The sequence below is a fragment of the Phyllopteryx taeniolatus genome, chromosome 9, assembly GCF_024500385.1.
Source record: "Phyllopteryx taeniolatus isolate TA_2022b chromosome 9, UOR_Ptae_1.2, whole genome shotgun sequence".
NCBI classification, from domain to species: domain Eukaryota; kingdom Metazoa; phylum Chordata; class Actinopteri; order Syngnathiformes; family Syngnathidae; genus Phyllopteryx; species Phyllopteryx taeniolatus.
This window is the reverse complement of record NC_084510.1, coordinates 11,696,727-11,840,005: the sequence shown is the minus strand read 5'-3', so window position 1 is coordinate 11,840,005 and position 143,279 is coordinate 11,696,727. Positions and strand designations below refer to the sequence as shown.

The 143,279-nt window shown below is 40.3% G+C and overlaps 10 protein-coding genes across 37 annotated transcripts in view; 2 read left to right on the top strand and 8 right to left on the bottom strand.

The window, feature by feature from the left end:
- rhobtb3 (Rho related BTB domain containing 3) overlaps positions 1–3,000 on the top strand; it is a 31,614-nt gene extending 28,614 nt beyond the window's left edge. The window contains exon 13 of the mRNA XM_061783777.1: positions 574–3,000. Coding sequence (XP_061639761.1) covers positions 574–692 — 119 coding nt within the window. The 3' untranslated portion in view covers positions 693–3,000. The remainder of the gene's footprint in view (positions 1–573) is intronic.
- On the bottom strand, positions 403–6,168 carry glrx (glutaredoxin (thioltransferase)). Its single transcript, XM_061783778.1, has 3 exons — positions 5,876–6,168; positions 4,509–4,640; positions 403–698 (listed from the first exon to the last, which is right to left on the bottom strand). The coding sequence occupies exons 1-2, from the start codon at positions 6,080–6,082 to the stop codon at positions 4,527–4,529; spliced, it is 321 nt and encodes a 106-aa protein (XP_061639762.1). The 5' UTR covers positions 6,083–6,168; the 3' UTR covers positions 403–698; positions 4,509–4,526.
- A 1,634-nt stretch (positions 6,169–7,802) lies between these two features.
- On the bottom strand, positions 7,803–26,258 carry ell2 (elongation factor for RNA polymerase II 2). Of its 2 annotated transcripts, none has more exons than XM_061783773.1 (12): positions 25,984–26,258; positions 23,474–23,521; positions 21,267–21,418; positions 21,032–21,195; positions 18,074–18,333; positions 17,770–17,894; positions 15,088–15,157; positions 14,310–14,994; positions 12,692–12,767; positions 12,199–12,370; positions 12,045–12,089; positions 7,803–10,009 (listed from the first exon to the last, which is right to left on the bottom strand). In XM_061783773.1, exons 1-12 carry the CDS (start codon positions 26,155–26,157, stop codon positions 9,896–9,898), a joined length of 2,085 nt encoding a protein of 694 aa, XP_061639757.1. In that variant the 5' UTR covers positions 26,158–26,258; the 3' UTR covers positions 7,803–9,895. The 2 variants fall into 2 exon arrangements, with proteins under 2 accessions (XP_061639757.1, XP_061639758.1); XM_061783774.1 differs by having other exon boundaries at positions 21,267–21,391; positions 25,984–26,255.
- Positions 26,259–31,768: 5,510 nt separating this feature from the next.
- LOC133484093 (globoside alpha-1,3-N-acetylgalactosaminyltransferase 1-like) lies at positions 31,769–35,876 on the bottom strand. The gene is made up of 3 exons (XM_061786194.1): positions 35,556–35,876; positions 34,907–34,969; positions 31,769–32,875 (listed from the first exon to the last, which is right to left on the bottom strand). Exons 1-3 carry the CDS (start codon positions 35,587–35,589, stop codon positions 31,917–31,919), a joined length of 1,056 nt encoding a protein of 351 aa, XP_061642178.1. The 5' UTR covers positions 35,590–35,876; the 3' UTR covers positions 31,769–31,916.
- A 3,260-nt stretch (positions 35,877–39,136) lies between these two features.
- pcsk1 (proprotein convertase subtilisin/kexin type 1) lies at positions 39,137–53,392 on the bottom strand. Its single transcript, XM_061786097.1, has 14 exons — positions 53,023–53,392; positions 51,832–51,936; positions 51,616–51,738; positions 49,272–49,418; positions 48,886–48,962; positions 48,019–48,107; positions 47,398–47,570; positions 46,889–47,101; positions 45,803–45,903; positions 45,478–45,711; positions 42,736–42,893; positions 42,125–42,258; positions 41,760–41,921; positions 39,137–40,864 (listed from the first exon to the last, which is right to left on the bottom strand). Exons 1-14 carry the CDS (start codon positions 53,212–53,214, stop codon positions 40,463–40,465), a joined length of 2,310 nt encoding a protein of 769 aa, XP_061642081.1. The 5' UTR covers positions 53,215–53,392; the 3' UTR covers positions 39,137–40,462.
- A 6,886-nt stretch (positions 53,393–60,278) lies between these two features.
- Positions 60,279–100,711, top strand: cast (calpastatin). Of its 21 annotated transcripts, none has more exons than XM_061786040.1 (33): positions 60,279–60,433; positions 79,964–80,032; positions 81,029–81,154; positions 81,709–81,828; positions 82,844–82,891; positions 82,972–83,073; positions 83,160–83,240; positions 84,004–84,042; positions 84,920–85,006; positions 86,266–86,328; positions 86,407–86,526; positions 87,123–87,233; positions 88,044–88,145; positions 88,248–88,364; positions 88,757–88,831; positions 88,919–88,984; positions 89,207–89,311; positions 89,394–89,510; positions 90,240–90,314; positions 90,797–90,892; positions 90,978–91,031; positions 91,157–91,261; positions 91,420–91,536; positions 91,752–91,865; positions 93,617–93,724; positions 93,823–93,930; positions 94,796–94,888; positions 96,667–96,711; positions 96,810–96,902; positions 98,076–98,162; positions 98,393–98,416; positions 98,650–98,763; positions 99,507–100,711. In XM_061786040.1, exons 1-32 carry the CDS (start codon positions 60,377–60,379, stop codon positions 98,746–98,748), a joined length of 2,823 nt encoding a protein of 940 aa, XP_061642024.1. In that variant the 5' UTR covers positions 60,279–60,376; the 3' UTR covers positions 98,749–98,763; positions 99,507–100,711. The 21 variants fall into 21 exon arrangements, with proteins under 21 accessions (XP_061642024.1, XP_061642032.1, XP_061642037.1 ...); XM_061786042.1 differs by lacking the exon at positions 60,279–60,433 and adding an exon at positions 60,885–61,117; XM_061786039.1 differs by lacking the exon at positions 60,279–60,433 and adding an exon at positions 66,681–66,840.
- On the bottom strand, positions 100,271–127,543 carry LOC133484017 (zinc finger matrin-type protein 1-like). 3 transcript variants are annotated; one of them, XM_061786063.1, is made up of 12 exons: positions 127,212–127,524; positions 122,582–122,688; positions 122,417–122,500; positions 122,016–122,151; positions 121,622–121,879; positions 121,351–121,441; positions 120,270–120,421; positions 102,376–102,699; positions 102,184–102,282; positions 101,987–102,085; positions 101,810–101,891; positions 100,271–101,366 (listed from the first exon to the last, which is right to left on the bottom strand). In XM_061786063.1, exons 1-12 carry the CDS (start codon positions 127,348–127,350, stop codon positions 101,312–101,314), a joined length of 1,626 nt encoding a protein of 541 aa, XP_061642047.1. In that variant the 5' UTR covers positions 127,351–127,524; the 3' UTR covers positions 100,271–101,311. The 3 variants fall into 3 exon arrangements, with proteins under 3 accessions (XP_061642047.1, XP_061642048.1, XP_061642046.1); XM_061786064.1 differs by having other exon boundaries at positions 101,810–101,849; positions 127,212–127,514; XM_061786062.1 differs by lacking the exons at positions 100,271–101,366; positions 101,810–101,891; positions 101,987–102,085; positions 102,184–102,282; positions 102,376–102,699 and having other exon boundaries at positions 119,478–120,421; positions 127,212–127,543.
- Positions 111,684–114,024, bottom strand: cd8b (cd8 beta). Its single transcript, XM_061786066.1, has 5 exons — positions 113,886–114,024; positions 112,528–112,878; positions 112,119–112,205; positions 111,832–111,921; positions 111,684–111,721 (listed from the first exon to the last, which is right to left on the bottom strand). Exons 1-5 carry the CDS (start codon positions 113,953–113,955, stop codon positions 111,684–111,686), a joined length of 636 nt encoding a protein of 211 aa, XP_061642050.1. The 5' UTR covers positions 113,956–114,024.
- A 5,978-nt stretch (positions 127,544–133,521) lies between the features above and the next one.
- Positions 133,522–134,128, bottom strand: gnrh2 (gonadotropin-releasing hormone 2). Its single transcript, XM_061784852.1, has 3 exons — positions 133,988–134,128; positions 133,798–133,881; positions 133,522–133,662 (listed from the first exon to the last, which is right to left on the bottom strand). Exons 1-3 carry the CDS (start codon positions 134,120–134,122, stop codon positions 133,624–133,626), a joined length of 258 nt encoding a protein of 85 aa, XP_061640836.1. The 5' UTR covers positions 134,123–134,128; the 3' UTR covers positions 133,522–133,623.
- An 8,118-nt stretch (positions 134,129–142,246) lies between these two features.
- ptpra (protein tyrosine phosphatase receptor type A) overlaps positions 142,247–143,279 on the bottom strand; it is a 57,084-nt gene continuing 56,051 nt past the window's right edge. For all 5 annotated transcript variants that reach the window (XM_061786475.1, XM_061786478.1, XM_061786477.1 and 2 more), the window contains one exon: positions 142,247–143,279. This exon is cut by the window's right edge and continues 2,511 nt beyond it. The gene's annotated coding sequence lies outside the window, so the exon portion shown is untranslated.

The window sequence follows — 143,279 nt, the reverse complement described above, 5'->3', positions numbered from 1 at the left end:
CACTTAGAAATGTATTTTTTATTTTTTTTTCCTCATTAACGTCTCGACTGTATGATTAACTTATCGTATTGGGGAAAAAAGTGATTTTCTTAAAAAAAATAAAATTAAAAAAAAACTTTTCCGAAAGTTTTAAACAGTAGTGTACATACATTACTATATCTGTATATCTACATATACGTACATGAGTGCTTTTCTTACAAAAATACGGACAGTACATATGTATTGTAACATTTTAAGTACATTAATAACATTAAAGTAAAAGTTCAAAAATAAATATATTAACAGTATTAATAAATGACATAAAAATTCATTTGTACTAATAAAAGCCTCCTCTTTAATATAGACACATTACCTTTAAAAACATACAACTCTGCAGTTGAGTAACTGAAAGGAAAACTGCACTGTGGTCCCAGCGTTATATTTTATTATCATTCCTTATACACACAAGGCTTATTTTTAGTTGGACGGGCACAAGAGAAAGTCAAAGGTCAAGAGAGAGACTAAAGAAGTTGTGATACAGCAACATGGATGTGAGATTGTATATAGTCGTGTATGTGTGTGTGTGTGTTCCAGAAGAGGAGCGTGAGCAGGTGGAGAGGCTGCGCTGGCCGTCCAGAGGTTATCTGCAGGAGCTCAGCGAGTACCAGCAGCGACGACGCAAACTACGCAAATCTCGCTGCGTGGTCATGTGACGTCACCTGGATGCAGAGAAAGACCAATCAACACGAAGAAAGAAAACGAACACATTCGAGTCACTTTACCAGAAGGAAGGAATCAGGAAGCAGTGACATTAACTGGTAGGGTTACAGAGGTTTGGGAAATTTCCATGGGAAATGAAGATGGGGAATTTTGGAAATATTGCATACTGGAAACATTCCATGGGAAATGAATGACGAAATAATGAATTACTGAGAATTGACTTGAAATGGAGGTAATTTCATGGAAAGGGAACATTTTCTTTTGTCAGAAGCAGACATCCGTGCAACATGGATTGCTCTCCTTGCCCACATGTGAAAGCATTAGACTACCCCAATCAAATTTTGGCTTGTGACACGAAGCCAGAAATAAATAATTAAAAATAAATAAAAAAACACGATGAAAAAAAAAACATTAATTGGGGGACTTGAAATGCAAGGTACCACTGTACAGTGGATCCCCGTATACTCACAGTTCACCACCTGCAAATTCACAGAGTCGTGGATTTTTTTTACCCCATTTTTTTTTCTCTTTTTGGGGGTGGGGAGAAGCAACACTGAAAACGCTTATTGGCAGTATATCCCTGCTAATTCAAAAATTTTGGGGCTTAAATAAAATAAATTAATAGAATTTTTCAATGCAACTATAATGGCCGTCAATTATTCACGGATTTTCACTATTTGCGCTTGGGCCCGGTCCGTATCGCCCACGAATAGCGGGATCCCCACTGTACTCACATCGAATCTGGTTGTTTTACGTGACTCCACATCTTTTGCATAAAGACTATTCCATTCAGGGCGATACAAACAGTTCCTTAAACACCAGTACGAATATAAAACAAATGCACTGTGGAAGATTCTTTTTCAGGTCGGTGGATACCTTGTTGTGACTCTAAAAAAAAACAGTGACATTAAATGGCTCCATGTTGTGGACAACCAACCATCCAAATGCTGGACATTCCATCAGGATCATGCGCTTGCCCTTTCAAACAGTTGCGGGTAATGACTTGACTGGACGCTGAACAAGCAGGAGGAAGCTTGTGGTTTCTTTTTCTACTTGACACCTCCCGTGTCAGGATGTGTAGCTCCCAAGTAGTGGACACAATTAAAACATTTGCATATCATGCCTCTATCGGAGATAGCGCATCAACCTGTCAAGTGGCTCCATTTGAATTTCATTCAGCAGAGCTGTGGCCAACAGTAACAACATGGAAAAATTGTGGAAGGCGAGGTGGTAAAGCTGCCAGTCAGACAGCCGTCACTCTCATAACCTAACAGCAGGCACAACCAATTTTATTCCATATTGTGATAATTTATTGTGCTCATATTCATTGGATTATTTCCGATCTAAACTAGGGTCAGATTGGATTATTACATGACATTGCATTCATTCAGTTTGTAGTTTGTGTCAGTTGTGGACATTTCAAATTGGCTGAGAATGAAACAATCAATGTATTAAACACGGACGGCACGGTGGTCGACTGGTTAGCACATCTGCCTCACAGTTCTGACGACCCGGGTTGAAATGGAGTTTGCATGTTCTCCCCGTACCTGCGTGGGTTTTCTCCGGGGACTCCAGTTTCCTTCCACATCCCAAAAACATGCACGGTAGATTTATTGATGACTAAATTACCTGTAGGTATAAATGGTTGTTTGTCTATGTGTGCCCTGCGATTGGCTGGTGGCCAGTTCAGAGTGTACCCCACCACTCACCCAGAGTCAGCTGGGATAGGCTCCAGCACGCCCGCGACCCTCGTGGTATGGAAAATGGATGGCTAGATGGATGTACTAAACACTTGAGTGCTGCATACACCAAATTCAAGACAGTAATAGGCAATAACTTTTGTCACACTTGCATAATCAGGAATATTAAAATTTAGGGGAAGTGTCCACATTCATTCATCCATCCATCCATCCATCCATTTTCTTAGCCGCTTCTCCTCACAAGGGTCGCGGGAGTGCTGGAGCCTATCCCAGCCATCTTCGGGCAGGAGACGGGGTACACCCTGAACTGGTTGCCAGCCAATCGCAGGGCACATATAAACAAACAACCATTCGCAATCACATTCACACCTACGGGCAATTTAGAGTCTCCAATTCATGCATGTTTTTGGGATGTGGGAGGAAACCGGAGTGCCCGGAGAAAACCCACGCAGGCACGGGGAGAGCATGCAAACTCCACACAGGCGGGGCCGGGGATTGAACCCCGGTCCTCAGAACTGTGAGGCAGACGCTCTAACCAGTCATTCACTGTGCCACCCACATTCATTCATATGTTGATATATTAAAAACCACAATGCCTCTGTTTCTAGTTTCTATTTTGAGTGGGTTTCATTTTAAATTATGATGAATTGGTGCTGTAATTAGTTTTATAACACACATATATATAGTTTTTATAGTCCAACAGTAATTATTTTGTTTTATTCATTTAACTACTGTGTCACTGATGATTTTCATAAAAGCTTTAATTAACATTGTTGATGAAACATAAATGTTTGCTGTGCATTTAAAGAGCCATGTTGGTGAAAACAGACAACTACTGCAAGCCTTGTAAACATTGTTGCAAACGTTATGCTACTTGTCCGCAAAGGTTGAATAGAGGCAACTGGAAGGAAGAATGTAAAATCTCTTTTCTGATTATATTAGCTACAGGACAGCATGGTGACTTAGTGGTTAGCACACCTGCATCACAGTTCTGAGGTTGGGGTTCAACCCAGTCAAAGGTGATGGGTTTGAATCTCAGCTCAGAAAGCCCCGTTTTCCCCGTGCTTGCGTGGGTTTTCTCAAGGTACTCCGGTTTCCGCCCACATTCCAAAAACATACAAGTTACCTGAAGACACTAAATTGTCAACAGGTGTGAACGTGAGTGTGACTGGTTGTCTATATGTGCCCTGTGATTGGCTGGAGACCAGTCCAAGGGGGGGACCTCGCCTCTTACGCAGGGTCAGCTGGGAAAGGCTCCAGCTCACCCGCAAGCCTTAAGAAGCAAAGCACTATAGAAAATGGATGGGACAAATTGCATCACATTCATTGAAAATCATGTCAACACGTTTACTCATCTTTTAAAAGAGGACCTCTTTGGTGATAGACTTCCGACTCTTGACATAGAGTACAACTTTTTGGCCAATGTGTTAGCACCTTTAACCCAGGTGAAAACACATGACTAAATCAACACTTAATTGATCAGTTGTATCTCCAGGAAGAAGAAATATCAACGCCAATTAAGTTTGTTGGGGCAACAACAGCTCAACACTGGACTGTGACACAAACTGCATTTTAATACTGAATCCAGAGAGTGGAGCCTTTGGCCCTGGGGAGTCATCAAATCACACTGTATAAAACAGTTACGATGCAATGTACTTGATCACCACGGAAAACTACACATCACAACAATAGATATACAGTATAGTAAACTAAATATCATTTATTACACATAATTTTTGACCCAGCTCCCGTGTTGGCTCTTCGACTGTGTACCTCATTTAGTGGCTAGTGAATGGTCATGCTTGACCACTGGCTGCAGTCTTTGCCGTGTGGTCAAGAGAAAAACGACAGAAGTTGCCATTTGTTTTCAGCGTGTCTCTTGTCATGCATATTTGACAAAGCAACATCTCCCCGGATACCATGTGACTACACCAACAACAAAAAGCTGATTCACATCAAGCACGTACTGTACATTTGACTGATTCTTTCAATATGTATGTGAATGATAATCTGTAAAGACAGAACAGAACAGAGGCTGTGTAATGCGGGCATCAATGCATGTCGAGTATCTTTCACTGGCTCATAAATCCTATTCATCTTTTTGTCTACCTGATAGTTTAGCATGGGTCACTGGAGAGCCCCAATGGACTGCAGCATTCCCTCCAGTTTGCCACTTTTATGCAGCGCGGCCACGTCACTGCCACCGCCGACACACTCCTCCCCAATGAACACCCGTGGGACCTAAATTCCAATGAACAGCACAAATGAGACAGTATGTAAACTTAAAAAAAAAATAATAATCACCTGCAGTCGACTTTTCTAAGCTATTAAGAATGAAAGGCTATCATATTGGCCGATAAACCACAGTGGCCAAATAAGCATTGGGTAAAACATAAACCAATGCGGGGGATGAAGTACCTTCCTGTTGAATCTCATACTAACATTGCTTTCTTTATTGTGCTTTCCTTTATTTCACAATCTGTGATGTCCATGTACTAGTATGCTTTTTGTCCTCACTCATAGGACAAAGTCGGCATACTAGTAGGACAACTACATGTTACTAATCAGGCATAACTGTGCACTATTTGGCATCTACATGCTACTAGTACTACTAGTGAAGCCCTAGATGTTAACTAGTAAAACTAGTCACTAGCAGTACCAGTAGCACTCAGTTGTCAACCGTTTTGCCTAGTAACGTAGATGCCCCACTATCCCGAAGTTGTCTACTCGTGAGGAAAAAGTGCATAGTCACTAGTGGACATTGAGATTAAAGTGGATATGAAGGATTTCGAATAAATGCTAATGGTTTCCCATGGGCATTGAGACAGCCAGTGGAAGTGCTTTATCGCTTCACTGACAAACTTTTGAAACGGCCATTGAGACTGGAAAGTGGAAACATTTTTCATGTTGCTTTACCAGAATAAAATAAACAAAGCCAAAGTGAGCTAGTAAACCACCCGTGGATAAGGACTAAAGGGCGTGTTGTGACCTTTGCATAGACGTCACTGCTCAAGACACCCATATGCAAATATGATTTCTGGTCAATAACCACAATACCAATTTGAATCGCCCTTAAAACATTACAAGTTTTCGCAGCGTTTTACGACAGTAAAGAACAAATACGACGTTACGTTTACGGCATGTATTATACATCATCTTAACGTTGTAATTTGGTATTGCTAAATGCTATAAGCCAGAGACTACAAAAAAATGCATAACCACAAAAACAGACTAGAGCGCACATTCGGAGGTGAGCGGGGCAACAGTGACTCGTGTTGTACTGCAGTAAGTTGCCCTTTTACTGTTTGGTAACTCACATATCGATTGTTGCCTTTCTAGCCACTTGAAAATGCTGGCTGACGTCGTGCGTGCGAGCGCAATAGCTTATGTTAATAATATGTGGACGTAACACTTCCTAGAACTTTGTCATCGTGTTGTTTGTGGCACCCACTGAGCAAGTATGAGGTCGTACTCACGGTGCGGGCGCCGGTGAGCTCCATGAAGTAGTCCTGCATGCTGCCCATGTCTGGCCGAGCGCTGATGTCGACACACTCCAGATGGCCCGGCTTGAACTTGTACGTAGACAACACGTCCTTGGCCGTGACACAGTACGAGCATGTGGGCTTAATGAACAAGACCACTTTGTCTCCTTTGATTTTAGCCTGGACGAATTGCTGCGCCATCTTGCGTTTAAGGGGGAAGAAGACAAATGGGTGAGAGGGAGGGAGAGGCGGAGCGACTGTGGCTCGGCGTCTTCTGGTTCCGTTGGCTCAGCCACTGCGTTGCCTCCGTGACACAACATTGTCATCCAAAAATGGGTGGAAGTGCTGCGGGATACTGTTTCCACGTCAGAACGTATATTAAGGGGGGCAACAACAGTGCTGGTGCTAGCTTGAATGGCGCTCCCCAGTGGCTGCACCATTGAGGAAAAATCCATAACATTGTGGCCATCGTGTTATTTTCCGATGTTTAAGTGAACACGCGTAGAGATGTCCACATACATTTTGGCGACGATTGACTGCAGTTTTTAGAAATTAAGCTATTAAATTCAGCTTTTGTTTTGTTTCGTTAATGTTATGCGTTTTATACCGTGCCCTCCCTATCTTGCTCACCATCTTCAATGGTAATGGTAGTGTGGGCTGGCACAACCACAGTCGTCACCCTTTTGGCCGTAAATTTCAAAAAACAAGGTGAAAATTTCCCTCTCAGGATTCTAAATGATCTATAAGTACAGGTCCAAGAATGCTAGTTTGACATTTAGCTTTGGTGCGAGCCAAAATTTGAAAGAAAAGTGAGCTGCCAATAAGCCACCACGCGAGTCTGATGCTGATGAACTTTAGCTGTTTATTGAACAGCACAGAGTCCGACACACAAATACAAAATGAATACACATGCAAGGAGCATGCCAACCAAACTGACTCGACGCTAGCTGACGTTACTCACTAGGCTGTGCCATTTAAACACAAATATACTGTGCGTTTGTGAAAGAGACTTTCAGCTTATGATTAAAACCAGTTTGTTTCTTTCCATTCTCTTTTATTATATTTATATTTTAAAGGACAGCGCTTAATTAAAAACATAAAACATGGTGGTGTGTTTTGGGGGGCTGGAACAGATTGACATTTCAATTAATTTCAATGGGGAAAACTGATTTGCCATTCGAGTAAATTGAGTTCTAAACTTGGTCATGGAAAAAAATATATTAGTAAGGTCGGGGTACCATGGTATAGTACTTCCTTGATACCAATTACTACATTCCTATTAGCCAGGGCTTTGGGACCATCTTGTGGCATATTTGGACATTGCAAAAATAGCAGAAAAACATGCAAATAGGTGAGTACAGTGACTATATGAAGATGGGTCCGCAGGAAAAAAAACAAGGGAATTTCTAATACAGGAATATAGAGGTGACGCAAGAGTTTGTCCGATCACATTTACAGTGGCTATTTGGAAAACACTTCGAATAAATGTAAAATAATCAAATGAGAAATACCAAGTACAGTAGTAACTGCGTGTGCTTCTTTGTCCCGTGTGGTGACATGATACGCCACTGTGCAAAGTACTTCATACTGTGCTGTTTCTAACGTCAAAATGTATGACGGATGTGCCAAGAACCACCTGCAGTCTGTAAGGGGCTTAGCATATTTCTGACAATGCTGGAGCATCATTATCACATTGCTTTTCTGTCCTTGATCAACACTAGAGGAAGCAGACAAATAAGTCTTTTTTTTTTTTATAAACAGGAATTACAATTGTCAGTGTTGAGCGCTTTTAATGAGAATGGTGACCAATATTTGATTATATATAACACAATAATAAAGACACTAAGCAGTTTATTCACAATCTCCCAAAACTGATCCATGTTCAATTTCAAATAGTACATGATGAAAGACATAATTCCTGTTGGTAAAACAAAGTGGATTTTATTGAAACAGCTTGCACATTTTTATTTGGCCATTATCAGATTTTGCTCCAAATCCACTTCATTTTTTTTCTCAATCCATGGCTGGATATTGCCAGGGCATTTGCTTATCTTCTGTTAATACATTTAAGAGGTCATGAGAACATTTCAAGCGGAGTTTTTTTTATTTTTTTTGTGAAAATGAATGACAGCATATCTCTTTGGTTGCTGGGGTGACATAACTGTACAATATGTACAGAATGTAAAAGCCCTTGCCTTATGCATAGTTTCACGTGGCTAATGAGGACCAAATAGAATGAATACGCCAAGTCTGCTTTGACAACTCCAACATAAAAGTGGTGACTTTGTTTCCTAAACAAGGAAATCGTGAATTGTGACTGTTTATTGAGCTCAATCACAGCTGGTGGTAGTTCTAAAAGCGAGATTTGAGTTCCCCTTTCCGTTATCTGTGGCCAGGAGCGCCATGAGGTGGAGGAAATTGATGACGATTTTAAGGGCCCATGCCTAGAGAATGGTACTTTCAATTTGCACGGCGGCAGCATTGACACCGTGCAGCACAAAGGGAATTTTTTTTCCTCCTGGGGGCCAGTGGCAAAATAACCTCCCCAGCCATCCAATTCCCAATCATAAATGCTACTCCATGTAAATGTACCAGAGAAGTATTTAATTATTAAGATTATAACACAGGTTTTGTAAACAATGTTTCCCTTGTTAACAAAGACTCAAAAATATATATATTTTTATATTGAATACCACTTTTAAGCATCAATGCATTGCAGAACTCAAAATGATCAAATACATTTGATCTGATAAGACATTTGTCCTCTGGTGAATGACCTTGGTGAAGAACATCAACAACACAGCAGAAGAAGCAAGTCAGAACTGACAAACATCTCATTTGTTACTCCAACCAGGTTGATCCTGAGTGCTCTGGCTGGTCAAACACAATAGCAGCTTTTTCTTTCCTTCTTATTTTCAGTTTGTTTCTTTTTTTTCCTCCACATTTCCCCCCTTAATCTTGCACAATCATACAATCATTCAAACACCCCCCCCCCACATACAATTTGTAACACAGGCGTCACATTGCCGTTTTCTGCTTACACACACACACACACACACGCACGCACGCACGCACGCACGCACGCACACAGCCTTTTCCTAGGCAGTTGTAGTTCCTTTGTATAGACTATCCACCAAAAGGGTGAACCTACACCAAAATCGAGTTGAAACACCTTAAGGCACCCATAATGCACCTTTGACATCAACACTCTTGGTGCAGGGGGAACACTGCTCCCGAGGAGGTCTCTACATTTAATTCCCTCAACACCCCACATGGCCATTAGAACAGTTTACAATCCATAGACACATCGGCTCACTAATTTCCCCATTGCACACCCTTGCTGTTGGTTCTCGTGCTCGGCCCTGTGTCATGTGGCCTCCACCAGCATGAGAGGACAGCAATGATGCAGGAGACATTTTTGCCAAAAAAAGATATCTGGATCTTATGTGCAAAATGGTTTGACAATGTCAAAACCGATAAGGCCAATAATTGTTTTTTGCGTTGGTTAGCAAAAGTTAAATCAACAGCGGACTCTTTGCACTACAAGTCCCAAAATAAATAGATCTTATTTTTCTTAAATACAAGTTAATAGTTTCTCTTATGCTCAAAAATACTTTTAATTCCTGCAAGATAAAGTCTTTCAAACGCTAAGAAGAGATGAAAAGTTCACCAAAACCGATTTGCTCTTTGTATAGCCCCCACTTATGGAAACATCCACAATGCCTCAGAGAAAGAAAAGGAGAAAAAAATGGGGGTGGTGGAGCCATAAGTGATAGGGTAAAGTAAGTCAATATGGGATTCAGAACATTTCAGGCCAATTGCAGCCTGTGGAATCAAAGCTTGGAAAAAGAAGGAATGAAAGAAGAAAAGTGGGATAAGGGCAAATAAGGAAAGGGGGAATAGGCAGCAACTGTGGGGGTGTTAATAAAGGAGAGTCAGTTGGACCTCCCCCCCCCCCCCACCCCCACTCTTGGTTGGACAATACTGATCAGTGACGTGGCGAGAGGACTCTCATCACCAGGTTTGGGCTCGCCGTCGGTCAAAATCTGCTATCAGCCGCTTGATGTGTGCCAGCTTGTTGTGCAGATACTCACAGCGCTGTTTGTTACTGTGGTAGTTGGGGCTATGCTGGAATCACAACAGGCACATAATGTTAGACCATAACTAGTGCAGGGATAAACAAGGAAAACTGTGACAAAATATTATATTTCCTCATATAGTGGCGGATATTCCACCACAGAGAGGACCGGGGCCACTATTAAGGTTAAGCAGTTAGGAGAAAGCCTTTTTTCATAAACATTTTTATTGGTTAAGGCAGCGTGGAGAGAAAGAAGAAAAAGACAAAACAAAAAACAAAAACAAAAAACAAAAAAAACAAAAACAAACAAAAAAAAAAGCTCTCCAAGGACCAGGATAATGACCACCCTCTAAAATACCTAGTCTCATCTTAAATTTTCTCCAAAATGGACAGGGCGCCCTATAATGTGGCGCGCCTTATGTGTGCACCAAGTTAGAACATCTGTAAATGTTGTGTGACTTTGATGAGCGCTCCGCTTGACTGACTGGGAGCATTTCATGCCGACACGCTGCTTATATAGAGGAAAGGCGGACGTTAAAGGGGGAAGGGTGCGCGTGAAAGAGGACGCTAAAGGCACGCCCGCAGTAGGTATATAGCGCCGGTATGTGCATTGTGCAAAACAACATCGGTTTGGCTAAGGACCCAAGAAAAGGGCACCTACAAAGAGACATGCTTACAAAGCACAGTTTAAACTGCAAGCTATCAGTTACGCGGAGGAACATGGGAATCGAGCAGCCGCGAGAGAATTTGAGATCAACGAATGCATGGTTCGCAAGTGGAGGAAGCAGGAAAACGAGCTTCGCCAAGTCAAGAAGACGAAGCTGAGTTTTTGAGGAAACAAGGTCAGGTGGCCCGAGTTGGAAGACCAACTCGAGCAATGGATTAATGAGCAAAGAACAGCCGGGAGAAGCGTCTCAAGTCACCATTTGACTGAGTGCAAGTAAGGAAGCTTGCCATCATTCCGGGAGGCTTGACTAAGGAACTCCAACCGCTGGACATCCGTGTAAACAGGGCGTTCAAAGCAAAGTTGCGAGCTGTGTTGAAGCGATGGATGATAGATGGCGAACACAGTTTTACTAAGACTTGGAGGCAGCACCGAGTGAGTTATGCCACAATTTGTGAATGGATTGTGGATGCTTGGGCTAACGTGTCTGCTTGCATTGTTGTTCGAGCTTTCGTAAAAGCCGGCATCAATTGTGAGGAGCCGCACGGCAACGAGACTAACTCCGACAATGACGAGAGGGAACCTGGCATGTTTGATGGAGAACTTGCCCAGCTGTTCATTTCGGATACAGAAGATGAGGAATTTGATGGATTTGTGGATGAGGATTGATAAAAAAAAATAACGAGAGTACATTGTTAAATGCGTCAATAAAGTACAACCGAACTCAGTTTTGCTCCCGCTTCTTTTTTAAAAACATTGTTTTAGCGTGCATGCATGCTAATGTATGTTTTAAGCTAGCGTATGCTTTATCATGCCTGCGCCCAATAATACGGCAGGTGCGCCTTATGTATGTGTTAAATATAGAAACAGACCCCGTAACTGAGACTGCGCCTTTTAATATGGTGCGCCCTATGGTCGTGAAAATACGGTAAGTTAAAGGGTACTTGTGTCACATGCTCAATGTACATTATAGTCAAAGTTCTCAGAATTTGACAACCAAATTTATGCTTCTCAGCAGCAAAAGACACCATCCCCCCATAATGCAGGATCATCCTTAATACTGCACAGCCAGTGCGTTTCCAAAATTGAATTAGCAGCCTGTAAGATGCCATGCATTTCTAATATAGCTGAGAGATGTTATGTGCTCTGGCGGGTGCTGCCGTTTGGCAAGCAAGAGTTAGCAACAAACTCTTTAGCATCAATGTGTGAGCAATATGAAAGGAGCCAAGTGATTACTGATTGTATTTGTTGTAGTCCAGATAAATTGTGTTTTTTTTTCCTGAGCAGAAAAAGAGAGGAGTCTATTGAGGGTGAGGTGCTTATTTGTTTTCAGTGGAAAACACTATTGAAAGAAAGGAAGTTCATGAGGGAGGAAATACAGTACATAAGATTCAGAGAGATGTTACAATGTGGCTGCTTACTTGTTTCATCTTTTTGTACTCTTTCAAGACTTCTTCTTGGACCTTCTACAAAATAAAATAAAAGCACCCATGAGCACTCGTGAGCCAACGAGCCAACTGTATGCTTCTGCTTATATCAACCAGTAGGATTTTACAACAAGAAAAAAAAGATGACCTGATACTCTTTGGTGCCTGGTGCCAGCTTCCGGCACTGCGAATCCAGCTGTGTGAAGCGGCGTGTTATGTTCTCCACGCGGGCGTGCAGCAGACGGTACTCATCGTACTCAGCGTTGAAGTCGTTCTTGTAGCGCTGCCTCTGGTCTGTGGACACCAGTGCCGTGTACTTCCTAAAAACCCCAAAAGGATGGGCAGGTGTCATAGTTTCTGTGTTTAACTCGGTGAAGGGAGGGATTAGAATTACTTGTGAGGATTATTTTAAATGTAAAGTGATGTGGAATTAAATGTGACATGGCATTTCTCCAGTTTGTAAATATTAGAGACAGATTGGTGCAGACTGAGCCCAGACACCTTTTGTTAGTGGTTCCCTGATGGTGAAAGAAGAAATGGAACTTCCCACTCCATCTTTGCACTTTGTCATAACTTGTTTAGTATTTAAAACATAATGCTGCTTTCATTTGAATGGACCATTTTCTGTCAGGGCAACTTACGTTTCATAGTCAGGCGCCTCAATTGTGGATGTGAATACAGTGGATTGGCCCGGATTCTTCTCTTTTTCTGAGTAGTCTGAGAGGAAAGCACACACTGTTAATGTCTTGAACATGTACTACTTTATATCCGACTTGTTCGATTGGCCCGGATTCTTCTCTTTTTTTCTGAGTAGCCTGAGAGCAAAGCACACACGTGTTAATGAACATGTATTACTTTATACCTCATTTGTTGGTATGGAAGTCTTTTTCAAACACATACCTTCCTTTGGTTGTCACCATAAATGTGGGTAATTATCATACTTTACTAAATGATCACACTGCCTAATTAAATACTATTTAAAACAGAAAAAAGAAAAAAAAGACTAAAGCAACTGGAGCTTTTGTGTGCTTACCAAGTATGTATTTTTAAAGTCTGTACAATTAAACAATTAGACTTGGGAGTTGGCTAACCATTTGAATGCCTTTACTTTCCAAACCCTAATACTACTGATCTTCTTATCCACACTGGCACTGTCACACCCACATCTATAGCTCAGTTATACCTGGGTTGACCTCAAGCTGTTCTCGTTTACGAAGATCTCAGTGTTTATCTTTAATTAAATTCACTTGAGAGGTTTCGACTGTGGAGGATATGAGAATAACTATTTTATTGTGTGGATCCCATTTATATGAAGCAGAGTTGTTAATGACAAAATATTTGGGACACTTGAATATGTACCGGTACGTCTGGGTATCATCCCAATTTAACTGTCCAGTTAAAAAAACTTTATCATCCATCCAATTCCTGTTCCACTTATCCTCATTAGGTTCACGAGTGTACTGGAGCCTATCCCAGCAGACTTGGGGCATATATAGACACAAACCCTTCCCACTCATATTCACACCAATGAGCAGTTTAGTCTTCAATGATCCTAACATGCATATTTTTGGAATGTGGGAGGACACTGGAGTGCCCAGAAAAAACCCACACAAGCACGGGGAAAACATGCAAACTCCACACAAGGGAGGCCGGAGCCCAAAAACGAATCCACGACCTCTGAACTGTGAGCTAGCTGTGCTAACCAGTTGACCACCGTGCCACCCAGTTGTGTCATACTATAATCAAATGCATGTTAAGAGTCATTTGGCAAATGTTTGCGATGTAAACACTGAAATTGCAAAAATTGGTTGAGGGACGATCGATTATGCAGTACTTTGGGTTGGAATGACAACAATTTTAAAACACTGAAATACAGTATAGTTCCATCTAAAATCAGATTTTGACCCGGAATTTCTGGATCTACATAATTTAGCTTTTTTGTTATTGTACTGGCAGAGACCTGGTGTTTAGAGACCTTCATAAAAAGTTGGCATTAGATACTGGCACAAAGGTAGTGTCATTATTCTGTTATCATACGTATCCTCTGAGACAACATTGATCCACAAGTCTGAATTTTGAACTAAAGTTTCAATTTAAGCATTACATGATGCAATTTTCTAAAAGAGGTTCGAATAAATGTGCGACAGTGGAAAATGCACAGGAAAAGCAGGGAATAGATGAACATCCAAGGTATAAAATTCAATTAAATATGCAATGGACAGACATCAGACTTACGGAACGTAATCATCAGAAACGCACCTCGATATGTGGGTTGATTCTTGTCGGTAACTTCTCTTTTTTCATCCTCAACATTCTGCCTCTTTTTAGATTTCCGATTCTCCTTAGCCTGCTCGACTACACTTGGAGATCTGTTGCTGCCCCTTTCTGTCCGTTTCCCTTTGTCTCGCAGGTGATCCTTATCTTTGTGCTTTTTGGACTTCTTCTTGAACTTCCTGTTGTCACCAGTGGACAAGGGAGAGCTGCTGATCACAGTGGAGGTAACAGTGACTGAGGTACAGGGTGGAGGGCTCGGTGAGGCAACTGGTGTGGCCACCGGGATTGGGGGCTGATTATGCTGCTGCAAGGCTCTATCAGATGACAAGGAACTTGGTGAAGGGTCCCTGCAGGAGGAACTCTGGTCCACGGGCAGGTCCTGGGTGCCGCAGCCCTCGGGCGTGCTGGGGGAATTCGAGCTGGAGGCTGGGCTAGGCTGCTGGTGAGAGGGTGCTGGAGGGTGAGAGGGAATTGGGAGATGGCTGGGAGGACCCAAGATGACATTGGAGGGCAGAGAAGAGCATTTAGCGCTGGGGCTTCCGTCAGCCTCACGGCGGTCTGAGGATGATGATGATGATAAAGATGTGGCTGGCCCACGATTGCTGAGGTGAGAGATGCGGGCTTTCTTTGGCGCCAAAGGATCTATAAAGTCAAAATCTGGCTGGCGCTTCTGTAAAGGGGAAACAATATTTTAGAAGGTAGGAAGTGTGTGTGTGCACATGTGCGCGCTTGAGAGAGGACTGTTTTTGTATGCAAAAGGTACCCGAGGGGATGAAGGTAAACTGTCTTTGGGAGAGCTGTTTGAGAGCGCCTCAGTAGGAAGACCTAGTTTGCTGTTGAAGAAGGACAATGTGAACATGTGAATTTAGAAAAGAGCACACAAAAAAACCCACCTTGCAACAAGAAAAAAATATTACAGAAACTAATTGCTGTCAGTAGTTTAATATTACAGAAGCGTGCAATGTCCTTAAAATAAAATCTGTTCCCAGCCCCCCAACAAAAATACCATATTAAATTTTTATTTATTTGTTTCCCCTTGGCTTATAGAAACAGCAAATGACAATGACATTATTCAAAACATGTTGTCTCCCGCTTTCTGGGGGACAAAAAAATGTATCCGCAAAGCACTGAATCTGCAACAGGTGAACCGCGATATAGCGAGGGAACACTTCATATGACCTGACAGTGGAATAATAAAAGGATCTTTGTTTTCAAAATAATAATTAAAATAATGTGAGAAGCATAAGATTGGGCCAGAGATGGATGATTTTACAAAGCCTCCACGAGGAAGAATAACCAATCAAATAATGTAGAGACAGACGGCGTGGATGAGCTGTTTTCATTTGCCATACACACACCGCAGCCTCGTGGGCACTGCCAGCAGCCATACAGACTTGTTTCCTTGGCTGAATTATTTACCTCCGGTTAGCAACAAAAGTTAAAAGGAATTGTAAAGCTCTCGAGACAAAACTAGGCTTAACATATGCAACGGTGGTGTCCTACGAGTCCAGCCACCACTGGGTTTCGAACACGCAGAGCCACCGTCCTGACGGGGTGAGAGTTAATGCACTAAAAGGAAGGCTGAAAGAACGAGCTGCCAGTGGCCTGTCTTTGACACACCGGTAAGTGAGAAGCGTACTCGTCCAACACTTTATAGCGTGCTTCAGTTACATGTCAGTGAGGGACGTGGCTTTGGTCTTGAGACTTGAGGGGGAAAGGGGGAGTGAAGTGAGGCTACATTTAATTCCCGCTACCAGTTTGAAAACTGCAAACTATCCCTTCAACATTATACAGTGAGTCATCAAACTGTTTGGCTCGGTTGGTCCATACTTCTGTTGTCGAAAGTTTAACATTACACCCCCTCCAGTTCTCTCACAAACTTCACTCAAAGCTGTACAGGTGTGGTTAGGCGACCATGGCAAAAAATTTGGAGCTTGTAAATATACATCAGGGTCACAAGTGTCAAACGTTGATAAATCCATGCTTTTACAAAGCATATACGGTATGGGCACTGTCTTGTGAATGTTCACTCCATGATTGCCTTCCACTGGGCTCCTTTCTTGTCACACATGGAAAAAGATTTCATGTTGTTCATGTGTTTGCGGGAATTAAAGTCATTACTCCCTTTTTTGAAAACTAGTCACGACCCTTAACAGGACAAGCCGGAAGGAAAAGAAGGCGAGTCGTAAGAAAAGCCAGAAAAGTCACTAACCTCAGCAATAAACCTGAATTATTGGTAATCAACATTAACTCTCAGGGCAATGGGGCCATTTTATCCCTGGCTTCTGAATGACAGTTATTGCATAAAAAGCATAGATCCTTTCAAACTGGCAGATTAGATTTGATGTTAATAACTTTACTCTGGTTTGAAAACGCAGGTATTATATGCTATATAGGTGAAATTTATTTTTCATATTAGTCTTACCAATATTGGCGGGGAAAACAAATCCTAGATGTATTGCAATGTGAACAAAATACATCATGCCATACTCGTGATGTGGGAACCAGCATGCATTTCTCTTTTGCCCTTTCTGTATTTGCATCAAATAAACTAGTGTTAAACTATGCTTAATGGACTACAGAAGTATACTGAGTCATTTCTGTAAAGTCTCTCTCTATTTAAATGCACTGTAGTATTGAGCAGGTAAGAGTCCAGCCAGACGAAGTTAAAATCATTTATTTTCATGCCCACTTATACTGTAGTCATTAGCACATTCCTAACACTATTCATTTGTTTTTAATCAATCTGTTTTGTACAAGTGTAATATACATTAGTATTTCTATGAGTGCATTAGTTTAAACAACATGTTGCTGTGTGCACCTTAAGTTCGTCCCTTCAATGTAGCCGTAGCTCTCCACCGCTCCCCCTATCCTCAAGTATAATCTGTTGCGTTCGTCCGTTGCATTCTGAAGCGCTATACTATATACATTAAATGCAGGCAAGAAATTGCTTCCTGTGTCCTCAGTGATCATAAAGGAAGATAAGTATAACACTCCGGGCTGCTCCATGTGTTGTATAATTTACTGTAAAATTGTCACTAATCTTATTAGCACGTCTAGTTTATCATTGTATGCTAGCACTTTGGTAGCAGACAGTCATTCAATTATTTGTTTTACAGTAAATTACAGCTGGGAGTGACAAATAATTAACGTTTTAGCTTCTTATTCAGAGAATGTTTTGCTATCTGTCAAACTCTTCACAGTGCGATTGTGATTAGTGTAATGATGCGCGCAGTGCATGTTGATTAGCAGAGCTATTTTGCCTCTTACATCGCAGGACCTTGCGATGTGACTAGTGCGCCTGCGAACATCTCGAGGACCATGCTCAAACAATACAGTGCAGCCCTATTCCTTATACAGTAGTTAGTCCACTTTACAACCAGAGTTTAAACCGGTCCTTGTCCTCAAAGTGTAGATTCTTAAGTATAAATGTCCAAGAAATTACCGAGCAATGATACGCTCCACCTGGATCTTCTCATCTTCAGAGTAGCCAGGCCAGTCTTTCTGGACATCACGGTAAACAAAATCCTTTAGTGAATATGTATTGTCTTTGGGGTTAAGGTTTGCCACCTGTTTTGAAAAGACAGAGATAGTTTCAAGTTCAGCTATGACTGCATGAAAACTGTGCAAAGTGTTAAGAAACTGCTCATATCCTGTGGTGGACACACATCTGTGCATGCAAATAGGGTTCAGCAATGAACTGAGAAAAAAGCCAAAGAGATGTTCAAAACCCATGACACTTATTACACCTGTTGCAGAGTGGTCCCCAAGGAGTTCCGGTCCTTATGGTTGATTCCATCCCGCTGCAAACGGGCAAGTACTTCCAGCTTCTTGTAGGGCCTTAGGGCCAACAGATGAACGGCACGGTCCCGAAATGGCCGCTGGGATACAGGGTTGTTGGAAAGGCACTTGCGGATAGTATTGGCTGGGTTGATGGGTGTTGATCGCTTGCGCTCTGGGACAACCTCAGGTGTTGACAGTGCTGGTTTACGGACATGTACTTGCTTTCCTAGAGACGGAGGGAATTTAATGTTAACCACATAGCAAGCTGCTCTACATGCTATGACGTTGGCTTTGTATGGTTATGGATGATCTTGCTCAGTTATTAACTTGTCTCCTTCACTGTAGCTATGAAAGTATAGAGTCAAAATCCACAATTTACTTACTGAAATCAAGCCTAAGACTTGGAATTAAGTATGGATGAAAGCATCTTCTGTCAGCAGTTTGCCTTTTTATGCAAAGGTCCAAATCAGTCACCAATTCAGAAATTAAACTCCATAATAAATTGCAGTGACTTGGTTTAGAAAAGTAAAAAAAAAGTAATAGAAACACAGCAGCACACATTATTCAGCCTGTGGCTCAAACAGACATTTGAGCAATTACTTCCTGCTAGCTATAAACCCCGCAATGCTTTGCATTTGAACTTATGGTAGCCAGAATAACAACAAATACATAACATTTGGGAATGTAAATAAACAAAACTGAACTGTTCTGTAAATTGTGGCATCCATAAAACATAAATTTTTTGGGTTGTAGTAATAGCTTGCTGACTAACTGCATGCTGTAGTGATAGAAATGTGCCTTGTAATAAAAAAACTATGTAACTCACAATTGCGCAGGAAAACCACTGATCCGAGAAGCCACTCAAGTAGTTATATAGTGGGGCAGGGCCAACCCATACCAGAAAGCTCAAGTGCGTTACTGGGCTTCGTATAACGTATTTAGAAACAAACCTCTCAAGTCCCTTTACAGGGTCTTTAAGGCTCCACTTGCAATTTTTAATTAGATGCTCATAAGAAGCTCAAAAGCAGCTTCTAACAAGCATTTCAGCTACCCGTTTTGTCAGCGTTTCCTCTAATTTCCCAGGTTCTATATAGCCTAATTAGTGCAAATCTATCCAGAGAGCCCCAACAAAAAAAGCCTGTGTTTTCAAGCTTTTTTATTTGATGCCTGCAGCACGTTCCCAAACAGCTGGGACAGGGGCAACAATATAGTGGGAAAGTTGGGGAATGCTAAAAAAAAAACACCTGTTTGGAAAATTAAGTTGTGTTAGTGCCCATGGGTAACTTGCACATCTGTGAAGGCACCGTTAATGCTGAAAAGGTACATATAGGTTTTGGAAGAACATATGCTGCCATCCAAGGAACGGCTTTTTCAGGGACATCCCTGCTGATGCAGCAAAACAATGCCTAGCTACATTCTGCATGCGTTAGAACAGCATGGCTTTGTAGTAAAAGAGTGAGAGTACAAGTCCAGGCCTGTCTCCCATTGAAAATTTGCAGCAGATTACGAAGACCCCTGACGGTTGAGCAAGTGACGCTGTACATCAAGCAATAGGAAATAATTCCACCTACAAAGCTTCAACAATTAGTGTCCTCAATTCCCAGACTCTTATTGAGTGTTGTTAAAAGGAAAGGTGATGTAAAACAGCGGTAAACATGCCCCTCTCCCAGCTTTTTTGGAATGTGTTGCAGGCATCAAATTGAAAATGTGTTGATATTTGCAAAAAGAAAAAGCAATCAATTTGAAAATGAAATATCTTGTACTTTGCAGTGTATTCAACTGAATATAGGTTGAAAAGGATTTGCAAATCATTGTTTTGTAAATCAAAAATATTTACACTTTTCACAACATCCCAGCTTCATTGGAATTGGAATTTGTAGCTTAGAAGTGAAAAATGAGTTTCATCCTTACTGTATTTATGTATGCATGGACATCTGTGTGATGTAGGCCTGTTCTAAAAGTCATTTGACTCAACCCGCAAAAGAACACTGAGGACAAATCCTGTACACCATCTAAAAAATATTTTCATGTTTTAGTTTTCTATTGCACAATTCTTGTTGTGCATGCAAACTTCACATGCATTTGTTATAGTCAAATGACAAACTCACTCCTGGTGTTTCGGTCCTTGTTATTAGTCATATTATTATCCACCATAGCAATATATAACATAACACACACACACACACACACACACACACACACACAGTCACAGAAATATACCACCCTACACATTAGGGGTGCAAAATATTTTGCTTGAGCGCTGCGATGTACGTGTGCGCAATAGTCACATCGGAGGATCTGCTGCGTTGTTGCTGTACTGTAATTTACAGTGAATCAACTGTTATACTAAAAGTGACCAACAGAGGGACCTGCTGGGACATGCTCAAGAGATTAAAAGATTGTACACCTGCTGCATTTCCTATTTCGCTCTTCAGAATGAAACGAGGCAGGCACACGCAGCTGTGTGAGTGCTTGAGATGCGTTCAGGTGTAAATGGGAATGAATGTGTTCTCCTGCAATACAGTTCTTAATTGTAAAAATTGATTACTAGGAAAATTATTTTTATCAGAATGCTTTACTTAAAACACTGTACGATCACACTGTGATAAAATGGAATTGATTTAGTTTTGCAATACAAGAATAGATAAAATATTTGTTAATATAGCCAGAGTTGCAAGGAATGCAAAGTTATCAATGTCATTTCACCATCCTTCCTGTCATACTCTCCCTTTGGCCCTCATCAGTCCGACTGTTAATCTGGAAAAGACTGAGATGATAGAATGGCTTAGTCAGTAGCCATAAGGGCTTTGTATAGAATCAGGCGGGTCATATTTAACCTATTCAGTCCCCAAAAAGGGGCAGTTTTAAACAGAGTGGAGAGTAGATAATTCTCTGTAGTCATTCTGACGTCTGAAGGGCCTTACCCCTGTACTGGCCCCCCGGTTTGATGACTTTGGTTCCACGTTCACGTGTATCCTCCACAGCCTGTGTCATCCGTTCCCGGGTCACCTGGTAGGAGTCATTCGTAGCGCATATTGTGACCTTGTCCTGTACTGTCGCTAACAATGCCAGGTGAGAGGCCCCTGAGCTGGAGACAATGAGGCATGCAAGGTAAAGGTGAACGAGCCACTGGCAAAGAAGAGTCGATTCAGCCATTACCTCGAAACATACTGATGGATGCAATCAAAGCTTCCCTGAGGGTTGTCTTTGCCAACATTAGACAGGTAGAAATCAAAATTGTGGGAGGCATCAGAAGAAGAATCTGTCCTGGGTATTTTAATGCGCTGAAAGAATCCACACACGGAACAAAACTACAATTTATTTCAGAAAGTCCAACATGATTCAGAGTGCCTATGAATATTCTCATTCATACAGGTCATTTTATTCTCTGGGCATTGAATTGATTGCAACTGGACTGCCCAGCTGCGATTGATTCAGTGCCCTGAGAATGATCCAGAGTGGTAAGGAGGATTGCAATTTATTTTTAATAAGACTCGTCGTAAAAATAGGCAATTTGGTATGTTTACTCGGCCTGAGGAAGGTTATTGAATGGCTGCTTCTGTCGCCCTTCTTTTTTATTCCACCTGGTCAAGAATTTAAGGATGCGCTGACTCTTGGCCACTTGTCCTGCATCATGCTGAAGCATGGTTACCCCAGCCTGTACTCACACAGAGTTGCACTCATCCATGCCAAAGCACATTTACGTCAGTCATGATTCATCACTTTGTGATACACCATAGCATTACTGCAATTTTTGCTGTAGGTGGTTATTAATAACTGGGCGGTGGATTGACGATAAAACATCGCCGTTGCGCACCTGTGCGTAGATAAAGTGTTAAGTTCACCCAGTTCCAATAGTGCAGGAGCCAGGGAAGTTTCCCATGCTTGATCATTATATCAAGAGCTCACAATAAAAATGGGAAGAGCCCATCCAGGATCATGAAAGGATATAATGCACACTTTTTCAATTCCTGTTACCTCTCAACATTGTATTGTTTAAATTGGGAATGGCGAATTTCATGGATAATTATATTTTTAATGTTAAAAAAAAATCAGCCAAAAGTGTATAATTCGGGGAAAAAAGTATTCATTTGCTTGTGGGGACTCAGGCCAATTGTTGCTTTCTCAAACAAAAATGTGACTGTTTTGGTATAAAAAAAAATAATCTTCTCACTTCTCACATTGTCACAGTATATTTGGTGCAGATGATCCATATCAACATCTGAAAACTGTTAGGTGGGTGGTTCAGTGATATCAATATCTTAGGTGGATATTTTATTTTTTGGAGCAAATCATTTTCTATGAAAGTTTAAAAGACTTGTGTCTGCAACATCGCATGTGCATAGAGGACAGTGCCTCTGGATTGGCAGACCGGGGTGGTGGTTCCCCTTTTTAAGAAGAGGGTCCGTCGGAAGGTTAAATCTCATATTCAGGAGGAGGATTGTGGTTTTCATCCTGGCCATGGCACAGTGGACCAGCTCTACACCCTCATCAGGGTCCTCAAGGGTGAATGGGAGTTTGTCCAACCAGTCTACATGTGCTTTGTGGACTTTGAGAAGGCATTTGACCGTGTCCCTAGGGGGAGTCCTGTGGGGGGGGCTTCGAGAGTATGGGGTACCGGACCCCCTGATATGGGTTGTTTTGTCAGCGTGCGACCCTGTACGACCGCATAGCCGGCAGTAAGTCAGAGTCGTTTCCAGTGACGATCGGACTCCGCCAAGACTGCCCTGTCACCGATTCTGTTGTTCATAACTTTTATGGACATAATTTCTAGGTGGGTGGTTCAGTTCTCTGAGTCGAACTGTTGCTCCTCTGCATTGAGAGGAGCCAGATGAGGTGGCTCGGGCATCTGATTAGGATGCCTACTGGACACCTCCCTGTTGAGGTGTTGTACGAACGTCTCACTGGGAGGAGGCCCAGGGGACGACGCAGGGCACACTAGAGAGACTAACGCATAGGGATCGCCCCAGAAGAGCTGGATGAAGTGGCTGGCAAGAGGGAAGTCTGGGTTTCCCTGCTTAAGCTGCTGCCCCGGTGACCCAACTCCAGATAACCAGCAGAGAATGAAAGAATGAATGAATGAATGATGAAATTAAGAGAATATTGAAGATCTGAAGTAATTTTTATCAAATTTTTAAGGTATCTGTCCCACACAGTCTCTTAAGATAACATATTCTATGAATAGGCCATAAATAAGTACAAACATCTTCAGTTACTGACTACTAAAATAACACAGATTAGAGCTAAAACAGAAGAAGTAGCTGCTTAACTTGACTAAGAAAGAGAATAAATTAAGAAGTGCTGTTACTCGTTTTACAAAGTATTTCAAAATAAACAATTTACTCTAAATGCCAATATATTCTTACCCCTTGGAGTCCTTTGAATTGTATTGTTGGCTGCAAAGAGGATACATTCTGCAAAATTAAGAAAAAAAGCCATTTAATACAGTGCAACATCACACAAATGTAAAATATAGTTGGCAGAGCCTTTCGAGGTTATTGTCACAAACTTAAATTTAGGAAAACCTGCAATAAATTTGATTGACACGAAGGAATGAAAACATCTTGACGCAGCAGCAGAGCCTTAGGGGCCTGTCGCACCAAGAAGACCATCCAGACTGGCCAAACAACAATGAAACTTATTACTGTATATTCTGCATTTTAGAAAATAAGCCACAATATAAGACATTATGCTACTTTGCTACTGATTGATACACAGTGTCAAAGCAAGGAGCTGTACTTATTTGATAGCGGCTATTTCTGAAAAGCTTTATGTAGGTTTTCATGTGTAATTGGACTGGCGTCGACTACCACAAATATGCAGAGGCTTCACTGCTGCATTACACAGGAGGTTAGGACAAAGACACATTGGACTCCCAGCTCCCTCACAGCTGGAGAAAAGACTTCTAAAACGGTTACGTTAGCCAATTTCAGTGGAATCTGCATTTTATTATAAAACATAGATTGGGATAAGCAAAAGATAAAAGAATACTTTAAATGGGACAGAATGATCTCTGTCATGGTTGTTAAACTTCTACTCCCCAAACCACTGACTGACTCTCTTCCTCTCGCCCTTCCCCACCATTAAACAGACCAACCAGTTCTGATCACATTTCAGATCACCACAGAAAGGCAAAGATAGCCAGCCTCCGTAGCAGGATGACTAGTTCAGCTACAACGCACATTGCCCAGAGGGCAAGAAACAAAAAGCTGGCAGGTTTGGCTGCTCAGTCAGCAAGCGATGGCAACCCGCTCCAACACAGTATGCAAAGCAACATCACAACATCCATTTAGGTTGAAAAGAATTCATTCAACTTAGCAATAACCTTGTTTGCCATTTTGTCACATCTAAATGCATGTTGAATTGTTTCATCTATGAAGTTTGACAATGGGGGTAAAATCCAGCTTGTTTTATGTGTGTCATTCATTAGTGCCATTAGACCTCTGAACACTCCACTCACCTTGGGCCCATCGGCCGTGAGGGGCCCGAGGCTGTGTCAGTGTTGTGTAACAATTGTTGTTGCCAAATGCGAGGTCAGGTAGACTTCAGGCATCTACAACTCAGATTCTCCAGCTTAGCTCACCTGTCGTACCTTGGTGAGGTAACACCATGCATGCGTCGTTCAAGATTAGTAAGTTAAATATATCTAAAGTTATGCAGCCTCCTAATAGCACACCAAGTTTTACCAAATAGCACACCGATTTACACAATTAACAGATTCTTACTTCTGCCAAGATCCAGGGTGATACCGAGTATACAAGCTAAACATTCATTCATTCATCTTCTGTACTGCTTATCCCCACTAGGGTCGCAGGCGTGCTGGACCCAATCCCATTTGAATCTGGGCGACACACCACACACAGGTGAGGCCAGATTTGAACCTGGCTCCTCAGAACTGGGAGACAGACATGCTAACCAGTCATCCACTGTGCCGCCCACAAGCTAAACACTGTTAAAATGTTAAGTAGAAAATGTATATTGTGAACTAAATGACTAAATGTTCAATAAGACAGGTGGAGAGATACGGGTAACATACAAATATCAGCCTTCTCTTTGCCTGACATGCAAAGGAATTTCAATGACTCAGCAAACACAGCAAAATGAAAAAAAAATCCAAGTAAACACCAGCAGCACTTGCTCATACATGTTCATAATCTTGCCTAAAAAGTGGTAGCATGTCAGATTTTACTATTTGAAAAATATGCTGGGTACGTTGGCAATGGGATGCCTGGCTTTCCAGTTTATTATGCAAAGTTGCTTTTTAAAAATTAAACCTAACTTAGTTTTTGGCTAAACCTTTGGCTCATATGACAAACTGGCTTGACACGCTCATAGTTGAAAGAGGAGTAATTTACATTTTAGCTTACTTTATCAGCATATTTGAACTGCACAAATAACCTCCGTACACGAATAAGTAAAATAAATTAACACGGGTAGTCTTTTTTTCAAGCTTCGCCCTCGTCTTCATGACATTCTAACTTTACTACGTTAATAAAGGCACATTAGTTTGTCTAGGAAAAGGGTAAGTTGAGGAAAATGGACCACACAGCAGCACTAAAGCTTCTCACTAACAGACTGCTAACGAAAGTTTTTTTTTTTTTTTTTTTTTTTTTTTTTTGGAGTGTCATCGTTTACAACAGATATTCTTGGTTAAACAACGCTTGTCAGTTCTTAAAACTCATTCGCCACAAACGTAGAAAGCCCGATTCATCGTTCCCTGTTAATTAATTTAACGACACTCGACTAAAACGGTGGAAATTCGAGCGCTTATGTTCGCTGCCAGCAAGTGAGCTAACGTAAGCTTTAGCAGTGCGTGGCAGTTGGGCTTCAGTCATTTCAGTGCCATTTTCAGTCGAAGCGAATACATTTCACTCACCGTGCAATTTTGGTAACTGTCAATCGCCCTCAGTGCTGTCTCGGTCAATTTGACGTGCAGAACGGTGACTCTGTCTGCGCTGTGTTGGCCACAATTTAATCCGTACCTCCCATCCTCGGAGAGCGCCGCCATGTTTACCAGCCCTCCACCATCGTCCCTCTGAGGCACGAGCATTTAGCAGCACCGGCTCCCCTCTCAGCCCTTAGCGGCCCGGGGAGGGACTACAATTGCTCCTCACAGGCCTGACTCCTCGATTGGTTAGTTCTTCACTCTTCCAGCCACAGCAGCGCTTGTGCTTTTCCTCATTCTGCACTGTATTATTAACGTGAGCACTAGCTGAACAATACAATGCCTCACTCACGGTGGTAGGTCACCTGTCTTTGGAAGCTATTTCAAATAGATTTAAATCTAAAAGAAGTAATTCCATATCCAGTACCGGTGTAAACATTCATTCCCAAATATACATACATCTTGGTAAAGCTGGCTCTGCCGGCAGTGTTTTGCTGACATGGCAGAACTGATCATAGCCTATTGGGGCTGCTTTAGGGTAGCCTCTGCACTCAATAGGCCAGACTCTGCTGTTCGTGTAGCAGTCTTTGTAAAAAATAAAATAAAATCAACATCAATTATTTAAATACCGCACTTGTGTGAAATGCACCATATTGGATTTTGTTGTCACTATAAAACAAGTCAAGCATTAGTGCATTTGATGTGATATTTTTACATCCACTACGCTTCACAGATGATGCGATATGATGATGTGCTTTCCATTAGTGACATGTCATAATATGAGGTATGCACAATGGGCACCAGACCGCTCCCAGGCAAGTGAGTTGCACCTTCACTATCTGCTAGTAGCAGCCCCCCAATGCAAGAGATTAGGGCAGCATGTTTTGGTGTGTCATAGCTTCAGGCTGGGTGTGTAAAGACCTCTGAGAATCCAACAGATTAACATGGATTTTCACCCCACCCAAGCCATAATAAGTAACACACACGCAAACACACACACACACACACACTATTATTGCCATCACTCAATGGATTTGACTTACATGGACTCATACCTGCTATAACCCAATCACACTCCCTGTGAAATTTGAAGATTTCTGGACTTGCACACTGTTCTCAAAGCCAGTGTTGCAATGTTAACAGGTTTATATGAGCAATATGTGTGTCACAAACATTTCAATGTGTTGAATGTGGAGTCTGATTGTATAGCAAAACCTTAAAAAGAAGAACACACAAGTTAATGAAATCAATCCAAACACTGACTGATGTGCACAAATCTCATATAACTTTATCCACTTCAGCAAATCCTTCATCAAGCACCTACTAAACTGACACGAAGGCCTCAGTTGGTTGGCAGCATATAGCTCCCGTATTGTGCATGCTCTCTATTTGAATACGTGCTAATTTGAAATACTGCGTGTTTAATTCTAGGGGTCTTCTGGTTTGTTTCACAGGTTGCCTGCTGTGCGAACAATTAAATAGGTCTCATTGATTTTAAAGTCAACCAGTTCAGGGTGTACCCCGCCTACTGCCCGATGACAGCTGGGATAGGCTCCAGCACGCCCGCGACCCTAGTGAGGAGAAGCGGCTCAGAAAATGGATGGATGGATGGATGGATGATTTTAAAGTGTTTGTATTTACAGAAGCTCTAAGGTGTCATCTGATAGAAGCTTAACAGGACAGCAGAAGTTAAAATGACACTCTTTGTTAAAGGTTAAGCATTAAGCACAGAAAGGCTATAATTAGACTGTTATGTTGAGTCATTAGCAAAGAGTGAGTCCCTTGTTTTCAAATGTAGCTAAAGTATTTGTTCAAAAGCTATGTATATCAGGGTTTTATTATTCATAATGCAAAGTTACCCTTGCTTAGTACAACCAGATTTTTCTGTGTTGCTATTCAAAAAGAACTAAGAAGCCCTTTTTCCAACACTTGCTCCTTCTTTTGAAATATGCATCAGTGCAAGTCCTTAGCTTTCTTGTAAAACGAGTATTTGTATTTGTAGGAATCGGATGTAAAAACCTCTCTAATGAACACTGGTGGTTGCTTTAGGTAAACAGTAATCTTTTGTCATGCTTACTAAGTGAAGGAAAGAAAATACATATTCACTAAATATAAATGCTTGACTAGTTTTTACATTACATTACACAATAATCAGATATTGCATAATTTCTCCTTAACTGAATTTTTTTTTAAGCTAAACTTATATACTTATCACCAACAACATTAGGTCCACCTGCACAATCTGTTGAAAATCCAATACAAGTGGTGTATCAATTTTCAGTTGCAGTTCTACAGCAATGTGCAAACACATTGTTTATTTTAATTTCCCCTGTCGAAAAGATTCTCTTTTTTTTTAATCTATTGCGTTTGTTAGGTTATATGTCATATTAATGGTAGAATAATATTTTTTTTATATCACAAAAAGATGGGTGTCTGGGGGTGTATAGACTTCATATCCACTGTGGCTCTATATTTGGGCAAACATTTGTTATGTATGTAGAAATATACATATAGCTATTGCAATATTTTCTTTAAATGATCCATCTTTCCTAATATAACACTGAACTCATCTATACTTTCTTTTGCAATATTCCATATCCATTAATCCATCCATCCTTTCATCTATCAGTTTTCTACCTCATGTCCTGCTCAACGTTCTGGGGGAGCTGGAGCCTATCTACTCATAGATAACCCACACAAGCACAGAGAGAACATGCAAACTCCACACAGAAAGGTCTTAGACGAGGTTTGAACACAGAACCTCAGAACTGTGAGGCAGATGTGTTAACCACATGTACAACTATTTTTATTTTCTATTTAGTTTGCTCCATTTACTTCAGTGAACCTCAAGTAAAAATGCAGTTCCACTTAATACTACCTGTTTTATTATGTGTGCCTTTCTGATTTTGTCTCTAATAAATTAAGTGTATTTATTTGGAATCATGTGTCAGATAGCCACGCTCTTTGCAACATGTCATAAGCTACTGCCAATGGGTTCTTTGAGCACAAGAAAACCACACGACATGGATTAAATCAATAATTCTTTAAACTGCTTTGCATTATGCCATGAAAGGGTGTAGTCAGTATGGATCAGGTAGTCTGAAAGACATAAAACACCCAGTGTGTGACAAATGGGAATCAGGTTCTTAAAGTGATCTGAAGTTCACCTCCAACTTCACTCCACGTGGCAATCTGGCCCTGAGGACACATTCTCTTGGCAGTGAGAAGGAGCCATCTGCTGTGTTTAAACCCTCCCATTATGACTGTAACACACATGGAAACAAATGCAGATTGGAGGGATATGTGTGTGAGAGAAAGAAGAAAATGTATTTCTCGGTATCAATAGCCATTTACAGTGGGAACGGAAAGTATTCAGACCCCCTTAAAATTGTCACTGTTTGTTATATTGCAGCAATTTGCTAAAATCATTTAAATTCATTTTTTTCCTCATTAATGTACACATAACACCACATATTGACAAAAAAAAAACGGAATTGTTGAAATCTTTGCAGATTTATTAAAAAAGAAAAACTGAAATATTACACAGCCGTGAGTATTCAGACCCTTTGCTGTGACACCCATATATTTAAGTCGTGTGCTGTCCATTTCTTCTGATCATCCTTGAGATGGTTCTCCACCTTCATTGGAGTCCAGCTGTGTCTGACTATACTGATTGGACTTGATTAGGAAAGCCACACACCATCTATAGAAGACCTTACAGCTCACATTGCATGTCAGAGCAAATGAAAATCATGAGGTCAAAGGAACTGCCTGAAGAGCTCAGAGACAGAATTGTGGCAAGGCACAGATCTGGCCAAGGTTACAAAAACATTTCTGCTGCACTTAAGGTTCCTAAGAGCACAGTGGACTCCATAATCCTTAAATGGAAGACGTTTGGGATGACCAGAACCCTGCCGTCCGGCCAAACTGAGGAATCGGGGGAGAAGAGCCTTGGTGAGCGAGGTAAAGAAGAACCTAAACATCACTGTGGCTATGCTCCAGAGATGCAGTCGGGAGATGGGAAAAAGTTCTAGAAAGTCAACCATCACTGCAGCCTTCCACCAGTCGTGGCTTTATGGCAGAGTGGCCCGACGGAAGCCTCTCCTCGGTGCAAGACACATGAAAGCCCACATGGAGTTTGCTAAAAAACACCTGAAGGACTCCAAGATGGTGAGAAATAAGATTCTGTGGTCTGATGAGACCAAGATAGAACCTTTTGGGCTTAATTTTAAGCGGCATGTATGGAGAAAACAAGGCACAGCTCATCACCTGTTCAATACAGTCCCAACAGTGAAGCATGGTGGTGGTGGCATCATGCTGTGGGGGTGTTTCTCAGCTGCAGGGTCAGGACGACTGGTTGCAATCGAAGGAAAGATGAATGCGGCAAAGTACAGGGATATCCTGGATGCAAACCTTCTCCAGATGGCTCAGGACCTCAGACTGGGCCGAAGGTTCACCTTCCAACAAGACAATGACCCTCAGCACACAGCTAAAATAACGAAGGAGTGGCTTCAACTCAGTGACTGTTCTTGAATGGCCCAGCTAGAGCCCTGACTTGAACACAATTGAGCATCTCTGGAGAGACCTGAAAATGGCTGTCCACCAACATTCGCCATCTAACCTGACAGAACTGGGGAGGATGTGCAAGGCGGAATGGCAGAAGATCCCCAAATCCAGGTGTGAAAAACTTGTTGCATCATTCCCCAAAACACTCATGGCTGCATTAGCTCAAAAGGGTGCGTCTACTAAATACTGAGCAAAGGGTCTGACTACTTATGGCTGTGTAATATTTCAGTTTTTGTTTTTTAATAAATTGCAAAAATTTCAATAATTCCTTTTTTGTCCCTGTGAATATGGGGTGCTGTGTGTACATTAATGGGGAAAAAAGTGAACTTAAATGATTTTAGCAAACGGCTGCAACATAACAAAGAGCGAAAAATTTAAGGGGCTCTGAATACTTTCCTTACCCAGTGTACCTTTTTCTTCATTTTTAACAAGGGGAAAACGTTGAAAAATTCCTCACCAGTAACAGCATCATAGCAATTATTTTTTGCTGCAGTCAAAACAGCAGCTGATAAACACATGTAGCCTGGAGGATCAGCATCGCAGTGTATCTGTTCCCGCCTCTGCCTCCCACTTTGTGTTTAAAGACCTTGAAACAGCACTGCTTTCAGTTAATGATTGTCCATTGAGGGGAAAAGTGTGCACTGACACTGTTGACTCTTATCGCTGTTGACCACAAAGCCACTAGAAGAGTATCTGCAAGGCTGACATTAATAGAGAGAGCAATTCTTTTTTAAAGGGACATTTCTCTTTTTTCCCCTCTTTGGTTTGGTGAACATAAGACACAAGTGAGACTCTGTCCATACAAATGCGTTTCTAATTGAAAATCAGTTGTGTGTTTCATTTGTTGACTTACAACTCACAAGAATGGGTTCAATAAAGACAATGTAAATATGTGATTTCCTTATTTTGTAATGTTATTGTCTATGGTGCATTCCTTAAAATTGGGAAGTCAGACTTCCAAATAGGGAAAGTTGGAGTTCCTCCAGCAAAGTTTACTAAACTGATGAATACTGACCTTACCGATATGTCTGATGTCACACAGCAATAATAGATCCCACTGAGCAAACATACAGTACTATATATACATATACACTATGTATCTGTTTTTATTGGTTATACTAGAAATTGCAATATAACACATATTAAATGTTGTTATAAAAATATTAGGTTTGCTCTCAGGGCTGCCTTTACAAACAAAACAAACACTTACTTATCCTTATTGTCAGCCATGTTTAGTTTATGTTTGAGAGGAGAGCTTTAAGTTTGGATCTCATAAGCTCCAAGTTAGACCTACTACAGTATTTTCAAGCAGCTGTCAAAAGAGAATACAGAACTAAAACAAATGAGAACACATCAACTCAACATCGGTGCTTCTCTCTCTTCTCAGCATCGAATGCCTCACATTGCCTTCCTAAAGAGACCAGCCTCTTCTCAGGCACGTCTACAGCCAGGCCCGAATCCCACCAATTGTACTCTGGTGAAAGCACGCAGGTTGGCCGGTGAGTGATCAAGTATCGATTCAGGTAGCTTTCTTCACGGCCGCTGGCCATTATGCCATTTCCCTGGTCCTTCAATATGAGCAAAGAACAACCCAGAGCCATTCTGTACATATCGTGAACCAGCCCACCATAGAGCTCAGAGGTGTAGTAGTAGTCACCTTCATCCTTCTTCACGTAAGCTGATGAGTTTTCATCATTTTCATAAGGAAGCGCCTTCCGTGGTTTGCCATAGAGTTCAGGGTGCAAGGTAGCAACCAGTTCACCAAGTATTTCTTCTTCCACAGGTGCCACAAACTCCTGGTCAATGTCAGCACAGAAAATGTACTCGACCTCCCTGCCAATTTGGTTCTTGAGGGTGTCAGCCAAAAGGGGCATACGACGATAGACCAACTTGTCCCAGCCTGGGAACTCCGCAACGGGAAGCACCTTCAGCTGCCGTCCAGGTGCCAACTTGATGGGAGGATCCAATGTGCGAGGATTATCAATGAGAATGTAGTAAGTGACCAACTGATTGGGTAGGAAGTAGATTTCTGCTGAGGAGATGAAACGTCTCACATGTTGGGCATATGTTCCCACCACTAGGGCTAGCAGGCCTATCCGGATTTCTTGCTGTGCAAATTCAGTCCTTCGCCTGACTGAGTTGTGGTTGTCACCCCAAACTAAAGGGGCACCCCAAGGAGTCTGCGCAGGGGTTTGTGGAGCTGCTGCCTTGCTCTTCTCCATATCGGTCCTTTGTCTTGCCATGGCCAGTTCCATGGAGTGAAAGTAAGGATGAGGGGACCTCACATTTCCACCAGGCTTGCGCCCCTGGAGGAAGTCTGAAAAAATAAAACGTCTTTTACAACTCACATAAATGTGAAAACCGGGAAGAAAGCTTCTGAGTCAATACATACTTGACATTTTAAAGGGAAATCATAGAAATACTACGAAATCATTGCACCTTTCTGCTTAAAGGGGAACTAAACCCAAGAGGTCAAAACTTTCTGTTATATTTTATATGTGCATATCATCTTTGTCAGCTGGTGTTTACGTAAATCTACGAAGTAGTTATTCTAAAAATATATGTAAATATATAAATATATATTTTCTCGCTTTTTTCGGGCTGCCATTTTAGGTCTTTTCAACCCTGCGAGAGTGCAAATTTGGGAGAATGTGACATAAGAGCCCATTCCTCCCTGCTTTTTTTTTTTTACTAAGAAACCATACAGTTTGTAAATTTTCAGCATTAATGAGCCAAATATTTGATTTCATTCGATCTACAAACGATGATCATAAACGTCACCATCTAGATGTACTTAAAGAGCTGTGAGCCTATCTGGATTTTCTCTTTGTGAATCTCTTTCACATGAAGAGGTTGATGTACAATGCTTTTACTCTTCGCTACACTTCCTCTGGCTACTGCATGTTTTCCATCTTATCCATGGTGTACACGGAATCGAGTTATTAAATCCATTGCTCTGAACAATCACTCGGCCGATGCAATTCATTAGCCCGCTATATTAGCAAGCAAAGCTCAACTGCAGCTGCGACGCCACTTCCGGTCTGCAGCTGATGATGATTTCGCCCAACGTGAGCCCGCCCTTATGTTCCGTTTAATTCTTATCCCACGAACACAATATTAATCAGAGTAGCCTTCTGTGTTTTGACTGGTCCTGGCACATACAATGTATTCTTGCTTAAAATTTTGGGGGTTTAGTTGCTCTTTAAGTCACTAAAAACCAGTATACATTTTATAATTTTCTTACATTACAGTTATTACAAATAGTAACATAGTACAGTGGAACCTCCAAAGTCAAATCTGTTTAGTGGTTGACTACAAAGTTGTTACACAAGACATCAATGCACGATGATGGTATGAACTCCTTTTTTTTTTTTTTACAGTGCTTTTTTTGGATATATTTTTTCTTACTTTAGAAGTACAACTCTATTATGATTAATTCTGGGACCGGCTGGAAGAAATCACAGGGTTCTCTTGTCATATTTGATTGTTTTTATTAACCTATAAGGGCTGTAACTCAATTTTTTATTTATCGTCATTATTTGTCATCCGAATAGCTTACCTTCTCAAATGATACTTTTATGGTAAATGTGAACCTTAAAAACTATTGACCACTGACCATTTAGCTCATCTGTAGAGTCTTGGGTTTTGAAACCAGAGCTTAAGTCTCGCTACGGACAAAAAAACAAAACAAAACAAAACAAAAAAAACCCTGGCAACTAGATGATTGAGAAATGCTCGTCTCTTTTGTGACAACTGTTGAGATGCCCTTGAGCAAGACAATGACCCTGCCCAACCCCCCCTTCTCCAAAAATCATCGCTCAAGAGATGTAACGCTGTTTGCGTGGCCCTTCCTACTGACATTTCTCCTTGCATCCCTGCATGTGTGTGATTGATCTCTTTGTGGTGTGCAACACAAAATATATAGCAAAGTAAGTTGCATTTCCATCCATTTGCTATACCACTTGCCCTTGTTAGAGTCCCAGCTGTGCTGGAGTTTATCCCAGCTGACTTTGGTACACCCTGGATAGTTTACCAGGCAGTCGGAGGGCACATGTTGACCAACCATTCACACATTCACACCTATGTACAATGTAGAGTATTCAATGAACCTATCATGCATATTTCTGGAACGTGGTAGGATGCTGGAGTACACAGTGAAACCACCCAAGCTTGGAGAGAACTTGCAAACTCCATACAGGAAGGTCTGAACTTCTGAACTGCAGATGTGATAAAGAGTGCTTGCCCAAGTCCAATTCCCCCCTCGGGGGATTACAATGGGAATGAATTAGTGCATTTAGTAATCTGATACCATACAGCATTTGTAGCGCAAACTCCCCTGCACACTTACATATGATAAGGGACAGTAGAACACAGTACAGGAGCAGCTGCATCCTGGACACTCTGATGGCTCCTGTTTTGGAGGATAAACACACAAAACAATGTGCACATTTTATTCAAGAGGCGCCTGCAGATGGAAAACAAAGTGCAATGAAAGCAAGCATAGTTGCTGGGTTGTTCACTCTGGTCTTCAGTGGAATGAAAAGAATGCGCTGCTCAAGATATGCCTCCCCATGGTAATGCGGCACGCTGCATCAAAGGATGTAACCATCGTCACAGCACATGCTCTGTTTCATGCAGTCCACATATCATTGTACTCAATTTGGCAAACGACTACGGTATGCACGTTTGTCTAATGACGTATGAAATCATCACACAAATTGCCGCGCTGCTTCATCTAAATTCGTAATTCATTAAGTGAAGTCAAAGTGATTTCGTTGTTGAAGAGTGCCTGAGAACCAAACGAAGCGCAGTTAAGTGATTGCAGACGTGTCTCTGAGCAGTCAAATGATTTCATGCGCAAACGGTCTTGAACTCATCAAACATGGAAAACATCCCATTCGATTTCTGTTCGTGCTGGTTCGCATTTGGACGCGTGCAGGACAGGCAAGCGTGAGAGACGCAGAGGAGGTGGCGATGATGGCTCAGGTTGAACTGACCTGTGGGTGTCTTGCAGAATGGGAACAGCGCCATGCTGTGATCCGCTGGTGGCGAAACACACAAACTCTTTGTCAAAATCTCTCTCTCTTCCTATTCCCTCCGAGTTTCTTCGAGGCTCTAGAAAACGTGCAGCTTTCTGCTTATTTTCCTTAACTCTTACCCACTCTCCTCTCGTTCCCCTCCCCCATTCCTTCCAAACTCGCAGTTTCCAATTATGTGGCGAAACCAAAGAAACCAGATGTATGTGGAATCTGCAAGGGAAATAATACAAGTAACCAGAGTCATCTGAGGGAAAACGCGTTTGAAAGTTGAATGTCCAGAGAATGCGGGCAAAATGCACGCTAACTAAATGGCCACTATATGGTAGGAGACATCAGAAGCTTTGCTGTGGTCCTGGATGGTGAGACGGAAACACTTCAGCATGATTTAAATCTTCAAGTATATATATATATTTTTTGTAGTAATTCTGTAATTTGGCCAGTGACTAATACTAAAGATAGCAGCAGCAGTTCAAGCAAAAGATCTCTGTGGCTGCGGCTGAATCGGGTTTGTCGAAAGGGAGAAAGAAGAAAAAATGTACTGTAATTTGAGCAGCACGGTGACTTGTGGTTTACACCTCTGCCTCACAGTTGCAGTTGGGAATTGATAAGAATTTACCGATTCCCGATTCCATGATCAGTACTGCTAGTCGATTCTCATTGGGCGAGGCAATGAAACAATATCAATGATATTTGAGATCATTGATGTCATTGTCATTTCATTATATGAGGTGATAATTCAAAATATGTTTCTGCAAAGCAGGATAGGAGTAATTTTATATCCTGATAACAATATGTATACCAATATCGTATTTTTTCCCCACAAATAATTTTTAAAAGGTGGCAATTTTCTCTGGTCTTATCTCCAAGAGATAGCTAAAAATAGAAAACAAAAGGGGAACTAAACCCAAGAGGTCAAAACTTTCTCAAAATATCTTTTACTGGTAGTACAACCAGTTTTCAAGGAATGTACACTGTTGTTGTGTTCACTGTAAGCTAGTGTAATGTGTACCTAGTTGGTTACATCCAAATGAGTATTTGTGTGTAATTTAGTCGTGTTGCTGCCATTATATTAACCATCATTCATTTTTCATACAGCGCGAGCCGTCATCCGTGACACATGCACAATGCACAGACTCCATTTAATGAACTAATTTCACAAGTGACCAATGTAGAAGTATCAGTCACCTCTTTAATACATCATCCCATGCATGAGTAATGGGTATGTTGATGTTACAGCGATAATGCCTGGAGAGTGAGGATTCTCAAAGCAGCTGCTGGGGTAAAAGCACAGGGGTCAGATATTGTGTCCGAAGGATGAGGTGGGTGGATCATTACCTTCAGAACATGCTTACAGACCTGGAGCGAGAGAATGATGTGGGTGAGTGTGACATACTGGTGAGACAACCAGAACCAACTTCAGTGTTCAACTGCTGGGAACCAAGCCGGAAGGAGCGGATGAGCAGAGGTCATCTGAACAGCAAGAGCCAGCTCAGACCACGGAACAAGTAGAGTGCTGTACAAAGTGGACGAGAGGTGCACTAGCACCACCCTTACGTGTCAATTGGTTGTTGTGTTGCACTGCTTCGTATGGAGAGATGTTTTAATAATACTGTATTCTATATTCCCTATGATCATTTTAGCATCACAAGAACCCCCTGTTACTACCCATAAACATAACCAGGGGTGCAACTAAGAATTTTGGTCTGGTTCTTAAAGAAAATGCTCATTTCTTTTCCCCGACACACTGACCTCATTGGAGGAAATTAAAGTAGGTATGTGTCGTAAGTCAATTGATTTGCATAAGACCAGCATTGTCAGAATTATCTTTTAAAGACGATTCCAATGATGTAAGCATCATTTTCCTGTGATAAATATTAGGAAAGTTATTAATCTTTAAAAAATGATTAAAATGCACCAATTTCTGACCAACTGCTTAATATTAAGTCAATAGGAGTCAAGATTTTAGGTGTGAACTTTTTGTTAAATTCGAGTTAATTTTACAACTGTCTTAATCTTTATCCTCCTGTGTTTTCAGACGGTTGATATCATTGCAAAGTTTGCCAAACACAGAAACTGCCAACATATAATAATGATGTAACATCACAAGCGACCCGGCCAGGAGCGATTATTACAGGGGGTGAGAGGAATAGCTTACTCGCCTTTGATGTTTTTGATAGTCTTTTGCAAACTGTAAATTTCAGGAAATGTCAGAGATTTGTATGTCAATTTTACAATCATGGATAAACTACAATATGTGCTCTACTACATCAGTATTGGTGTGTAGTGGTAAGGAAAATAACGCGAACACAGTGAAACACAGAACACAGTGGTTCGATAGCTATTCAGGTTGCGCAATCAAGCGTGTAGCTTGTTGAGTGTCCACTGCCGACAGCAAGCCAACGGCGGATACACACTTAAAGACTTAAGGCCTTTTCACAATGCACTTAGCAGGGCACCTGCGCAGTCGACGAACCCATTCACTGTGTATGCGCTGTGACGGTGCGACGGCGTTCCTCATTTTAGGCACTTGCTGGCGTGGCTCCACGCCTCGAGTAGAAAAAGTTCTACGCAACTAGAAACTATATATATATATATATATATATATATATATATATATATATATAGCTTTCTGGTCAGACCAGGGCAAGCAACTTGAAAGAACCCTCACAAGGACAGAGAAAACATCCACACACACAAAAAAAAAACAAAGCTTCCTGCTATTTCACTTCCTTGATGTTTATCATCGAATCTGTCACAAATCCACATACTCAAGACGTCGCTTTGCATTTTATTTGATGCTAAATCACTTTTTTTTTTGTACATCCACTACCAAAATTGCAACATAATATTGGTTTGTGCAAACAATTCTGAACGGAAGCATCAGCCACAAACAAACATAAAAAGATCAAAATTTAGGCTACGCTACAGATAATTTACAATGCAGCATTTTCCCCAAACATCATTCTTGTCTTTTCACCTGGTTGGCAGAGAAGCGGGGCTGGCAGTTCCACTGGAGTGTAGGGACCCTGCATAAAAGCTCACTCAGGACAAACAAACTTGTAAAAGCTGCTTTAAAATTGGTCAGTATGTGGCGATGACTATGCTGTCCTATAATAATACAATATGAATGCATTGTAGACAAATGTGCTTGCAGGTTGTCATGCAGTCTTTATCGCACAGATGAAATCTCCATCTTGATAGATCCAGTAATACCAGAGTAGTGCTTTCACTTAATTAACAATGCAACACTTCAAAGAACTGCTTATATTTGATAAATTACAGATGTAGAACAAACAACTTATTTTTTTCCCTGCTGAAATACACAGAAGCTTGACAACCATTTGGCAGTGTTCCTATTCTTATTCACATTGATGTTGCAGTAATCAAGTGAAACGATAAACTGTTTAAGGGTTTGATATATTATTTCCATAAAATATGAGGATCCTTAGAAAAATATTTCATTTAATGCAGTATTGTACTTATACACAATAAAAAAATGCTAAAGAAGATTAAGTTGTTTTTGTATTTTTCCCACAAAGTAAATTTTTCCTATCATGCAGGGAGAAGGGAAGGTGGTGGTGGGGGGGAGGTGCGGGGGGCGCTTGTTTCAATGGTGTTACGATCCTTCACATAGTTCAGTATGTATGTGTAGCATACCTAAAGTTAGAGAGAGGTTTGTAGAAACCCTGAGAAACACTGGTACCAAAGTTTAAAACTTCACTGAGCTGGGCAGGATATATTTTAAATAAGCTGAATTTGTTTAATGCTCACTATTTTTTAAAAATGTAGCTGCCCCCTGGAGTGAATATTTGATTGTGAAATGCACAATAGGCACAGTACTGTGCGAAAGTCTTGTGCCACCATTAAGTCTGTTGTTGTTGTCTTTCTGTATCTATTAGTTAGCAAGGTTTATTAACAGACAGACTGGTTACATTCTGATTTTGGGGGTTGGGCGGGGGGTAGACAGTTCCATTGATGCCCAAATAAATTCCTGTGTCCTTTAATTAAGATCATCACCAAAATTAAACAAGTTTGAATGGCCCATTTGCAACCTTACTTGTAAGTTCTGTGGAAATTGTTTTCTGTTTTTTGGATAATCTAATTAGCAGCTGTCCTCATGTTTCTCATTTTACTATTTTAAAATGAGTGGCGTGAAAAAGGTCATTAAAACAAAAAGCTAGTGGCGGCCGATGACTTTTTTAATGACTTTTTCTATAATGTTATACATAATATATAATATATATAATTAAAAATGGAAAAAATGAATTTAAATTAGAAAATATATATTGCAATCAGTTTGACATTCTTGAGTAGACAGTAGAGTTGAGAAACTAAAATTACTGCCGAGATTTTATAAGTGAGCGATCTCCTGTAATTTGTAGAAGGGATGTTGTTCGATGATGAATGAACCAAATGGATCAATGAATAAAATACTTAACGAATTCATTAAATGAAAGTAAGATTAGATATGCAGCATTTGGGGGACAACACAGAACCAAATAAAACACCTGTGAGATCTCTTTCTTGTATTCACAATTTTCTTCTCCTTTTAACTTTTGCCCTTTTCCTCTTCTCCCCAACCAACACACAAGCAAATGTTGTAGACTGAAAAAAGTCCTTTGAATATACTTAAGTTGAGCATGTACATTGGTTGCCTACTATTAACATATTAAAATGTGTTCAACTAACTTATTATTCTATTCTTTTTACGGCGAATATAGGAAAATGATGTCAGTTTACCTCATTGTAATCATGTGCAACCGATGTACATGGCCAAATTAGGTACTTTTTTCCAGTGTATTCTCTCTCTCTCTTTCTCTCTCTCTTTCTTTCTCTCTCTCTCTCTCTCTCTCTATCTCTCTCTCTCATTTCTGGTCATTATCGATGAGCTGAAAAAGGGCCTGCAGAAGGCGATCATCTCTGTGCCTGTATGGCTTGGTGCTGTAGAAGCCATCGCTATAGTCACTGTAGACACTGTGCCCAGGGCCACCGTACTTGTTGATCATGTCCAGAGCTTGGTACAGCTTCTGTGGGGGGGTTTTTGTTGCCAGGAAGGAGGACATTCTTGCAGGCTGCTGCCTCCCCCAGGCTGATTGGGGCCGCTGGACGCTGGGGCTTTGCCTGTTAAAGGCTGTCTGCAGGAGACGCAGCAAAGCCTGTGTGGGGGAGTAGTGGGGGTTGGCTGGCTTTTGGGGTTTCTTTTCAATATCAGAAGGAACTAAGGCTTGTGTTTTAGTCTTCAGAGGTGGATGGGCCTCAGTGGGCTCCTGCATCATTAAACAGATTGAAAAGATGGAATGATATGTCAATTATACCCACACAGAACTAAATAGCACAATTCCGATTACACTCCGATTAACCCCCCGACCCCAAAAACAAACCTTCAATTCCGTTTTAACTTTAGCAATCTCTTTAGTGCATTTTTGTTTGCTTTCTAATGATTCTGCTCTATTAATGTAACATTTTAATTACCATCTTGAGGTTATGGATACAGCATTGGATTATGAAATTTTATTTTAAGATGGAAAAGAGATCTTAGAGATGTCTCTTATCCTAAAAACTTGATTTAAACAGCAAAAAACATTATTTGTGAGAAGAGCACTGTTGGCAGTAGAATAGGTGATGTACTTTTGTAATCAATTGTTTTTTTTGTCAATTAATTTGTTAATGAGGATTTCAAAAGCCTTTAAATTGTTCGTTACATTTTTTTCAAAGAAATTTCCGCAAAGATGACAAATTTAACAAATGCTGAAATGACTCTAATACGATACGTTTTAAATGTGTGTTGACACTTTGCAACTTGTTCTCACAAGAATGCATTAGGGAGTTGTAGAAAAAGTGCACCACAATATTATGCTTGTAATTTGTCAAGCAATAACGCCATGTTTAAGGTGAGTCAAAGTGTCCCAACACACTCCACCAACAGCACAATGCTGCATTTAAAACATATTTGAAATAATTTTCATTCATTCATCGAATACAGTTATGTAGGAAGATTTTTCCAACAACCCCAAGATATGTTTTTTCTATGTTTTGTCTAGATCTAATTACGGTGTGCCAATTGGACAAAATCCTACTTTGTTTCTTCTTATGAAAACCAACTGCACTACAATCACATCAAGCATCAACTGGTTGGCCAGACTTAAATGTGCTTGTGCTTACCTCCATCATGTCATCCATATGTTCCACACCACGGCGGTCATTCTGCACAGCATTGTAGGGAATGTACACTCGAGGCTTCTTCATGTGCTCCGGCTTCTCAGATGTTCCGTGGAGAATCAACTTCCAGTTCAAGATCCGACCCTCGTTCTCCATACGGCCCGACTGTCACAACAAAATAGGATTACGCTCAGGAAAATGGATCATAATTTTCAAAAGGGACACATTTTCTGTAACAGCTGGTTTGAGTTTTATAATAGTAATAGTTCCACTATTTTGTGCTGAACAAGTTTCTTTTTAGAGACAGACAGCGGTCAAGCAGTAAATGTCATCAGAGATGTTTTGTCATGACCTATTAGAATACTCACAGTGTCAGTGATCTTAAGGGTCCAAGTACCAGAAGGGTCTTCACCCCATGTATGGACTGACATGAAATCCCAGTTTCTAAAACCATTGGAGGACGTGTCACGCTCACGCTCAGCGAGCAGCACAGTGCTGGTGTCTGCGGGGAATTTATTTTTGGTTAGAACATGGTCCTTTTACTCACATGCATTTCAGTGTGTGTGTGTTGTTATAACAAAATATAGTCTATATTATTTTATTATATTATCCCATAGTTCCTGTGTGATTTTATAACTTCACTTAGTTCTGTGACTTTTTCTAACGTACCTAGTAGCTTAATCGTTTTTTCCCTTCTTTCATCCTGTCTCAGTGGCTCTACCAGCCTCGCTTTTCTCTGAAGGACAAGATAACTGTGAATAGGCCTTTCTTTCTTTTTAAACTGTGCATTGCTCTGTGTTCATCAGAGGCGCGAAGTAACTGCAAGTTCCTCTCTGACTATCTCTCTCTTTGCAAATATTTCATTAAAATGACAATGGACAAGATTGTTTCCTGATTTCATTCCAAAACAGTGTGTGTGCGCGTGCGTGTGCGTCTGTGCATGCGCGCGTCTGTTTGTCTGTCTATGCACGTGTCTCACCAGCTGGCGAGGTAAGTGTGATATGCAGATCGCCTCTTCTGGTGTATTCAATGCTGGCCTCCACCTGCACATGTTCCAGTGAGCCAATGGAATTCTCCTGCCCTGCGCAGGCTTTAGTTGGAATCTCTATGGTGGTCTCCCCTGCTGCTTTCAAATCCCTGTGGGAGGCATTAAAATAGCAGGGAACATTAGATGCAAACAACACTCCATGACGCAGAACTCTGTCTTATCTGGTAGGTAGTTTCTTGATGTGCTCTAATTTTGTAGCACAGTCTTTAAACGACAACAGTAGACAACGATAACAAAATAGTTACTGCACACACCTATTGATGTGGTGTATATTGTTAATATAGCCAGCAACTCCATACTAAAGCCATCTGAACAATGCTGGAGGAAAAAAAAAAGGATAGGGCAACACAAAATGCATGAACATATCTTGTCTGCTGGTTGTGTTTTTGTTTTTAAGTGATATATATTTTTAAAAAACTACTGTCCTTTTTTCGAATTTGCTTTTTCTTCCAGTTTGTCTGACAAATGCAATGTTGCACATACAATATAGATTATTCAGTATTTACTGAAAAATGTCTGCTGTATGAAAATGGGAGCAATCTATTAGATGCAGAAGGAGCTCAAAGAAAATTGCTCAGATTCTTTTTCTTGGTCACGTAACATTTAGATGTTTGATGGCAGAGTTTATAAAGTTCAATTATACCATGTAAGATAAAGTTTGAATGACAAACTAAAGGCAGGATGAAGATTACGTATACAAATAAAATTTGCAGTAACATTTCTGTTCTTGGCGGCACGGTGACCGACTGGTTAGCACATCTGCCTCACAGTTCTAAGGACCGGGGTTCAAATCCCGGCCCCGCCTGTGTGGAGTTTGCATGTTCTCCCCGTGCCTGGGTGGGTTTTCTCCAGGTGGTCCGGTTTTCTCCCAAATCCCCAAAACATGCATGGTAGGTTGATTGAAGAATCTAAATTGATCGCAGGTGTGAATGTGAGTGCGAATGGTTGTTTGTTTCTATGTGCCCTGCGATTGGCTGGTGACCAGTTCAGGGTGTACCCCGCCTCTCGCCCGGAGTTAGCTGGGATAGACTCCAGCACGCCCGCGACCTTAGTGAGGGTAAGCGGTACAGAAAATGGAAGGATGGATGGATTTCTGCTCTTCTATTACATATAAAATACATATCAGAAAGAAAACCCCCAAATGCAGAGTTACCTTAATGCATTTGAATAAATAGGAAACAGGAATGAAAGGATTTCTGTGTTCAAGATGGTGTAAAGCAGTTTTCAGCAGTAGGGGGATGTAGACCACTAACCAATGACAGAAACGCAAACCCAAATCCTCAGGACTAAAGATGTAGCAAGGTAATGGGGCAACTGGTGGTTGGTGCTATTGAGTCCCATATTCCAAGACAAATTGGGCAAAATGGATAATGCAAAGTGATGTTAGATGTGGTCGCTCAAAGCTGCTGTTTGTTGATGGAATGATGTAAAAGTTGTTTCCAGGACAAAGGTCAAGACAGCAGGCTGCTTGAGTTCAGTCTCTAATCCCAATATAATCCCAAAAAGAATATTTCATTAAAAAGGAAGGATAATAATAATTAAAAAAGGAAGGATAATAATAATAATAAAAACAAGGCAAAAGGCTTCCTCTGTTGTGCTTTGCTTGGCAGCTTTGCATTTACTGGCAAATAATCAAATCATGTTTGGCAATTAGCAATGCGACCTAGATTTCAAATGATCCCCAGATGTCATGGAATAAAAGAAAAAAAAAAAGCTTTCCAATTTATGTTCATGGCACCAACAATGCTCTCTGGATTAAGTCTCATTGTTACTGTCCACTCACTAAATTCAGTAAGCAACAGATGCGTCTTTAAAACACAGATGGTTTAAGATATCTTTGTTCACTCCAAAACTGTTTTGTTCTTGTTCTCTTTCTTTGTATGAGACACTTTAAAAGCCAGCTGAGTTTAGATGCGCCATCATCTATCACTTACCCACGCTAACATGGTAGTAAAGTCATAATTACAGTAAATATTTGGATGGAAAATACTTCAAGGCCATGAATATAAAACAATTAAATGGAAAGAAAAACAGTCAGTACGGCAGTAACTGAGGCTGCTGTGTGTATTTTTACGCTCGTGCATAAACTAGTTCATTGCACCCCCTTTGTAACCTCAAAGCGCAATATATATTTGTGCCAGCTGAGTTTGAATTTTTGACCATGAATTTTTTGATGGTTAAAAGAGTCTATGATGGTAAAATAATAAATAAATCAGTGTTACAAATGAGAAATTTGTTGTTGAAAATTGTTGGAAATTCAAATTCAAACTCGAATGGCACAAATATATTTCTGTAGTACTGGTCCAGATCGGTGGAACGGTGAACGACTGGTTAGCACATCTGCCTCACAGTTCTGAGGACCGGGGTTCAAATCCCGGCCCCGCCTGTGTGGAGTTTGCATGTTCTCCCCGTGCCTGCGTGGGTTTTCTCCTCCCACATCCCAAAAACATGCATTAATTGAAAACTCTAAATTTCCCGTAGGTTTGAATGTGAGAATGCTTGTTTGTTTCTATGTGCCCTGCGATTGGCTGGCGACCAGTTCAGGGTCTATCCCGGCTTTCGCCCGATGATAACTGGGATAGGCTCCAGCACGCCTGCGACCATAGTGAGGATAAGCGGAACGGAAGATGAATGAATGAATTAATGAATGAATAGTCCAGATCGTTGGGTTACCTGGGCTGGAAAGAGTCATCCCTCACGATGCATTGCTTTTTGTCTGGCACATGCTTCCATGTTGCAGGGTCAGCGAGGTCAACCAGGGCTTTGGCATTGAGAAGACCAAAACCGAAGCGGCTGTTGACCATCAGTCCCGCTCCATTCCTTTTCCAGCCAGGATTATTCGCCAAGGGATCGAACTCAGACGTCCAGACCACAATGTGCTGCAGGTCTCTCCAGGTGAGATCTGGACTGGGTAGGAGATGTGGATAAGGAGGCAGATCAGTGAGTACCTATTAAAATCTATATCAGCTCTCCATCTTTTAATAGCACGCTTGCATACTTTTGCTCCAGTGCTAGGGCAAATATTCCAGCAGCTAGCGGGGCGGAGGCTGACGTTCCGGTGTGAGTCTGAGTGCACTCATTGTGTAGATCAGCGCTGGTCTGAAGGAAAGTAGACAAACAAAGAGGAACAAAAAATATTTTTAGGTACCCCTCATAATGGTAGATGAAATGATAATGTCAAGGCAAAGAGAAGCAAGTATACCACATGGAAAAAAAGTATTGGGACACCAACAGGAAGTACAGTTAAAGGTCTCTCCTTTGCAGCTATAACAGCTTCCACTTTCTACAAAGATACACCGGATCCTAAACTGGTTACCAGTCAATCGCAGGGCACACACCGACAAACAGCCATTCACATTTACCTTTACATCTATGAGCAATTTAGAGTCTTCAGTTAACCGCTTTTGGAATGTGGGAGGAAAACTGAGTATCCAGAGAAAAAAAAACATGCAAGCATGCGGTCTCAGCAGAGGACCGAGATTCAAAACCAGAACGTCTTGACTGTGACAAAACGGTAACCCAGGGGTCACCAACATGTCACCTGCGGGCACCAGGTAGCCCCCAAGGACCACATGAGTAGCCTGTTTTAAAAATAGCTCACCAATGACGGTGACAATGATGATTTCCTTGGACTGTTGTAAAATGTATCATTTGAAAATATAAACACATTTACAGAAATTAATTAAACAAACAAAAAATATTAATAATCAATTAAATGTGTTTCATATTGATATTTATCTATTTCCCACCTTATTAAATCATTGTTGATCTTTATTGTGAGAAATTAGTGATCAGTGTCTTCCCATTGATGAATATCAATAATTACGGATAATAAGATATAACTAAATGTAATTTGAGAAAAATGTATTGTTACAGAAATCTGTATCAAACTTGTAGGCCCATCGCATCAATCGGTACCCATGAAACATCACTACTCAATTGGGTTGCCAACTTTTTTTATTTATCCATTACAGGAATAAAACTGAGTATGATTTATTTTTTTTCTCTCTAATGTAGTATTTGAGAGTTTTCTTGGAGTTTGAGCTGAATAAAGGTTTGGCCGGTGTACTGTATAACTACTCACAATCCTTTGGTCAGTGTAGTCTCCACTGCTGTACGCTGTAGCCAGAGTGGAAGAGCACTTCTCAGCGTACCATGGAGACAAGCCCTGCTGGGAGGCGCTGCTGATTGAGATAGTGTAGATGCTGTCTGTGTAGCCATCACAGTCACAGTTATCCCCCTGGCGGCAACCGTTACCTGATGCCCAAACAAAGATTGAGCCCTTGCCACCTCGGCCCTGAAGAAAGGCATGATAGAGAGCGGTGAAGCAAGAAATGAGACATTTGTTTTGGTGTCAACTATTGATTTATTTCTAATGCGGGAAACACATTTAATTTGAGGCATATCATAGTTTTACTAGTGGCATCGTTTAGTGTGTGAGAATTTGACATGCTTTGAAGCGAGGCAGACAAGCATGTTGTCATTATCGATTGTGTTCTGTTTGATTCCCACCAGGGGCGGACAACAGACCCCTTAGGAACCTCAGTATGAGATCTTGCCAGCTCAGTAAAAGCCGCCTAATGTATAATTTACCTTCTGGATGCCGTACTCGAAGGCTTTCTGAGCCAGACGACCTGGACCTTCGACAGTTTTGCCATCATCATTGGGTCCCCAGCTAGCACTGTAGATGTCCACATGCTCTGGATTGAAGCCAATAGAGCTGGCCTCAATGGCATCCGTCACAATCCCATCCAGCATACGAATGCCTGAGCAGAATGAGCCAAGAATATAAAACTAATGAAAAGTAAGATGCTTATTCTCAGACAGTCCCCATTCTAGGATATGTTAGCCAGCCACCATGTCCATTCAGGTGTTGTAGCAAGTACTGGATACATACAATTGCTGTGGTGAATCGGATCTGTGTAATTTACAAGAGTGACATTATGCAACCGAGTGGCACAAAATGTGGTCTAAAACAGGAAACGTGCCTTCCCTTCTGATTCTCATTACAATACGAAGCAGTGGAGATAGAAATGTGACCAAAATTTGGTGGGTGGTTATGCAACAACAAACCTTTTTTTGTATGCAAGACCCCAAAAGCCCCTAATTTACTGTAAGATCATTTCTCGTATTGATTTCGTTCACCGTTATTCAAATGACTCAAGCAGCATATGATTTTGCATGTACATGTTAAGGAAAATGCAAGTCTCTTACCTCCAACTTTGGAATTGAAGGCCACCCCAACACCACATTTATTGTTGTCTGCTTGCATGGCGATCTCACCAGCACACCTGGTCCCATGCCTGTATGACAATATTCTCATTAGGTGGTGCAAGCAAAGTTATATCATCTTTTGTAAAAGGGTGTACTGTATTTCATAGCCAAATGGGATGTGTTATAAAAATAAAACAGCACTGAACATAAAATCACAACAATTGGATTATATGGACATCTTAATCTAAATATCCAGTACAAGAGCAGTTTCAAAGCTTTTTCCTTTTGTTGAATACTGTCAGACAGTCAATAATTTAACAATACTGTACATACAAAATGTATTATTGTAGTTGTATTGTAGTTTGCAATAATGTTTATAATATTTGCCCCTCTAATGGATCACATTAGATTATACCTAAGGAAGGAGTCATTGTTTTAGAGAAAACCTTCTAAACTTCTTTTCTACCCATATACAGCACAAATGAAAAAGGAAGACATGTTCTATTGCGCGTCCAACTTTTGCAAAATATGAAAATATACTTTGTGGACAAAATGCATTCTTTTGGGGAAAAAAAGGATTCACTGAGATGTGTGTATAATCAAATCAAGTTCAATAAATTGTTGCAGGGAAATTGAATTAGAAACGTTAGGTTCTCCAATAACATAGCATGCCACCATTTAACTGATATCCATGCAGCCCCCTGTCAGAATCTTACAATCATTAACATATCAATGTTGTGAGCATGTGGTATTGCGCTTGCGTGAGTCTGTAAGAACATAGCATTCTAAAATTCCCATGCAAAAAAATAGTGGCAGACTGATGGCAAGTGAAGCGTTCTGTTGAGTATATCAGCATTGCCAACATACTTGTTTTCATTGGTGGCGTCATATCTGGGGAACGGGTCAGGGTCGTTGTCATTGAAGTCGTAACTGGCTGCTGCATCCTTTAAAAAAGAAAAAAAAAGTCAGATGATGAGCGGGCGTTGCTAAAGAAAAACTGGGATGATGACAGATTGCCACATGCAAGAAGTACTGTAAGAAGAAGTAACGCTAGATGAAATCATTTGACGTTTCTCCCCAAACAGCACAAAAGCCCGAAGTATATTTACTAGGCCACCATTAGAACAGATAAAGTCAATTAGAGCTAAAGCAAGGCAGAAGATGTCTTTGCCTTGCAAGGTGTCACCACCAGCGTTGCTGTGGAAACAGCAGACTGAGACGAAGGGGCAATCTCCATGGAAACAGTATCTTACGTAGTTGGAGTAGATGTCTGTGTGGTTCCACTCCAGCCCGTCATCCAGAACAGTGATGACCACTCCTTTGCCCGTGATCCCCTTCTGCCACACTGGGATGACGTGCAGGTCCAGTTTTGGCAGGGAAGACGACGTGCGTGTGTCTTGCTGCATGTAAGACAACAAAAAAGTCAATGATTGTTTATCCAGACTACAATGTGCATTTAAATAGGCTCTTTAAATGTTATCATGTGTTGTAAAAGGTTAGGCGATTAAAGCTTTTCAGCTTCATCCAGTGACATTTACGGGATTACAAAACTGTATTGTTGGATTTTTTTAAATTATTTTTTTGTCATAGCTGAAGTCCACTCCTGGAGCCACTTGAGGCTTTTGTGTTGTCCAGTGCCTGATTATTTTCACACTCAAGTGCAAGTCAAACCAGTGTATTGCAGCCTTATATCTTCTCATTTGCCTTATGTTTGTTCCCCCTAGATTATTTAGAAATTTTCTCCTTTAACTTTGCTATAAAATAATTGAGAGATGACATGGACCAATAGCAAACTGCACCTGATACAAATATTTGCTTTTTTTTTGTTGAAACTCCAAATTCCTTGTTGATGAGGCCACAACCGAGATAGTCTGAGAGTCGAACACGTATACAATTAATGGCACAATGCAAAAACACACACCTGAGATTGACAGATGCGAGCATCTCTACACAGATTTGCATGAAACGAATGACTTAGTTACCAAGCCAAAGAAAAACTGCAACATTTGTTGCACGGTTGACACAGATTGAGACTTGCATAGCCAAGGGTATACACACACACACACACACACACACACACACACACTCAGCCATGCAGGCAGGCAATGACTCACACCCTGATTAAATTTTCAGGCAAGCCATAAAGGCATCCGCTCAACTCTCCCCTCTGCTGCGTTGCTCATTCAACTCCGTCACACACGTAGCTCCGCCCCCTCTCTAACGTAAGCAAACATCACATCTGATCTGCCAGCGTCACCATCGTCTGACCTTTCCCTCCTTCATTGGCTCTCTTCACTTAGTCACCACTTCCCTTCACTCACAAAAGCACACATTGCAAATTGTGTTTTTCGTGTGTGCCATATTGTAAGTACTTTTGCATTACTTTTATTTTCATGAATGACTCACAGTGCATTAAGTGATGGGCCAATACATTAAGTGGCATTTTCCTTGTTGGAAAAAACAACACAATTTTTGAATGTTGTTTTCTCATTCTCCACAAATGTGTGACTTATTTTTTGGTCACTGCAGGTATGGAGAAGTGGTAGTTAAGTAGACTCTCTTCCCATCTTTCAGAAAGGCACCGTGAAGCAATACACATTTAGAGTCAATGTTCCCCAGCTAATGAGCTCAGTGGGTTTGTTGCACAGGATGTGATCCATTTAACAGCCAGTCAGTCCGATCTGATACGCTGTTTATGTGCTGAGCTTGGATTAACATACTGTAAGTAAAGGCCTCATTCTGTGCAACACCGCCCAAAGGGGTCAATCCACGGTCTGGATGTAGTGAACAGGTTAGTAATATAACCTAGAAAGACGTACATGGATGCGCCCAAACTTGGCCTCAATGGGCCCAAAATCCCATTCAGGGTGAATTGGGACTTAATGCATTGTGCTCTACTCTGTTCCATCCAGTTGGATTATAGTCTCTCCACCCACTCTCATCCCCACTCAGACAGCATAACCAATTAAGCAAATGGCTCTTTTGGACAAAATGCTTGTTTTATTATCTTGCATGTTTTGTTTTGTTGTTGTCATTTTTAGTCTCCGGTGTGAATGTAGTAGGCTATATAGGAACAGAGCAGGGCGCATGTGTTGAGCTGCCCATGCAGCCTGTGGCTTCAGAACCCTCTATAGGGAAATCAGAGAAGCCGCACGCAAACAGAAGGCCAACCAAACAATACGTACAGTAAGTGATGTGACTTGACATCAAGACAGATCCCAGGCGTGTAAGCAGCAACGCATTCAAACACAGCAATCATGCATAGACAAATGAACATTTAAACCCCAAATTCTCTATGTTTCGCACATTGCAGTGTTTCCCAACCTTTATTGAGACAAGGCCCGTATTTAAGAAAAATCTCACACCACCAAACGAAAATGTCACAAAATAATCATGATGTCATCTCAATTCACTCACAAATTTTACCCACTGTCAAATCTGGGTGTGTTCTACCCGTCACTGTACTGTATGCCACGACTCGCTAGCATAGAGATACATTATTGATGATCTAATGACACACTAATGTGCTGCGGTACAGTGGTTGGGAGTCACTGCTCTGTCGAGAGTTCACGTTTTCCAGCTTTATCGCAGACTCACCAGGTACCACTGCTGGTTCCACATGGGATCATCAAACAGCTTGTCCGCTGGGCAGTTCCTGCACTGCCCGAGGGATGCCCGCTTGCTGCGCTGTTTCTCATACTGCTGCTCTGCCCACACCACCTGCAGAGACAGATGAGGTTACTCTGTGTTCAAGCTGGGAAGGAATAAACACGCAAAGACGAGTTTAGCTGAACATTAAAAGATGCCACTCACCCGATCATCCTCCGACAGCTGCCTGGTGACGAGCGTGGCACTTCTCTTCATTCTGCGGGGTTGTTTGCGATGTCTGAACAAGAAATGGTCCTTCAGGGCCCCAATCTGGAGAGAACATATAAGGCTGAATCGTGAAAATGTACATGACACTAAACATTATGCTTAGTGAGCGCTCATCAGCACAGTGTTAAGATTTTAATTCTACCTAGACAGAAAATATGATGGCAATACTTGTGTGATATGATATGATCCAATACAAAACCAAGCTAATAAGGCTCTATTGAAGAGATTAATTTTAGAACTGCACTGCTCCTGAGAAGTGTTTCTATTATGGTTACCATTATTGAAACCGTTCAGCTTTTCACCAATACACACTCTAACCACCATAATAAACATATTGTTAATGTTGAATATCCGACAGTCCCAATTAAAGCCGGCCATATTTATCTTTGTATGGAACAAACAACTCTCATACTAGATATCATTTGATTGTGCAAAGTGTATCTTATGTTGTGGGTGATGAGTGTATGCTGATGTCTAATTTCCTTCTCAGATATAACCCTGCAGTGAGGATATCAATAAGCCATATTCATCTTTGATCTCACATTTTGGATTGGATTTTATTTGATTGTTTATGTGTGCCTGACGATGTGGCCGGTTGATATAATCTTACAAATTGTGCTGTAAATAAAAATATTGTACAAAGTGTATAAATCATTACAAACCATGCATATGGTACAAGATAAGTAAAACAGAATACAGAAGTTCCATGTTATATGATTGGTCTGATGAAAAGCATTGTATACGTCATACACCCACTAACCACTCATCATTTACAGCCAGTTGTAATGTGTTTGCATAAGCGAAGAAATTCTGGAGAACGAGGAAAGCAACCTCCATTTATGAGGAGAGTGCAAACTGTGAGTCATGCATTGAATAAATCCACCTTTAATTTAGCAGCTGGGCTGAATGCTGTAATGTGCTGTTGGGCTACCATTTTCTACTCTAAGGGTCTAATCAGAGTAAGCAGAATAATTAATAATGCTCTCCTTTTACAACATATTTGAGAGACTGAACCCTAATTAACGCCTCGAGTTTCCGTGAGGGTCATTCTTCCATCATCCAAATAATGAATAATAATCAAAATTTGTGTTCTGCTTTGACGAAGTCCTTGATATGACTGGTGCGTACCTGTCGGACCAGTTGGTAGTCCAACTCCCGGGCGATCTCCGCCGCGGCATCCACTCCACCCGGGATCTCGACGGCCCACTCGTTTAAATATTGCCTGTCCACGTAAGGCGAGCCCTGCACGGAGCGTGGAAGCACGGAAGAGAGGACGGCGAGAAAGCAATACATCACCGTGGGACGACATCTTAATTCCATTTCAGAGGAAATTCAACCAGATAGGAAAAAAATAAATAAACAAATCACACTGCGTGTGAAACTAAACTACTAAATGTATTCGGGTTAGTGGTGATCTACAATTGTTATTTCCTCTGGTGCAGATGGATGGAGGAAAACGCGTTTTTGCTCCGTCAAGGAAACACTTGGTGATGGTTGTGTGTGCGTGCATGTGCGCGTGTGCGGTCACGACGAGGGGCGGGTGTTCATACGTCAAATTACAGTTGCTATGACGTCAATTCGGCATCTACCTTCCGTAAAATATTAAAGTGTCCCTTGAGGAAGAAAGTGGAAGAAAGTGGATTGGGGGGGGGGCAGGGGTGTATATGAGCCTAAAAATATCCCAGAGAGAGGAGCCGCAAAGAAAGAAGGAATGTAATAAAAGATCAAATCTTCATGATTTTGATAAGTCCTAATAAAATATGTTTTATTCCAATCGTGCGCAAGATGTACATGATGCGAATCTTTCAAATATATTTTATTTCAGTTGAAAGTTGCACGTTGTGTTCATTGTATTTTCAGAAGAAGAATTGGGGATCAGCACCAAGGACAGTTCCGCTTTCTCAACAACCTCACTGAGGCATGTTGGAAAATCAAACGGGACAGAGGAAGAAAAGTGCAAGTACAGTATAGCATATACCATTGTATGGACATTACATTATAGATAATATTCGATGTCCTCCTTGAGCTTGGGAAAGAGGAAAAATGTCACACGGCATCAGGTCGGGTGAGTGGGGAGGTTGCTCCAGCACGTCCATGTTCTTTTCAGCTAGGAAGTGTTGGATGCTCAGGGCATTGTGGGTAGGCGTCTTGTCATGGTGGAGCAGTCACAAGTTGTCGTCTCCTTGCACACTGAACAAATCAAAATGTCGTAGGATCACTTTGTAGACATACTTGTTGATCGTCTGGCACTGTCGTCATGCAGTGGAGTGGACGGTATAATTTCAGAGTCGGAAACTATTCGTCAAAAAAAATGTTTTATTTACACCTGATTGGATGCTTGGGTCCACCGCCGGTCCCATAAAACCAGGATTAAACATTTTGGCCATAATTCCAAACGGTATGTTCAGCGCAAAAACGACACTGCAGCTCATCACCAAAAGAACTGAATATGGTGGTGGCAGCATTATGCTTTAGGACATTTTCTTCAGCTGGAACTGGGGCCTTAGATAAAGTGGATGGAATTATGAAGAGTTCAAAATACCAGTCTTAGCACAAAACCTTCAGGCTTTTGCTTGAACGCAAAATAAATGACCAGAAAAGCCTACAAGAAAATCTGAAATTTAAACTAAAATTTAAACAGAAGCATTAACATGAGTTTTAATGTGATTCATTTTGAACACAGTCAAATCCGAATTTAAAAGGTGTGCACACTTGTGTAAACACATTATTTCAATTATTTTTACTTCTCCCATCGAAAATATATAGTCTATTGAGTTGAACAGGTTAAAAGTCAACATGTTCGAAAAGATTTGGAAAATTATTTATCTTGATCACATATTTTTCCCACAAAAAACTGGCAGGTGGCACGGTGGCCGACTGGTTAGAGCGTCTGCCTCACAGTTCTGAGGACCTGGGTTCAATCCCCGGCCCCGCCTGTGTGGAGTTTGCACGTTCTCCCGGTGCCTGCGTGGGTTTTCTCCGGGCACTCCGGTTTCCTCCCACATCCCAAAAACATGCATGGTAGGTTAATTGACAACTCTAAATTGACCGTAGTGTGTGAATGTGAGTGCGAATGGTTGTTTGTTTCTATGTGCCCTGCGATTGGCTGGCAACCAGTTCAGGGTGTACCCCGTCTCCTGCCCGATGATAGCTGGGATAGGCTCCAGCACTCCCGTGGCCCGAGTGAGGAGAAGCGGCTCAGAAAATGGACGGATGGATGGATGAAAAAGGGGTGTGTAGACTTTTCATTGATCGATGTTGTGGTCGTGTCATTGGACTTGTGGCCGCATGGCACTCTGCTGACGAGAGGGGCGGAGTTGTCAACTGATCACCAACTGGTGTGATGTTGGCTCCGATGTTGGGGGAAGATGGGGGTCCGACCTGACTGGCCCAAACGTATTTTGAGGGTCTGTTGGGAATGTCTGACAGAATCCCTTGTCAGAAGAAGTTTAAATTTCTCACCTCCGGCAGAACTTCCCCCACATCCCGGGGGAGGTGGAGACATCGAGTCCGAGTGGACCATAGTTCCGCGCCTCCATTGCTCAGGCGGCCAACCGGAATTGTGGCTGTAAGGTGGTCGGTGCCTTTCGTGGCGGCAACCCCCAAACCCGTTGGTGGACAACAGCGGTAAGGGATGCCGTCAAGCTGAAGAAGGAGTCCTAGCGGGCCTTTTTGACCTGTGGGACTCCTGAGGCAGCTGATGGGTACCGGCTGACCAAGCGGAATGCAGCTTTGGTGGTCGCTGAATCAAAAATTCAGCCATGGGAGGAATTCGGTGAGGCCATGGAGAAAGACTTCCGGAAGCCTTCGAGGAAATTTGGGGAAGCAGTGCACCATCAACGCTGTGTATAGCGGTGGTGCGGCGCTGCTGACCTCGACTCGAGACGTTGTGAATTGTGAGGAGAATACTCCTCAAGACCTCCTCAATTCCACTAACACGCCTTTCCTTGAGGAAGCAGAGTCTGGGATCTCTGAGGCGGGCTCTCCTCAGGCTCTCCTATGGCTGGATGGATGGAGAGATGGTGATGATGATGATGATGTATTATTATTACTATTAGATAAGAGAAAAGGAATGCTGATTACAATTTGTCTTGTATCTTTGGGCAGATGAAACTGAGGTCAACTTGTATCAGACTGACGGGAAGAGAAAAGTAAGAAATGGAACAGTATGGCATGGACATGTAGGACTGGGAAAGGAACAGGCTCATTGGATTATTATTTTTTTAATTGCAGATACAATGTGGTGATGTATGAAGCTAAAATAATAAAAACTTATCATGGTCCAAATAGTTACTCTATTTAACCAATGTGTATTGTGGAACAAATACTTTGTATGTAATACATAATACAGGGTGTAATTTTATGCTTTACATGACAATTTGTTGTTTTTGAGGTGGAAGAGGAAGTGAGCTCTAATAATAATGAGGATGCTGAGCTGTAGCTGTTGTGGGTGAAGATGATCACGCAGTGGAAGGTGCACGATGAAGGAGGCAGTCCATATCAGACAAGATGAGCGCAAACAAACATGGCTGACAAGCACACTGTTACACAAAAAGGACTCTTGTTCTAATTGACCTGTACAAAACAAGACAAAGGCGGAAGATGTGGTTCCAACAGAGGGAGCTTCTCAATCACTGTGAATTGGACGTGTGAACACTCATACTGACTGATTAGCTTTGGTCATCTGGTCGTGAGCAAACAGCTTGGCTCCCGGTCAGCAGTGTAATCCACCTTTACCTAGCAACAACTGTTTGCTTTGAGAGGAGGCAGTACACGCACACGCATACACACACACACACACACACACACACACAGTCAAGAAGCCACAGAAAACAACAAGATGGGCACTGGCATTTGCAGCAGTATGTGGTCTCCTCACTGAGCTGTCTCCCTCATCGATTGTGGCCTCTTCTTTCTATCTGATAAGTGTCCGTGCGTGTGTGTGCATTTGCGCGCACACGTTCATGCGGCTTCCCCCGACCACTCACAGAACAAAAAGATCAGAGGTCACAGGAGTGACTGCATTTAGTCCACTCATTATTTTTCCAGCTCTGAGACAGAGTGCAAGGCGCACTTACAGCTCGCAGATGACGCACAAGAACCTGCAAGGACTCAGGAGGAGTCGAATCTGTGAACTGCAATGCACCCAAAATAAATGAAATGCGGTGAATATGAGGGAAGACTTAACGCATACTTCCTGCACCTTGCACGGGTTTATTATGTTCCTTTTAGGCTAATAAAATAAAAGGTTTTTGGGGCTTTTTTTTTTTTGTAGGCATGTCTTCCTCACAGTTTGTTTGGGTTGTGGCCTTCCTGTGTGGAGTCTTCATGTTCCCGCCACAAATTTCTGTGCAATGCTGGGAGATAACACATGAACGCTGACATTGAGATTGGTTGTTGGGCTTCCTGTGTGAAATTTGCATGATGTGCCCGTGCTTGTTTATACTTCATTGCTGCAAAGGGGAATTTGCCTTGCAGGCAAGATAAAAGGACACCAAGACAGTTTAGCTCTCACAAGCCAATGGAGGGTTCTCCAAACTTAGGATCCGGGGCACATTTGCAGCCCAGCATGTATTTTTAGCGGGCCACAGCATAGACTAAAATAACTATATGACACGGGCCGTGTCGTTTGCCTGCATCGTGCTGCAATACTTATTTTCCACACTGGGTGGCAAGGCAGGAGAAAAGAAGAAGAGTTGGTGCTCATCTCTCACTTCCTTGTTTTCAACAAATCACACGTCATTTGGTAAGATGTGGCGCCAAGGTCAGTTTAGTGCAGAATGCTCCTGTTTTGGTTGTAAATGCGGAGACGTGATTGTGCTGCTGCTCAAGGCAGGGGGTGAATCTATTCTAGTGCGATACAGCGCCACCCCAAAATCCTGAAAAATCTTTGACTTTTTGCAGTATTATTTAGCTGTTTTTATTTTCAAATATACACTATATGCAAAAGTCAATCCATTACAGTTTTGGATAGCTATACCTATATTCATGAATTGTTTTGGTGTGTTAAATAAATCAAAGATGTCGAAGTGGCCGTTACCTCCTTCAAATTTTCTGTATGCAGTCCTTGGAAGCAAAAGTTTGGATACCCCTTGTTGATGCGTCGATTGTAGTTTTCGGTGGAATTTTGCAATTTTATTGCTCTGCGGACAAACGAGTCTCTGGTCCTATTTGTCCAATATGAGGGGACTTTAAGTCTCTGGCTTGAGGGAAAGACCTCCCAACAATGGTGAACAGGATGTTTTTTCCTGTCCCGTAAGGCTTTCGCTTTCCTGAGCACCGGCTATTCAATAGTCATTGGAAGAGTATGTGGGCCACTGATAAGATAACCATCCTTTCCATCTTCTGGGGAAGTAGAAGTTGCTGTTCCTTCCTGCAGACAGTCTCAGAGCTTGCCTCCAGTTACAACATGCTGTCAACAATTGTTTTCCCAAACAGGATATTGATCAGCGAATTGGATGTGGTTTCCTTTGATATATGGTAAGTCGGTGGGGGTGAGGAAGTTGGATTCTTCCTGAAATCCATGACCATGTCTATTGCTTGTGAGGTATTTAGTAAAAGGGAAGAATCGTCACACCGTTTAACAAAATCATCCCCAACTGCGCTGAAATGCTGAGATCCGTTTTTGTTGAGTAGACTGACAATCACTGTGTCATCTGCAAATGTTATAATGTGCCTGTTCTTGTACTGCACATGCTTCTACAGTCATCTGTATAAAGAATGTACAGCAAGGAGGAGAAGACACAGCCCTGAGGGAGACCAGTGGAGGAGACGCAGTGATTAGACAAACGTACCATGGGTTTCCTGTACTCCAGTTTCCTCCCGTGTTCTGAAAAGATGCATCTTAAGTTAACTGAAAACTTAAAATTGTCCAAAGGTGTGTTTGTCTATGCGTGCCTTGTGATTGGCTGGTGACCAGTCCAGGGTGTCTTGGCTAAGTCAGCTGAGTTGGGCTCCAGCTCACCAGCAACCCTAATGATTACTAGCACCATAGAAAGTAAATAAAGGGAAAGTATTTTAGTAATTACCAATACTGAAAATTTAGGGCAGCTGATATTAGGTGCTGGTTGAATACATTTGTTAAGCACTATGAATATGCCGTGGAGGGGAAAAGGAGCAAAGTTTCAACAGTGATATAAATGTGAGCCAGAGTACAACTCACATAAGTATGTTTTTTATGTTTTATTTTGACTACATACTAACAACAAGATGATGAAGAAGACGATGACGATGATGACGACGACGGTGAGTAATGCAATAATAACAATGATAGTAATAATTAAAAAGGCAAAAACAACCATATAAAAAAACAAAAACAAAACATCCTAAACTAAAATCAATCACATTTGTAGATCTTTAGAACAAAAGGAGAAGGTCTTCATTGCTCCCTTTACATCAGAAGACTTAGAAAAGATTTGGAAAGACTATCATCTCACATCTGCTCACATCTAAAGACGAGTTGTAGAGATTTTAGTCTCAGACTGAGATTGAAGCCCAGCCCCTTTGTTTGCAAAATTTCCTCTTTCCGGTTTTGTTAGCGCTCATCTATTGGTTGTTGGTTGTGTCACGTCATCGCAAAGACTGATAATAATCAAATCTAATACCAAACACGTAAAGTCAATCACCTATTTCGAGTTAAACTGTGTTTTTTTTTTACCCCACTAGAGGGCTGCATTGAATATATTTGTACTGCACAGTCACCAGTGGACGAATTATTAGGATTGCCACGTAGTTTCTAGGCAGGACACGCCCTACTGCAACATGATTGGGTCCTGATACAACAGCCAATCATAGTGCAGCGCTCGTGTCCTGGAGCCAGTAATATTGGAGCAGGGCGTGTTCTGCCTAGAAACTACGTGGGAGATCTAATAACGCCCATTGGAAACATGATTACGTAAACGATGACTCACCCGACCATTGGTTTGGGGCGTATTCTTTTAAATACTTTGCTGGCGAGGTTTAAAAAGGACATTGACATACCATTCACCTAATTGTACACGCACACAAAGACAGTTTGTCACGTGAATAAAAGACGCATTGTTGTTGCTTCACAGATGATGACAGTGAATTTGAAACAGCAATATCTTAAGATGTTATGTACAGTTTCACGTGTCTGCTGTGCATAGTTTAATACAGTTGATTGGAAGAAGGAAAGACAGAAAGGAAGAAAGTTGTGGGTGTGTCCAATAACATTGACGTTGTTACTTTCCCCCTCTGAAGGAGGAAGCTGTTTGAAACAGAATGAAAAGAAACGATATACGTCGTCTAATAACACACAAATAGGCCAACATAGTAACCCACAAACTCAGCAACATTGTGCATGTGGTAAAACATCTTGAAACCATCTTCAAGCCTGACAAAAGCGGTGCCAGCTGGGAGGGGCAACCTTTTTTTTTTTTTTCGGCTTCAAGGGACTCTTGCGTCCACTTTTGAAAGACTTTGTGCGCGTGAAACCGTTGATCCGGTCCCAGTTGTCGTCAAGATGCCGCACAAGAGGAGAAACCACGGCCATCACAAACACGCAACAGCAACAATGGAGGTGAGTAAAGATGCGATGATGTCGAAAAAAGTCGAAGGCGCGTCGTCCTCAGGGACCGCCTAAAACCCTTAACCTAAAAAAGGTCCCCGCCCTGACGATGGAGGAAGATGTAAATCTGTCCCTTCTTAAAGTGTGTGTGTTGTATTGCGTGGTTGTGTTTAGTGATCACATTCAACGTGCTCTGTTGTGTTGCTGTTGTTTTAATTGTCTTTTGATCCTTGCTGACGTCAAGATGTCAAAAGCGTCATTTTGTGTGGAAAACAGACATCTGATGCGTTGCACAATTGCAGCAGCATTGCTCATGCATGCATGCACGCGTCATCTTGTCAAGATGTGCAGCCCACTTCTTTGGAGGTACAGTGCAGTGTCTGGTGATGAAAATGAGGGGTGGTGCATAAAGCGCGCACACACACACACAAGTCAGTACAAGACTATTGTTTACTGGGAGCGGAAAAGAATGAATTCGATGTGAGTTGGGCAGTGAGGCAACAGCACAGACAGCTTTGTGTGTTAATTGCCCACAGTGCGCTGGGAGTGGCACATGCACGTGGAGTGGCATGGGAAAGTTAGTGTAGTGTAAGAAAGAGAAGTCAACCGAGGAGTGAGTTCCAGTGCTGTTTAATTCGAGTCGAGTGTTTCGCCTCCTCTCCCCTCATGGCGTATGCAGCCTACTACAACTTTGTTGTAAGTACTTTTGAGTCCACTCGCTTGCTTTACAAGTTTGACAGTAACACACTTTGTTCACTTGTTGGCTTTCTACAACTGTTAACCACCAAAACCAGTCTGAATGTTGAATCGGGTGGCTGACATCTCAGTGAAACTTTTCAGATTTGGGAGAATTCTTTCACTTGCATGCCAAGTACTGTTTTTCTTTACGAAGGCCTTTCTAGAGAAAGGTGTTGTAAAGTGTAAACTTTTGGCTTGGTCTGTATCATCAACTCAAAAACAAACATAAGCTTAACTTTGGTTTAGTCGGCGAGTGAATCTGTGAAATCCATTATTTGTCTGAGATAAAATGACTAACCAAGGGGGGGGGGGGAACAGGATCCTGTCGAGTTTCCCCTGAATCCACTCCCTCACAGTCTGTTGGCAAACAATAACGCGCACGGATATTTTTGGACTGATGGAATTTTTGCCTGAACTTGCTGAGTTTCAATTGTACACCACCAAGTGAAACATTTTTAGCAATGGAAGTGAAAGTGGATATTTTTTTAGACAAAGTGTCACAAAAACATACATGTGAATATTCTCATTCATCCAGGTCATTCCATTCTCAGGGAATCGAATCATTGGCAACTGAACTGTTTCTGGATGTCTTAGAAGACGTTTTCATCTCTCATTCGAGCGGGCTTCACCACTTCATGCAACAAGGCTTAGTTAGGACAGCACTAACCAGGCTCGTGCTAACCAGGCTATAGTGCTGTCCTAAGCTGTCGGCACAACAATTAAGGGATGCGTTGACAACTAATTATTTAATTAATAAACAAATATTTTGATAATCGATTAATCGTTTAGAGACCTTCTTTAACCTAAAATTGTCCAAATCGTCCAATTGCAGCTTCTCAACAGTAAATATTCAAATATTTCTGGAGTCCACCATGAAAGCAGACTGATTGTTTGCAATCGTCAGTCAGCTTTAACTTTGGAAAACAATGATAAAAAAAAAAAAATTCTGACACATTACAGACCAAACCAGTAACTGAATCAAAATCAATTTATGTTTGTGCACTGTCAATTGAAAATAACATCCTGTTTTTGGATTAAGCGATGGAACTTTATTTTTTTAACCGATTAATCGAAAAAAAAGAAAACAATCGACAGATTAATCAATTACTACAAACCCCAATTCCAATGAAGTTGGGATGTTGTGTAAAATGTACATAAAAACAGAATACAATTACTTGCAAATCCTTTTCAATCTATATTCAATTGAATACAGTACAAAGACAAGATATTTCATGTTCAAACTGACAAATTTGATTGTTCTTTTCGCAAGTATTCAATCATTTTGAGTTTGATGCCTGCGACACCTTCCGTAAAAGCTGGGACAAAGCCATGTTTACCACTGTTTTACATCACCTTTCCTTTTAACAACACTCAATAAGCGTTATGGAACTGAGTACACTATTTGTCGAAGCTTTGTAGGTGAAAGTTTTTCCCATTCATACTTATTTACAACTTCAGTTGCTCAACGGTCCGGGGTAGCGATAGGCCGATATGTTTTTTTTTTTCAGGGACGATACTGATTAGTAATCGTCAAGGAGGCTGATAACCGATAATTGGAGTTGATATTCGTTTTGCGGTAAAAAGGAATATATTGCCGTCAAAAGTTTAAATAATAAAAACTCTAACACTACTTCATTTAAATGCCTTTAAGTACATTTATTAAGCAGCTTTCCCAGTTTTTTTTCACAGAGGAAATATTAAATTAAATATTAAAATATATTAAATATTAATTAAATATTAAATATTCAAATGGAAAAATGTGGTACTTTATTACACTGAAGGAGCGTCGTCTTCTTCTTGCTTATTATTGTGGTGTATCTCTCCCTGTTGACCTCAGTTGACCTCATGTTGTGTGACAATATGGTACGACAATGAGGGCCTGCCACCCTAAATTTGGGCTGTATGTATCTAAAATCCCCTTAAAAACCAGATCGCTTAAGAATCCTTGATTAGCAGGGGCGTTAACGATGAACCGTGACATAGCGGGGGGAAAGTACTCTGTATTGATATCTATAAAACAAGTTTATCAACTACTATTTACTTGCTTTCTACCTATTCATCCTTTCGTCCCTCCACCCTTTATCAGTTCATCCATCTTTCTAAGGTCAGAAAGGCCCAAATGACACAATGAGTGCTGGTGAGAGTGGATGTTGTTCAATCTGTTTGTCTCCCTCTGCTGCTGAAAGCACTCACGCTTAAGGTCATGCTAATAAATGCTACTTTCTCCAATAACAGGCGCGTATGTCGTCTTGAGTCGAGTGGTGCAAAAGGGTAGAATAGCAGATGTGAGGTTTTTGGCTTCTTTGGACAGTGTTACCCCTTTACTTACTATACGTCATGCATTGTACTGACTCTGAAGTGCATTAAGCTCATCACATATTTCAGCTTCTGACACAATACCCAGTTTGGTCTGTGAATAATAATACTGATGTCAGATTTCGCAAACTAAACATGTGCAACTTCTCTGACTGAAGTCACGAGTCATTTATTATTGTAACACCCAGAACTACGCAGACATCACAAAAATCCAATGCACAGTTTGGGAATGACACACCCACCTTCAGAGAGTGACAGGGAGTTGTTGATATTTCTTGAGCTGAGTTGTGTTGACAAAAAATGCTTCTTAAAGCTGCATGCGTGAATTGCTTCTGCAGAACTGAGTCATGTTGTGTCTGATGCGTCTCTTCATTTAGAGGTGTAGAATAAGCTTACACAGTTCCCGCTATGTGGTGTTAAAAATACACTGTTATCTCTTTAGCACATTAAGCACAAACCTTGTTTAACTAATCTCGCTGACATTGTGACAGTTTCAATCAGAACTAAGCACAATTATTTTGTTCTACTTTCAACTTTTAGTTGTGTTTGTGTTTGATGCGGCCAGTATAGAAATCATCAAAGCAAATGTTTGCTATTTTCAAAAGTGTTCAATTTTTAAATGCATACATGGCTAAAACAAATGGGTCTTATCCTTGTCCTGACTTTTTCCTGGCCCATAAATTTAGTTAATTTCTTTATTGGCTCAAATGTGGGATGACAAATTATTATTATTAATTCTTTATAGTAAACAAGATTCATTATGAAAAAAAAGAGGATATGGCTTATTTTCTTGGTGGACTGGTAGCCTACACACCCCTGGTCAAATGCCAGGTTATTTGTGATATTAAAAAAACTGACCAAAAGAAATAATTTCAAAACTTTTTTTCCACCAATAATGTGCCCGATAATCTGTACAACTCCATTGAACATTTTCATTTCCACTGTAACTATATCCATTAACTAATCAGGCACCTTTACTTATCTAAGGTTTATGGCTGTATATCCTGTTTTAAGAGGCGACTGCCTTCATACCTTTTTCATTTTAGCTTTTGCGCTTAGGCGGCAGCTCTCACAAACTATGTGTTTTTAATGATGAAATGAATGCAACACATAGTGATGACTGAGGCTCTTGATATGCTGAAGACAGCAGCCTGTAAAGAATAACTGCACCACCGACTGAGTCCTGTTACACACAACACACTTTTACGACAATATCTGCAATGCCAACATTGCATCAAATTTGATCTTCTCTTGGAACGCTGATCTCTTTAAATTTTCTTGTCTGGAGACTTATCATCAGAGTTGACAACAGAGACTAACTGCACCATTCGTATTGTCTCCCATGGGGCATCAGCTAGTTTGACGGGCTGGGCTGGTTGGGCCAATAGCGTCTGCATGGCAGAGCGTGTGTCATGCTCTCTGTGTCTAAAGAGAAAGACAAATGGGTTGTGACATAACATGTAATGTCATGTTCTCTACATGATTTAAATTTTTTAATGACACGAGTGACCATGCACTAGCACGCACACACACACACACTAGCTGAATCAATATACTGTAATTTTCAAGGAATAGATTCAGTTTACAGTGCATCCCGGTTATTCGTAGGAGATAGGGACCAGGCCAGAACCCTGTTAGCAAAAATCTGTAGATAATAATATATATATGATTGATTGATTTATAGGAACATTTTGGATAAATGTTATATATATATATATAGCCCCAAAACTCTTGAATAAGTGGGGATACACTGCCAATAAGCATTTGGGGGGTGGGTTCCCCGCAAAAAAGAAAAATACACAAAGAAAAAAGAAAAAAAGATTAAAAATTGGAATAAATTGGGGGGGGGGGGAGGGGGGGGAAAGAAAAACAATTTTTGGACAGGTGAATCTGCAGGTGCCGAAGCGCAAGTATGTGGGGGTCCACTGTACTGTATCTAATTCTATGAACATTTTTATTGGATTATTTTGTGTCTGAATAGTCGTTGACAATGTATACACCAGAGTCTCCCAGCAGAGTTGTGGATACCCTATAGCTAGTGTTCCAGCTACAAATAGATCACAGGGTGCAATGACACCCATAAACCATTATGCTATATATGGTAAGCGGGCCCTGGACTTGAGGCTTAAGTGACCAGTTGATCTTGTCTGTTCAAACAGGAATAGTGAGTTTGAAAGGCATTAATTGTGCAGACAGGCATACTGATTCTATCTCAGTGACTCACGCAAAAGCTGTATTGTGTGCACACTCCACCCAAATACGACCCGAAGAGGCACACCATGCGCAGAACGCAGATAAAAATGCAGACTTTGCACTCACAGTATTTTGAGGTGACAAGTTAAAATTCCTTCTGTTTTTCTCCGTCTCTGTTTGCATGAGTATCAGTTGTTAAAAAAGTAGGTTTGACAAGCTATGTATGAAACCCTCTCTTTCAGTGTACGCGCTGACTTAGGTTGCTTCATTTTGATTATGGCATTTAAACCATTATAATAGGCGAACTGAATAACTTTCAGTTTTTGAAGTTCTCCTTTTAATGGAATAATATTGTGCTAAAAAAAGGGACAGTTTTGTGTAAAAGTTGAAAGTCAAAATAACAGAAGAGTGTGATGTTTGACATCATTCAATTTAGTGAATTCCCACTTTAAAGGTAGTTTCTATAGACTTATTTCACTTTTTACTAAATAACTAAATAAATAAAAAAAAAGAGTAGAGAAACTCTTGACCTTAAGCTTTAATTTGGCCAAGGTAGCCTAGTCTACAGAGTAAATTTAGTTTGTGTCAGTGTGAAATATGCAGGTGGAATTAAAATCTACCGCCTCCCATTATTGTTGTCAGTTTTATAATAGTTAGTTGCGTGACCTGTGTGTGTTTGCTCAAGTCATGAATATGATCATACAAATGGGTGTGTGCGTGCAACTTTATAATCGTCTTGGATAGCTATCACAGTGTTTGAGAAGTTGTTTAAAAAAATAGTTATATCATATGCACATCCATGTTCATGGAGGCATGCATATAATGCGCACGATTGTGTGTGTGTCTGTGTGTGTGCATCAGATAAATGTATGTTGGCTCACTTCACTTTTAATCCCAGTGAGTTCAAGCTCAGCCTCTTGCACATGCGAGCCTCCCCTCCTACCCGCCGTCCTCGTTCCACCACGCCCCGCTTCCTCGCAGACCCCTCCCTCTTTCCCTCCCTGCGTGTTGGAAACATGCTGCGAGCCAAGAGACACGCCAGCGACTGACAGACAAGCATTCACGCGCATACACACACAGAGGCACCATCAGCGAACATGGGCCAGATACTGAGCTGGATCCGAGGCCCCCGTGAGACCCCGACCCTGCAGGGTGTTGCCGTGGAGGACCAGGTGTGTGTTAATGTGTGTCGATGTGTGCGAGTGCTTGTGCCATGAAATGTCCCTTGCAACCTACTGAAAGTATCCACGTGTGTTTTGTTTTGTTGCTGTAAATCAGCCTGCAAAGAGAAAGGCACAAAGGTCGCCTTGCAGTGTGTTGTCTTACTGCGCTCTCTCACGGAAGAAAACAGCTGGCACCGATCCAAGACAGACTTCACTCCCTGCTTGCGGAATGTGGAGCTCCTGGTCAGCCCTTCAAGCTCAATATGTGCCTTTTCAAGCAGTCAGATATTAAATCAATCCTGGAATAAGGCCTTCGCTGTTTGCTTCCATTTGCTAAAGGCACACAAGCAGGTGTGTGTTGTGTTTCGTTCCCTTTTGCACAGATTGTCGATACTGAGGAAAAGGCTTTGAGTCCTTGGAGAGTTTTAGCGTCTCGCCCAAATAGCATTCTCATGTGATAATGTACTGCGACGTAGCAATCTGAATGGGCGTGTTGCCGGTCTTAAGCTTAAATGTTCTTTTTCTTCTTTGTGTGACGCGTAACCGTAGCGCGGTTGACTTTTAGAATACGGATTTGCACGAGTGTGTTGGGATTATATAACAGATCCGCTTTGGCTATTCTGCTGTCAGTACTTTATTATCTGAGCTGTGTTTGTTTACGTGTGACCGGTTAAATGCATCCTAGGACTGCCATCGCTTTCATTGGAAGGTTGTTGTGCTGAGGTTCAGTTCCCAATCCCACTGGCCCGGAAGCATTTTCATTGCAAGGACGGGAAATGGTCACTGGGAAAACATAGCTGGATGGCACATGCACAAGCATCAGACCAAAGTCCGAAGATGTTAAGAGGAGCGCAGATCCATTAAAGGTTGACAAGATGTTTTTTATTTTTTAATGTTCTTTTATGACCGTATACCTCCTGGGTGGGATCAGCGACTAACTCCTCATACTTGCATTACCCCTGATACTAATTGCATCACGATACAGCGGAAATTGATACATTACAAGAAAAACATTGTTACATGTTGCTTAATGATGTTTTAGCCCATACTGCAAATTTTGAATTAATAAGTAATTGCCATAATAGATAACCTGTTCAGAAATCACAATTGGGGTCTGACCACACAAGTTTGTAATTCAATTTGTTTGAGGTTAGTTTTTTGCTGAATGGAGGAGATTAACAACTATCTACATGTAATTTAACATTATGTGAACTGGTGCACATGCTGTATGTTTTCTTATGGAGTAAATGATTAGGATTGCACTGAATGTCGGTGTGTATAAATACACAGGACTCAGCCAGAATTCAACTGCACTTTGACTACAGATCCAAATATTGCTTGCAGGCTTTTTTTGCAGGCCACGTCTGTCATCTGAGATCAAGTTCACAGGCTGAAGGGCTTACCTGTTTTGTTTTTTTATTTATTTATTTTTGCTCCTCCTCTGTCTGTTTGCATCTGCCATGCTTGGCGTGAGGCAGCTGTTTGTCTTGATATCTAAGCAGAGGAAATGAAGACCATCCAGGAGCTCTTCGCTTACTGGAAATGTGTTGTAGTCATTGAGATTCTTGGTTTTAGACTTCAATAAATCATAATCGCATGAACGTGAAACAAGTTGTTGATGACATTTCAACAGCGGTGTTCGATCATGTGCTACTTTTCACAATGGCTGACACTTTATAACTTAATATCTTGAGCTCGTTAAAAGTTGTGTGCGCTTCCCAGAAGGTGATAGACTGACAGTTGGAGGGTGAGTTGAAGTGAAGGGCAGCAAACTCGGGGGGGTGTATGGGGCTAAATTTAGAGCAGGCAGAGCAAAAGACACCTAAAGCGCGAGGTTATAGATGCACATGGAAACTGGAGATGTTTCGTTGCTGAATTAAAGCTTCCATTCTCCTGTGGGCCTTTCTGTGAAGCCTTCGGTTGCTCTCAGCTGTGAATGTGAGTGTGAATGATTGCCTGTCAGTCTGTGTTTTGTTTGTCCGGCAGCATGTTAGCAGGCCATATGGGGGACCCTATCACTTTTCATTCTGGGGTAGGGGGGAATAATTTCGTTGTGACTCAAATGTCAAAAAGAGAAAATAAAATTCCTCTAACCAAAGTGGAAACATTATAGCGCACCATATATTTTTCTTCTGTCAGTATGTTACTTAGCTGACTACTTTCTAGTTGATGGAGGATGATCAAGTGGTTCTTGACCTTGTTGGAGGTACTGAGCCCCACAAGTTTCATCCACACATTCACTGAACCCTTCATAATGGGGAAAAATAAAATGTGATTATTTTATTTGTGCACAAAATGAACCATGCAATAGTTGCACAAACCTAACTGAATGGCTATTTACTGCAAATCAATGTAATTGTTAAGATTGCCTTAAAGAATGAAGTTTATGAATGCTCGGCTTCCCCTTGGCAAGTGCCACTTTCATATCATTGTCTGGTATGTCTGGCAGTATGGGCAGGGGCCAGGTCCTGCTGGAAGATGAAAGCTGCATCTCCATACAGATCCTCAGCAGAAGGAATCATGAAGTCCTCTAAAACATTCTGGTAGACTGTTGCGGTGACCTTGGATTTAAGAAAGCAGAGTTCACCAACACCTGCACTGGACATTCCACCCCACATCATGACAGAGTGTGGCTATTTCACACAGGACCTCAAGCAGCTTGAGTTCGGTTCTACACCCGTCTTCTTCCAAACCCTTGGACCTTGATTCCCGAATGAAAAGAACACTTTACTTTCATCTGAAAAGAGGACCTTGGACCATTGGCCACCAGTCCAGTCCTTCTTTTCCTTGGCCCAGTTGAGACGCTTCCTACGTTGGCTCAGGCTCAGAAGTGGCTTGACCCGAGGAACCCGACAGTTGTAGCCCATCTCCCGGATGCGCTTGAATGTGGTGGTTTTTGAAGCGGTGACTCCCGCCTCATTCCACTCTTTCTGGATCTCCGCTAGATTCTTGAATCTTCTGTTTGATAATCCGCTGAAGCCCACGGTCATCTCTTGTGCTGGTGCATCATCTTCTGCCACATTTTGTCCTTCCACTAGGCTTTCAATTGATATGCTTGGACACAGCACTCTGTGAACAGCCAGACTCCTCAGCTATGAACTTTTGTGGTTTACCCAGCCTATGGAGGGTATCAATGATGGTCTTCTGGCCAGTTGTCAAGTCTGCAGTCTTCCCCATATTGAACCCAACTGAGACAATTGAACCAAACTGAAGCAATTTAATGACTCCTGGGGAAAGCTGTGCTTTGAGTTTAGTAGATGTTTAAAACATTTACGCCCTGCAAAATTTGGGCTGATTTCTTGACGGTATTCATCCATCCATCCATTTTCTGAACTGCTTATCCTCACTTGGGTCGCGGGCGTGCTGGAGCCTCTCCCAGCCATCTTCGGGCAAGAGACGGGGTACACCCTGAACCGGTCGCCAGCCAATCGCAGGGCACATATAAACAAACAACCATTCACACTCACATTCACACCTACGGACAATTTAGTCTTCAATCAACTTACTACGCATGTTCTTGGGATGTGGGTGAAAACCGGAGTACCCAGAGAAAACCCACCCCGGCACGGTGAGAACATGCAAACTCCACACAGGCGGGGCTGGGATTTGAACCCCGGTCCTCAGAACTGTGGGGCAGATGTGCTAACCAGTCGGTCACCGTGCCGCCTCACAGTATTCCAATTTTCTTATGAGCTGGAAACCCAAATTATGTAAAAATCAACAATGTCATTGTAATTGTTTAAATTGTGGGCCCTGAATCGATAATCTATGAAAGTTTACATTTTTGAATGGAATTATGGAAGTAATTAAACTTTTCCATGATATTCAAATTTTTTGGAAAGGGTCTGTATATATTATACAAATCCAACAATATAAACATCCAACAACTCTTTATTCGGGTAACATAATCCTTTCACTAACTCACCACACAAATTCAAGAGTGGAACAGAATACAAGAGTTGACTTAAAAATGTACACACACAGACTTAGGATCATAAAGTCTGCTGTCATGACTCCATGAACACATAAACACCAACTCCTTCATATCAGAGGCTAAATGAATCCCTAAGCTGCCGCAATTTGTCTACAATGAACAAAGAAACCTGTAAAACCTGACATGTAATTAATGTAATATAATAGAACCAACATAAGAATCTGCTTCCACCATTGTTTTTATTATTATTATTATTTTGCAATATGCTAGCAGTGAAAACGTTTTGTTTCTAACCCGTTTGACAATTGTAGTTTAACTTTCAATTATGATTTTCAATTCAAAGAAATGAATCGTCCATGTATTGGTCTGGTTCAGTGCGAAGAAATTATTGTCACTTCCTACATTCTACATTCAAATACAACTTACCTGTAGATGTTGTGCAGTTGCATGTCATCAGGTTGCATTTAGAAACTGTATACACCCAGTTGAGGCAGATAAATTGCTCATGGCAAGTTTTTTGGGTGTCTTTAAATCGATAGGTAAGGTTTTAACTTGTTACTGTTGGATTTGTTTTCATATGAATGAAAAACTAAAGCCAAAAGTAAAAGACTAAATCTTTACACTTGTGCTTTCGCCACAATGGAGGCCCAAAAAATGCAACTATGATGATATTACATGATGCTGTGCCAGCTGTTAGTGCCGTGTTTTGCTTTGCATGTGAAGGCATGCCCACTCACGCCAAATATTCACTTCCTGTTCACGTTTAGTTTGGTCTCCTCCTAACAGGAAGTTGCAATCCTGTGTTCCAAAGTTAGTCGTTTATGTTTGGCATCCATTTTGAGTCACTGAAGCCTGGTGTCTTTAGAAAAGCTGCATTTGTCACTTTTTCAATGTTTCCGCACCATCGACTCAATTCCGGTTTCTTCTACAGGAGAAGACATTTTAGTGTGCTGTTTTTAAAAGTTCCAACACAAAAATAAATTTTGGCAGCCTTCTGTGAGATGTTTTGACTACATTATCTAAACTATCATTTCAATCCTTTGGCATGCATGGTTACCGGGCTCTGAGACTAAAAACCTTCTGGATGGGCGGGGCCAGGGTCTGCTTTGGTTCATTAGTTGACAACACAGATAAGTGGTGTCAGAGGTTACCAAGTAAGACATTGGGATCCAGTATGAGCATGCAGTGTCATACTGTCTGAGTCATGCTTGCTCTTTGTCGCAGTCAAAAGCAGAATGAGAGGCTCTGTGGTCTCATTTGGTGGAGCGAAGCTGTTAAAGTAGATTTACTCTACTCAGATCCCAAAACTGATATTTCTACCAGGAAGCAGACATGGCAATCTTACTATTTGTCCTTTTAAGGGGATTTTCTTTTTGTTTATCAGAATAAAAGTCGAATAGTTCAGACACTAGGGGGAGCCTGTTGAAGGTAGAGGCAAGCTTTTTCCTAAATTTGTCCTTTTATAATCCAGGCTATAATTTTGAGTTTTATAATCATCTGCAAGATGAATGTCAGGCAAGTTTATTCTTGTGTTGTGTTCAAGATGTAACCGCGTGTTCACCTACAAAATCTAAAATTTGCACATACACTTACTGGCCACAACATTAGGTACACTTGCACATTCTCTTCATCACAGCCGTCCATTGTCTTTAGCACGGCCTCATAATTGTCGCTGGAGTCCATCTGAGCTGACTTTGAGCGCGAGGCGGCCGGTAACCCCTGGACTGGTTGCCAGCCAATCGCAGGGCACATGTACTGTAAATAAACAACCATTCACACCAAAGGATGTTTTTAGAATGTGGGAAAACATGCAAACTCCACAGAGCCTTGACTGGAACCCCCGACTTCAGAACTGTGAGGCGCCTGTGCCAACCACTCGTCCGCTGTACCAAGCGCATTCTGATCAGATCCATTTAAGACAAAAATGCCTTCACAAAGTTTTGATACTACCAGAGGCATTTATTTAACAAGAGGTTTATCCTTGTGATTCTAGTTGAAAATTAAATATTCTTCATTCCCTGGCCAAATGTTGTTATTTGGTGAATGGGTAAGAACAAAGTGGCAAAAGACTGTAAGATGTTTACTATTAAAAAAAAAAAAAAAAAAAAAAAAAAAAACTAAGTTGACTAGTATTTATAATTATTTTGTACATTATGATAATAATGAGAGATGAGCATCAGCACCTCCAAATCTGAGACCATGGTCCTCAGTCGGGTGGCGTGCCCTCTCCAGGTCGGTGATGAGATCCTGCCCCAAGTGGAGGAGTTCAAGTATCTTGGGGTCTTGTTCACGAGTGAGGGAAGAATGGAACGGGGGATCGGTGCAGCGTCTTTAGTGATGCAGACTTTGTATCGATCCGTTGTGGAAAAGAAAGAGCTAAGCCGAAAGGCGAAGCTCTCGATTTACCGGTCGATCTACGTTCCCACCCTCACCTATGGTCACGAGCTGTGGGTCGTGACGGAAAGAACGAGATCCCGGATACAAGCGGCCGAAATGAGTTTCCTCCGCAGGGTGTCCGGGCTCTCCCTTAGAGATAGGGTGAGAAGCTCGGTCATCCGGGAGGATCTCAGAGTAGAGCCGTTACTCCTTCACATCGAGAGGAGCCAGATGAGGTGGCTGGGGCATCTGATTCGGATGCCTCCCGGACGCCTCCCTGGTGAGGTGTTCCGGGCACGTCCCACCGGGAGGAGACCCCGGGGACGACCCAGGACACGCTGGAGAGACTACATCCTTCGGCTGGCCTGGGAACGCCTCGGGATCCCCCCGGAAGAGATGGATGAAGTGGCTGGGGAAAGGGAAGTCTGGGCGGCCCTGCTGAAGCTACTGCCCCCGCGACCCGACCTCGGATAAGCGGAAGAAGATGGATGGATGGATGGATGGATGGATGATAATAATTACATACACAATAATATCTATAGCACAACATTGCCACTTTCATGTGTTATCCAGCTATTCGAAAATAAAAACTGTGACCTAAATCTAATTAGGTATGACAATAGCTAAAGTTGTGGCCAGTGCACGCATACTGACAGATGAAGACAATGTCTTTTTAAAGCCTGCTGAATATATAACAACAGTGTAAACTAGAGTGTTTATGGTGAAGAGCGAAAATAGCCCCAAAAGTCTGTGATAACAGACATGGCAAGCCGACACGGAAGAGGGCCACTTGATTGTCACTGAGTATTATTTGACACAGGGAGGTGCTGCTCTCCGTGGCAATCCCTTCTCAATACGTTCAAGTCGCTAAACGGATTTCACTTTCCAAAGCAGGCAGCGTGCAGAGCAGAGGAAGCCTTTCCGTGCAAACGTTTCTGGTCATTCTTATGTAACATAACTGGCTACTGATCAGAACTTTCCTGTGCGTTCGGGGGGTTATTCGCTTATGCGTTGAAGTTCTGTAAAGGCCAGAAGAAACATGTCTGAACTGAACATGTCTGTTTATGTCCTGAGTCCATACTTTGTATTTTTAAATGAATCTTTCTGTTCACCCCCATGTTGTGTTTGGGTTGGGTTGGGTGAGGACATCATGTGATAGGATCCGCCTCCTTCTTTTTTCTTCTTTCCAACTGCACACACTCGGTCTCTGTTTGAGCGGCTATGCAGTCTAGATTCCAGAGCAGTGAGTCTATCAGTCACACCCAGATACACGGCAGCTTCTGCTTCTTTCGCTTGTTCTGTGTCTTCTCTAACATCTATTTACACACAAACTTTCCCTGCATGTCTGTTATTGAACTGCCACCTCCCTATTAATAAAGCCCTGCACAGGCCCAGCCCAAAGGTTCCCCCCTCGAGTTGCTTTATTTCTTTTTTTCCACGCAGGCTATGACAAGTGGGCGGTTCTGCATCGGTCGGACTGTCCAATCTTCTTCACCCTGAAACCAGCTACTGTGCTGGTCTCAGGGTGAAGGGGAGGGCCCTGAGACATGCCAGCCAGTTGTGCACTTCCCTAAAGGGTGGAGCAGCAAATTGTGCTGTCTGGGCGTGCGCTTTTAGACGTGTTCATGTGTGTGTGTGTATGTGCATAAATGTTGATTAAAAGTGTTTGCTCGAGAGAGGATCCAAGTTGACACAACCTGAAGAGAACGCCTTGGCCGTGCATACGACACGTTACATAGAGGATATAATTCCAAAAGCAAACTTATGGTATGTATGTGGACTGCATTTCTCTTTGTTAAATGTGTGTGTTTGGGCGGGTGGAAGGACTTCCTGTCTTTTACCTGTCAACACTTTTATGGCTGTCATGTGGAAGTTCGTTTGTCAACAGTATGCTTGTGCTTTTAGATAAAGTCCGCAGTGTGTCAAGCTATCGGCGTTTAAAGCCTTCACAGCCTAACACGGCAGTGCTGTTCTATTAATATACTGCATGTGTCATCATGGTCAGAAGGTAATTTTTGTTGACCCAAACATGATCTAAAACCATTAGTTGAGATTGCATTGTTTCCGAGACTGATATGGACCTCTGCAGACCTCTACCAAAGTAGAACAATCCTTATTGAGATGAGCCACAAATTAGACACTTTCACTGAACAATCTCCCCGCTTGTGCCTGCATATTATTATCCCTGCAATTTTCACCCAAACAATTGGGAAATGTTGTTGTCTTTAAGAAAAAACAAATGCATCACAGTGGTTAAGAAGTTACTGTCTGCCTCACAGTCAAGAGGTCCCTGGTTCAAATCTTGCCTTGGGCCTTCCTATGTGAACTTTGTATGCTTTCCCCTTTGCTGGTGTGTTATTTTTGCGGGTCCTGCAGCTTCCCAAATTACAAAACATGTATCTTTGCTTGATTAAGGACTCAAAATAGGTGCCAAGGAACTCCGGTAAAGTGAGGTGAGGAGCTTCATTTTCACAGTATTAGTGCTTTGTAATTTGCAGCAGGGCTCGGTCCCTATCCACAGAGAGTAGCGGGGTAACACTGTACTATTGCCTATCTTTTACTGGTTGCACTTGAGCCTGTGGCAATGAGTCCCAGCCACTTCATTTGACGAAAATTATTATTTACGACTCTGACTACTGTCTCTTTGTTCATCAATCTATGCCAGTGACATATTGTATAGTTACAGGTAGAACACTGAAATAATCTTGCAATAGATGCTAAGTGGTACAGTTACCTTTTGTATCCACCTGTTGCCATTCCTATACTTACAGTAAGTACAGGACGGTATTGGTGTCCTACGAGTGCATCGGCTTTGTGTTTAACGAAACGGGCTCAGATTTCAGACGGGCTGAATAACCCAATTAATGAGATTGTCTATTTACTTTCTGTGACATTTTTGTTTGGTGGTGTGCTGTGAGATTTTTCTAATGTAAAGTATGTGCCATGGCTGGAAAACACTTCATATCGTACAGTGCAGTGCGATACTGCTGTTTACTTGGTTTACTCCACTGGGTATGAAATCCAGTGCATCCAGTGTATTCTACTCCCGCACAGAGCCTGGCAATACTGCATCATTAACTCCACTCCTTTCACTCTTCTGCCCCTCACTCGTCTCGCCTTTAATACCGTGATGATGCACACCACTCTTAATTCCCATCTCTTTTCGCTGCCAGCTCTATTTTAAAGTCGTGGCGGCAGCTAGAGAAGCAGCTGCTGCCGTTAAAAGTACACGTGTCAGTCCGAAGCCCGAGATTAGTCATCAGTTTTCAAAACAGGCTCGACCTTAAACTGCACATTTGTGTAAGGCCTGGGCCTACAACTGCATTGTTTGTGCACTGACGTTTTTGCCTCACGTTATGTATTTGATAGCTCACATGTTGATCGCGTGACATTTGACGTTGTCTGTCCCTTACACCCACCGAAACTACGGCACAAACTATGTACAGGTATTTATTTTGACATTTTGTCTCCCCTTGTTGGCATGAGAATATCGTCACTCTTACGATGTCACTGTTGAAGCCATTAGGTAGAAACTCGTTCCTTTTTTGGGCGCACATCTGTGCTCTGATTTTAACATTTTGGGTACTTCATGTAGTAACATACTGTTTTCCTGAGGTGTGTGCATGGGTGGACGAGGGATGAGGAATGTAGGAATGCTGCAGGTGGGAGTCGCAGCAGACCAAGAAGCCTGCATAGAGTTTGGGTGGGTTTTCAGCAGAGCTCAACATTTATACTCCCAGCTGAAACGGCTGACAACAAAACAATCATCCCACATTTTACTGTACAAATAGGGTAATTAGTAAAATGTTTGGTTGGCCAAATAACAAATGTCATGAGAAATTCATTCACTTCAATTTTCATTCACTGCAACGTAATACTGTTTTGTATTGTTAGCAAATGGTCTTTCATCAGTGACATTTCAAAGTAATAATGTGTAGTATAGTTGTCTTTAAATACAAGCTTCATTGCCATGGAAACCTGGATAATCCAAAATTGTAACCCCTCTTCAAGTTAAGCCAGTACTTGCATGTGATTTAGGCAAACCACTCCTTTTCCCACTCTGCATTGATTTATATTCTTGAGCCTTTCAATTGTATCTTAGTCATCATCCACTCAAGTGTTTATTTGATGATTTCTATGACCATAACAAGGAGTTGTTTAGTACAAAGCATAATGCTATATTAATCAACTTGGACTGCGAAGCCTATTTTAAGATATTTTAGACGTTAGCTGTCCAGCCTGTTTTATACTGTAAGATCACTGCTTCACAACAAAACATGTGCACAGGTAGTGTTTTACATGGGAAGCATGTCGGGCGTGTAAGATTGGTCTGCCTTGCCGAATGGGCTTCAGGAAGAGGGTGTGATTTAAAAAAGTGGGGTGGACGGATAGATGTCATGTCTTAATGAATCTGAGTGGGTAACAGTGCTATCTGCGCCCTTGTCAGTAACTGAATCATAATCAATTTGTTTGTGCATTTTCTACAATATCAATTTGAAATAATGTCCTGTTTTTTTAAGAAAGGGATGCAAAATATTTTTTAAGCCACTTCATCGCTCAATCAAAAAATAATTGACAGATTAATCCATTATTAAAATAATTGTTAGTTGCAGCCACATCTTCGTGGTTATCACATAAGTATCAAATATCCCCTTGAGCGTCTTGTAATGGGATTAGTTTTTCTTCAACATGAACTCATCATCATCAAAATATTCCAGTCTGTTGAATCCTGTTTCACATGTAAGTTCAGTCAGCACATTTTCAGTAACTTAGCAACAATGTTACTTACTGTAATATCCTGAACCACATGACTAACCATGTGTCAGGGTGATGCCCAGGGTGCTGGGTGAGTTTACTTTATTATCGTCTTGCTTCTCTATAAGCAGCTTTATTTGTGTCATCATCGCTAGTAGAAAAGTAACAAACAATATCCTGCTATTGTGTTGTTGTTGAGACAAAGTGAGGATCAACAACGCATGTGACCAAGCTTATGACCCACTTTGTGTTGCATACAACGGCGGTGTGAGGCAATCACTGACTCTGCTAACTGTACCAAGTGAACAGCCCTTGAGACGTCTGCAATACTGCAACAGAACGGTTTCACCAGCCTGATTCATCTCCTCCAGTTCACGCACCAGAGTTAACAGATGAGCTACCACCGATAAAGAACAACTGAATGATAATGTACCAATATACAAAATAAAAATTGGGAACTGACTTTATTTCCTTGACTGATAACTGGTCAACAATGAACTCCATCCAATCGAAAGAATTTTTAACAATCAACTCATTGATTGTAATGCCCAACCTGAATTTATCACGGTTGCGATTACATTAATTGTTTGTTTTCATGAACATTTATTTGTAAAAGAGGATCATCCAGAAACTATGGAGGGCAAAAGGAATTAACTACACTACATACTGGAACCAATCTAGAAAAAAACTGTACATCCAATATTTTTTTTCCACCTGTCAAAATTGCAAAGACATGGTTGTTTGCCATTTAGTTTTTTTTTTCCACTGAATAATGCAATCTGTAGTCGTAATATTTACGGGTTAACTTCAAACTCCAGCTCACCCGTTAACCTGAATAGGATATGCGGTCGAAAATGAATCGATGAATCTTCCTTCCTCATACTATATGTGGATGCTCACTCACTGTTGTTTGTCAGACTAGCTACATTTAGCATCCATTTGCAAAACACCCACATCAGCTGTCTTGGCAGGTTCACTCCTTAAAAGATGTAACTGCATGGAACCCTCCAAAACCGCTATTTCATCTTGAAGTGTTGAATTCAGCATATGGTTGACAGATTCTTTTTGTTTTGCAAGGCACAAAACAAGTTCTGCAACGAGTTGAGGGTAATGTAATGTTCTCAAACTGGATGGGTCAGGTCTTTTCACAATACACTGGGTTGGACTGCAGTGGCTCTCTGCTTTTTTTTTTTTTACTGGCACCCTATGAACGAACCTGGCACTGTTACTGGGCTCCACCTAGAGACTGCTCAAAGCTGAGGGACTTTGTTACACCTAGTATTGTGCGTGTTGTTGTTGTTGTTTTTGTTATTGTTTGGGTTGACATCAACAGAATGCTGTTTTTTGGCTCGCCTCATGTACTGTCACCGTTCAGCCACTGAAGCTCAGTTACGAGGGTCAATAAGACATGAGAACAATAGGATGACCCCAGGTATAAAACAAAAATTGACTTGTATAAAATCACAATACAAATAGATTTGTCTTAATAGGCAAACTGCACATGGTCTGTCGGATTAGTTGGACAAGTAGAGAGGTTGTTTACCACAGCTGACACATTAACACAATAATATGATGGGATGGAATTCATTCAGACAAACATTAATTTCATGAACATGGAAATTGTTATTACACACATTGCATATCAGTGACTAATCTAAAAGAGAATAATGTGTCCCCCGTGCCTCAATGTGCTCTTTCTTGTTTGTGCATGGTTCAACAAAAGAGACACACCTCATAGTCACACATCAAACTGGGTGCAATGACATCACCACGCAGGTCATTTCGTTTTCTGCAGCCCTCAAGCAACAGTCTTACCTCGTGAGAAATTTCTCTCCATCAACCAGAGCTGCCTGTTGTCTGATTTATTTGTTTTTGTATATTTTGGTGTACGTTTGCTTTGTTTTGTTGCTGACTTCGACTATACTTTTCAGCTATTCAGATTTTGCAAGGATTGCTCCGATCTAAAGATGAATTGCTTGGTGTCTTTTAAGTTTTAAATATTTTTTTTTTTAGTACGTTTGCTTTTTCCTGTATGCATAACGTGTGTGTGTGTGCGTGTCTTTGCAGTCGCAGCCCAGCCAGGCCACACCGAAACCAGCAGCTCAGGCCTCCACTGTGACGCCTTCTCAATTTGAGGTACCAAAGCTCTTTAATAACCACAATGCTCTTATCTAAAGTGTCACTTTCTCAATTTGCTCATCACTCACTAACAGTGACGGGATTGTTGTCTCGATGACCTCTGACTCCGCCGCTTATGTGGACTATGTGTAGTATTGTTACTGCTTTTCCTGTTCAGTGCCAGATATTTGAATAGCGATGTCTTAAGATGAAAGAGGGAAGCAGTCGAACTCGGAAATTAAATGTCCCTTTTTCTGGCATTTGAGCATGTGAGGGGAACAACCAGTTTCTCAGTCAACAGGAAGATATTTAACTGTTGTTTTTTTTATTTTTATTTTTTTAAAAAGACTTTTTACTAACTTAAATTTGTCATTGCTGATATGAACTCCAGGACTTAGACAAGGTAAAATATTTGACCGGTAAACAGTCTAGTTTTTCATATTTACTTGTATACAGTATGTTGTCTGTTGCTTTGGATGAGTTTGCTGAGTGATTGGCTCAAAGTGTTTTCTGCAGCACAATCAGGGAGCTACTCGTGTATTCAGTTTTGTTTTGGTTCATATAAAGTCCCCTGTGTGTCTCGTCAATGCTGCATTGGTTGAAATTCATATGAATTCTTGTTGTAGACATAGCTTGTTATTTATAGACATGGTTTAAGCCATCATTTACTTTAAGGTATAAGGAACTGTGACCTTCGCATCCCCCTTTAATGCCTCTTCAGCTACAAATCCTTTGGATGACACGTCGTCTTGAATATCAACTGAGTGGTGACCTCAGAATACCTGCTTTGCTGGAATACTGTATGTTATGAAAACGGACAGAGATTTAGATCACAGTCAGCACTTTAAGGAAGATGAAAACATGCCATCCTAATTTATTCTACAATATACATACACTGCCACATCTCAAGCCATAGACTGTTAATTGAGCTAATGTATACTTTTGGGTCATGAGCATTCAGTAAGCCGTAATTGAGGGCAGATGATGGACATCTTCACTCCTGGTGCTTTTCAGAAGGCATCATCAGGATCCACTATGGCGGCTTCAAAGCCTGGTGGAGTTACCACAGCGAAAGGTGGCACCACTAGAAGTACTTCCATCAGGACCGCGGAACAGGGGGTTGCTAAATCTAAACTCGAGGTAGACTGACACTAAGTGATAAGGAGGGGTGTAGCTTCAGTGTGTCCGGAATTTCCTGCTTCCTTCTTCTGGGGTTGCTCGCTCATCTGGATTCCATTTACTGGCTTCTTCTTTCCATGTGTGTTGCCTCAGCTATCGCCACATCATGACCTTTCACCTGTGTCCCAGTGTTTGCTACAGCACATGACTCACTCCTCTGTCTTCACTTTTGGTATTGGAGGCTTTCCCGCAAGCCTTGGAGCTGCCTACACAAATAACCTGATGGCGTCCATTAAATACTTGCTCCTTGGTTTGTAGACTAACACCATACCCAGTGTTATTGACATGTCGTCTGCTGGGTCAACTGTTGTCAACATGACATTGTCTGGGACAAGGGGCAGTCCCAAAACGATGTCGAAGGTAACTGTTTCATGTTGGAGCTGAATGGGTGACGGATGGGTGCATTTTGTTGCTTTATGTGTCCAACGTTATTCTGAAAGATTTTTCCATTTTGGATCTTTTGACGGAATGCACAATGTGTGTTTTTAAGTAATTGGTATGGTTTGGTTTTGTAGACACCACCTGTCTCCACTATAAAGTCTTCTACTGCTGCTACTGGAACAGAGGCGACCGCGGCAGCAGCAGCTAATGCTGCCATGTCGACATCTAAAGGCTCGCCCAAAAACACAGCCAAGGTATACTTGTCCATTTATGGTCAGGGTGCCAACTCTTGTGTGTCATGGGTTGCATCGCAGTTATGGCTTCCATCTGAGGGGTCGGTGGAGGTTTCTGAGCTAACATTTTGCCACTTGAAAACCGATGGAGCTTATTCCCGTTCTGTCTTGGTGTCCTTTGGCTCTTTATAAACAGCACGAAAATTCGTGCCACTAGGGAGGTGGCCATCTGGGTGGACAGTGGACACCCTTCGGTCTAGGCCCCTGGCCACCCCCTGGCTCTGCCCCTGCATCGCACACGTTTTTTTTTTCTTCTTTTTGTTCTTTTTTTTCTCAACACAAAACATTGCTACAATCAAAGGTCAGGCCATGGTAACGTTTGTATCCAGTAGCGTTGATTTGACAAGATTAGCCCACTGCTCCGACCGTGACGCGGCAGGATTTTATGGTAGTAGTGTGACGTAGTGCCTGATCCAGTCATTAGATACACCTGCAAAGACTAATCAAGTATGAAAGCTGGATACAGAATCTACAACCACAAAGATAAAGCAGAGACTAAGAGGCATTCATTTCCACTATGTTTATTATTGTGCTTGTAGTTTGCAGTGTAGGACGGTATTGCATTTTACTCAAGAGTGTTTCCAAAATATAGGTTTCTAAACTACAACTAGGCAGCACTGTGGTATGCACGCCTACCACAAAATCAAGGAGAGGTTTTGGGTTCAAATCTATGACCTTTCTGTATGGAGTTGGCATATTCTCCCTGTTCTTGTGTGCTTTTCTCCGGGTACTACGGCTTCCTCCCACATTCCAAAACATTGGGTTAGGTTAAATGAATACTCTAAATTGTTCATGGGTATGACTGGTTGTTTGCCCGTAGATGCTCTGTGATTGGCTGTTCAAGGTGCACCACACATTTCACCCTAAGTCAGCTAAATATAGTTGGATAGATGGATTTCAACGTGGTGGAAACCTTTTTGTGTTGAATGTCTCATCTTGTGAAGGTCTATGCACTGATTTAGATTCTTGTTTGCAGGTGCAAGTGGAAGTTTTTCCCCAAGCAGAAACAATCGGGGCCAAAGAGGTGAACGGGCATTCATCTGCTCTGGAAAGCATGTTAGTGTGTGGCTTGCTTCAGTGTGCTCAATTGTGCGGTATGTTCAGGCACCTCCAGTAGATCCATTTGACGCCTTGGCCAGTATACTCCCACCAGTTGATCCAGTCACTCCTAAACAACCTATATTCACTGGGCCTGAGGTCAAAGAGGTACACTATGTTTCTGTAAAAAGATGACATGTCTGATTGCACTGCATGGCTCTGGTGTGAGTAACTGCGTGTTGCACGTGTCACAGCATGACGTCACATCCGAGGAGGCTCACAAGTGTGGAGAAAGAGACGACACGCTGCCTCCGGGTTACAGATTTGAAAATATGGTCAGTCCAATGTAAAATGCTTCTAAATTTACCACTTGTTCACCTTCTGAGAACCGAGTTTTTTTATTATTATTATTATTTTTTTAAAATAAATAATAGTGTAGCACTAAGATCTAGCACACAGAGGGTTGGATTTTAGCAGATTAACTGTCATGCCTGTTTATCTTTTGACCATCTTTTAACCAAACTATTGCCAGTTTATTTAAGAACGGTCTGCATGAGCACAAATCACATAGTACGGGTGCATCTCGATAAATGAGAACATTGTAGAAAAGGTTCAGCAGGACAATTCAAAAAGTGAAACACATACAGAGTCATTAAACTTGCGGGAAAATACTTTTTAGAAGGCCAATTGCTTCCTAATTAGTTATTGCTGTATTAAAAATCATGTTCACAATCTTAATAGTTTTTTTGAGATGGTGAATTTTCACCAGCTGTACATGGTAATCATCAAACGTGAAAAATAAAATCACCAAATATTTCACTGTGTAGTGACTCTACGAGTTTGCCTTTTCAATTAAACTACTTAATAAAATGAATTTTTCTATTTCTTGACATTCTAATTTATTGAGACATGCGTATATCACTTGTGGTATTGCAAAACAATGCTCATTACAACAAATTGATAATTTGGGGGGGAAAAAATGAAAACCATATGATTTACCAACAACAAAATACGAATTAAAAAATAGGTTTGTGTTGTTTTCTATGAACTGAACATTTCCTTTATTTTTTTTTCACTGAATACAATTGTAATTTTTAGGCTCCACTCCCTGCAGATGCCATACCTAAGGATGTTCCTGTAAGTGGCTACCATTATTTATATATACATACATACACATCACTCTTATAAATAGTTTCTGTGTAGACCTAGTCAAACACCCGAGCATGAGGATTGTTGCATTGCATTTCTGGGTGTTGTGTTGTTACAAGCCGCTCAGTACCCACCTTCCCTACTGGATCTTGTTGGCTCTTGTCCTACATCCACATACACAATCGGCCAAACGTATTAAGACGCACATCCTAATCAGTGCATGAATCAATCAGGGGTTGACCTCCACACCTTAGTTCCATCTGCATCATAATTCCTCAACAAACTTAATATATTCTTAGATTTCATGTCCTATAGTTCTGATGGCCAGATGTACAACCAAATACTCCTACGCATGTAGTGTGGAGTGCTTTCACCTATGCACACACGCACACACATAACCACGAAGTTCACTCCTTACTTCACTCGTTAACTCTATACTGGTGGCCATCACCGCCTCATTTCCAATTTCGCACACTCCCACTTTGTCATCTTGTGTTGCAAAACACTCCTTTCTTCAGTCTCATGATCTTCACCACTCCTTTTCTTTCTCCAATATCAGTTCTGTGATTTTAAGCTTTGGTGTTTTGAATGCATGTGCTAAAGCAGTTTTGTGTTATGTGTGTAATTCCAGGTAGTTTTTTTTTTTAGACTGCTTTGCCTCTTGATGGAATTTGATGGGTGTGTCTGTACGTTTCCTTCACTCCTGATCTGTTTGTCCGGTTTGAGTTTTGTTCTTTTGTTTACGTGTGGTCATAAATGCCCTCTAGTGGAGAATTAAAAGCACTTTAGGATTATTCTCTACAGACTACTTGTTGCTTGAAGAAAATGTATGCTGCGATAATGGTAACTGTGTATTTCTCCTCAGAAACCACTGAGCACAGATGAGGCCTTGGATTCCCTTTCAGTGGGTTTCATGACGTCAACTGTTCCAACTGCACCCAAAATGCAGGAGGTCAGAGTGTTTATGGCACATAGCACTGCACTTAGGAATGTTGAACTAAGCTCCGAAAGTTATTTTAGCAGACAGATCATGCATTTGCCTTTGTCGAAGTAAACCAAGGATAAAAGAATCACAGCACCCTTAACATTGACGTTTAACACCTAGTTTAAAATCACTTGTTTTTGAGTGGGCGGTCCTCGCTCATGGAAATAAACAACTAATAAACCCTGTACCTGCAGCGCCCATGCTGAGTACAACTTATTTCCATGATGACGAGACGCAGACCTAAAACGTGGCTTCCTTGGTAAAGACAAAAAACTAGTGTGAACTGCAAATTGCATAAAGACAGTGTTGAATTATCTTCGCTCGTAGGGGCAGCACTTTATCACTAAATCACCGAACTACACTGAGCAATTAGTGTAGCGGATCCACGCATGTGATGTATGCAGCGTACAAAAACTAATAGCCCGGGTTGACAACTTCACAAAGTACCGAATGGGCCGCTTGTCGGAAGCTGAAAGCACTGTTGACTAATGCTCATCTTGGCATCCAACAAATCTCAGTGCAGCTCTGCTTACCTTTTAGCTTTAACTTACTGTAGTGTTTTATAATGCGGCAAATTTCGCTTGGAAGTGGTCGATCGTCACCCAGCCTAGCTTCCAAGTCATGGGTGGAGAAACTTGGTGCAGGAAGGTTATTACGTAAATTAGCCCCGCTGTTACATCACAATCCGACAAAATTTTGAACGGCTCGCTCAGATATTTTTGAGAACTAGGCAGCCAGTAACAAAAGATTTACTGGGTTGTTTTGATTTCACGCTTAATGGATGGGCAGGCAGGAGACACAACTATTTGCAATTCCTCAAAGTAGAGTGAGTGTACCGTTTTTCCTTATACATATTTTAAACTCCTACTCCATAGCATTATGTACAGTACACTTCAGTTGTTTTGGTTGTTGACTTAAGACGTAGTGTAATGTCACTGACCCTGAGTGTGGGCCAATCTGGTGATTGGCGGTTGCGACGTCATCGAATATGAAAGAGGAAAGGAACAAAAGAACATTTCAGATGAAAGACTAAAAGGGACAATTAAGCATGACCGTTGGCTCAGGTCAGCGAGTCTGTGTGTGGAGTGCTTGGGCGTGAATTGTAGCCAACATGAACGTGCATTCTGTTACCGCTTGTGGTAATAAACCGACTGAAGTGCATCAGGTGACTGTGGCATCCTTGACCACATACGAGGGCATAACAGTGTTACCTTTTCTTATCTCAGAAAAAAGACAATGCCGCTGCCTCATCTGCTGCCCCGTGTTATGTTGCACCGCCACTTGTGAAGGTAAAGAAAGATGTTCAGATTCATGACTTGCATCACTTGTTTTGCATCCTCATCCCCTCTTGTCGCTTGTGTTTGCAGAAAGTTGACGTCCCCGCACCTGATCCTTGTGTAGCGGTCCGTCCTCCAGCTGATAAAAAAGCCAAGATGGAAGTTGATAACTTTTCGTTGACAGCTGGAATTCCCAATGCTCCTGTCAAGGTGCAACACTACTACTGTAACCACGATGGCACTATCATATAATTCCAGATGGATAATCCAAGTCTGTTTGTTTGTTTGTCAGTGTGAAGGAAAGTCAAGGCGCCACTTTGCAGATCAATGTATTGTGTTTGTTTATGTACAATGAATATATCATGTCACAGGAACAGTGAACTGAAAATGACTATTATATAGATTTTATTGTACGTATGTGGTTGTGTGTGGTTGAGCATCATTAGTGTTACTGCCCTGAGGTGTCTTTAAAAAAGTGAACCGGAGCAGGACGCAGCCATGTAAGTGCAAAAGAGATTAGGTGTTTGTGAAGGTATTCAGTTGTTAATGGAAGTGATTAGTGGAAAAAATAGTCTTTCTGTCAATTTGAACAGTTTTAAATGGTGGTTGGTACTGTTCCACTCCATTCCTGTAGGTGGCAGTAATTACATTATAAACTAGTTGCCAACTTTTAAATAAATGAAGGTGATGAAGCCATTGTTGCTTTGCTCATAATCTACCATTCAATTATTATTATTTTTTCAATCATATAACTATAATGCTCGCAACTATTGTTAATATGTTCCGTTTTGTTTCCTGGTGTGTAGAAAGGTGTGTGCGTGGCTCCTCCCCCTGCTGAAGTAGAAACCAAGATGGACAAAGCTTCTTCTGTTTTTTCTCTGGAGGCCGGGCTGGACACAAAACCTAAAACAGATGAGGTCAGTGGACATTCATTCAATTCCCTGCACTCATCGTGCTACTTTTCCAGTACGTTACACTATATTCCACGTAAGACTAATAAAGTAACTTTATTTCCACTGTGTGTGTGTATGTGTGTGTGTGTGTGTGTGCAAAACATATTACAGTTCGATGTTGTTCTCTCTCAAATTGTTTGTGTTTTTAACAGGACAATACTTGACAAAGCATTGGCAAAAAAAAAAATGTTTTATCTTTTTCTCCAATATTGATGAATTTTTCTCAGGGTGAATGATTATTTAGTTGAACAACTATTTATGTCGCATTTACAAATACAATATCATAAACAATGTGAGGATGGTGGTCATCCAGGTCAGTGTTTGCTAACCTCTGTTGATGGCACATATTTTACATTAGAAAAATCTCACGGCGCACTACAAACAAAAATGTCACAAAAAGTATACATAATCTTGTTTTACACACACATAATTTACTCTGTTCATCTGTTTCGTATAACACAAAAATGATCTACTCATAGGATTTATCCCATTTTTAGAATGGCAACAGGTTGATACACGTTTATTGTACCTTCTGGTGGAAGAGCATTTAATTGTTCTGTCTGTCACTACACGTCACAGCATAAAATAGATGAAGAAAGATACATTATTTATAATAAATAAATAATCATTTTTGGTCCAGCTAGGTGGCAATTGGATAATTTACCACAGCGCATCTGATGATCTCTCTCGACACACTGTGTACAGTGGTTGTGAATCACTGGTCTCGGAACAATCTTTTCCAGTTTGAAACTACAACCCTTATTGTCTCCTCAGGGTGGCTCCATGTCTCTAGGTGCTCTCAGCGCTCTTGGTGACACCCTGGCAGCACCAGAACCCAAACCAGAACCCAAACTCAGACCTGAGGATATTGTCTCGGTAGGTAAACATCTCATTGACTCATCTTCACAAGCTTCCAGACTGTTTCCTAACCAACCACAGTGACTTCTCAGAATACCAAATTCCATATTCACTTTGTAGGAGGGTAAACGTAAGAAGGAAGACGCCGTGCGTGTAGGAGAGCGGGATGACTCAATTGCACCAGAGTACAGGTTTGATGAGGAGGAACTCAAGAAATTGCCTGCTCCTAAACCAGAGGTGAGACGACATCACATGAGCTCCGTGGCCATATGGCGTTTAAATAAAATCCCAGGTTTTGTCACAAAAATGTGATTTCCGATTTGTATCGCTCTCCCCCCCTTTTGCGTCTAGAAAATGCAAATGAAAATGACATTATTCAATTATACAAGTTTTATTCTTTTTTTTATTGTATCCTTCTGGGTTTGCTTTATTTCTCCTGATCCAACAACTACGAACTATGTAAGAGGCAAAAAAAAAGACAATTTAAAAAAAAAAAAAAATAATCATCTTGATAAATAAGACTGAATTAATTGTTTTACCTTGTTGTTCCTCTCATTTGCCAGCCAGCCACGAATAACAACAGCAGCAATGACATTTCCCCCCCCCCCCCCCCTTTGTACTTCACACAGCCCACCTTGAACACTAATGAGGCCCTGGACCTCCTGTCCGGAGACCTCTTGACCTCCTCAGTCGCTCCAGCACAGGTACACTGCCAATCTCTCACAGAAAACCGCAGACAGAATGAAACAAGCAGTAGTTGGAACAGTGTTTGTTTTCTACTGTTGTTGTAGAAAGCTGAAGTTCCTGCATTTGCTCCAACTGTCTCTGTGTGTCCTGCTCCACCCACGCCTTCTCAGGTGAGAATTGTGGTTCTGTTTACTTCTTTTTCATAAAATGAGTCGTTTTTTATATTAATACTCCATAATCTCCCACAGGGCTGCTTAATGACTTGCTCAATAGCACTCTGAATTTACCAACAGACAGTCGCTAATTCCATATTTTGGGGTTTGAACCTTCAACCCTCCTTACCCCATAAAGCCACATGAATGATGGAGCTTCATCTCTTGTTCTCTCCTCAGGGTGGCTCCTTGCCACTGGATGCACTCAGTGCTCTTAGTGACACTCTGCCAGCGGAAGCACCAAAACCCAAACCCCCCAAGCTCAGACCTGAAGATATCGTCTCTGTACGATCCCAGAAGTCACAATATTTACAGTGCTCGGCAATCATTAGACGTGACACTCAATTTCCTTCTTTCTGTATAACAGGAGAAAAAACACAAGGAGGAAGAGGCTGTGCGTGTAGGAGAGAGGGAGGACTCCATTCCATTAAAGTACAGGTTTAATGAGGAGGAACTGAACAAAATACCTGCTCCTAAACCTCAGGTGAGATTGGATCAGAAGCAGGGTTAAAGATGATAACCATTTGGATACTACAGGTGAAATTACAGGATGAACCTAAAATGCACTATAACCTTTACAGGTGAACTTAATTTGACCTTGTGAATGTCCAACTGTTCATTGTTTCAGTACTTTTCCCACAACTTGCTGTTCTCTAACAAGGGACTGAATGGAAAATTGAAAACGGGAGTTTGATCCGTGAATGGACCAACACATGTTCAGTGGTTCAATTCCAATTGGTATTGAAACAGTCCTCTTCATTATGCTGTTCACATTTTGATATCATGAGATCAAGATGACACCTCACAATTATTCGGCAGTACCTCGCCGTAGGAAAGAGCGTATCCTCAGGGGCACATGACCGATGGCGCTTAATGTCACAAAGTGTCATCAGCAGGTTGCAACGGAGAAACTGGACGAGACCCTTATAAGGCAATGGAATTGAGCGTGCTTGGAAATTGAAAAGAACAACAACAACAAAACGCGCTGTTGTGAATGTATCCTTTCAGCTCATTGATAGAGAACAGCAAGTGTGCATTAAGTTCAGCAGCAAAGGTTATAGTGCATTTTGGGTTGGTCCTGAAATTTAACCCGAAAGCCGAATATCCCTAACGTTTTGTGAGTACTGCAAGTGTAGATAAAGACACGAGGACCTTTGACTTGATGGCACAATGGAAGATGCTTCAGGTTGCTTTTGCTTTGTGCTTCTTGCAGCCCACCTTGAATACTAATGAGGCGTTGGACCTTTTGTCCGGAGAATTCACAAGGTCCTCAGCTGCCCCAGCACAGGTAATCAGTGGGTGATGTCATGTGCAGATTATTTATTTGTGTTCATTCCTTTTTGAGCTGGATTTACATTTACCCGTCTTGTGTCGCAAACTTGAATTATGTGAGTGACTTTAGGTTGTAAGGAGACCTATTTATTATATGCTTCATTAGGCATGCTCAAGAACTCCAGAAGTTGTCTAAACTGTCCAATTGAATATTTGATTTTGATCAAGCTTGTCTTTGAACGTCAAGTATTGATTATTTTTCTGGTTTAATAATTTGTTTGAAAACACAGTGTAGTGAGCTGTGGCTGAGTTCTCATCTTTGGTCAATTTTCGAGTCCCAGGGGGAATAACGTTGACGATTCGCAAGTAGTAGAAATGTGGTGTCAAACTAAGGGAGAACTTAGTTTGGAAATCAAACTTTATGCTGATTTTACATATTTAGAATGTGTACTCCACTATGATTACGTGTTCACTCAAAGCTGTTGTCTGTGTTTCCAGACCAAAATAACATTGTCCGCTCAGGACCTTTTGACTTCAACTAAATCGTCTGGTGTTCACGCACCTCTCCCTCCTGTGAGCAGAACGACCCCCCAGGTACTTCCTAATCCTTTTGTGAGTGTTTGTCCCGTTGAGTCATCTGTTTTTCAGTGTTCATACACTCTGTGTTGTGCTTCTGCAGGTATCAGATTGTCCTCCCGTGTTACCACCACAAGGAAAGCCCAAGACTGATGAGGTAATCTGAATATCAAACATAACATTTCCCCCCTAAAAGCATTATCATAATTCTGTATTTCTGCTCTGGGTTATAATGGTGGTCATGATAACGATTGTGAAGTTCCAGTCTTGTTGTCTCCTCAGGGTGACTCCATGTCCCTGGATGCTCTTGGTGCTCTTGGTGACACGTTGGCAGCACCACAGCCAACACCAGAACCGCCCAAACTAAGACCCGAGGACATTGTTTCAGTAAGAGACACACACCTATGCTCACTAGTATGAGTTGACGTGATCAATACTTCTTACTTCATTGTTTGCTCATGAAAACTTACAAAATGCATTGTTTTGTTATGACAGTCGTTTCTATGTGAACATGAATTACTAATTGAGGTCAACTATTTTAATAGGAGAAAAAACACAAGGAGGAAGAGGCGGTGCGTGTGGGAGAGAGGGAGGACTCGATTCCACTAGAGTACAGGTTCTATGAGGAGGAACTCAAAAAACCGCCTGCTCCTAAACCTCAGGTAAGACTTGATCAGCATCACTATGAATGTTTGATGCTGGTGATTGATTTTGTTTATACACAAGACCTCAACAACTGAGTTGGGGGGGGGGAGAATCAGTAGCTTTCCATGTCTTTGTTTGTGGTCAAAGAGCTGGAAAATACTCCCTTTGAGATGGACATGAGACATTTGTGTCTTCAGTTTTAATCTAATTCTCTTATTATTCATACCCGCAGCCCAAGATGAATACCAATGAAGCCTTGGACCTTCTATCTGGAGATTTATTGACCTCCTCTGCTGTCCCTGCTGTCCAGGCTCCCATGGTTTCCTCCTCTGCTGGTCCTGTGCATGTATGTTTAGTCAAGTTTATTTGTATAGCCATTAATCACAAAAGAGTGTCAAAGAGCTTGACGCTCCCTTCCAGGATGACTAGGCTGAAATGGATGTCAAGTGGGCAACATTTATCACACAGTCTGGTGCTGTACAATGTTCATTAGGATGGCATAGGAGTCCATTTTAAAGAGAAAAGGTGCCGCAGGGTAGACTCCTTTGGGAAAGCGGTTCTACCTCAGGACCAGACCCAGTCAGTCAGAGCAGAATCCTCCATAGCACCTTGTCCCACTTGGTCTGTGCAGAACCCAAACAGCAACAGACTCCGATTCGGTCAACGTCACCTAGCCCTCTCTCCGAGCAGGAGACCAGGGCGGAGGAGATAGGACAAGCGGCAGTAAAACAGGCCTCCGTGTACTTTAACTAAATGCCAAAGAGTAGAAATAAGTCTTAAATCAGAATGTAAACATTTCTACTGAGGTAGCACCTCTAATATCCGCGGGTAGGGTTTTCCTGAGTACTGGAAATGCTCCAGAGACTGCGGACCTCTTTCTGGCACTTTGAGTCACCAAAAGACCAGCCTTTTGTGAGCATACAACTAAGTCAGCGAGATAAGAGGGTGCTAGCCTGTGTAATATTTTATGATTATGTAACAGGACCTTAAAATCGCATCTGCAAGTTGGCCAGAAATGGGGGTAATACGATCAAACTTTCTCATCCTCGTCAAGTCTTGCTGCAGCGTTTTGTACTAACTGCAGACTTTTAATACCAGACAGACCAGAAAGCAGCACGTTAGAATAGTCGAGGCGAGACGTAACAAGTGCATGGGCTACGAAAAAACAGTTTTGGTGATATTCTTTATGTGCTTTTGAAAGGAGAGAATTGAGTCAACTAGAACGCTGAGATTTTTTGCTGACTCACTTTGGGTACTGGTGTTTTGTCAAAACTCAAGACTTGTGTCCTTAAACAAGTGGCGACTCCAAATTACAGCAATCGCGTGGACTCGTTGGTTTTAAATGCACGTAGAGCTGAGTATCGTCGGCATAACAGTGAAAGCTAATCCATCCATTTTCAACACAGCTTATCCAGGTTAGGGTCGCGGGGCGCTGGAGCCTATCCCAGCTGACTTTGGGCAAAAGGCGGACTACACCCTGAACTGGTCGCAGGGCACATATAGACACGGACAACCAGTCGCACTCACACCGTCACTGAGTGGGAACTGAACCCACGCTGCCTTGCACCAAAATCAGGCGAATGTACCACTACACCATCAGTGACCCCGAAAGCTAATCTTATACAGTATTTGCGTATGATGTGTTTGGGTTCCTTATGGATTCCTGAATGCAAGAAATGTGTCCTTGTTTGTCTCGGAGACCAGACCGTCTTGCATCTTCCTGTGCTTTAATGTCGACCTTTTTTCATTTTCAATGAGCTCTAGACATTTCACCATTGTGAACAGGGATGAGGGATTTCAAACTAAATTCACTTTTTATACCCACATTTGAGCACTGGAGACAGGGCATGGAGAAGTTTGAACCACGAAAACAATCTGTTGAAAGTAAATACATATACTTTAATTAATAGATAATACTGTGCTTTACTCTTTGTGTGCTAACCATTATAGAAACACACATGATTTTGGTGGTGTTAGTTTAGGGCCTCTGTGGCATAAACTTCACATTAGGTGGGGGTCTGCTCCATTTGTTAAGCATTATATGATTGAAAAAAGAAAATCCAGGTGAAGGAATATGTTAATGTCTCTCTTCCTCAGTCCTCTGCAGACTTTGCTCTGGATGCCTTAGCAGGAGACTTTGTTTCATCCTCTGCTGCTCCCACAGTGAAATCTGCTGCTTATGCCCCCACAGAAACTGCCTCAGAGGTAACAAAAACACATAAAACCTGAACTATTTGTAAAGAGTTTAATATTGTCAGATTTTTATTTTTTTTATGTGAATGCTTTTTCGTTTCTGCATGCAGCTTTTTGCAGGAGCAGGCAGTGCCCTGGATGCTTTATCAGAAACTCTGATAACAGATATTACCCCTGCCCCTCAGCCAGCCCCAATTGCTGCCAAAGACATTGTCAAGGTGGGCACTGACTAAAGAATTTTAATTGCGAAAATAAAAGGTTTAATCCGAAACCAAGGCAACAAAATGTGATGGTATAATGATGTCATCAATGTGCAGATAAAATTAAACTGTAAAGGACCTATAGCGTTCAGATGGCCTATATTTCATTAACAAGGCCCCTTTGTCTAGTTCTTGCTAAAGAAAATGAATCTGTCAGTTGTTTCCAATAATATCAATCTGTTTTGGAGCAATCGGGAAATAACTACTTCCCCTGGGAACGCCCCTTTTTCATCACCAAAATCGAGACGCCGCCATGTCTTGGTTTGACGCCGGCAACGGAGCTGAAGACCAAATTAGCCGCGTGTGCTGCCATCCTTCTGCAACGAAGCGTTACAGTGATCGATTTTAACAAAACAACCCTGCTCAAATGTATCTAACCTCATTATTTTCACTCGTCTAAAAAAGCAGATAGACTTTCATTATAGGAAACAATGACACCACAAAAAACGTAGTAGTTTAATAAGGAAATGTGCTCGGCCTCAGCAGCTGACATATCGTTTTCGACCAAAATGTGGGCAGGCCGCAATCTGGCTGAAAATCAAATATGTCATCAGAAAACAAGTCTAAAATTGCTACTGAGTCTATTTTGGGGAAATATTTTTTGCAGACACAAATTTTAAGTTCAGATCTATGGAATACGTGCGAATGTTCACAGCATTAGAGAGGTCCTTTAACATCCATCTTATTTGAAAGACTACCTAAAAATTCCCCCCCAAAAAATTATCAAAAAAGGTAGACAAGTAGCAGCACAAAGATAAACTTGCTAAGTGCTCATAAAATGCGTCATTTCTTTGGTCCTAATGTGTGTGTCTTTTGTGTTCAGGAGAAGAAGGCTGTTGAAGAGAGGCTCATTAAAATGGGGGAGAGAGACGACTCTCTGCCACCAGAGTATAGACCCACCGAGGAGGATCTTAAGGTAACAGAAAACTGGATTTTGCACCTTCAAGACACTCTTGCATTCATTTAAAAATGCAGGAAAACGAAGTAACCATATTTCATTACCGAATTAACCATAGTGGCTTCTCCTTTTTATTAATTAATCGTCACGTGCATAGTCCACTTGGATGCCTCCTTTTCCGCCCGCAGGGCAGCATGGTAGCATAGTGGTTGGCACGTCTGCCTTAAAGTCGATAGGTTCCGAGTTGTGTGCAGTTTTCACGACTTATTGCCAATTTTATAGAAACGCTTGATTTCAGTTGTTGCTGCTGAGTATGGCCCAACCAGTTATTAGGTTTAGGGGGCCATTACCTATTACCTTTTCACACAGCGCCGGGTAACTTAGAATATATATTTTTTTCCTTAATAAATGAAATCACCATTTTAAAACAGCATTTTAAGTTCACTTGGGTTATATTTGTCTGATATTTACATTTGTTTGATGATCTCAAACAAAGTGGGGAAACTATGCAAAAATACAACAATTTGAGAAGGGGGGCAATACTTTGCACGGCACTGTAGATATTGTAATTTCAAAGAAAAAAACTGAAAACATACATACATTACATACAATATTGCGCTCCCTCCTTAATATTTGGTTGCACACCTTTTGGCAGTGGTGGCAGCCTCCAAACGGTTCTTGTATCCATCTAAAAGCTTTTTGCACTTCTCAGGTGGTATTTTCTCCCATTCTTCCTTTGCAATTTGTTCAAGCTCTTGAACATTTGCAGGGTTCTTTTCCTCTGGCAGAGTTCAGCTCCCCCCCAAATTTTTTTTCAATTGGATTGAGATCAGGACTCATTGCTGGCCATTTTAAAAAGGTCATTTTTTTCCCTTTGCAACCATTCCTGTGTGCTTTGGGTCTTTATCTTGCTGGAGGACCCATAATCTTTGCCTCAAATCAAGTTTTGTTACACAGGGTAAGACATTTCGCGCTAAAATCGCTTGATAATTTTCTTCTTTCATGATACCTGTGATATAGTCAAGGCCTCCAGTACCGGATGTAACAAGCAGCCCCACAGCCTTATAAATCCTCCACCCTGCTTGACTGTTGACAGGGTGTTCTTTTCCCCAGTCTTTATTGCGCCGCCTGTAAACATACTGTTTGTGTGCATTGCCAAAAAGCTCTATTTTTGTTTCATCTGTCCATAAAATGTTGTTTGTCATTTGCGCTTTTATATCAAACACAAGTTCTCCATAGAAAAAACTTGATTCATTTTCTTCAGGAGATATTCCACATTTAGTACTTAAACTTCATGGGTTCCAATAATCGTGAGCACGACTCTAAAGGCCTCCAAATATATACAGCAGATAGAACCGACCCCGATGGAACATTATCGTATAGTTCATATAGTTTTGTACTTCTATTGTTCTCTGCTGTTGTACTTTTTCCCCCCTCTGTTCTCTCTTCTCTCTGTGTCTGTCACCTCTTAAACCTCGTTCTGTCCAACTGCATTCCCAATAAATATCCATCACAATATCAACAACCAGAGAGAGAATATATCAAACTGCCCTGCTGCACAGAAAAAGTCTTGCAGTATAAAAAGGCATACAGAGCCACCATTCTGCATCACTAAGCAAAAAAAGGCCTCGTCTCTGTTACCTTACCTTACGTTACTTCGACTAGACACCTATTACAGGTCAGTGATCCAGTTGAGTAAATTAACAACCTAGGTGACTATGTGAGGAATTACGGTATCAAGTACTGTATTCAGTGTGTGTAATGCAATATGACTTTAATCAACTTCCTTTTTAAAGAAAATGGCTGAAGCTAAGGCTAATACAGACGCCACACCAAAGAAGGTGAGTCCCTTGCACAGCACACCGATGATGCATGGATATGATGTGCATATATATACTCTTTTTAAATTCATGTTGCATTCTTTGCTCCCCTGTTGAAGACTATGGACGATAAGACAGCCTTGGATTTGCTGTCCAGTGATTTCGGCACATCGGAGCTGACGCCACCTGTGCTTGACTCGGAGCCCTTGAAGGTAGCACAAAACTGACTTCGAACAACTACTATAGTAAAGTGGGATTACCTTACTAAAATCATCCTGACTTGCCATAAATTTAAAACTACTGTAAATATAATAAAAAAATATCATTACCAATATTTGTTCTTATAAGAACATACTAGAAAATAATAATTATTATAGCAATGTTTCTCAACCTTTATTGAGCCAAGCCGCATATTTATTTTCCTTCGAAAAGCTCACGACACGCCACCAAACAATAATGTCACAAGGTAGAAGAAGAAGAAGAAGAAGAAGAATCACCTTTTATTGTCATGAACATGCATGCATGCACACGAAATTTGTTCTCTGCATTTTACCCATCACAGTGAACAAGTGCATGTACAGGTACTGAAATAATGATGAGCTCATCCCAATTTACTAACAAATTTCAACATTTATTTACTTTAAATACGGGCCTGTTAGTTAAACACAAAGCTATTATTCTGTTGTTTCAATGGCAAAAGGCGGATACACAGGTTAATTGTACCTTCCGCCATCTAATGGAAGAGCATTTAATTGTTCTGTCTGTCACTCTTTGACACTGGCATAGATAGATGAACTAAGCTACACTCTTTGTAATAAATAATCATTTTTGGACCGATTTAGTGAAATTGGATAATTTCCCACAGCACACCTGATGCTCTCTCACAGCACAGTGGTTAAGAATTACTGATTTATTTACAAACTGAACCTCATGCAATGGTTGGAAAATTGCAACACACCCCACAAACATGGTGGACATGCCATGTTTTGTCATAATTCCAAAGGACGGAATATCATTTCATATCATTTGTTGCATCCTAACATGGGGCAACCCATGTAACACCTTTACATTTATGTTGTTGTTTTTTCATTTGTGTGTTTCTCTTAATTTGCCATGATGAATTGAAGTCATTTTGTACTAACTCTTTACGCTTAAAAGGCAGCACTCTGTTATTCTTAATATAAGTAAAGCACCATTAATATACACGTAAGAGCACGCACCGTCACTTGGCCCTCTGTGTCTTGTCACAAAAGGTCTTGGCGTTTTTATGGCCCTTTTAAGTTCTAGTGTGTTATAGTGTGCCTTCTCAGTGATTAATGCTGAAGGCAGACATATTTCAACGTAATTATTGGACATTAAAAATATTTTTTTCTTTTCTCTGCTAGCCCATGTCCTGTCCTGTTCCAGACACACTGGCTGGCACCCGCCTTCCCAATGACCCAACATTCAAGGCAAAGGCAGGCACAGCCAAGGTAAATAAACAGAAATGAGTCATGTGGGGTTCAAACATAATATTTATAATAGATCCTGTTAATGACTTAACATAAATAAATGCATAACTAATGGAAAAAGCTACAGTGTTAGTATCCCCTCCAGAGGTTGTTCACTAGGACCTAAAAGATAAATAAGACTTAAAAGATCTTCCCCTCAGTGACCTCGAGTTTGCATAGCATGACGTAGGTGTCAACTTTGTTACTTACAGAGCAAGAGCAAGTCAAAGTCTAAAGTAAGCAACGTTCCTGCTGCATGAAGATGTGCTACAATGTACATTTATCTTGGCGCAACAAATGACTATTTGCGAGCCTGTCTGCGCTTGATGCTACACACACAGCTGCATGCAGTGCACTCTCTTCTGTATGCTTCACTTCATACATATAAATGCATAATGCCTGTTTGATGATTGCATGTAGAGTGTTGCTCCTAATATTTAGTTTTTTTCAACTGACCCTTGTTTTCCAGAAACAACACACATCGGAGTCCCCTGCCGACAACCAGTTCTCTGGCCAGCTAAGCTCAGATGTCGTACGAACATCGACACAGCAGGGAAAGAAGAGCTAGACTGCTCACTGTCAGGTTTGTGTCATTCGTGCACTCGATGAAGAGGAAATGTAGTACGGTCACACTGCAGCGACAAAGGATCTCATCACCAAACAATTCAGACAAATTGATAAATTCAACTCAAGCACTCTTCAGGAAGAATGTGGCATTCATCAGTTTTTGTTTTGTTTTCTCTTCTTTCTCAACACTCCATAGTATACTATCAAAGACACATTTTAAGTGAGGCATAATTTAGCAAAATAGTTATCTATTGTTGATGGGTCATTGCAGAAATGAGGAAAATTTTTAGGCATATTGTTGAAAAACGGATCACTTTTTATGTTTTTGACATGTTTCAATCAAAATGTATAAACCATCATATAATTAGATTCGTCCAGCTCAACCATCAAGGGTGTAATACTCATGAGCTGCTGATGCCTTATACGAGGGACCTTTCTACCACCATTGATTGTGACGTAATGCCACTCTACATCGCCTCAGTGTATCAAATTAGCCTGTGATACGCTCACGGCATCATCGCAATGTTTCCCAAATCTTACTACAACGATGCGTAGTCATTACATGGCTGGATCCAGGCACAATGTTACAGGTTGCTTTGCAGCGCTTACACAGTTAAAGAACACGTCAAGAATCTAATGTAAATTTTTTTAGAATAACATTTTTTAATGCACAAATGTATCTTTTGGTTGTGCTGAATGCACGTTTGCTCCTAATAATCAGTGAAAATGAATACATTAATAAATAAATGTTTGTTGCAGGTTGCTGGTGCAGTTTGACCTCCAGAGGCCTTTGAGGACGCACCCACGGGGACCCTGTTCTGCATTGAGATTGTATTTTATTAAATCATCAAGGATGTACAGTAGTTAACGACAACCTAGACACACACACACACACTTACAACCATGTATTGTTTGCTTGGTTTCACTTGTATTTAAGGATGAGAAGCTTTCGGTTTCTGTCTGCGTGGCGAGACATGCTGGAACCAAAAAAAGTTAATTTGCTGGTCATTGTGTATTAAGAAAGGTGTTGTCCATCTCATGTTTTAGCTATCCTACGCCACACTCGTAACACAACGGCCGCGCAAGCTTGTTGACAGTCATCTTACATAAGAAGCGTGGCGTGAGTGTATAGTATTAACATGTTGTGCAATGCTTTATCCAAATCTAATTAGTTTTTTATCATTATGTGCTCAAGTGCCATTAAGATGCTAGTGTACAGCTGTGTTCACTTTTATTTTGGACAATACTTACAAATATGCAGAGCTTTCCAGGCGGCTTAATTTCTTGCAAATGTCATTTGGAGAAATATCCATAGGGTCTTTAGTATATATTTTTGTAAAATGTACTGGTTGCCACAATTGCACTTAGTAAACCAAGGTGGTGTTTACAACAAATGTAAAAAAGGATTTTACGCTATAAAAAAACAAACAAACAAAAAACACTGTATGACTTTAAAGGGCTTTGATGTGTTAAGTGAGTACAGAGAGATTTTCTTCCTCAGTTTTTTTTTTTTTGGGTGCACATCAAGAGCGGTGACATATTTTAGATATGGGAACACTAATGAATCTAATAATCAATAGATGTGTATTTTCCAAACCATTTGTGCCTAAAAGGAATTAAAAACACATGGGCTACTTTGATGAGTGGGCTAAATACTGCTAAGAACATCTTTCATTAAAAATTTTTTTTCTTAACGTGCAAGGGATCCGTGTGTGTGTGGGTGTGTCAAACCTGAACAGGAACAAAAACTCCTGACTTGGTGGTTTTTCACTTTGCAGAACGGTATAGCAGCCCACTTCCTGTTCACTTTGGGGGGCTTACACACATTATCTATTTTGCTAAAACCATTGAATGTCTACCAATATATTTTAGCATCCCGAATGACTGATAGTGAAGCAATGAGTGGGTTTGTTTCAATCAGAAAGTGATAAAACAAATAAAGACAATTCACTGATTAATTAAAATGTCTGTGTGCTCTTTGATGTTTCATTTTATATATAACTACTATCTCAAATGTAGGAATTTTAAAATACTGTACTCTTAGATTTACCACATATATAATCTAAAAAAAAATACAAAGTTAAAAATTCAATTCTAATTGGGTATTTGTAAATCACAAACAGTAAGGTTATTAAAAAAACAGTATAATTTTAAACAGTGAACAAATAATGCACAATTAAAATTTCTTTAGAGAAATTTACATAAAATAAAATACAAAATCCATATTTCAATATTCTGGACAATCATTGGGATAGGTAAACATTCAGCCTACTGAAATAAAATATTCTTTGTCTGTCTACATGCTCATCATTCATTAATGGGCATAAAGTATTACCATATGACTACTACTAATTGAGATTTTAACTAAAAATAATGTAACTCAATTTATTACAAATATTACAAATAAAGGCTCATCGCCGCTAAAACTGAACTAACTACATTGAAGGGAGTTGTAAAAATGGAATTGTTGAGTACTTGAATTATGTTAACTATTTTATGCATCTAGTTACAGTTTTGGAATAGAACATGTCAACACAATAGAATGTTTATAATGTGTACAATGATCAAGTGTGCTGCTGCTGCTGCTGCTGTTTTCCAGGAGCAATTTTCTTCTGCGGCCTGGGAGAGATAGAAAAGCTTATTTAGATGAAGAGATCCTTGAGGTAATTAACACTTTTTTTTTCCAGATTAATCTTCCTCTATTAGTATTTTTGTCAAAACAACTTTGAGCCTGTGAAATCTCATTTTGTCGAGAAGCAATATTGAAAGTCTAATTTACAGACATTCAATTTGTAATTATTACTGGTATGAGCTATTCAATTTGATAATTACATTTAGAAATTGTTAATTACACCAAAATATAATTTCAAATGAACATTTATGTATTAGTATGTCATATGATTGAATTTGCATTCCTATTTATTCCAGATATGAAAGGTATTCATTTTCATTTGATTTCAGCATAATACCATGTTAGGTGGATTTAAACCAATGACCTTAGTCTGTCTAAAATGTGGGCCAAAATTATAACAATTTTTACAGTACATAATTATAAAACATACCTCTTTTTGTAATGATGTGGGCACCTACGTGTCCTCACACCTGCAACAGAACATTTCAACTGCAGTAAAGTGAAGATCTTTTCTAAAGTGTAAGCAATGAATCCAAAATGAAAATGGGATGTGATAGCCTCCTTGAGGACTGCCACTTACATCTTTGACATATTCAAAAGGACTTACGATTGCAGTACACCACAATAATGAGGATGAGTAGGAGAAGAAGGCCACAACTGCCTGCTAGTGGAATCAGTATGATGGGATTACACAACATGGAGTGACCTAATAAAAAAAGATATTGATTGACTTAACTGTATCCATCCACACAGGACTGAGAGCTGGGAGTTACGACTCAGGGTGACATTACGAATGTACTCTACCTTGCTTAGTAACATTCTCACAAGCACAGGGTAAAGTGGTCGTGGATGGATTGAGTTTGACGGTGGGGGCCTCAGGAGGTTTTGACACACCATCGTTTTCTCAAGAAAAAGTTTTATATTATCAAATGGTGTCCCATCATCATCATGCATATAATCGTTTTAACTTGATTTAAAAACAACAACAAAACTCACCTCCTGTCAGTCGGGTGATGTCGCCGAATTTCAGCTGGTTGTTTTTTAGAGATGCACAACTGTAAATGCCACTGTCACGAGCTTTGCTGAAGGACTTTAGAATGATGATGTCCTCACGGATTCTTAGGTCACTGAAGTTGGACATGGAGTCACTCGTTGACTTCTGCATGCCATTGTTGGTGTAAGATGCCAGGAACTCCATGCCGGATTTGTCCACCACTCGAAACCACATAACCATGGACCCGACATCAGAGGGCTTGCAACTCACTTCAATCTTCTGCCCGTCTTTGCTGACGTGCTCTCTACCAGCTCCTGCAGTTAACTCTGGATGACAACACAAAGTGGGAATTGTGCCTCACCTCATTAACATGGCAGTAAAAATATTTCTGGTCAAATTTACGAGTAACTCACTGTTGTAAAACAACAGCGTTGCCAAGATGCAAATCAAATGTTGATCCATTTTAAAGTGCAGAACTGCAGAGAATGTGTTTGTGCTGTCAGGAGGGAATCTGCTTGTGAGGAAGGATATGAGGAACACGCCCCTCATGAGGTGTCAAACACGTTGCAGACAACGTCTCCATCGAGGTCGTGCTCTACATAATGTTTGAGGAGAAACATGTCTGCATGTCACCCGTCTTTTACAACTTTCTGTAGCCGCCATGTACTGACAATGACAAACACTGCATCACATCTACCTATCTGTCTCTAGATCTCCACATTGGAAGGGTGCTAAAAGATAACAGAAATGTATAGTACTTACTTTTTAATTGCTTGTATACAAATAGTTGGGTCTCTCATCAATTACATGAGAGCTTATATATTTTTAGTAGCCACAGCACAGGTGTCCCAGGTCCGTGCCGCTTATAAAGTAAAACATACCTTTGTTAATGTAGAATTAAATGATAGTCATACTTTATACTTCCCACATCACATAATGGCCCCCTCCAAAAAAAAAAGTTTTTCAAGCTGCTACACAGCTTAGAAATTTCCATAATTGCAATTTTTGTCACATTTGAAAAATAGCTGTAAAAGCTCTGACTTTTTAAAAAGTAACTTCCTTCTTCTAAAGCTGATGCATGGGAGTGGCTCTCGCTGGTCATGTCTCAAACATCCATCCATTTTCTACACTGCTTACCCTCACTAAGGTCACGGGTATGCTGGAGCCTATCCCAGCTAACTGCGGGCGAGAGGCAAGGTACTCCCTGAACTGGTCACCAGCCAATCGCAGGGCACAAACAACCATTCGCACTCACATTCACACCTACGGGAAATTTACAGTCTTCAATTAACCTACCATGCATGTTTTTGGGATGTGGGAGGAAACTGGAGTACCCAGAGAAAATAATTATTTATTATTATTATTTAATACAGAGGTTCCAAAAATCATCACTAAACAAAATTAAAAATAAAAATCATACTTTGCAATTCTAATGCACTTATAAAATATATTCTTTCTCAGGTGGCCACTAAAAATATAAAAACCCTCAATTGTGAAATTAAACAACCAAATACAGAACATCATTTTGTCTGCTGCCTATCCCTGAAAATGTGTATGTTAGTGAGCCATTCTGAAATTTGGCCCGCTGTGATGTACCAGTGGGGCTAATTTACATAACACAGCCCACACAATGAGTTTCTCTGCATGACAAAGATCCATCACTTTCCAGCCACGGAAGGACTGTCTGACACACTGTCGAAGCCAAAAGGTAAGCAGACCTGCAGTTTTGTATGATGCACACTCAGCATTACCTCAGTGTTCTGGGATGTTACTGATGCCGTGTGGGTTGGGAGTCTCAGCTGTATGTGCCACATATATGGCTCTTCACACTAAATGAAAAGTGTAATTTGGCAACTTCCTGATGAAGTACTGACTCCACCGGGGAAAATACTTGTATGAGTCCCCTGGATGGCAGAGCTATTAAACCAGTGGTAAAGTATGTGTGATTTAATATCAATAACATCTCTGCTGGGGGGCTTGGACACTCTAAATCAGGGGTCACCAAACATTTTGAAACTGAAAGCTACTTAACTTGTGTAGGCATAATAATTAATGTGAATGGGTACTAGCTTGACACACTTCTAAATTAAATTTCGTCAAATTGCCTATAATGATGTTGTTAATAATTGATGTTCAAACATGGTCATTTATAGTGTGTTTATAAAAATACATAGTTGTGACATGGTATTTAATATGTCACCATTTTTCTCAGTAAATATACTATACTTCCAAAGGTGCTATTGACTTGAAGATTTTACGAGGTGTTGGGAACAACCCAAGTAATCCATACAAACAAAGAAAGTATAAAAAATAAGATCAGAAATTGTGTGTAAATATGTGAAACGAGGGTGGACATTTCAGCAGGATAATGATCCAAAACATACTACCGAGGAAACTCTCAATTGGTTTCAAAGAAACAAAATAAAGCTACTAGAATGGCCCAGCCAATCACCTGAAGTGAATCTAATCAAAATCTGTGGAAAGAAATGAAACTCAAGGTCCATAAAACAAGCCCATTGAACCTTCAAGATTTGAAGCCTGCTTGCGTGGAGGAACGGGTCAAAATCGCACCAGAGCAATGCATGCGACTAGTTTCTCCATACAGGAGGCGTCCAGAAGCTGTCATTGCAAACAAAGGCTTTTGTACAAAGTATTAAATAAATACCAGTTGGAGTCTTCAATACATTTTCGCTGTATCATTTCACATTATTAGACAACTTAATTTCTGAGCCTATTTGTTCTACTTTCTTTGTATGTATGGATTACATGGGTTGTTCCCAACATCTGGTGACGTTTTCAGGTCAATAGCACCTTTGGAAGTATATTTATTGAGAAAAATGGTGACCTGTTAAATACTTATATCAGCCGCTGTATTGCTACGTAATAGTTGGAATTTTAAATTTCTCCTCTGACAGTTCAGTGCAAGTAAACATTAAAAGAAGCATGTGACACACTCAAACGCACAGTAATAAAATTTGTATATTGCAAAAACAACAACAACAAAAAGGAATGCATGTTAGACTGTATCTGTCTTGGGTTTTTGCCAGTCTTGGTATAAACCATATAAAAACATGCAGGCAAAAATAAATAAATAAAAAAGGACGAGTGATGTGTGTATCACATTTTCTGCATACACCGGGCAGAAGAATGGCTGCAATAAATAAATACATAAACGATAATAAAAATGTTTTGTTAGACTGATCCAGCCTTCATACAGATAGATATACTGTAAATCTCAGTGTATCTTTTATCTTTGCGATTGAGCAGATAATGTAAAATACAGTAGTACAGGAGAACCTTGGTGAAGTTTCCATTACTAGTTTATATCTTCTTTAACATCTACCCCCATTTTCCTCTTTACTGAAAGTAAATACGGTACATCAGTTTAGTAGTGGGAAGCGAATTCTGAAACTGTTACTTTGTTGTGGGTTTTGATCTGTTCCATGGGTGGAAGGAGACCAAAGACAGAGGACTGCCATTACTGTTTAACTGTCAGCCTGTTAATGTTCCATTTTTATCCATCCATCCATCCATTTTCTGAGCCGCTTCTCCTCACTAGGATATTATTAAATGTTGTTTTTTTTAAACTTTGGGACTCCTGCTACCTGGTTTTAAATCATTCTGGATTTGAGTTGCTGCTTCATGACTCGAGGGAAGACCCAAAGTCACTTAGCCCACGGCATGTTTCCTCTGAGAATCACTTGCAAACACCTCCACAGGCTTCCCTGTCTGAGTCACAGTGAGAATGTCCAACCTCAAACTTGAATGTGCGCATATGTGTGTGCGAGAGCTTGACTTGAGGCTCAAGAATAGCTTGTAGTATGCAGTACAAGAGCAGTTTAAAACACATACAAAGAACATTGTACATCAGAGTTATTGGATTAGATGTAGCTTTCCTAATGTTATTTACGATGACGTTGTGGATTATAAAACACGAGGAAGATCAAGTGGAGTAAGAATAGAAAATGGAGACTTAACCTATGATGATGCTTCCTCTAAACAGTAAGTTTAATACCTTAACTTAGATACAAGAAGTATAAAAACAAAGGCTGTCTATTAACTAATTTAGCATGTAATCAGTTTTACAAATTCTTTACAATCACAGGGCACATAGAAACAAACAACCATTCGCACTCACATTCACACCTACGGGCAATTTAGAGTCTTCAGTTAACCTACCACGCATGTCTTTGGGATGTGGGAAGAAACCGGAGTGCCCGGAGAAATCACACACAGGCACGGGGGAGAACGTACAAACTCCACACAGGCGAGGGCGGGATTTGAACCCCAGTCCTCAGAACTGTGAGGCAGATGTGCTGTCGCCCACTGTGCCGCTGTTCTATTCATTTTACTTGTGTGTACTTCTTAGACTCAATGGGAGCATTTGTTACAAATCATAAAAAAATCTCCCAAAAATGTAAACATGAGCACTACACATGGTACATTAAACAAATTACACGTTACAGTAACTATTGTATATTGTTTTATTGTACGACTTCTGTTTTGTAGCTTTAAGAAAAATAACCAATAGATGCAGCACAAGAATGTTTTTGTGATTCTTGTCTACACGTGAAAAGGCTCATACAGAAATCCACTGCATAATTTCTCCTACAATTACTATTAAGTCTTCTGCGTTTGTCTATCTTTATATTAGTAGCATTTACTTCAGGAAGTGGAATAATTTTAAAGCGTCTCCTATAAATCTATTATGATATGATATCATCTGTATGATTACATATCATATACGTATTTAAATGCATCTTTTACATGGAATGAGCATGTACATGTATTGTTGCGTATTCCAGAACAAAATCAATCGAACATATTTATCCTGAAGAAGGCATGGCATAGGTTTTTTTTTCCCTTCTAAACTGTCTCCTTTTAAAACTGTGTTCTTTGCTTTCATAGAGCTTGTGGTTCCTTTTGTGGTATTTTTGTGGTCCTTTTGTTCCAGAGAGTAAATGAGGAGCTCAAAGGATAAACAAGTCTCGAAGCTCTCCTGCACACAGGAAAGAGTCGCACATACTCCCTCAGCCTCCAGCAACCACCAGCTCACTTTTTTTCTCTTCTTTCACACAGGTGTGCATGTGTGTGGTGTGTGTTAGTGTATGTGATAATGTGTGCACGAGGGAAGCCACAAAGAGTCATACACACAAAATATATGTATTTTGTTTACAGATGGAATTAAAAGATTAAATGTACTACAAAACTCTTCACATCCATAATGCAGTAGCACTCAAAATGAGTCTACCTCCACTGTAAATTAGATGCATGCGCCGCATTTGCAAAATGTACAAACTTTCCGATGGCAACTCGAAGTAAGTTGTCTTGAGCTATTATACGTTTGCAACCTTTGCAATAAATTTCATCTTGCAATGGGGGTTGAAATCAGAGATGAGGAGACTCAAGTCAATTGACTTGACTCAGGTTGAGTTGCCAGTTTTATGACTTGCAACTTGCTTTCCAAATACTTAAAGACTTGACTTGACTTTAGACTTGGTAGCCAAGAGATTTGACTTGAACTTGTCATCGCTTTTAGGGTAGGGGGGTCATTTGCCCCAACCTGGCAACCAAGTTTGCATTGTTGCGCACTTGCCAGTGTGACCATCTGCATGAACGATGAAAGGACCTACAAAGATAATAAAATTTAGATTCAAGGATTATGTTGTCAGTCAAGTCTGCAAAAAGAGGATGGCAACCTGGCTTGCAACTCGACATCGAACTTCATCCGTCACTACAAAACTCACAAAGACAGGTAAACTAATTTAACATTTTAGCTAGCTGGTCAAAGTTTCATAGACTGATTTGGGACAATCAGAACTAAAAATGATGTGATTTTGAATGTTTTAGGACAGCTAAGTAACGGACGGTTGATGATAACTGTCCGAAGCTTTCGTTTCGGTTCATAAGCACGCAAAACTCTCTTCTCTTTTTTCCCCCTCTCTCTCGCTATCATTTACTATTGATGCAAGAGCAGAGCAGAAAGTAGCATCTAAAATATTATGCCAGTTGCAAGCGGTCAGTTGTGGAGATTAAAGAAAAAAAAAAAAAATATATATATATATATATATATATATATATTAAAAAAAAAAAAAGTGCGGAGACATTTGCATGAGGAAAGAGTTGGCGCTCGAAGATGCCAGGTTCGTTATAAGTCTGTTGCATCGGATCACCTTGCAATACGAACACGCTGATAAATTGTACAATACAATTGTGAGTAGCTACATGTGAATATAATTTTTGTACTACTGAACAAGTTTATTTTAGTGTCACCATTAAAATGTCATCTGTTGTGTCATACCATAGCATATGAAACATAACCTTTAATCGAATGACAATTGTCAATTGTCCAGAGTCAGTGCTTCTAAATGAGATCGTTTAATTCTAAATACAGTCACCCGAGTTATGAGAGCATGAGTACACGTAAGCAACTACATTACTCTGTTTATTTTTACTTCTCTTGAAAAGATTTCCATTTTTTTTTCAAATGGGTTGTCCAGATAATGTGTCACATTGAAGGTGCAAAAAGTTGTGAAAATATTTATTATATGTGACTTTTTTTAATGGTGTTCTCTTAAGAACCCTAGGAGTTACAAGGCTGTCACCACAGTAAACAGAATCGTTCAGAAATAAAGTTGAGTTAAATTGAGTTTCAAATACAACTTTAAAACAATTCAGTGCAATAAATTCAATCAACCATCTAAATTATTGTTCATTTAACCTTTATAAGGTGTGAATACATCTTTAGTGTTATGATTTGTGTAAAAAACATTTTATTACCACTCCAATATATGTTGCAACTGGAGCAAGATTGTATGACTTGACATGCGACTTGCTTAAACCAAGTAGTGACTTGACTTGACTTGCTTAAAATTTAGTGGTGACTTGACTTGATTTTTTTTTTCCCCCCACAGTGACTTGGGACTTGCTTGAGACTTGAAGGTTATGACTTGAGACTTGCTTTTGTTACTTGCACATATGTGACTTACTTCCACCTTTGGTTGAAACATTATATGTATTTTGGCACATTCATACTTAAATATAAAATCATCCTTTTGTGCCCGAGCGCCAGTACTTAAAATGAAACAATATAAAGGCATAAAAGAAGCTGTTGATTAGAAGGGGGGGAAAAAAAAAAGAATTCAACATGGATGCTTTTGTTTTGTTCAAGTTCTACTTAAAAAACCATTAAAAGAAAACAGCTGCCAGTGAACTGGCTATGCATTTATTTATTTAACAGATTTACATCAACAGTACTGTTTTATTCAAGGTTAGAATGTTTTCATAAATTAATACATACGTATCTGCAGGGTTGGGAGTAACGAATTACATTTAACGAGATTACGGAAATCAATTACAATGTTTATGGACTGTAACTGTAATCCATTACATTACTGGGATAAAGTGTGTAATTAAATTACAGTTGCTTTTGGAAATTTCCATAATTGAAATTTTTGTTACATTTGAAAAATAGCTGTAAAAGCTCTGACTTTTTAAAAACTCACTTCCTTCTTCTAAAGCTGATGCATGAGATTGGCTCTCTCTGATCATGTCTCAAACATCCATCCATTTTCTACACTGCTTATCCTCACTAAGGTCACGGGTATGCTGGAGGCTATCCCAGCTAACTGCGGGCAAGAGGCAAGGTGCACCCTGAACTTTTTGCCAACCAATCGCAGGGCACATATAAACAAACAAATATTCACACTCATATTCATACCTACGGCTAATTTAGAGTCTTCTATTAAGCTACCATGCATGTTTTTGGCATTGGGGAGGAAACCGGAGGAAACCCATGCAGGCACAGGGAGAACATGCAAACGCCACACAGGCGAGGCCTGTTTTGAACCCGTGTCCTCAAAACTGTGAGGTAGATGTGCTAACCAGTCGGCGGTGTTGTCTCAAACATGATATATTGTACTTTTCCAAATATAACTTGCAAGTGCTACCTTGTGGTGCAATTTATTACTTTTGTCTGATATTTTGAAAAGGTTAGACTGATAGTTACAATTTTGAACACATAAAAGAGCAATTTTCTTTCACCTTTATAATTTTGGACTTTTTTTTAAGGAACATGTTCCACTAACGTGTATGTGTTCACTGTGATGGGTTAAATGCAGAGAACAAATTTCGTGTGCATGCATGCATGTTCATGACAATAAAAGATGATTCTTCTTCTTCTTCTTCTTCTTCTCATCTGGTCTGCATTAGGTCAACATGGCATTGTTTTTTCTTTTTTTGTGGTTGTTGAATGTTTTTAAATTTCAACACGTTTTGTTATCGGTTTATTCTTTGTGTAATGAACAAATCTATGGTTTGATGATGATCTGTGATTTCAATCTGCTTTTTGAGGAAACAACCAAGAGTCCCGTTCATGCATTCATTCAAAAAAAGTAATCAAAATGTAATCAAATGTAATTAGTTGTATTAATTTGAGAAAATAATTGAAATGGTTACACTACTATTCAATTTTTCGACAAGGTAACTAAACAACTACATTTCCAAAGTAAACTTCCCAACACTGTATTTTTACAGAACGGAAAATTTTATGTTTTGAGATTAAAAAAAAAAAAAAAAGTCTTACAGATGTTTGTACAAATGTTTCATTTGGATTTACAAACTCTTTGATTGGCCAAAGTTAATGAAAAAAAGATATAAGTTGTGCTTCAAATATCTGCTAAACTACAAACATGATTTGACAGATTCAAACAAAAAAAAGTACAAAATATACTGTATATATTATAAATGAGATATTAAGTCAAGTGCTTATCACCATGGTGGATCCCTGGAGCTTTATCCTGCAAGTCTGTCATATCAGAATCTTTTGTTATTGGATTCAATCCTTTTGTGCTCCTCCAGTCGTTAAAACGCTTGCAAAGTGAGACACTTCCGATACTGTAATCAGAGAAACAAATGACAAAGTGTTTGAACCATCTTCTTTTTTGGGGGGTGGAGGTAAGATTTTAACATGCATTTGTGTAAATTAATGAAAATATCCAATGCTTGAATTGTTTGAACTCAAGACCATTAACTCTGGTTCCACAGCTCCAAGTAGTAGAAAATCAGACCGAGTTAACCAACATATTGTGTTCATTGAGGTCTTTAACAACAAAATCCACAAACACTATGGACAAAACTATGTTGCAATTTTGTGAATATGGTACATACTTTGGCAGGTATGTTGTTTATTGAGCACTTGTCTTTTTCCTTCGCCTTTGAAATAAATGGAAAGAAAACACTCAATTACATACTGTCAAAACAGCAAGCTCTAACTTTCAAAGAGCATACTTAACAAGCTCTAACATTATACTTACTTCACAAAATGGTGCTGACATTTTTTGGGAAGTCCTGTAAGAAACAATGTGTACAAAAACACAAAATCATAGTGTCCTTCATTCAAATTTGTGATGTGAGAAACATGACCAATATTACATTGGAAACAATGTTGGAATACTCACGGCTGAAGTAGTACAGGCTGCAGACGAGTGTTGTCACCAGGACTGTGGCAAGTCCACCCAATGACCACAAGACGAGTGAGTCACAATCACCTGGTGCACAATATTAAAAAATATACACAATGTGATTTAAATGTGTCGTAGCTACATAATAAAACAAATCATTTGATGGGCTCACCTAGCAATAACCTGTTTTCTTGCCGTATCAGTCATTATCTGCTTTTTGATTTACCGCATACGTAAATAATTCAGATCTATAAGCAGCAGAACACCATGTATGAATGACTTACCTGCTAAAGTGTCAGTGCAGCTACAGTTAAGTTGGAGTGTTGATTCAGGTGGTTTAGTCGGGAGCCGTTCTGTTACATAAAGATTGACTTCACCACAAGAAATGCAATGAGTCACTTGAACAAGGGCTAAACATTAGCCTGTTTTCATGTTGATATATAAGAAACACCTCAATGGACTTTGCTCCAAACATACGATTACAACAAAGGATAATTTCTTTTGTTCTTCTTTTTTTTCAGCTTCAGGGCATTAAAACGAAACAACACAAATCAAAGTGTGCCCAATAACATTACACACTTTTAAATTTAGAGATCATAGCATAAACCCTAACCCATGCACTATAATGACATCCAATACAAAAGCTGCAACAAATTTAGCGGTACACTAATACGTTTTAGTGAGCATACAAACCTCCAGGGAGAAGAAGAAAGCCAGGCTGCCATAGTTCTTCATTTTTCCTGTCCTTTAAAATACAAGAATATATTCCGGTGTCCTCTTCTGTCACATTGATGATTTGCAGTATGAAGGCCTCACTGTTCTTTTTTGTCAATTGGAAGCGACTAACTTCCGTACTGTTTCCGTAAACTACACGATTGGCATTGTTTGACCTGCCCAGAAACTGAACTTTATTTTGGTTGAAAATAGTGCGGAACCAGAAGACTGACTCGCAGGCGATATTGACGCATTTGCATTGAATAAACTGTGTACTGAGGAGCTGCGGGTAGAGGATGCTGACTGCTGGTTGCAGGATCTGGCCCGAACCTATAGTGGGAAAAAAACAGGACACAAGCTTAAACAGTACAGTGCTGAAGGCTACTTTTGATACTGTATGTACACTGGTGCAATCCCTGATCTGTTTCTATTAAGCAGTAACAGCTTGCTGGGTTAACACATTCTTGAGATCGGATCTTAAGCGTACACAATCAATCTGCCTCTTAATACCTTTAACAACTCGACACTTTTGGTAATTGTAAACTCATTCTGTTATCACTGTCTTAACATGATACCCAATATGCAATATTCCAAAAAAAAACAAAAAAAAAAAAAAAAAACAAGCAAAAAAAAAACTAGAATGGCAAACCTCTAGCAGGAAAAAGTAATGATGATTTGGATCTGCACCAAATTGTAGACAAGGAGTCTCTAACCCTTTTACACTATGAGACTACTTTGACAAAATGAAAACCGAGACCAAAATACTTTTCCGCCGTGAATTTTTTTATTTTATTTTTTAAAATCTATGGTAATGTTTTTGTAAAGCAAAGGGACAGGATGTCTACATTGAATGGTTATTAAAAACACAGACAGCCTTCATGCACATACAGTATTTTTTGGCCCTTTAGTAACCTTCTCAAAAACAGGGCAAGCTACTTGTTGGAGACCGACAGTTACCCTAGTTATGCATAAGCTTGAATTTTATCATTACATTCATACATTATATGTAAATTTAAGAAATTGTTGAACAATCCTGAATCTGCACAGAAAACTAATGGCTGCTTCTTTGGCCTATGGCCCTGTTAACAGACGGCAATTAAAAGGTCCTTAAAGGACAAATGACTAAATCTATCATAATTCGCCCAAATAAAACAAAGGCTGTATTGTCTGAGATCAACTGTCATGTTAAGATCAATGATTGGTAAGACTATACCATATTCCACAATTAATCAGAAAGAATCAGCGCAGGATAGATCCTTCGCTAAAGGTTCCTGAACGAGCTGTCATACAAACAAATGTATGTGTGTATAAAATAACAACCAATGACATAAGCTCACCAAATGACCACAGGCATGGTGTCAGCAGAGTCCACGGTAGCAGAATCACTTCAAGCGCGAACGTTCGCATCTTTGTTGATCTTGAGTGCAAGTTGGGGAGCAATGCTGATCATTTCATTTTCTGCCGTCTATCACTCACGAGATGATGGGAGGGTTGTGTGTGACAGGTACCTAAGTCGTCATGGTAACGCCCTGATGTGACACACACACACACACACACACACACACACACAAACGACCTACTGGAGAGGACTGAACACATTTCTGCATTAACCATTCAACATTAATCAACGGCCTGTGAGTATATGTAACTCACAGGCCACTTGAGGAGTACCGTCTTGCTGTCAGAAATTACTTTTATCATTCAAAATATATTTATTTTAAATGACTATCACAGTTTATCATTTTTGATTATTTAATTGAACAATTATGTAGTTTGCAGTAGTATAAAACTGCACTGCGTTATACTGAGTGTTTTTGTCCTATTAGTGAACCCCTACTAGTATAATGCTGTACATTAAACATTGCAAATGAGAACAGCAATAATATTGCATATTGAACTTATTACCTCTTGAATTAGATACTCATTTTAAAAAAAAATTATTTAATTGCATTTTTATATATCTTGTGAATGTGTAATTTAGCTTTGTAGTCCAAGCAATGAGTCCCGTTTTGGGATGAGGACCAAGAGAAAGACAAGGTGACGCTCAGCAGTGTGTCGAGTGACACAAAAGTCATGTTTCGACATAACAGCAGTTTGCGTTCCTGTGGTCTCAGGTGCGTGCCCTCGAGTTCAGCTGAGTCCTATAAACCCAGCTTCAATAATGACCTAAAATATCAAAGCACTGAAGAACAAAGGTTGTCATCCTTAATTCTTAGATGACAACCTTTGTTCTTTCATCCGCATTTAAAGAGGAGTTGGATTACAATTTCTGTTATTTTAGCAAATGCATGTTTTGAAGAAATTTTGGAACATTTGTATGTCGTCATCACTCATGACTCAAATGACTGACTCAAAATTGATCAGCAATGCATGCCACGTTATTTGTTTAGGTTCCATTTGATGGAGCCGAGCCAGGTTAAGTTTGCAATAAGTGTTTGTGCTAAAATAAAGATAACCGCGTGTGTGTGTGTGCATGGTGGTCTCTTAAGTAAGAGGATGTGGGCCCCCTGAAGTACTGAGTGGGTCGCCGACTCGAGTGAGATAGGGAATGAGACCACAGGATTCTATGAAAACAGGAGATCTTGATCTGCTTCAGAGTTGGCTGGTTATACGTCACTCCACTATTAAGCCTTTGTAGGTACCTTTGTCAATGAAATTGGGTGTTTAGTAAACCTCTGCCAAAACACCGCTTCTTTCGCATTTTATTTACAATTCATTTAAATACTGTTATGATGCTTACCATATTGACTGTACCTGACTCACAGCAAGGTGGAGGACAGAAACAACTCATTTTTAACCCATTTTTTCTCTTGTACTTTTCACTTTTTAGTGAAAAGAGGTGGTATAAAGACTTACAATAACCTGATTTCTTATGCATTTACAACTACATATTTATTATTGATAGGTGTTTGTTCTCTAATAGATTAATGCCTGCTTTGGATATTTCCTATTCAGTTTGTACATGCCAAACAAGTGACTGTTTAATCTGCTTAAGTTGAAACATTGTTTGTGGAAAAACGACCCCCGCACACCAGACGAACACACGCACGGAAGCTTTGTTGGTTTCATTCATTGGTGTTTGTTTTGTTAAATAGAAACCATAGTGTACTATACAAGCATAATTTTGGTTATTTTTCTCATTCTAATTCATCCAGGGGAAATAAAACTCACACTCCGATGTTGCATACCACACACAGAACCAGAGCACACACATGCAGGCATGCAAGCAGCAATTCAGAGTTGAAGGCGCACTAATAGCTTTGCACCACATAAGCACCAGACAATCTTTTGTTCAAGGGCACCTAGACAATAGCCAACAACTAGCTGCTGTTTTAATTGCACTTATAAGCATTTTAAAGATAAACAGTATATACAGTGGTGTGGAAAAAGCGTTTGCCCCCTTCCTGATTTCTTATTTTTTTGGGATGTTTGTCACACTTAAGTTTCCCATCATCAAACAATTTTAAGTATTAGTCAAAGACAATACAAGTAAAAACAAAATGCAGTTTTTAAAAAAAGGTTTTTATGATTAAAGGAGAAAAAAAATCTAAGCCCACATTGGCCCCGTGTGAAAAAGTGATTGCCCACTAAACCTAATAACTGGTTGGGCCACCCGTAGCAGCAACAACTGCAATTAAGCGTTAACGATAACTTGAGTATCCTACAGCACAGTGGAGGAATTTTGGCCCACTCATCTTTGCAAATTGTTGTAATACAGCGACATTGGAGGGTTTTTGAGCATGAACCGCCTTTTTAAGGTAATGCGACAGCATCTCAATAGGATTCAAGTCAAGACTTTGTCTAGGCCACTCCAAAGTCTTCATTTTGTTTTTCTTCAGCAAATCAGTGGCAGACTGGTTTTGGATGATCATCAAAATGTTTTCACCATTTGAGGATTATAGCTCTCACTGTGGTGCATTGGAGTACCAAAGCTTTAGAAATGGCTTTATAACCTTTTCTACATTGACAGATCTCAATTACTTTCTTTGTTCGTGAAGCTTTTAGGTCTTGGCATGTAGGGTTGAGCATCGTTTGAATTTGAGCGATTCCGGATCTTCATTTCAATTCTGCTTCCAAACGATTCTCAATTCCGATTATTTTAGAGGGCTGGGTCAAAAAGGTTTGCATGGTTTAAATAAAGGGTGTCAAAAGTATGAACATCCATTTTCTTAGCAGCCTGCAGCATAAACTAAAATCAACATTTGACTCGGCACTCTTTATAACCAGTATCAATATCAAACCTATGAACTAAAAGTCAATGTGTGTGGGACTAACCCAATTGAGAATGTTTCAGCTAAAAGTTAAATATAGCATTGTTAAAATAGTTATGATGTTTTATCACATCAAATGGTTTATATGTGCAACTTTTAACTTGACTTCCTGTTTTAAGCATGTAGCCTTTTATTTTGAAGGGTACACACCAGAACTCTGCATTTTGGGCCGAAAAATTTACGTCACACGACACCGGTATAAACGAATTTAAAACGAACACAAAAGAGTAATGGATGGAACAAAATGCTCTGTAAAATGTTGATTACCGACACACCGATGAGACACAAGGTTAGCGTTTGTAATACTTTGAGACAACGTTTTTGTGAATTTCTTCCCAATTCCTTGTAATGTAAAGTTGCTAGCTGGACATTTGGTGAAATTTTAGCTCAATGTTAAGCTTGTAATGCGACGATTTCTAGTTTCTTTCCAGTATGGTAAAGTAATTCATGTCTTATTTTTGTGTCTGTCATCAGCTTTTACGTTGGTCTGAAGACTAAAATGCTTGAAACAATTACTGCAACAGTGCAACCCACCACTCAACCTGTTAGCTGCCTCAATGTTCTGCGCGGTGTAGGCTGAGGGTCAGAGCGGGAGGGACCGCGTCAGACTTCTACACATCGTGAAAGCCTCCTTTGCACAATATAATAAGTGTTGCACTGAGGTGACTGGTCATTTATTTTAACATAGTTACGACACACTTTTGTTCACCGCTGCCATTGGGCACAAGCACGTCTTCGTGCGCATTCTTTTTTGTTGGTTTTCGCCACTTTCTTCTTCATGGTCGGTGGAGTGTAGGCATCGAAACTGGGAACTGAAATGTTTTAATTGGAACAATTCCAGGACAACTGGCATGTTAGTCCCGGTTCCAATTGGTTCTCGATGCCCAACACTGTTGGCATGATGTTTTGCTTTGGAGGATCTTTCGGTCTTCTTCACTTTGTCAGGCAGGTCCTATTTAAGTGATTTCTTGATTGAGAACAGGTGTGGCAGTATCAGGCCTGGGTGTGGCTAGAGAAATAGAACTCAGGTATGATAAACCACATTTACGTTTTAACAGGGAGGGTAATCACTTTCACACAGCCCTGTAGGTTTGGATTTTTTTTTTCTCCCTTAATAATAAAAACCTCAATTTAAAAAATGCACTTTGAGTTCACCACTAAGTATGGGTGTACAGTAGGTATATATAATGTGGGCTTTAAGTGGATTTTAGTGGCCGACTTAATCAAATAATTGACACAGAGAGGAATATTGTTAACGCTGGAAAAATGCATTTAATTGCATTTCAATACTAAACAGTAGCAAAACTAATACAAAATATCCCTGGCCAAAATTAAAGAGACCTGAAGTGCCATTTTATTAAAAAAAATTTTTTTTTTTAAGCATTGTCTTTAAATGGTTTCTGCATGGCAGTTGAAAAGTTTAATCACGTCGAAGAATTGAAGTGCTTTAGTGGGATGGAAACTCGTTTTTGTACAATTTACACAAAACTACACTTATCAAGGCTTCCATCAGGTAGTTGTTTTTTTTTTTTTTTAAATGAAATTTGCCTTCTATCAGTCCGAGAAAACTAATCGGTCTACCAGGAAATCATGTAATGACAAAGGTTACGTGTTGCTTGGAACACAAAATGCGATTAAAAAGCATGAACTTCTTTAATTAATTCATTTGTTTGTAATTTATTATTTATTTGTTATTATTTAAGTCCCACCCCTACACTATATATATATATATATATATATATATATATATATATATAAACACACGTTTAGTTTAAATGTCAGTATTGTAGCGCATGACCAAATCATATTGAAGCCAAATAATTTAAGCAAATGTATTATTTCAGAAGTTTGTAGCAAAGTGGTTGCCCGTCGTATTAATCAGTTAAGACGGAGCTCTAAGGTTCAAAAAGGTAGGCGACCCCTGATATAGAGCCTTCACTGACCCAAAAGCGCCCACCACAGGCTGCTAAAGAAATTACAAGCCCCAATCCACAATTTGGGTTTTTCATATGCAACTGTCCAGAAAATTACTAAGAACATTTATACCAATAACGATTGAAAGTGCAAGTTAAATGTAATTTAGTATAAGAGTGAAAAATGTAGTTTACAAAGACGTGGGTATGAGCGGTACCTTCAAACATAGAGGAATAAGTTAATTGGAACCAGAGAATGATTAGCCAGCTTGGACAGTACGATTATAAAATAATTTTTAGACATTTCTTTCAATTAACTCAATCTTTCCAGTTTGACATTTATAGATGGGTGGTTTTGCCTTTAAATTGTGTTAAAATCTTATGATTACATATTAAGATGTGGATGGTTAGCACATCTGCCTCGGAGTTCTGAGGACCAGGGCTCAAATCCGGCCTCGCCTGTGTGGAGTTTGCATGTTCTGCCCGTGCCTGCGTGGGTTTTCTCCAGTTACTCCGATTTCCTCCCACATTCCAAATACATGTGTGGTAGGTTGATTGAAGACTCTAAATTGCCCATGTGAATGTGAGTTTGAATGGTTGTTTGTCTATGTGTGCCCTGCGATTGACTAGCGACCAGTTCAGGGTGCACCCGCCTCTTGCCAGTAGTCAGCTGAGAGAGGCACCAGCTTGCCCGCGACCCTAGTGAGGATAAGCGGTACGGAAAATGGATGGATGGACATATTTGAATCCACTTCCCGGGTTTAACAACCCAGAATGGAATCATCCCACAACCTCTCCTCCTCCGTCCTATTGTCTATCATTTTTGTTTTCTTCTTGTCTTTTCTAAATTTAACATTGACGTGTTGTTCCTGTTTGTCATTTGGCTGCACAACATTCGCTTCCGTCTCTTGTCTAGTTTCCATCATGTCAGGGAGCGCTACGCTGTCCTTCACTTTTTCCTCTACTAGTTTCCTTTCTTGCCATCTCTGCTTGCTGTGGTATTTCCCCTTCTTTCTCCTCTCTTCCCCTGGTCCCCTATTATCATCTCTCCTCCTCTCCTCTGAGTGATCATCTCTTGCTCTCTTTTGTTGCCTGCGCCTCGCCTTTTCTGAGCTTGCAGCTCGTGATGGACTGCCTCTTTCCCTCCTGGATCTTTTGGTCCTCCGCCTCTGTCTTTGTCTGTGTTCACCCTCCTCACTGTCACTTGCTCCACTGCTTGTGAAGGAGGAATACGAGGAAGAGGAAGATGATGCGGAAGAATACGAGGAGGAGCTTGAGCACTTTCTGTGTCTCTTCAGAGGTGGAGCAGCAGATTCCAGTGAAGGCTTTAAGTTTGCGAAAGATGGAGGACGATTGCAGTCCCAACCCCTGGACGGCCATGGAGGGCCCATATACAGAGTTTGGAAACCTTCTACAGTGAAGTGAGGGGCACAATTGGGTGGGTGAGGGTAATGCGTGGGAAAAAGGTTAGCCATGGTCTGGCCTCGTTGTGTCATATGCCCCTTGTCTAAATCCGCTACCGCATCTACTTGATCACCTCCTTTCTGCGGTTCATCCTTAGATAGAGTCAGGCCAATCTTGGGTGCGAGTCCACGAGCTTTCTGGACTTCGATGTAATGTGCAAGCTCATCGGTGAATGTGCTATAGGATTTCTGTCGGGATTTGCACAGTTTGAAGACCTTTTTCTCCCTGGTAAACAAACAAACAAAAACGTAACAATTCAGTTTAAAATAAATGCGCTCATAAATGCTGAAACTTCATGAATTATACCCATTTTATGCACTCATCTGGCATGCCATTTGTACCCCTGTAATATATTGAAATCTAAAATGAGGATGGTATCCAAAAATCTGCCTTCACAATATTGCTGTTTTGAATGACAGTAGTATTAACAGCATGTTTTACACTTATAGTGGTGTACATTATACTAACAGCTTTTCTTTTTTTTTTTTTTTACATTTTATTTACCTAACGTAGCTATAGTGGTCTTCAGAAAAATATAGTTTAAAAAAAAAAAAAAAAAGTCAAGCTCAAAATCCTTACACACAAATGAATGAATTAATTTTATTCAAAATCAAAACATGAAAAAAAAATTGTGATTGTAATCCCTTTACAGAAAGTGACGGTAAAGGAATAAAAGGCTATTTTAAAAAAATACGACAGTAGATGTACTGTTTATCAGTGTGGCTTGGAGCCAACCAACTTCTGTGAACAGGGAGTCCAACTCAGGATGATTGAAATACTGTACATTTCACAATTCCTTTGTAATTCTTGGTTAGAGCTCAGAAACAGCATTCTGTTCTCATTTGGATTAAGGCTAACCTTAGTCTGGAGCAGAGATAGTGCTCATTATGCTCAAGATCCTGCGTGTTTGGGGTCATTGATGAAAAAGCAATTTCTAGGGCATTTGCCCTTCAGCATTAGGCAACATCGCCTTTCACTGGTATGCAACAATTCGGCCTAAGGTGGTCGACTCCATACATAAATAAATAGTGGTTATATGTGACTTAAGATCAGTTCAGTAAATCACAGGAAAGCTAAATCTTTAAGCATTTTTTTTAGTTAATACAGCAAACCTCTGAGTGTATCACTAAAAATACAGACAGCAGCAAGTTTACCTGGTGTGGTGCTTGTTCCCCTGCATATGGGCTTGGTACATTTCCACAGAGTTGAATTGCAAATTACATATGGCGCATGACAGAGGGTTCTCTGCAGAAAACAAATGAGGTGGGAATGAAGGAAGAGGGTGGAAGAAAAGAACAAAAACTTGAGATGCACTGCTTGCAACCTTCTGGTTAACTCTTGATACCATTTCAAAAATACTCTTCATTTAAATTCCTACAGTATGCGTGTTTGTCTTTCTTTGGTGGACGCCGGACCCCATGTTACCTTCATGGACAACTTCAAGCTCTTTGAACATTTCCTGTCTGGCCTTCTTCCTTTGGTGCTTGCGGCCACTGTAGTGTTGCAGTGCCATTTGGGGATTATTGAAGGAGGCCTCACACAAAACACAGTACTTGTTTGAGTCTGAACTGGCTGCATTTGGATCAGTTGTCAGGTCTGTACTGTTCCCTGATCCTGATATGTGGTCTTCAGTAGCACAGTCCACCGAAGGACTGGGTAAAGTGCTGACCTCTGTGTTATTCTCTGTTCGGTCCAAGAGAAATCAATTCAATTTAAGTGACACTTGACTTTCTCAAATATAACAGTACACCATAGCTATTATATTATTCTAAATACTACAATTCACATCAATAATGCTTTTCCTCTGACATACACTTACCTGGCTTATGAATACTTTGTTTTCTGAGATTTTTGGTGTGGACTTTGCCTTCATAATGTGACTTTGCTACCACAGGAGATGTAAACACCATGTTACACAGCTCACAACAACGATCCTTATCGGTCGGCATGCTGTGCTGCAAAATGAAGGAGAAGAACATTTTTGCTTTCTGATGCAAAATTAGAGGAGGGAAACATCGGCTTCTATCAATTACCACACTACATGCTTTGAATTATGGCTCGAGTGCTTCTACTGTTGTCTTTCTTTACCTGTACATCTATACTGTAGTTACAAGTACAATATGTATGACCTTTCTGCCCTGATATAGTTGGGAAAGAAAATGGGTAATAAAGTAAAAGCAGTTCTCCAAGTTGAAAGTCATCCCCCTGTGAAATGCTAACCAGCAGTCCAGCCGAATCTGTATGTCTCATTTCATCTCTCTTGTTATGCAAGTACAGCTTCAACTTCTGGGCATGTTTTTTCCCCTGCAATTGAGAGGTAACAGAGATGGTATAATGAGGTCTCAGAGGCAGAAATTCAATGTGTATTGGATAAGTGTCCCAAACCTCATAATGTGACAGTCGCTGAGACTCAAACAACAGCACAGCTTCACACACATGGCAGCGTTGGTCAGTAAGGAGACCTTTCAAGAGTTCCTCGTCACTTGCATTTCCTGAATGGCAAAACATACAGCTTCAAGGAGGATGTAGTTAAGTGATGAGATTGATTGCATAAGAGAAAAAGTGATTCCATTCCACTAGATTCATCACCAGACAAATGCAAACAATAGCCCATATTGTAGAGCTCCATTTGATTCCAAAAGCAAAACTCAAACTGCAAACTACAGTGGATCCTCTTGTCCAGTGACTCTCAAAATTGTGGTGGTATGCAAACGAATCACTGCCTAAGTAGTAGGGCTGCACAATTAACTGAATTTTAATTGTGATCACGATTTGGGCTGCCACGATTAAATTAACCTGATCGTCGGTGATATTTACATTAAAAATACAGGCTTTACTGCACATTCAGTAGTCAGCCAACTACCAGGGGGCGAACGCATTGTTCCAGCTTCATTAAACCACCTAAATAACATGAAGGGACACCCCAGTAAGTCATGGCGAGAGAAGAAAGTACAGCAATAAATTGAAGATGAGGAGCATCATGGAGAGGAGCTAGTAACATGAAAGGGATCAGGATCCATTGTCAGGGCAAGCGACGTTAAACAAGACAATAGCATATATATTCAATTAGTGTATGAGTAAAGAGTATTTTTTTTTATTATTGGGTATTTTTTAATTATCATTTATTCTAAAATGAAAGATTTTTTTTTAAAGTTTCATCTTCCATTGGAAATTGTTTACATATTGTTTGCTGAAAGTAGTTCAGTAAAAATAAAGATATTCCTGAACATGATGAATAATTGTCATTAATAATTGTGATTACAACATTGATCAAAAATAATTATGATTATAATTTTAGCTTAAATCACACAACCCAAATAGGTACAGTTCAGTTGGATTTATTATTCTTTTTAGCACCTTTGCTTTTAATCTTTAATGATTTTAAATCATTCATTAAAGTGTTTTTTACTGAACTTTTATGCGAAAATACATTTTATTGAATAATTAAGTAGTGTGTAAATTGTGCATAATGTTAGTGGCTTACAATATTAAATATACTTTTTAGGAATAAAACCTCTCATTTTTGATGAATACTTTGCCTTACTGAGCTAATGAATTTCTGTGTTGGTGATGATTGTGCTACTTGGAGAGTTAAGTATTTTTAAAAAGTGTGAGAACCACTGCTCCAGTCCAACACACACCTATTGAAATCCAGCAAGGAGCAAGTGACCGCAAGTCTTTTTTTTTTTTTTTTTTTGTACAGCGCGAGAACTTAACCCTGATACTCCTGTTCCAAAGCCCAAGTACTTGCAAATAAGCTAATGTCAAGTCAGGTTTATTTGCATAGCCCTTAATCACAAGAATCGCAAGGGGCTTCATGAGAAAGTTAAAATTTAAAATAACATTGCATGAGGAAATGCTGTACATTAATTATAGTCTCAATACAGGCAATGTTTTAAGTTGTTGAGACATTCAGCTCGTCTCATCAAGGGTAACATTTTAGAATTCCTAACTATCATACAAATATAAAGAGGTTGACCACAGTATAAAACTAAGCAGTAAAACTACATATGCTTTGAAGACACCTGGCTGACACATAATAGAGAGTAAACAGGAAGGTGTTTGCAGAGCAATACTGTCTACTATAGGCGACGAGTGCAACGTTTGGGGGGTTGATCTTGGAAGTTCCACTGAATTATAGAGAATGATCTCCCATCATGTCATTGAAACGTACAACATCCTCCTGTTAATAATTTGCTTGGAGTAGTACAGACAAATAGTATATGTCAGATTTCCATCCATCCATTTTCTTTTACCGCTTATCCTCACTGGGGTCGCGGGCTGCTGGAGCCGATCCCAGCCATCTTCGGGCGGGAGGCGGGGTACACCCTGAACCGGTCGCCAGCCAATCACAGGGCACATAGAAACAAACAACCATTCGCACTCACATTCACACCTAGGGGCAATTAAAGAGTCTTCAATCACCCTACCACGCATGTTTTTGGAATGTGGGGGGAAACCGGAGCGCCCGGAGAAAACCCACCCAGGCACAGGAAGAACATGCAAACTCCACACAGCCAGGATTTGATTTGAACCCAGGTCCCCAGAACTGTGAGGCAGATGTGCTAACCAGTCGACAACCATGCCGGCTAGGTCAGATTTCTATCAGTTAAATAGTGCAAAAATATATGTGAAGATTAACTATATGTACTAAGTAAAACTTTAAGTCAGAGTAACACAATACATGTGGGCAAAATTGTTGGTACCCCTCTGTTAATGAATGAAAGACCCACAGTGGTCACATAAATAACTTGAATCTGACAAAAGTAATAATGAATACAAATGTAATGAAAAATAACCAATGAAAATCAGACACTGGATTTTAATTGTGATTAACAGAATTATTTTAAAAAACAAACTCATGAAACTCAAAAATGACGGTGCCCCTATAAAAGATTGAAAATAATTTGACCATAGGGACATGTGTGTCCTCTAATTAGCATCAGAGGTGTCTTCAAACTTGTAATCAGTTAGTCGGCCTATTTACAGGGAGACAAGTAAGCACTGTGCTGTTTAGTGACATGGTGTGCACCACACTAAACATGGACCAGAGGAAGCGAAGGAGAGAATTGTCTCAGGAGATTAGAAAGAAAATTATAGACAAGCACGTGAAAAGTCTATGAGACCATTCCTATCATCTGGATGTTCCTGTGACTACAGTTGCACATATTATTCAGAAAGATCCAAGGGACTATAGCCAACCTCCTTGGACGTGGCTGCAGGAGGAAAATTGTTGACAAATTGACGAGACAGATAATACGAATGGTAGTAAAAGAGCCCAGAACAACCTCCAAAGAAATTAAAAGGTAAACTCCAAGGTCAAGGTACATCAGTGTCAGATCGCACCATCTGTCATTGTTTGACTAAAGTGGACTTGATGGGAGACAACCAAGGAGCCCACAATCCTAAAAAAGCCGAAACTGGAATTTGCCAAACTGCATATCGAAAAGCTACAAAGCTATCCTTTGGACAGACGTTTGGCAAGGCAATCAGCTATATGTTCAGAGATGTGAAAATGAAGCATACAAAGAAAAAGGTTGTGTAACAAAATATTAAGGGTACCATAATTTTTGTCCAGGCCTGTTTCATGAGTTTTTTTTTTTAATACTTCTGTTGAACCACAATTCAAAAGCAATGTCTGGTTTTGATTAACTTTCAGTATTTGTTGATTACTTTTGTCCGATTCTTATATATTATACAGATATTTAGTTATTTCTGTGACCAACGTTTTTTAAATTGTGTCCATGTGTATCTTTTACTGTCTGAAATGCATGAAAAGGGGGCAAAACTTTCTTCTTGACAAACAATGCAAATTACTGTTGAAGTAAATTCAATGTGAACCTCTTTCTTACAGATTTTCTGCTGTTTTGGAAAATATAGGGGATTTGTAAAAATGTATAAGTTGAGTATTGATTTAGTTAGATTTTCTTGCAGTTCAAAGTCTCTCGCAACCCAGCTGTGCATGAATACTGTCAGGCTTAATTGTCAGGGAATTCATTAAATTTCATAAAAGCTTGTGGTTCTTTGTCCAGAATTTAAATATCTAAACATAAAATCAATAAACAGGCCTTATGATTCAAAATTGACCTGTTTGTATTGTTCTTTGCATTGTTTAATGCATTGTGTATGATTAAAAACTGTGTGTCCTGGGGTAAATATGACATGATCAATAACGGACATTAGACATGTCGTTAATTCAAAATACACGATTAATCTGTTAACTAGCAGTGAAAATGCTTACATCTGCAGAAGCAAAAGTGCTTTTGCTGAGGTTATCATTTAGTTTTACTTGGTTCTGTAAGAATAAGAAACCACCTATTCATAGCTATTTTAGCACTTGATTATGTTCGAAACTATTTATGTTCGCAAATTTTAAGTGCCAAGTAAAATAAATGTCTTTATTAAATGATACATTTAGACATTTGCAGAGACATGCCTGATGGGGTACTTACCTTGAACTGTTGCAGTTTAAACTATTCCAAGTGACAAGTGAGACAGGAACAAAACAAAAACTAATCTATTATATAACTCACTGATTTTATTGGCACTCTGAAAAACCTATAAGAGAATGTCTTAAATCCGATCAGTGGATTTTAACCTAAATTATACGACAGCTCGATACAGTTTAAACCTGCCACCCACAAAATTGAAGTCTTTGAAATTGCGAGTAACTGCTCCACCAGCGTAATGGGCCTGTCTGTTATAGCTTTGTTGAATTGGGGGGTGGGGGGAAGATTAGCAACTATTTTGACACCGCGAGCCATCGGTGAACACATTTTTTTATTTTATTTTATTCACGCTATTATCAACATTGCCCTAACGTTTACTTTTTATTGCGGGGTGATTTTAGCTTTCATTGCTTCGGCTTGGTCAAAATTGTGACGTTATCACGTCTAGGTAATGAGCTATCAAACTGAATGCAATGCGGCTAGCCAGCCAGTTAGCAAGAAAGCCAACGTCGTTCGTCAGGTCGAATGACAAACGACCGAATTGCCCCGTTTTTGGCAAGACTCACCTCCAATCTGGGTACTATCAATTTTAATGTTTATTACTTTATCTGGCTCCGTAGCAGAAGTCACTAAAGGGGCACTATCAATGTTGTTTTGAGCGCCAGACTCCACAGACTGCGGAGTGCTGACGTTCAGCAGGTCCATTTTTAGCCCCCAACTGACTTCTTCTTCTTCTTCTTCTTCTTTTAGACGGTTGCCAAACTAGCTTTCAGGTGCATTACCGTCGCCTACCGAACTGGAATGAGGAACAGTACAATGGCAGGAAATAAAAACGTATAATAATACAAACAATAAATATAAAAGAAATAAAGTATTAGCCCCAGGTGACGCGCAGGCGTACTGAGTTTAATGTGCTGGTTGCGATCGAGACAAAAAGCTTTGTAGACTAAATGATGAAACAACCCCAATTCCAATGAAGTTGGGACGTTGTGTTAAACATAAATAAAACCAGAATACACTGATTTGCAAATCATGTTCAACTTATATTTAATTGAATACACTTCAAAGACAAGATATTTAATGTTCAAACTGATAAACTTTATTGTTTTTAGCAAATGATCATTAACTTAGAATTTTCTGGCAGCAACACGTTCCAAAAAAGCTGGAACAGGTGGCAAAAAAAAACTGAGAAAGTTGAGGAATATAGATATATACATATATATATATATATATATATATATATATATATGTGTATATATATATATATATATATATATATATATATATATATATATATATATATATATACATCCATCCATTTTCTACCGCTTATCCGAGGTCGGGTCGCGGGGGCAGTAGCTTTAGCAGGGACGCCCGGACTTCCCTATATATATATATATATATATATATATATATATATATATAAAATACAATGAAATTAAAACAGTTATTAATGTTATTGTTATTTGTTCAATCATTATTACGGAACATAAACCAGCTAATATTGATCGGGTATGTTGTAATTACAGTGCACCCGAGTAGAATTAGAAACTACTTTCTACTAATTTTACAAACAAGGAACTACATATTCCATCCATCCATCCATTCATTTTCAACAACGCTTATCCTGGTTAGGGTCGCGGGGCACTGGAGCCTATCCCAGCTGACTTCAGGCGAAAGGCAGCCTACACCCTGAACTGGTCGCCTGTCAGTCACAGGGCACATATAGACACGGACAATCATTCTCACTCTCATTCACACTGGCACTGAGTGGGAACAGAACCCACGCTGCCCGCACGAAAGTCAGGAGAGTGTACCACTACACCATCAGTGACTTGATTGGGGTAGAGAATGAGTGAATGATTCTGAACATTGCCTTAAGTTGCAAGAATTATAAGAAACCTTTGGAATTGTACCTGGAATTTTGCATAAATTGCTTATAAAATTTGATCTGATCTTTATTTAATTCACAACATTGAACTAGTTGCAATCAAGACAAAAATATGGCAATAGATTTAATAAAATTAGATGAAATGCCTATATTAAATATTTTATACATTTAAAAAAAATGCAATTATATTTTAGTTCAAGGTCAACAAGTTAATAATTTCATGACGATGAAAATGCTCTGTGGCAAGATGAGTTCCGATAGTGAAAGACAATCTAAAGGAAAAAAAAGTATTTGAAATGTTTGGAGTTACCTGGATTTCTGCATAAATTGGTCATAAAATGTGATCTGATTTTCACCCAGGTCGTTTACAGACAACAATAGACAAACACTATCTTTACTTTACTTTTTAACGACACACAAAAGATAATAATTATATTGGACACACCATGATGTAAACATTCACAAAGCAGGGCGGAATGAGGCCCTGTTCAAAAGTAATTATCCATCATCATAATGATAATTAAATGCATGGGCAATTATTAGAGTTGTCACACAGAACATGTTAGATAAGGGGCAGGAACTGTTAAGCCCACACACCTACAGTAGTCCATAAACAAAGTGCAGCACAGATTTTGGCTAGCGGATATGAATAGCCATTTGTCCAGCGACATTTAAACAGCATTTCCCAGGCTGTTGTGTTTTTGTAGTATAAAACGTATCTGTTCCAAATGTTACTATTGGTAGCCTTGATTTCCTAAAATGAAGACAAATTATTGATGTTATAATTTCCTAAAAACAAATATATAAATTGTAATTGTCACAAAATATGTTTACACAAACAAGAAATCGTACAACGAGTTAATATAATTTTATACAAACTTATACTTATAACTCACCAAATAATTACTGGAAAGCTAGAAGCAGACCCAGTTCCATGTATCCTGAATGAAGAGGTTAACAATGCTATTCGTTCACTTAAGGCCGGAAAAGCTTGTGGTCTGGATGAAATTTCTGTTGAAATGCTTAAAGCAGGAGGGAACGAACTTAATAAGATCCTTGTAAAACTATTTCAATGCTGCTTGGACTTGCAAGAAGTACCGGCGACATGAAAAGACGCAGACATCATTTTTCGCGACAAGAAAAGATGCAGTTGGATAAGACAGCAGACACGAGTTACCGACGTCATTCAAAAAATAAAAAGCCTCAAATGGAAATGGGCTGGCCACGTTGCCCGAAGAGCTGACAAAAGGTGGACCACAGAAACTATCAATTGGATACCACTGGACACAAAGCGACCACAGCGAAGACATAAAAGTAGATGGATAGATGAAATCATATTCATATATATATATATATATATATATATATAAATGACGTAACTTTAAAATCAAGACATGTACCAATGTTTTTTGGCATATCGTTACACCATAGCTATTATGCATTTGTGTTTTCACTATTATAACCAGTCCCCTTAGTGCAACCATAACTATGTTGTAGCCCATGATGAAAACCAATTTGACACCCCTGCACGAGGCTAATGACTTTTTCAAGCGCTAATATGAGTCAGCCAACCTGGAGTCCAATCAATGTGACAAGATTGGATGTGTTAGTTAAAGCTACCCTGCCCTACAAAAAACAGCAGTTTTGAGTTGACTATTCTCAAAAACCATTGCCTAATTTGAACCTGGCCTCGCACTAAAGAGCTCAAAGAAGACTACAATTCTGAATTATTCACTTGCATGAAGCTGGAAAGGGTCACATAAGTATCTTGATGCTCATTACTCCACAGTACGACAGATTGTCTATAAATAGAGAAAGTTCACCACTGTTACTACTCTTCTGAGGAAATCTCTGGCACATGTTAAAATCTCTATTGACAAATCTAGGAAATGCAAAACATTATCAAGAATGGAGTTAATGGAAGCCACAGAGGAAGTTATTGTTGTCTGGAAAGAAAAAAAAACTATTATGTACATTTGGAAATCATAAAAGAGCAGTGGATGTTCTACTGCGCTGCTGGAAAACTATTGTGTGGACAGTTGAAACCAAAAATGAGTTTTTTGGAAGGAACACACAACACTACGTGTGGGTAAAAAAGGCATTGCAAATCAACATAAAAACCTCATCCCAACTGTGAAGTATGGAGAAGAGGGCGTCATGGGTTGGAACTGCTTTGCTACATCAGGGCCTAGACGCATTGCTATCATCGAGATAAAAATGAATTCCGAGTTTATCAAGACATTTTATGGAGAATTTAAGACAACAGTATCTGTCCACCAATTAAAGTTCAAAGAGGATGGGTGATCCAGCAAGACAATGACCCAAATCACATAAGTAAAGCAAGAGTACAGGTCGTTCTAGAGTTTGACCAGAGCGACAGTAGCAGATCTAGTCAGGTGGGCGTCTGGGACACCAGACATAAATTGCTCAGTCGGACTGGTCAGCAGGGAGGCCGGGATGCCAAGCCAAGGCGGTTCAGTTAAACAGCCGTGGGGCCCCACAGAGCCAGGCATGAGATTTGTAGGCAGGCATGAGACGAATGGCGGCCGCAGAATGTGCGCTGCCGGGGCAGCGTCCAATGGCGGGTGCACAACATGCGCCACCAGAGAATGGTCCGATTAACCACATAACTTGTGCCACCACAGAGGGACAACACCAGAAAGGGCTTGAAGACATCCGCATGACATGCACCTCCGGAACAAGAACTCAGAGCTACTGCAGGGCCTGAATGGGAGCCTTCAGCAACAGTTGAGTCGGAACTGGGGCCTTCAGCTGCCGTGGAGCAGGAAATAGGACCTTCAGCTGTTGTGGAGCCGGAACTAGGGCTGTCAACTGCTGCGGAAACGGAAATAGGACCTTTAGCTGTAATGGAGCTGGAACTGGGGTCTTCAGCTGCCATGAAGCCAGTTTTGGAGCCTTCAGCTGCAGTGGAGTTGGAACTAGGGTCTTTAGCTGCAGAGGAGCTGGAACCAGGTCCTATAGCTGCCATTGAGCTGCAACTGGAGGTTTCAGCTGCCATGGAGCAAGAACTGAGGCCTTCAGCGGCCGTGGAGCTGGAATGGGAAATAAAATATGACCTTAATTAGGAACAGCAGTAGAAGAAGGTCTTCCGGGTCAAGGCAAAGCTGCACAAAACAAGCTTGAGGAAAGGAATTATGGTCGTATTTTATTTCCCAATTTGTGTAAAATAAACACATAATATAAAATCAGATAACAGCTTGTTTTCCTTTTTGTTTTTTTTTTAATTTCCAATTTCCAAACAAGAAAAGGGAGACAACTCGTTTCCCATTTTTTTGTTTACATACATCAAAACAAAAAAATAAAATAGGGTAGTTTCCCGTTTTTTGTTTACATACATGAAAACAAAAAATGAAAATAGGGTCGTTTCCCGTTTTTTGTTTACATACATCAAAACAAAAAATGAAAATAGGGTCGTTTCCCATTTTTTCCTAGATCAGAAGGAAAAACGAATGGCCTCAAAGTACACAGATCCTTACTGCCTGAGGGTTGGCTCAAACGGCAGGTTGATGGCAATGATGAGTCACATTGTGTGCGGGCCAATGTTGCTTCCCGTTGGGTCTTTGTTTTACTCAGTTCATTCTTTCACATTTGGACAGGTCTGTTTGTCTGGTGGTGTGCAGGTAAAAGGTGGCCCCAAGTGCAGATAATCAGGCAAGGAAAGCAGGAGCTCAAGGGAATCTCAAAAGTATGTATTACAAACCAAAAAAAACAAACAAAGGTACAGTGTAGCGGGTTCATAAATACTAAATTAGTAGTTCAAAAACCAGGGTACAGAGTGAACTAATAAACGGGAGCCTCACCACCAAAGATAACAGGCAACAGAATATATGACATACAATAGTATACAGTATGTGACATATGACAATGAACGGACAATGAGCGAATAGAAACTGGTAACTAAATACAAACATACTAAGAGCATATTGGTTGCCACAAAGGGAGCAGAGCAGACAAGAACAAGTAGAGACAAAGAGAGAATGACCTGACAGGGAAGGGACAAACAGGAAAACAAACTAAAACTACAGTAAATCACAACATGGGAAACAAAAATGATCTGTGCTGATATTAAACTAAAAGATAAACAAAACACAGATAATGACAGGTTGAGGTTATTGCTGCCAAAGGCTTAATTGGTTATTAAATCCAAAAGTTGATGTACTTTTTTCACCCTACAGTGTAAATTTTGTGTTCAACAAAAAAATAAAATTATGGTATCAGTTTAAGACTGTGTTTGTTTATTGTTGTGACTTAAAGGGGACATATTTTTGCTAAACCAACTTTTTCTAGTATTTGGGATGTAATGTCTGTATGGTGCTTCAGTAAATATGTGAAATATGAATTCAAATCCCCCACACATTCCTGAGTTTCAGACATTTTTCTGCCGAGAGGCCTGAAATCAGGTCATTTGAATTTCTCGGGCTTATCTAAACACCAGCGAAGATGTCCGCTACCTGTCCATTCCCGGGCCAGCGCAGTCAACATAAACGCGTGTGCTCTCACATGTGGGTCTTCTAAACGGAGGCCACCAATCAGAGGAAAGGGAGCGGTCTTAGCAAAAAAAAAATGGACAAAGCAGATACGAGACTGTGTCAAACAGAAGTAGCTGTCAGGGGGGCCTTTTCTGGACACTTGTTTGACAAAACCAATGTGTTTTGTGAAATGAAATTGACACTTTTGTACTAATTACATGTTAGAGAGTCACTCTGTGGGGGTCTAAGTAGCCAAAATACGGGACCTTTAAAGATCAGATCACATTTTATGTCCAGTTAATGCAGAAATTCGGGTAATTTGAAAGGGTTCACATACCTTTTTTAACAAAAGTACATTACGGGTAAATTAACAAATCATGCGCTGCGATGTAGCAGCAACTTTGTAGACACAAAATTAAGTGCAAAAGTAATATCAAAATAAATTATTTATTTCGGGCATCATTCGAATACATATTAACTGAGCACTGAACGCCACAAATCTTTCTGATGAAGCCAACATCCCACATTGCATTAACTAAAGAAGACAAAATAATCACACTGAAGAGAAGAGTCAGGCTGCTATAAGTAGAAAATCTGTTACTTTCTCTTCTGGAGTTCTCTGGTTAAGATATCCAACTGCAAAGAGAGACATTTGGTGAATCACAGCACATGATATTCATAATTAAAAGCATTGACGCCCTGATTCATACTTCCATTTCCTAAAATGAAATGCTTTGCATTTAATCCAGGGAGTTGGCTGTTTCCACTTACAAGAATGGCCTTGAGTATACTCCTCCTCTGTGGTCTCAAGTAACTGCATTCCTCTCCCTCACATAATTTAATCTCCTCTGAAATCTGAAAAAAAAGTTACAGTGTGTCACATTCAATACAACATAGATAAGTCTCACACACACACCAAAAAGTGAGTACACACTAGCTACACACTAGCACTGCGGCTGACCTCTGATGTGCCAAAAGAGTCCAGGTCCCTCTTGCCTCCAGGATACCAACCATGAGACCAGTGCTGGGCGTTGGACAATGGAGCTTCAATATATAGAAGCAGTCCAAGCAGTAAAGCCAGCCGAGATACACTCATGATGGTTCTTATTTACCTAGAAGCAAAGGTGGATGGGATGAATGTGTGCCACTCTTTATTTAGTGATGAATGCGTACAGGACAAATTCATAGTTTGGGATTGGAGGTTCAGGAATTTTGTTAAAACTGACGCTAATTATTTTATATTTGATGCAAAGTAGGAACCAGGAACCATACTTGGTACCTTAAACATAAGTCCAATTGAATGCCACACACCTCATTATAAGGCACAAGAGCCATAGGAGTTACCCCAGTCTATTAGTAAAGAAAGAGAATTATAATAATGGAAAAAGGTATGATTGAATATATTGAGAGAAAAAATATATTATACTATCTATCCATCCAACTTCTATAGCGCTTGTCCTCATGAGAGTCACAGGTGAGCTGGAGCCTATCCCAGCTGACTTTGGACAGAGGCCAGGTACACCCAGGACTGGTCACCAGCCAATCGCTGAATATTTTATACGAATTCATCATCATTGAAATATAATAGATGTTTTTATTTGTTTGTTTGTTTTTTGCAGAAAATGTTTCGTTTCTTAATGTGCAACAATAATTCTATGATATCCATGTATTTTAATGAGTGGCCTTTACAAGGCCCTGTAATCATATCCTATCATCGTTTGTCTGCTTTATTAATGGTATTTAGTAGTACTGACTAAGCAATAGTATGAATTGTATTTGAATTATAGAAGTATCTTGTCAGCGGCACGGTGAGCGACTGGTTAGCACATCTGCCTCACAGTTCTGAAGACCGAGGTTCAAATCCCCGTGTCTGCGTGGGTTTTCTCCGGGCACTCCCGTTTCCTCCCACATCCCAAAAACATGCTTGGTAGGTTAATTGGAAACTCTAAATTGCCCATAGGTGTGAATGTGAGTGCGAATGGTTCTTTGTTTATATGTGCCCTGCGATTGGCTGGCGACCAATTCGGTGTGTACACCGCCTCTCGCCCAAATATAGCTGGGATAGGCTCCAGCATGCCCGCGACCCTTGTGAGGATAAGCAGTGGAGAGAATGAAATGAAAAGTATCTTGTCAAAGTTTATGGGTCCCAGTGAAGCAAGAGCCTTGCTTATTTTTGGTTGAGGCCAAATTGGTCTACATCCTTTCATCAGTACACTCACAGCTTCAGTTTTTGAAGGAATGTTGTAAGTCTGCTATTGTGTCAGTGCTGAGAGACAAATATTCGACATTAAAGCCATTGCGCATCAAACATATTTTTATTTTTTCTGGTTGTTAATATTCTTCCAAATAATGCCCCTTTCATAAAACAAAATGTGAAGGTTATTGGAGCTACTATTTTCTTAATCAATTATTTCTACGAAATATTTTACTTTCTTTTTAAGAAGGCCAAATGCGAGATCATTGACAGAAAAACAATGATTCCATCAGCAAGTCATGGAATTGGACAATCTTATTGAGATTGAGCTGATGCCTGCAATGCTACTTACTGTACATATTATGCTAAATTGTAATACCTTTACCAGAATTGTAGCCCTTAATTCTTTTCTTTCTTTGGCATTTCAACTTTGGCAGCAGTTTCAGCATTTATACTCTTTTTCTGAGGGAGTTCTTGTTTCACAGGATTTCCCACTCATAAAGGTTGTATTATTTCGATACCCCTAATAGCATAATTTACTTACTTTCACAATATCAATTTAAAAAAAACACCATTGTGCTTCCTAAAAACAGTTTTTTCTTTGTGCCTTTGCAGATTGTCAGACGTCCATTACATAGTAATCCACAAAGGTTGAATCGAGGTAACGGGACTCATCTTGTTTACTGTATTGATTTTGACGTTTTATCTTGTTTTGTGAAAATAAAAAAAAATATTGATATTGGCTGTTATGCTATAACGATTTGCTTGCTTCTATGCTTAGTACTTTAAATTCTCAAAATAAAATCCATCCATCCATCCATCCAAACATCCATTTTCTACCGCAAAATAAAATAAATAAAATATTGTAAAAATATAAACCTTACCTTAGTCTTAACTCTGACTTGAACTTGTTTGAAGGTGCCACCAGAAGCTTCAGACCCAACTGGTCAATAATTTCACAGAGCTTTACTGAAGAGATGCTTTTCAAGTGCTATATATGTAGCCTATATTCCAATGCGTCCCCGCCCCAGCTCCCCTCTCCATCAGCGTTCCCTATGTGCCCCACCCTTATCTGACCCCATCACCCCATCCCTCCCGTCTTAGGGGTCACAAGGTGAGGAAGACCTGGCTAATTCCAATCATCATCTGCAAACAGCAGTCAGTGACACACACAGGGCAGACATATTTACACATGTATCAGACCTTCATTCTCTTAAAAAAAAAAAAAAAAAAAAAAAAAAAAAATCATTCACATAATTACTATGCGCGGTGTGTTTTGGGATAAATTTCCAGTAGAGATCCTTCTTTAATAGCATTTTGACTGGCCTTTTTTATGGCTAAAACACCAGCAATCAAAACACGTTAGCATCTTGTTTCTATATAACTTAAAGATATTTATTCATCATCAATCCCACTTTTATTTTTGGGGGGCTAGTAATGACTCCCCTAACCTCATTTTATCCCGGCTGATTGGCTGATTGCAGAGGAACAAACATGGTAGACTCCGAGCTAGGCCTCAGACAACTTCCCTTTTCGATTAAATTTCCTGTACAAATTTGTAGATGGAGGTGGTACCAGGTGTCATAGTCATCGGCCACCCACGCCAGTGACGATATTATTTGTGTCATATGTCAGAGGAAATGCACTTTACCGCATTGAAGTCAGTTTCTGGCTCTCAAATGTGACAGCCTTCTTTGTTATGTACATTTTCACACACTGTTTGAGTAAAACCGACAAACCGATAGTTATAGCCCGTAATTATCCATCCATCCACCGCTTATCCAATTCAGGGTCACGGGGTGCTGGAGCCTATCCCAGCTTACTTCGGGCAAAAGACAGACAACACCCTGAACTGGTCGCCACCCAGCTGCATGGCACATACAGAGACAGAGAACCATTCAGATTCACATTCACACGTCACTGAGTGGGAACTGCCTGCCTGCACCAAAGTCAGGCTAATGTACCACTACACCATCAGTGACAACCCATAATTATTCATTTAAATGCATCCTCCTCTCTAACACCAACTGCCCTCATGTCTTCTCTCACTACATCTATCAAACTTCCCTTTGGTCTTCTCTAGCTTTCTTTCCTGGCAGCTCCATCCTCATCATCATTCTACAGATATACTCACTATCTCTCCTCTGGACGTGTCCGAACCATCGAAGTCTGCTCTCTCTAACTTTGTCTCCAAAACATCGAACCTTGGCTGTCCCTCTGATGAGCTCATTTGTAATTTTATCATTGTCTTTTCTCTTCTCTTTCTGCCGAAGAACCCACTTTCCACCTCTCCTTCATCCCACAGTAGCTGAATTTCCACTGGCACCCTGCAGCTTAACAGTGCTGGGGACAGACGTTGTTAACCCAGGCCACGACCGATCCGGTATGGAATTCTTTAGATGAACGCTCATATTTGTTTGGCAAAGTTTCTAACCGGATGCCCTTCCTGATGCAACCCTCTGCATTTATCCAGGCTTGGGAACGGCCTACACTTTGCACTGGCTTGTGCCCCCCATAGGGCTGCATTACATAAATAAATAAATAAATAAATAAATAAATAAATACATAAATACATACATACATAAATAAAACCAATTTTTATTCTGTGATTTTTTTTTTCCTGGCAGGAAATCACAAGAAAGTATCAAAAGACTACATTTAAAAGTAGGTAATATTAATAAAATACATAATGAAAAATAGTCCCCATTTTAATGGTTTTTAAGCATTAACAATTTAGAACATTGTATTGAGAGAGTATAGGAATACATTATAGCATGGACCTTTTTAGGAAAATTAAAAACAAATATCGGACTACGCGCATGACAATTAAAAAACAACAACAATGGTTTAACTATGAATAACTGATTAGTGTACAAGCATTTAAATATTTGAATGGAGTTTGAAGGGTTAAACATTGATGACCCTTCAAGACTACACTCAAGAGGACTGTGATCAACAATCCCCAATTCCAATGAAGTTAGGACATTGCGTGAACCGTAAATAAAAACAGAACATAATGTAATGTTTTGCAAATCCCTTTCAACCTATATTCAATTTAATACACTACAAAGACAAGATATTTAATGTTTAAACTGATGAACGTTATTGTTTTTTTTGCAAATATTCTCTCATTTCAAATTTAATGCCTGCAACACCAAAAACCTGGGACACGGGCAACAAAAAACTGGGAAAGTTAAGGAATGCTCACAAAACACCTGTTTGGAACATTGGTTAATTGGAAGCACGTGCGTGTCATGATTGGGTATAAAAGGAGCATCGCCGAAAGTCCCAGTTGTTCACAAGCAAGGATAGTGTGAGATTCACCACTTTGTGTATTAATATTAACAAATTGATAGTACAAATGTTTAACAACATTTCTCAACATACAATTGCAAGGAGTTGAAGGATTTCATCATGTATCGTCCATAATATCATCAAATGATTCAGAGAATCTGGAGAAATCTTTGCATGTAAGCGGCAAGGCCGAAAACCAACAATGGATGCCCGTGACCTTCGATCCCTCACGTCACTGCATTAATATCTGGTATCATTGTGTGAATAATATTACCATCTGGATTGTTATCAGCGTGGAGTTCCAAAGCCAACATCTGGTGGTTGGCAAGGGTGTGTGTTAGTGCCCATGGTATGGGCAACTTTCACATTTGTGAGGACACAATGCTGAAAGGTACATACAGGCTTTGGAGCAACATATGCTGCCATCCAAGCAAAATATTTTTCCAGGGACGTTCCGGCTTATTTCAGTCAGACAATGCCAAGCCACAGTCTGCACAGTAATAGACTGGCCTGCCAGCAGTCCAGATCTGTCTCCCATTGAAAATGTGTGGCGCATTATGTAGCGCAAATTACCAAAACGAAGCCCCCGGTCTGTTGAGCAACTGAAGTTGTACCACCTACAAAGCTTCAAGAATTTGTCTCCTCAGTTCCCAAATGATTGTCGTTAAAAGGGAAGGTGATGGAACACACTGGTTAACATGCCCGTCCCAGCTTTTTATATTTATTTATTTATAAACGTGTTGCAGGCATCAAATTCAAACTAAGTCATCCATCCATCCATCCATTTTCTGTACCGCTTATCCTCACTAGGGTCACGGGCGTGCTGGAGCCTATCCCAGCTACCTTCGGGCGAGAGGCGGGGTACACCCTGAACCGGTCGCCAGCCGATCGCAGGGCACATATAAACAAACAACCATTCGCACTCACATTCACACCTACAGGCAATTTAGAGTCTTCAATCAACCTACCACGCATGTTTTTGGGATGTGGGAAGAAACCGGAGTACTCAGAGAAAACCCATGCAGGCACAGGGAGAACATGCAAACTCAACACAGGCGAGGCCGGGATTTGAACCCCGGCTATCAGAACTGTGAGGCAGATGTGCCAACCAGTCGTCCACCGCGACTTTTTTTATCAGTTTGAACATTAAATATCTTCACTTTGTAATGTATTCAATTGAATATACTGCAGGTTGAAAATGATCTGCAAATAATTGTATTGTCCCAACTTAATTGGAATTGTGGTTTGTAGAATGGGACACGAGGATTTTTTTTTTTTGCACCACCACAGTCATCATTAAGGTGTGAGCTTTTTAATGAGCATCAGGTTGTGATCTTAACTTCAAATAAGCGTCACAGATACAGAGAAGAAAAATCTCAAGCACTTTATTAGTTTTGAACAGTATCTTGCTTAGAAAGGCCATCTGGCATTATATAATTATATATAATTTTATCATATATATAATTATATACACATTTATTCAAATGTTTAATAACAAAACACTAAAAACCAACAGGCAAATAAAAAGTTGGATTATTTTAAGACAATTATATCAAATTAAAAATGGCAGACAAAAAACATCCAATACATTTCAAAATGGTCCCATTACAATTCAATATACATTTTTTTTCTTAAAAAAGAAAAAAAAGGGGGAGAAGGGGAATCAAATAAAAGGCAGCAGACTTGTATGAACTATAAATAACCTTACATTATGTACAAAAATTGGGCAATAATTCAACCTGGACCAAGGAGAATATGATCCAAGGTAAATGTCAGTGAAGAAAAGGGATGAGTAAGTGCAGGTGGAGACATGAAGACATTTTGGTGGAGAGGAGTCTTCTACACATGAAATGGTTTCCCTTGATGCTGTTGTAGCCACTGTGCAAATGATTAGAATTACTTATTTTGCAACTGTTGGGTAATTTCCTGACATATGGGGAGTACTTTTCACCTAAAGGAGTTAGCTATTCACAAGCAAGTGATATATTTTACTTCTATGAACACTGATGGAGCATAAATGAAAAGATGACTGATTCTGCTTTGGTTCCATCTTTCTCAAAGCATTCTCCACATTTTGCTTATATAAATAGAAAACACACCATTTCAGATTTTAGATCTCACCACATATCCTTGATAACCTTTTATAAATTCGTAATAAGTGAGGCACTTTTTGACCAAAATAGTTTTTCATGTGTTGGCACAGTATTATGTTCAATTGCAGTGAGACAGTATCTCATGATTCGAACACAGTGACCATGACATTGAAGCAGAAACTAACAGACAGAATAAGCAAGCAGATACTTGTCCAGTTCTTGGACTGATGAATCAAAAGTGTTAAATGGATTAAAGAAATGTCGCTAATAGAGTGTGTGGGCACTTGTGATGCTTTGGCAGGAGGTGGAGAAACGAAGTATATTACAATGCAAAAAAATGATTTCAGTGGCTGGTCATTTGCTACTTTAAATCTGTACAGGGGAGAAATAGAAGGCTTACAGAGTTCAAAAGGAATTTGAACCCCCAGTTTTATGTGGATCTTTACACAAACGTTGATTCAAGGCAACTGGACTGTTCTTGTTGAAGACGTTTCACCTTTAATCAAATATGCTTCTTCAGTTGTAAAATTTTAGGTGGTGATCACCTATCATCTGTATATAACCTCATTCAACTGGAAGAGTGGCCCTAACGAGCTGTTTGCAACAACGCGTGTGAACAATGTATAAGTATGCAGGACAGCCGTTACACTAACTACACCGGGCAACAACAACCTATTGCTGATCACCCACAAGGAACACACTCGCTGAGCCATAAATAGGGAGACTCCATACCTAAAATTTCAGAATTGAAAAAGCCTTTTAGATTAAAGATGAAATGTCTTCAACAAATAAGAACACTCCAGTTGCCTTGATTCAACCTTTGCGTATTACCATGACCTGGATGACTGAGAATCTACACAGACATGTGGTTCTTTATTTATTTAGACTTATTATTATTATTATTATTTAATTCTGGTGCAAATAGTGCGAGACATTCAACATCTACAACTGCTCCCGGCACGCCATGAAAAATGCTGCATCTACTTGTGATTATATAATACACAACAAAAATGTGTCACATCAGTGTGATGCAAATTAAGTTCAAGCGTGGGTGTCTTTTTAGATGGGTTATTATTAAAAACATTTCAATTGATAAACTCGTGGACGATTTTTACTTCAGTCAAAGGATATTATGTTTTCAATGCTGTTTGTAAGAATGACACAAAAAATATAGAAGTGATTTCTACACCCCAAAATGTGAATAGATGTGTATAGCAGTCCATCAAGTTTTTGTGCGCAATAGGAATTTCTTTTCGGTTCCATTAAGATTGCAAGATGCAAGGGCAGTGATAAATCCATGAATCTTAATGCCAAGATTAAGGCATACAGAGAATGTTGGAAGGTGTACATTTCGTACTGATCCAAATTACGACAGTTTGTCTGCATATGAGGTATTTGTTCTACTTAATGTCATTCGAGTTTTCAATTCAATGACACCACAGACAATTATATCTATCAAGCAAGTTTTAGTACGAGTTGCAATCTTTGTTTGGCATTTGTTCAAATCTGTTGGATTCTTTGATAATTTTCCCGCAGGCTTGCAAGTCAAAGTGTGGAGATGTCGTTTCCCCACAGGATAAGCTTCATTTACTGAGTTTTCTCCAGCAAAGATTTCATGATTGACCTGAAGCCCCACCACTTAACTGACACCATTCATTTATTTTTACAATCATCAAGAGGGGATGGCCTCCACTGTGATGTTAGTGGTAGTTCAAGTGAGTGTGTTTTTCAGAGAACACAAATTTAAAAAAAGAAATGAGTAAACACAGCATGGCACATGAAGTTTAAAAAAATTTTTTTTTTGTTAAAATGAGCATTTGAATAAAAATCGACATTCTTCACTACACTGGGGAACAATTAGAAAAATTTATTCTGTTGAGTTAGATTTTTATGCTGATTAAAACTAAAATTAGCATGCTGATTCCAAAATTGCAGTCAGTTTTTTTCTCCACAGCTTACCCTCCAGATAAGCAAAATTCCACTGATTAGCTATAGTAAGACTTGCCAGCCGCGTGGCAACTTGTCACAATTGAGACAGTGCGATGAGGTGTGTGTAGTTTTCAATAGGTCAGTACTATCAATATCTGCAAACAGAATGCTAGGATAGTAGGAATTAAGAGGATTTGTGCCATATCCTTTGTAAAACATCCATCCATCCATTTTCTGAGCCGCTTCTCCTCACTAGGGTCGCGGGCGTGCTGGAGCCTATCCCAGCTGTCATCGGGCAGGAGGCGGGGTACACCCTGAACTGGTTGCCAGCCAATCGCAGGGCACATACAAACAAACAACCATTCGCACTCACAGTCATGCCTACGGGCAATTTAGAGTCTCCAATTAATGCATGTTTTTGGGATGTGGGAGGAAACCGGAGTGCCCGGAGAAAACCCACGCAGGCACGGGGAGAACATGCAAACTCCACACAGGCGGGGACGGGGATTGAACCCCGCACCTCAGAACTGTGAGGCTGACGCTCTAACCAGTCGGCCAACGTGCCGCCCTTTGTAAAACATAATAGTGTTAAATAAATATTGCAGCCATGCTTGTTTCTTTCATATTTCATTGTATGTCAATATTTGAAAAGTTTTATAAAACAAGCACATATCTGTTAAGTACAATATTTTTCTAATTTTTTTTCAAGAAAGCGGGGATCTATAGTTAAAAAACATGACGTG

Coding starts and splice junctions, on each gene's coding strand:
- glrx (XM_061783778.1), bottom strand. CDS start 6,082: ATGGCGCAGCAATTCGTCCAGGCTAAAATCAAAGGAGACAAAGTGGTC. Junction 4,641..5,875: donor AGCTCACCGGCGCCCGCACC/GTGAGTACGACC, acceptor ATTGGAATTTAG/GTCCCACGGGTGTTCATTGG.
- ell2 (XM_061783773.1), bottom strand. CDS start 26,157: ATGCTCGTGCCTCAGAGGGACGATGGTGGAGGGCTGGTAAACATGGCG. Junction 12,371..12,691: donor GAGGCGCCTGACTATGAAAC/GTAAGTTGCCCT, acceptor TGGGGTTTTTAG/GAAGTACACGGCACTGGTGT. Junction 10,010..12,044: donor AGTACAAAAAGATGAAACAA/GTAAGCAGCCAC, acceptor TTGTGATTCCAG/CATAGCCCCAACTACCACAG.
- LOC133484093 (XM_061786194.1), bottom strand. CDS start 35,589: ATGGCGCTGTTCCCATTCTGCAAGACACCCACAG. Junction 34,970..35,555: donor ATTCTGCAAGACACCCACAG/GTCAGTTCAACC, acceptor CCTCCAAAACAG/GAGCCATCAGAGTGTCCAGG. Junction 32,876..34,906: donor TCTACTGTCCCTTATCATAT/GTAAGTGTGCAG, acceptor TTATTTTTTCAG/ACTTCCTCCAGGGGCGCAAG.
- pcsk1 (XM_061786097.1), bottom strand. CDS start 53,214: ATGGAATTAAGATGTCGTCCCACGGTGATGTATTGCTTTCTCGCCGTC. Junction 51,937..53,022: donor ACTACCAACTGGTCCGACAG/GTACGCACCAGT, acceptor TGTTCTCTCCAG/ATTGGGGCCCTGAAGGACCA. Junction 48,963..49,271: donor CAGACATCTACTCCAACTAC/GTAAGATACTGT, acceptor TCTTTTTTAAAG/GATGCAGCAGCCAGTTACGA.
- cast (XM_061786039.1), top strand. CDS start 66,766: ATGGGCCAGATACTGAGCTGGATCCGAGGCCCCCGTGAGACCCCGACC. Junction 66,841..79,963: donor GTGTTGCCGTGGAGGACCAG/GTGTGTGTTAAT, acceptor GTGTCTTTGCAG/TCGCAGCCCAGCCAGGCCAC. Junction 91,262..91,419: donor GACCCGAGGACATTGTTTCA/GTAAGAGACACA, acceptor CTATTTTAATAG/GAGAAAAAACACAAGGAGGA.
- cd8b (XM_061786066.1), bottom strand. CDS start 113,955: ATGCGAACGTTCGCGCTTGAAGTGATTCTGCTACCGTGGACTCTGCTG. Junction 111,922..112,118: donor CTGCACTGACACTTTAGCAG/GTAAGTCATTCA, acceptor ATTGTGCACCAG/GTGATTGTGACTCACTCGTC. Junction 111,722..111,831: donor CAGCCTGTACTACTTCAGCC/GTGAGTATTCCA, acceptor TGTTTCTTACAG/GACTTCCCAAAAAATGTCAG.
- LOC133484017 (XM_061786062.1), bottom strand. CDS start 127,350: ATGGACCTGCTGAACGTCAGCACTCCGCAGTCTGTGGAGTCTGGCGCT. Junction 121,880..122,015: donor ACAAAGTATTCATAAGCCAG/GTAAGTGTATGT, acceptor TGGACCGAACAG/AGAATAACACAGAGGTCAGC. Junction 120,422..121,350: donor GGGAACAAGCACCACACCAG/GTAAACTTGCTG, acceptor TTTGTTTACCAG/GGAGAAAAAGGTCTTCAAAC.
- gnrh2 (XM_061784852.1), bottom strand. CDS start 134,122: ATGAGTGTATCTCGGCTGGCTTTACTGCTTGGACTGCTTCTATATATT. Junction 133,882..133,987: donor ACTCTTTTGGCACATCAGAG/GTCAGCCGCAGT, acceptor CTTTTTTTTCAG/ATTTCAGAGGAGATTAAATT. Junction 133,663..133,797: donor GTATACTCAAGGCCATTCTT/GTAAGTGGAAAC, acceptor CTCTCTTTGCAG/TTGGATATCTTAACCAGAGA.